Source organism: Lepus europaeus, chromosome 8 (genome assembly GCF_033115175.1).
Source record: "Lepus europaeus isolate LE1 chromosome 8, mLepTim1.pri, whole genome shotgun sequence".
In the NCBI taxonomy this organism is placed as follows: domain Eukaryota; kingdom Metazoa; phylum Chordata; class Mammalia; order Lagomorpha; family Leporidae; genus Lepus; species Lepus europaeus.
The window spans coordinates 109,214,552-109,319,202 of NC_084834.1; the positions used below are offsets into that span (position 1 = coordinate 109,214,552).

Genomic DNA, 104,651 nt, shown 5'->3' on the forward strand with positions numbered 1-104,651 from the left:
ATGAAAGTGAAATTTTGCCTCACTGCACCAAAACTAGGTTACAAGGGAGAAAAATTCATTTTAAAAGGTAGCAAGGTAAAATAATACACAGCCAAGAAAAAAAAAGGCATATTCAGAGTAAGATAAGTGTGTTGATTCTTAATGGCCATTGTAAAGAATTAAGACTAAACTGAAAAGAGTGGGAACATTTTAAAAATTGGCGAAACACGGAGCCTTGTTTGGAGAGTGGCTTGCGGGTAGAGTAAAAGAAGAAAAAACAACTTACTAGACATAAAACCCAGTTTTCTGCTAGATTCTCAGGATTCAAGAATGAACAGGACAGTATCTTCAGTTTTAAGAAATTTTTAAAATACTGTAGGGAAGAGAAGTTAGCAAGAAATTTCTGGGTAAGAGTGGTAACTAAAATATGTGTTTATTGATGGTGTTCTGAGCACTTTACCTATATAATCTTACTTCATCCTCCAAAAACCCTATTATATTACTAACTATTTTACATAAAGGGAAAGTCAGTTAATATGTAACTAAGGTCCTCAAGGTCATAGGCTAGTAGTAGGTAACACAGCATGATTCAAATCCAGACAACTTGGCTCCAGCTCCCACCCATTTGATAATGTTGCTTCCTGGGAAGTAAACTCAGGTTGTTGACGGAACCCAGGGAGGCATAGCCCTCAGACTGGTGAGGGAGAACCATGGAGTCAAGAAAGGATTTCTGGAGAAGGGGAACCAAAGCCCAGGTGTGAACTAAAAAACACACCCTAGGTAAAGGGGAGAAAGGTCCAGAGCAGTTGACGAAAGGGTGACTTTCAACAGAAGGGGTACAAGGGGGCAGAGCTGATCATGGTTCAGTTCAGGTTAAATTTCTACTTGGTCCCAAATATTACTGTAGATTCTGAAATTACAGATGTATGCAATTTATATAGTATATGGAAGTTTGAGTTAACATTCTAGTTAGGGAGAGAAGGTATAATAAATTAAAAATCATGATCAAGTCTATAAAAGAAACAAATAGAGACTAGTGAGAGGAAAGACTTTTCTATGTAGAAAAATAGTAAAGGTCATTATGAGGAGGTGCGGTTGAGACTGTTACCTTGTTGAAAGGACCTAGCTAGTAAAAAGTAAGAGTCTTTCAGAGAACAGGACATACAAAAGCTCTGAAGGAAAAAAGAATCTTTATGTAGTTAAGGAGCTAAGGAGTACACTAGAGAGCTGGAAACCACGTAGTGAGTGACATGGCTGTGATGTTTCAGGCAGAGCCGTATCTTAGGAGTAAGAACCAAGTCTGAGCCCACCCTTTAATAAAAGCCACACAAGATCTGCAAGGAGACAGAATTTAGAGATTGAGCCCACCTTGGGATTTCTGGAAATCCACACCAGTAAAAGGTAAAACAACGCCCACACAAATTCAACAACCTTAAGATGATCAGCACTCTTCTGGGATTCTTCACAATATTCATTATTAAATCACACAAGGACTAGGTCATATATCACAAGTCGCAAATTAGAGCCTGATAACCTGAGATTTTTCTTGGGCTAGCACAATGTTTGTGTGTTTCTCTTCAGATCTTTTAGAAATGTCTTTAACCAGGGCATGCACTTTCCAGTGAGACCTGACCTCCATTATCCTCTCTGAATTGCCTTATCTCTGGCCAGTGTTACTGATTAAAGTGTGTATCTTTGAAATGTGTGAATTCAGAGGAAAAAATGATAGTTCTATTCTATTGCTAAAGAATATTATGCAGAGTACAAAGTAAAGGAGATGAGTCCAGAGTCTCAGAGACTAAAAATATCTAAAGGAAAGATAGATAAACAGTATGGTCTCAGAACATCTTATACCAAAAAGCAAGTAATCAAATAATGAATTATTCTGCCAAAATTATGCAGGAGAGAAGCTACCTAGCTTGTCTCCCAATAGGCAGATATAAAATATCTCGACCATCAGTAAAGATAAAATTTCATGGAAATGAAATATAAGAAATATGTTCAAATCCATAAGTTCATTGTAGTTCAAATTAATGAATCAGTCTCCTTTTGAAGTATAGCAACTAAAAATTGTTTTGAAAACAGGTAAACAAAAGAAGTTATCATTTATCCTGTCTTTCCCATTAGAATTGCATTTCAAGGTTATCAAAGGTCGTTGATGGAAGAAACTTTCTCTTGATGGAAGCATTCCAGCTAATGCATGACCACAACAAAGCACTGACAAATGAGGATATCACCAGTTTGCAACCAGTAATGAAAAAAAAAAAAGATCAATGCAATGATTATCAATAGTTGCTAATTGATATAACAAAAGAAACAACAATCAAATGTTATCTGACTCCTAAGGGAAGTACATAACATTAAAATTAATCTTGCCAAAAATTAAATCTGTATCTTTTATGTCACTGGTTCTTGACCAAGGGCTGGAAAGGAGGAAGGGAGAGTATGATTCTGTCCCCATGGGACATTTCGCAATGTCTGAAAAAGTTTGTGGTTGCAACAACAGCGAAAGTGATACTGGAATATAGTAGTAGAGGCCAGGAACATTTCTCAACATCCTATAATACGGAGGAAGGCACCCCACCACAACCACCACCAAAGAAGAACAGAGAATGGAACTACCCAAATGCCAGTAATGCCCACGCTGAGAATCCCAGGGCATGGATGGACCAAAGGCAATATATAAAGCAATCCCACATAAATACTATTAGCAACATCCACACAATAAGAAAATCTACAGGACAAACAAACAGGTATCTTCCAAAAGATTGAAGAATCACTCATACATTAAAATAAACTTACTAGAAATATAAAATATTGGGGCCAGTGTTGTGGCATAACAGGTAAACCAACTGCCTACAATGCTAGCATCCCATGTAGGTGTGCATTCATGTCCCAGATGCTCCACTTCTGATCTAGCTCCCTGCTGGTGGCCTACGAAAGGCTGTGGAAGATGGTTGAAGTGTTTGGGCCCCTGCAGTCCAGTTGGGAGAACTGCAAGAAACTCCTGGCTCCAACCTGGCCCAGCACTGGCTACTGTAGCCATTTGGGGAGTGGGCCAGCAAATGAAAGATATCTCTTTCTCCTCTCTCTCTCTCTCTCTCTCTCTCTCTCTCTCTGTGTGTGTGTGAGTGTGTCAGTGTGTGTGTGTGTCTCCCTCTCTCTGTGTGACTCTGACTTCCAAATAAAAAATAAATCTTTAAAACAAAAAGACAATATAAGCTATATATTATGTGTTGAATTGTGTCCTTCAAAATAATATGTTGGGGCCAGAGCCGTGGCTCACTTGGTTAATCCTCTGCCTGCAGCGCTGGCATCCCATATGGATGCCGGGTTCTAGTCCTGGTTGCTCCTCTTCCAGTCCAGCTCTCTGCTGTGGCCTGGGAGGGCAGTGGAGGATGGACCAAGTGTTTGGGCTCTTGCACCCTCACTGGAGACCAGAAAGAAGCACCTGGCTCCTGGCTTCAGATCAGCGCAGCGTCGGCCATAGCGGCCATTTGGGGAGTGAACCAACAGAAGGAAGACCTTTCTCTCTCTCTCTCTTTCTCTCTCTCTCTCACTCACTGTCTATAACTCTACCTGTCAAATAAAAAAAAAAAACAAAAAGCAAAAACAATATGTTGAAGCATTAACCTGCGGTGCATTCATGCATTCAGATTTGGAAATAGGGTTGTTTCAAGTGTATATAAGATAAAGTCAGGCCAGAATAAAGTGGGCTCTTATTTCTATAAGACTAGTGTCCTTATAAGGCCAGGAGACACAGAGATAGAGGTACACAGGGAGAAAGCAGACTGTCCTGAAATGATAGAGGCAGAGAGTGGAGTAATTACAGCCAAGAAATAAGGAGGATCTTCTGATTCTCTCCTATGGGCTTCAGAGAGGGAATGGCCCTAGGCACACCTTGATTTCAGACTTCTCACTTCCATAACTGTGTGACAATAAATTTATTTTATTTTAAGTTGTTCAGTTTGTGATACTTTGTTGGAGTAGCCCTTGGAATACATGAAATTACAGACACACTTTCCACTCTGTCCCCATACGTACATCAGGGCACTTCAAAAAGTTCATGAAAAAGGCTTACTATGAAAAAATTATGCATGAATTTCCAAAATTTTTTGCACCAAAATAAATTTATGTTTTAATTCCATTTTATTTTATTTTATTTTATTTTATTTTATTTTATTTTATTTTATTTTTTAGAGGCAGAGTTACAGACAGAGAGAGGGAAAGACAGAGAGGTTTTCCATCTCCTGGTTCACTCCCCAAATAGCCACAATGGCCTAAGCTGGGCAGATCCGAAGCCAAGAGACAGGAACTTCATTTGGGTCTCCCATGTGGGTGCAAGGGCCCAAGCACTTTGGCCATCTTCCACTGCATCCCCAGGCCATAAGCAGAGAGCTGGATTGGAAGAGGAGGAGCCAGGAAACAAATTAGCATTGTATGAGATGCCAGCATCGCAGGCAGAGGCTTATCCTACTATGCCATAGTGCCAGCCCCCCCATTTCATTTTATTTTAAGATTTGTTTTATTACTTGAAAGCCAGGGTTACAAAGAGGGAGAGGGAAGACAGAGAAAGAGGTCTTCCATCCATTGGCTCATTCCCCAGATGGCTGTGACAGGCCAAAGCCAGGAGCTAGGAGCCTCTTTTGGGTCTCCCACATGAGTGCAGAGAGCCAGGCATTTGAGCCATCCTCTCTTGCTTTCCCAGGCACCCTAGCAGGGAGACAGATTGGAGGTGAAGCAGCCAGGACTCAAGCTGGTACCCTGCTACACGACAATGCTGGCTCCTAATTCCATTTTTTAACCAATTTTTGAAAGTATCCTTGCATTTAGAGTAAATACTGAATGCATGCCTGTTTGAGAAGTTGCTATTTGTTTATAGTTGTAAATATGTTTTTGAAAAGAGTTCGTGTATTTTGAAATATGCCCCTAAAATATTTTCAGATGCCATCTAGAACTTGTTTCAAAATAAACCAGTAAAGGGCAGAGAGATACGAGTGGCATCCTATATGGGTGAAGGTTTGAGTCCCAGCTGCTCCACTTCTGATCTAGTTCCCCTATGGGATGCCGACACTGCAGGAGGAAGCTTAACCTATGCCAGAGCACCAGCCCCCTATTGGTAGTTTGAAAGAAGTCATAGTCTACAGAAGTACTAGATAGTAGGGTGAAAGCATCTTCGGATAGGTACCCCAATGACCATGGTGAGGTGGTAAGTGTTTAATAACTAGCTGTCCAGAATGAGAAACCTTATTTGTAGTGTTTGCCAGTTTCTGTGGTGTAAATACTCCTACCAGAACCAATGTCAAACTATCAATGGGACATTATGTTACTAAACATAGCTGGGAAGAAGCATGCAATAACCAGTTTTACAGTATTTCCACCATACAGATGCCAGTGGCCTCTGTAATAAATGTCAGTGTAAATAACCTCACGAACAAATAATATTAAATATTAGTTGAAAGAATCAGAAATTGGTGATTTTTGAATATTTATTACTGTCTTTTTAATATAGTTACTCAACTATGACTTTATATAACTTAATTTTAATAATCTCTGTGATTAACAACCACTTTGCAAAATTTATAAAAATGTAACAAGCAGCTCTTTTAACTTATTATAGTTAGGTTCTACTACACCACCGATCATTAACTGCCCTTCAGGTACACAGTTTCCAGTAGCCATATTTGTACAATGTTTTACTAGATCCTGGCCACTGCTGATGGAAATAAATAGGGATAGGAAGAGGTCCAAAGTTATTTCCCACAGAACTTGGAAATGAATCAGACTGGGAATCATTCTCCCCATGTGGTGGAAACTATAACTCATGAACATTTGAAGCTGCAGGCAGTCACTTTTTGACTCTAATGTGGGCTGAGTAGTAGGTAAGATTGATCTCCTAGGGAGGAACAATGAAGAGATGAAAAGGAAAGCAAAAAGGGGAAACATGCATCTTGGGTGTCTGAAAACCTGGGTTTTTTGTTTGTTTGTTTTTCTGAGACTGGGCTGCATTCTACACTCAGGTTTGGGGAGACAGCCTTCCCTCCTTATAATAGTTTTTCCATTCTTTTAAAATAACTTTAGTTGTTTCATATGACTTGAAAACAACAGGGGAGGGGCCAGAGCTAAGCCTCCACCTGTGGCACCGGCATCCCATGTGGGCACCGGCTCGTGTCTCAGCTGCTCCTCTTCCCATCCAGCTCTCTGCTTATGGCCTGGGTAAGCAGTGGAGAATGCCCCAGGAACTTGGGTCCCTGTATGCATGAAGAGAGATAGGAGGAAGCTCCTGGCTCCTGACTTCGGATCAGTCCAGCTCTGGCCTTGTGGCCACTGACCTTTCTCTCTGCTTTACCTCTCTCTCTGTGACTCTGCCTCTCAAATAAATAAATAACATTTTATTTTATTTTATTTATTTTTTGACAGGCAGAGTGGACAGTGAGAGAAAGAGAGAGAAAGGTCTTCCTTTTTGCCGTTGGTTCACCCTCCAATGGCCACTGCGGCCGGCGCACCGCGCTGATCCAAAGGCAAGAGCCAGGTGCTTCTCCTGGTCTCCCATGCAGGTGCAGGGCCCAAGCACTTGGGCCATCCTCCACTGCACTCCCGGGCCATAGCAGAGAGCTGCCCTGGAAGAGGGGCAGCTGGGACAGAATCCGGCGCCCCGACCGGGACTAGAACCCAGTGTGCCAGCGCTGCAAGGTGGAGGATTAGCCTATTGAGCCGTGGCGCCGGTCCAATAAATAACATTTTAACAAAATAAAATGGGAAAACAATGGAAAGATTAAGTATCAAAATTGACACAATACAATACAAAGAGAGAAATGTTCAATTGCTTTACAGGCTGTAGATGAAAACAGGGAAATTTGCCCTAACAATGTTTATAGTTAACAAACAGTAGATTAAATATTTGAACTCTCCTCTCTGACAAATCACAAACTAAATAGACCTATTTTCTCCTTAGATTCCACTACAGTGTGTGTTTTGGTTAAGTGCTTTTCAGTGTTGTATAAAGCATTGTTTTAAGGCAGCTGAATGGTAAATAGCTCTGCGTTGGTGAGCTCAGCTACTCCCATGGTTTAATCGTCACAAACACCATCTATATTGCAATGATTACTTCAGCCAGGCTTCCACCTTGATGTCAGTTATCTCCTTGACATCTTTACCTGGATGTCTCATGGATAGCTCAATTTGTAAAAGAGCTACCGCGGCGGCCATTGGAGGGTGAACCAACGGCAAAGGGAAGACCTTTCTCTCTGTCTCTCTCTCTATCCACTCTGCCTGTCAAAAAAAAAAAAAAAAAGATCTACAGTGTCCATCCATTTACTTATTCTAGGCATTTGGAACTCATCCTTCTCCCTCACCTCACACCCCTAGCACTTAAGGTGCCATGGGGATGGGGGTGGAGCAAGGGGGATCTCAGAGTGAGGAGCTTATACACAGACAATGAATGTCTTATTTACATCTCTGTGTGGCAAGTGTTACAACAGGCATAATATAGCATAATATACAGTACTTTGGAGACATGGAATAGATGAAAAACCTCATGAAAAATTCATATACTCTTTTCTAGAATCTTCTCTCTTCTCCTGGTACTTACTGCCTGGAAAACACATTTTACCTTACAGATTTGAGCTCATTCTGCATCTTGCCCAGGACTTCTTTGATAACCTTTCTCTAACAGAATTAGGTGTCTCTTTTGTGCTCCCACTCCCTCTATTATAACAATTATAATCATAGAAAAGTTATAAGATACTATGGAAACTCAGCAGAGTACTGGGCACATAAAAGGTATCAAACAATTATTTACTGAAGAGAAGAAAGCAGGTCTGAACAAAGACTGATAAAACTTCTGATCAGACTATCAGAAAGTCTTATTGCTGGCCACCATTCAACGAACTCCATAAATTCTCCCTCTGTCTTCTTTTTCTCATTTGTTGAATAAGAAATTGGGTCCAAAGTTTCCCTGATCTTTAGTAAGATACATAGCTCCAATTTTTTCATGAATAAACTGGAGATATTATCAACTACATAGAATTACCATGAAGATCAAATGGGCTATGGGTGAAAGTGCATTTACAAGTGTAAGATGCTAATAAATGTAAATATGACTCAGTAATTTTAATTTCTTTCTAGCCCTAATTTTCTATTATTCTAATCAATGTTAAATTGTAAAATTATAAATCACTGTTTCTTACTTTTTGGTATACTTTTCTTATTTTTTGGTCACTGGTGGGCCTGAGGGGCAGGAAGCAGTTGAAAAAAATCAATAGACTTCTCACATGGTTAAGTTTTGGCATTAACTGTACCAAATTTTCTACAGCAACTTTCAGGACAAGTTTTCAGGAATGTTTTAAAAATGGTTTTGGCTAACCAGAACACAATGTGCAGCTGCTACTTTTGTGCATGTGTAACTATGCATGCATCTGGAAAGACATCAACAGAAGTGTGCTCCTGTAAATGAATGCTGTCTTCTAAACTGACTCACTGGACCAGCACAACCAGTTCACATGCCAGTGTAAGTGGAGAAAGGTGTAATAAAACAAGGCAAGGTTGAAAGGCATTTAAAAGCTGAGTAGTTAAATCTATACTAAGTTAATCATTGCATTTGTTTTTCTTCCTTTTGGAGAAAGAAAAACAAGTCAGAAAGTCAACCCAGGTTTGGAATTAATATGTACTGGCTTTCTGTGGAGAGAATCTATTTATACTCCTTCTCCATCTCCAGCCTTAATTTGATAAAAAATTAAATAGATTAACTGCTCATCCTTGCTTCCTCCCTCCCTGCCTCTTTGTTTTTTTTTTTTTTTTCCACCCAGGAGTATTTATTGATCATCTATTACATGCCAGGCATGGACCAAAGCATTGTTTTTTAATGCCAGAACATAGGACTTGAACTTGAGCTTCTTTATCAGAAGTTCTCAAACTGGTCTGTATGTAGAATTACAGGGAAATATTGAAAATGTAGACTCTTTGCCTTTATCAGGGAGATCACATGTGAAGTCTCCTGGTAGGCCTAAGAATCTGTCATTTTAACCGGTATCTCAAGGGAATAAAAAAAACTAGATTTGTATTTTTATTTATTTTATTTTTTAAAGATTTTTTAAAATTTATTTGTAAGACAGAGTTACAGAGAGAGGTAGAGACAGAGAGAGAGGTCTTCCATCCACTGGTTCACTCCCCAGATGGCCACAACTGCACTGATCTGAAGCCAGGGGCCAGGAGCTTCTTCCAGGTCTCCCACATGGGTGCAGGGGCCCAGGGTCTTGGGACACCTTCTATTGCTATCCCAGGCCATAGCAGAGAGCTGGATCAGAAGAGGAGCAGCCAGGACTAGAACCGGCGCTTCAGGCCAGGGCTTTAACCTTCTGCTCCACAACACGGGCTAGATTTTTATTTTTAACTGATAATTCTATCAACTTCTGTATTTAGAAATATTTATTGGAAAGGCAGAAAAACAGAGAGGAAGAGACAGAGACAGAAGGGAGATAGAGCAAGAGCGAGAGTGAGAGAAAGAAAGAATATCTATCTGATGGTTCACTCCCCCAAACGGCCACAACAGCCAGATTTGAGATAGGCTGAATCCAGGAGACTGGGACTCCACCTTGGTCTACCATATGGGTGGTAGGGACCCACATATTTGGGCTATCACCCACTGCTCTCCAGGCATATTAGCAAGGATCTGAATCAGAAGCAGAGTAGCTAGGACTTGTACCAGTATTGTGATGTGGGATGATGGTGTTGCAAGTAGAAGTTTAACCTGCTGTGCTGGAGTCTATCAGTTTCAATGAAATTAACAGAACACCTAGAGATTGGGTTTGTGGGCAGGCTAATACCCAAAAGTTTTATCTAGCTCTCTTTGAAAACTGGAATGGGTGTCAGCATTGTGGGTGTCAGCATTGTGGCATAGCAAGTTAAACCGCCCCAGTACCAGAATGCTATGAAGGCACCGGTTTGAGTCCCAGCTGCTCTACTCCCACTGCAGCTCCCTGCTAAAGTGTCTGGGAAAGCAGCAGAATATAACCCGATGCTGGGGGCCCTGCACCCACGTGGGAGCCCCAAATGAAGTTCCTGGCTTTGGCCAGGCTTAGCTTGGCCGTTGCTGCCATGTGGGGAGTGAACCAGCAGGTAGAAGATCTCTCTTTCTCTGTCTCTCCTTGTTGCTCTGTAACTCTGCGTTTCAAAGAAATAAATTAGTCTTTAGGAAAAGAAAAAAAAAAAACCACCCTGGAATGAAGTTCTCCAATCAAATCTGGACTCTGACACTGCCATGTAGGAGCTGTTTGGCTGGTTGTATAAGTCAAGTTAACCCTTAGTACTTGGCCGTCCTCTGTGAAGACATCACCGTATCTCTTAGAGCTACTCTGTAGATTTATCATGTAAAGCATGTGTGTTTCCTGTCACTTAGCAATAAATGCTCAGAAGATGGTGACTATAATAATGATTGTTACTGTTACATTGTCGGTAGCAGTTTCATCATGGCCCCGTTGTTTACAGGGAAGAGGTGCAGCACCCAAGTTTTGTGCACAATAAGTGGTTAGGCTCTTAGAACATGACTAGATGATTGTATTAAACAAGAGACATGTTCTGACTGCTTCTGTATTATTTTCATTACAACAGATCTGATTGTGCTAGTAGTAATCCTTTTGCTGTACACCTTCCCTGTATTTATTTATTAAACCCCTAAATAGTAGGAAACATTATTATTGTTCTTCTGAAGTTTTGTTTTCATTGCTTATTTTACAAGAGCAGAAATTTTATCCAGTCCAGGGAAGGAAATTACATCTGGCCCTAACCATCATATAAGACATGTCATTAACAGAGACAAGGAATGTGGAGAAGAATCAGGATTGTCAGTATTAGAAATTAGTTCTAATTGGGCCAGTTTCTTCAACACTTATACCTCATACTTTATACTCTAAAATGCTCAAATTTAAGTGCCTGCAGCATTATCTCACTGCATCTTCATAAGAACTCCAGTCAGGTAGGTACTAATATTATCGCCATTTTTAAAAGATGTTTCCTCTTTAAAAATGAAACTTAAGTTAGCCAAACAAAAGTATGCGGAAGACTCCAACATAAACCCAGAACTATTTGACCTTAATTCCCACCTTGGCCTACCATACTGAACTGCCTCCCAGAAATGTTCCATTTCAAGGGTCGAAAGTGATTGGAGCATCCTAAGAAGACTCAATAGGGAAAAAAGCGGAGTTACACAATTAGCTCTCAACTTTACTGAGTCCAAAGCCTACTTATTTCTAAAATTCTTCTCTAAAATCTTGAAGAAAAATATAAAAAGACATTTCCAGAAAATTGTCTTGTTGCCCTTCCTCTGAATGTCTGACCTTATCTATGATCCACACTCATATTCTTTATCACAGTGTATCCACAACATGAAGAAGACATTAGTGTGTTCTTAGGTTTATTAGGATTTTCATAATGAAATGTGATGACTCAGTAACCATGTGTAACGCAAGTTAAACAAAATCATTTAACATTAAAATGACTGTGCTGCTTCTACCTGCTAAGGGAGTAGTTTAATTCATTTCAGAGGGAGAAGAAATTTATGTATTGTTCCCTTTCCCCTTTAGTAAAGAATGAGAACAGCAAGCGTAAGAGCACTCAAAACATCTAAATCATTCTCACACCTTCTCTGTTCTAAGAACAGGTGGAGCAATTGATCAGGAGGAAAGTAAAACTTTTATTATTCATGTGAAAAGATTTAGGCCATAATTGCTTGAATTTCAAAGGACATGCTACTTTCTTTATAAAGGGGTAACATTTAAAGCCAAATGCTTTTGAAGACTATCTGGTAATACAACCTCAGAATCTTGGCGAAAGCTTGGCGGACATCTGCTTTTTAAAAAATTATTTTGGGGACCGGCACTGTTGTTCCACTCCAATCCAGCTCCCTGATAATGGGCCTGGGAAAGTAGAGGAAGATAGCCCAAGTGCTTGGGCCTCTGGCACTCCTTGGAGACCTGGATGAAACCCGTGGCTCCTGGCTTTGCGGCCATTTGGGGGAGTGAACCAATGTATGAACTATCTCTCTGTCTTTCTTTGTAACTGCATTCAAATAAATATTTTTAAAAAAATTTTTAAATCCCTCCTAGAATACTGAATCACTAACATGTGAGCAATTGTTTGCTCTCAAAGACAGATAATTCCTCTAAGAAAATATTTTTTTGGCACAAGTACCAAATAAGTGAAAAAGAAATTGAATCAGTAAAAATAGTGTTACAGAATTGACTTCTGTATTATCATATATGTCAATGTGATTTTTAAATTGATGTGCCATATCCTGCCTAATGGAGGTTTTCGGTTACCTTTCAGCTGCAAGATGTAATTTACAAGCTTTGGAATTGTAGGAGCAAGCACTAGGTGAACTCCTAAGAACAACCTCCACTCGCCATACTCACAAGAGCGTGCCAGCGATGTGTAGCAAGCCCTCTTTGCCTCCAGAACACCCCCTAATTCAAATGTTATGGCAGCAAAAAGCATTCTGGGCCTGGACACCTTGTACCAAACAGGGCCACAACTGTCCACCACCACGCATGGATCTCATGCATCTGATTGGCGGAACCCAAAGCATCTGCAATGCTTAGTACAAAGGCTTCTGGGATATGTAGTTTTTACTGTCCAACCAACACGGTGTACAAAGTGTGATTACATGCCCTCCAGAATAAAAACACAGCAATGTATTGTGGTTTTTTCCTTAACCATTCTTTGAATTTCATATTTTTATGAAATTATGTTACATGTTTTTCTGTAGGAAAAATTAACAAAACAAGTTCCTGAGTCAAATAGCATGAACACTTTTCAAGCTTTTTATAATGATTGAAAATAATCCTCTTGGAAACATCCATTTTATATTCTTTCCAGCCATTCTAGTTGCACACTATCTATCATGATGAACACATTTGTTAGTATTTTAAAAAGTGAAATAATACATGATGTAAAATCTTTGAATTTGTCTTGCTAATGAATTTGAACACTTTAATTCTTATCTAATTGTCTTTTTAAAAAACTTTTTTAAACAGAAGCCAGAGTGAGCTTCATTCTTTTTTTCTTAAGAAGTTTTAACCTCATTCTTTTTTGTTTGTTTGTTTGTTTTTTTGAGAGCCAGAGTAACAGACAGAGAGAGGGAGAGACAGAGAGAAAGATCTTCCATCCACTGGTTCACTCCCCAAATGGCTGCAATGGCCAGAGCTGGGCCAATTCGAAGCCAAGAGTCAGAAGCTTCTTCCAGGTCTCCCATGTGGGTGCATGGGCCCAAGCACTTAGGCAGTCTTTTGCTGCTTTCTCAGGCCATTAGCAGAGAGCTGGATCAGAAGAGGAGCAGCAAGGACACCTACCGGCACCCATATGGAATGTCGGCGCCACAGGAGGAGGCTTAGCCTACTGTGCCACAACACCAGTCCCTATATATATCATTGGCCTTTTCCCCTAGTATTTGTCAGCAATGCTTTTATAAATTATCTCATATTATGGGTAACTTATTAATAGAGAAATAAAGAACTTTGACATCTAGTGACCCTTTACTATAGCCCTGTGTTGGTAGATAACAATCCTTGTAAGATCTTTCAAGTTAATACCAAGGAAAGATTCTTCTTTTTTACTATCTCCAAAGCTAAACTGGGTTGAAGCCTGCAGTCCTTATCTTACAAAGCTTGATTGAGATGCAGCCAATTGAATTTAGCTGCAAATACTAGACTTCAAATGTGAGCCTCTGAACAGTGTAATTGTATGAGGTCTGGTGGCACAGGCACTGGTTCTGAATGTCTAACTACTTAAGGTAAGAGCCATGGAAGGAGGGGCGTTCTGTAAGGGAGAGTGACTCAGAGAAGGCTGCAAAGTATAAGCCTCCAGAGCTGCCACTCCACCTGCTGGAGTCTGCTGGTGGAGTAAGTATTTTCCCTTGAGTTAATGAGACCAGATGAATTCCCAGGGAACTCTCACGCAGTCAGGACAACAACTCCTTTGCTTCTAGCGGATAGTACGTACAGCATCCAGACTGAAATGGTGACAACTTTATTGTTATTCATTTCTAAACTATTCCTGGGGGTAAAGACCTTCTCTTTTGTTCTCATGTAACTATAGGGAAGTTTAGAGGAGGCACAAAGAGAGAAGTTGTTTTACTCAATTTAGTAATTTATAGAAAAAAGAGGTCATGGTAAATTCCCCTTTGAAACTAGAATATTAAAGTTTCATCAGGATAAGACCTGTATATGCGCATTATAATTAAACAACTACCATATCTTTACAGGCTATGTTGATCACACTGCAGACTGTCAACATTCTCCATCTAGTGGCAAGATTGGTTAATTGAAAGTAAGTCTTTGAAATGAAATATTATACTTCAGCTATGGACTTAAATATTTCAAAAGAGAACAGTAAAGATTATAGTAGCGGACATAGCTCATCACTGTTTTGTTAAATTTTAATGTAATAAATAAAGATAATCCATAATTGCAATTTTATATCTTGTCAAGTTATCTAATGTGGAAAAGAAAAAAAGCACCATTGGTGGGTTAATAACAAAGTATTTGTAGCTGTAGATTTTTTACAAAAGTGTTTTATCTTATCACCTTTAATATTTCTAGTTAAAAATACTATATTTGTTTAAGATTTATTTATTTATTTGAAAGTCGGAGTTACACAAAGAGAGAAGGAGAAGCAGAGAGAGAGAGAGAGAGAGAGAGAGAGAGAGAGAGGTCTTCCATCTGCTTTTTCACTTCCCAATTGGCTGCAATGGCCAGAGCTGCACCCATCTGAAGCCAAGAGCCAGGAGCTTCCTCCGGGTCTTCCCACAGGGATGCAGGCGCCCAAGAACTTGGGCTGTCTTCTACTTTCCCAGGCCTTAACAGAGAACTATATTGGACGTGGAGCAGCTGGGACTCAAGCTGGCACCCATATGGGATGCCGGCACTGCAGACCGGGGCTTTACCCGCTATGCCACAGTGCCAGCCCCAGGAGCTTTATTTTAACAACAATTTTTGTTTCTTTTATCTGGTTATTTCATGTGAATTCTTTACATATTGGGTTTCAAAATGAATTGCAGGTGCCAGATAGATTATTATGACATGCAAAGACAGTTGGATAAATCTAGCCATTTGAGATCTGATTGTGTCTGATTTAGAACGTGGTGCTGCTCCTCTTTCTTCACATTTGCCTGCCAGCTATTGATTATTGCTGCCTTTTCCTCATAATTTATTACCCAAAGTAGTATTTGTGAGACTTGGTTCTGCTTCTGATTTTCATCTATCCATCTGGGTCAGGCTAAGTTGCAAACTTCATAGGTCATTCCCACAATTATAAAAGTAAGACAAACTAAAAATAATCTAGCTTCCTCACTTTTAGGAGATAAGTCTTTTTTTGTTGTTGCTGTTCTTTGTTATTTTTTTTAACTTTCATTTAATGAATATAAATTTCCAAAGTACAGCTTATGGATTACAATGGCCCTTTCCCCCCCATAACTTCCCTCCCACCTGCAACCCTCCCCTCTCCCACTCCCTCTCCCCTTCCATTCACAGCAAGATTCATTTTCAATTCTCTTTATATACAGAAGATCAATTTAGCATATATTAAATAAAGCTTTCAACAGTTTTCACCCACACAGAAACACAAAGTGAAAAATACTGTTTGAGTACTAGTTATAGTGTTAATTCACATTGTACAACACATTAAGGACAGAGATCCTACATGAGGAGTAAGTGCACAGTGACTCCTGTTGTTGACTTAGCAAACTGACACTCTTGTTTATGGTGTCAGTAATCACCCTAGGCTCTTGTCATGAGTTGCCAAGGCTATGAAAGCCTTTTGAGTTCGCTGACTCTGATCATATTTAGACAAGGTCATGGTCAAAGTGGAAGTTCTCTCCTCCCTTCAGAGAAAGGTACCTCCTTCTTTGATGACCTGTTCTTTCCACTGGGATCTCACTTGCAGAGATCTTTCATTTAGGTTTTTGTTTTGTTTTGGTTTTTTGTTTTGTTTTGTTTTTGCCAGAGTGTCTTGGCTTTCCATGCCTGAAATACTCTCATGGGCTCTTCAGCCAGATCTGAACACCTTAAGGGCTGATTCTGAGGCCAGAGTGCTGTTTAGGACATCCGCCATTCTATGAGTCTGCTGTGTATCCCGCTTCCCATGTTGGATCGTTCTCTCCCTTTTTGGTTCTATCAGTTAGTATTAGCAGACACTAGTCTTGTTCATGTGATCCCTTTGACTCTTAGTCCTATCATTATGATCAATTGTGAACAGAAATTGATCACTTGGACTAGTAAGTTGGCATTGGTACATGCCACCTTGATAGGATTGAATTGAATCCCCTGGTATGTTTCTAACTCTACCATTTGGGGTATGTTCGATTGAACATGTCCCAAATTGTACAAGGAGATAAGTCTTTGAACCCAGTGAGTGTGATTACTAATTTGCAAGGGAAAGGAATATTTTTCCTATTATTCTGTATAATAACATTAAATATCTAGGCTCTTATGTTCCGAATACACTAAAGTAATGTTGAAATTATGTGGATAACTTGACCTAAATCTAATAAAAACACCTCAATAATCTATTCATACTGTCTTACTAATAGTAAAATTACTACAGTAACACAGCATTTTCACTTATGAGATCCTTCTAATTCATAAAATACTTTCCTATATAGCTTTTTAGGGGCACAAGCTTTTTCACTGACTTCTATCCTTTGAACTCCAAAATTGCCAGGCATAGTTGCCAGGCTAGTGTCTGGAGCAAACATTTGTCTTTTGTTTTTGTTGTTATCTAGAGTATAAATTTCCTTTCCGTATTTGGAGAATTCTCTACCATGTGCATTTGTGATAGGAGTGTCAGAGTTCACAAACTGTATGTTCCATCTTCCTTTTCAGCTGCGGCCCAGGAAGATGACCCACATTCAACTGATCAGCTTCCATTGGGAAGGTAGTCGGCCTTCCATTGGAAGGTAGTCATGCAAGGGAGCAGCATTGGTGGAGAATTGTCTCCAACAATCACACCAATGTGGAAAGGCAAGCTGTTTCAGAGTAGTAGTGGGAATAAAAGTAGTAGTGCAGATCCAAGTGGCGGCAGAGCTGGTGGTCATGTAAGTGGTGGCACCTAGTGGTCAGCAATGGCAGGGAGGTGCCTTCACTTCTCTGGATCTGTGGTTTCAGTTGTGGCCCTGGTTGCATGGTGTCACTTGCATCTTCATTTTTTTCAAAATTTGTTTCCCTAATTTTCTTGGCAATTCTTTAGTTATATTAAATCCTTTCAATAAATTTCTTTTCTGATTTAATTAGATTGGTTTCTGTTAGTTGCATTAATAACCCTGACTCCTAAAATGTGAGCATAGAATTGAATGACAAGATTGTATAATGCTGTAAAGACAGATTTTATGAATACTACTTATATACAAAGAAACAAAGACTAAGAGACATTAATTGACTTGGCAAAGATTAAACATTTAGAAAGAACAAAAAGGCAGGAATCAAAAATAACCACTCTCAATCTAAGCTAGGGTTCTTCCTCCCCTATCACAGTGTGGCAGAGCATACAATGTGCTGAAAAATTCTTGTCATGTTACCAGGCACACAGGAAACTGATCATTTCACAGTCTCTTTTGTAATTAGTTTGGGGCCATGTGACCCCAGTTACATTTCACAAAAAAAGTCTTCAGCTCAGCGTATTAAACTTAGAATGTTCAAAATAAAAAAAAATTCTAAAATAGCAAGGAAAAAGAAAAGCATCAAGTCACGTTGAGGGAATCCCATTAGACTAAGTAGATTCTTAGCAGAAACCTTATAGTCCAGGAAAGAATGAGATGATGTGTTTAAAGTCCTGAATGAAAACAAACAACTGTCAGCCAAGAACATTATTCCTAGAAAAAAAATTCTTTTAGAAATGAAGGAGAGAGGCTGACAGTGTAGCATAACAGGTAAAGCCGCTGCCTGCAGTGCTGACATCCCCTTTGGGCACCGGTTCAAGTCCTGGCTGCTCTACTTCCAATCCAGCTCTCTGCTATGGCCTGGGATAGCAGAAGATGGCCTAAGTCCTTGGGCCCCTGCACCCATCTGGGAGACCTGGAGGAAGCTCCTGGCTCCTGGCTTCAGATCGGTGCAGTCCGGCTGTTGTGGCCATCTGGGGAGTGAACCAGCGGGTGGTAGACCTCTCTCTCTCTCTCTCTCTTTCTCTCTCTGCTTCTGCTTCTCTGTAGCTCTGCCTTTCAAATAACTAAATAAATCTTTAAAAAAAAAGGAGAAATTAAATATTTCTAAGATAGGAAAAAACTGAGGTAATTCAGTTTTACCAGACCAGCCCTATAAGACTTCAGAGTTTTTTTAAATTTTTTAATTTTATTATCTTTATTAATATAAAGAGATACACACATTTAATGATGCACAATAAAATTATACTCCATCATTATGTCTATGTAATTATGGAGAAAGATTCTGTTTGCTTACCAGATGCTAGCACATACTTGTTGGCCACACACTGATCTTGAGGTTTCAAAGGGTGCTTCCTGGCATGTGTAGGAACTTTACTCCAGCCAGATCCTACACAGGCCCCACATGTGTTACCTTTGTTGTTACAAATGCTTACCAGGGTGCAACTCTGCCGCCAGCTTCTGGGAGGTGACATTGCTGTTGTCATAACATAGTTGAGGCCTGCTTAGGACTTTGGCCAGGCTTGAGGGTCATAGAGGTTGTAAATGTGAATGTCAACAGAGTTTTGGTGGCAAGGCAAATGTGTGAAGGCTGTATGGTTTAGCAAATGTGGCCCACATTATTTAGCTTTAATGTCAGGAAATAATATGAGAGAATTAACTAGCACACACCTCATTTAAAAAGAGAAGTGAGGCACAGTGTGTTAAGACAATGCTTAGTATGCTCATCTCCTAAATTGGAGTCTCTCGACTGTTCCACTTTTGATCCTGCTTCCTGCTAATTCACCTAAGAGAGAACAGATAATGGTCTAAATACTTAGGTTCCTGCTACCCAGGAAACCTAGATGGAGTCCCTAGCTTCAGCCAGGCCCAGCCCTGCCCATTGTAGGCATTTAGGGAGTGAACCCGCAGATAGGTTTTTTTTTTTGTTTGTTTGTTTTTTTTAGTGGGAGGTAAAATAGAAAGGTTTATTAGGGAAGGAACATCTGTAAGGATGGATGGGCACCTCTCCAGACAGAGCCTGAGAGGGTGCCCAGTCACTCAGACTGGGTGCGGGGGGAAGGGAGAAGGAGTAAGATAGGGTATTGATAGCTCTCTCTCTCTCTCTCTCTCACACACACACACACACACACGCACACATTTACACTCTATCTTTCAAATAAATGAATTTAAATTTTTTATTTAAAGAGAAGCTGTTGTTCAGAGCCAATTGGTAGTTGGTGTGTGGGAATAAGAGCTTAGCTTTTACGGATAAAAGTTCGAAAAAGAATTCTAAAATTTATATTTTTTTAAGTGAAGTCTACCCATTTCTCAATACCTGCAACAGATTCTATTTTTGAAGACACAACTATGGGGGCTGGCATTGTGGTACAGTGGATTAAGCTACTGTTTGTAACTCTGGCATCCCATTTGGAATGCTGGTTCAAGTCCCAGTGATTCTGCTTCTGATCCAGCTTCCTGGTTATGTGCCTGGGAAAGCAACAGCAGATGAGCCAAGTGCTTGACCCCTACACCCACATGGGAGACTCAAGATGAAGTTCCAGGCTCCTGGCTTTGGCCTGGCCCAGCCCCAGACATTACAGCCATTTGGGGAGTGATCCAAGGGAGGGAAGATCTCTTTCTCTCTTTGACTCTGCCTCTCTCTGTTACTCTGTTTTTCAAATAAATAAAATACTCCCCCTCTTTTTTTGTAAAAAGACACTATTGTGGCCAAATCAATTATTCCAGTGGGCCTTAATGGAACTGACACCAGGGCATCACCACTAACAATTGCTGCTAGAAGTAGTTCCTCACTAGTGCTAGAACCCACTGTCCAAATACACTTCAGAGTCCCTGCATGGAAACCAGCATTTCTCCACGTGGCATGTGCCAAAACATATGCACTTACTTGAAAAGCAGAGTCCACACATAGAATACATGAGTAAAATTTCCATTCATATCCTATAAGGAAAAACATATGTCCTCTTCACTATTGGAGTTTAACTCCACGAACTACGCAGAACAGTCACAGTGCTTGACTAATTTAGTCTCAAACAGTACTTTATGTGAACGAGAAGAGTTATATGATGGTTGCAATGTTACTGCATCAAATCCAGTAGAGTTTGCTTTCAATGTTACCTTCAGAATGAGGCAAAGAAAAGTTGCTAATGCCTGGATGGCAGGAACTCATTCCTCTCCTCCTGGAAGAAAATGCTAAACAGATATTATAAGCACAACCTCGAAAAACAAAATAGTAATCTTGTACTAAGTAGGTACAAGAGTAGGTACTAAGTAGGCTAAGTAATTTTGTACTAAGTAGGTACTAAGTCAGCTGAATCCAGATTTCAGAGAAACTGTCCTCACCATGGAGATTCAGTCTTGTTAATAAAACAAATTACATTAATGAACACTATATTAACCCCAATGTCAGGCCTCTGGTCAGGGGCTGCTCTGCAGTCAGGACTTCCTTCAAGAATAATGGAAAACTACTCATGGGCTCACTCACCCCAGAACACAGAAAACACATTAAGTCACCTTCTCTTTTTCCAAAATTAAAAGTTCCCTCTTCCCTAGGTAGTACGTTTCATTTCAGAGGAAAATAACCAAACTCTAAAAAGTCAAGCTGTGAAATAAGCCCATATCCAAAGCCATCTTAAAGGTAACTCTCAGGCCAGTAAGATGAGACAGTAACTGGGCTTGAGGGCAAGACAAACACCATGTTTAGGAAAGGGACAGAGGTCAGGTCACCTCTGATTTCTGGGTAAACTGGCTGGTAGATACTCATTGTGGAGGAAGTTGTTATCAGGTACCTTGGAATTACATAATTAATCTCTGGTGTCACTAAAGGACATGCTCATGAGTTGTTGTTCATAGTAGATTTGTCTACCAGATGAGAATGTGCTGGGTACCCTGAAAAGTATGCTCCACTTGACCAGGCTGACAATGTTTCTCCATGTAAATTAGCAAACATGTTTTCTGGCTATATACTTCAGGTACACACATATTTTGTATAACTACAGGGTATAAATTAATTGGGTTGGTGGGGCACTACATATTGTGTGCATTCAATAATATTTTCTAATTTGATTTAAATAGGCATTTTCTGATGGCAACATGAGCAAATAAAAATATAACCTTGTATAGCCCAATTCTAGCTTGTCTTTATTCATGGGCTGGAAACATGACTTTTAATCTTTATTTCTGAAATCATTTTTAAAGTTAAATGGATTCTTCTTTCCCCACCTGTAGAACATGTTTAACTATTAAGAAGGAAGAAGGGGAGAAAAGTCGAATATATTGATGACCTGTTACAGCCTAGTTCTTTGTTATGTCATCTGTTTTGATCAACCATCTCGGAGGGAAGAAAGATATTTTCTCTGTTTTATAAAGTAGGCTTAGGCATGCTTAATGAAACTTGCCCTGGGTCACACAGCTAGTAAATTTCAGAGACAAGATTTAAATCCAAGATCCAATGACTGATTCTTTATCGGTATGTTGTAGGCTAAAAACCTAAAACAACATATAATCTTGTGTGCTACTAAAAATATTAATTTGCCCTAACCAAGGTTTATGCTGCTTTGAATGAGCCAGGTTGAGAGAGGCTATGAGTCAAGCCTGAGAGACATGCATGACTGGGAGAAGGATGGGTTTTTGAGGTGACAATTGGACCAGAGAAGGAGTCTTCAAGTAAATCTAAAATCTAGATCATTCTTTGTAAGGTAAAGGAGAAGACAGGGAAATGGATAAGAAATAAGTGTTTTAGCCAAAAGGACAAAAAGATAATAGCCTGCAAAGAATCTTTTCAGGGCCGGCGCCGTGGCTTAACAGGCTAATCCTCCACCTTGCGGCGCCGGCACACCGGGTTCTAGTCCCGGTCGGGGCGCCGGATTCTATCCTGGTTGCCCCTCTTCCAAGCCAGCTCTCTGCTATGGCCCGGGAAGGCAGTGGAGGATGGCCCAAGTGCCTGGGCCCTGCACCGCATGGGAGACTAGGAGAAGCACCTGGCTCCTGGCTTCGGATCAGCACGATGAGCCGGCCGCAGCGGCCATTGGAGGGTGAACCAACGGCAAAGGAAGACCTTTCTCTCTGTCTCTCTCCTCTCTCTCACTATCCACTCTGCCTGTCAAAAAAAAAAAAAAAAAAAAAAAGAATCTTTTCAGTAGCAAATAAATAAAAGGATGTATTAATACATAGGAGGTCCAGGGATAGAATCAGGCATATAGTATATTCAAATTTGCCTTATGCATAATTAAAACATTTAATGTTTAAACTAGGACTCATACAAACTAGTAAAGAAGGCCACCAAATTCTCCATTATTATTTTCTCTGACAATGGGTCTGTGTACTTCATAATTTGACAAGATATAGAACTCCTGGTTCTGATATTTTTCTTTTATATAAAGATTTTTTTAATATTTGAAAGTAAGGAGAGGGAGATACACACACACACAGAGAGAGAGAGAGAGAGAGAGAGAGATATTCTAACTGCTGATTCACTTTCCAAATGATTGCAATGGTCAGGGCTGGGCCAGGTGGAAATCAGGAGCCAGAAGCTTCTTCCAGGTCTCCTACATGGGTGCAGAGGCCCAAGCATTTCGGCCATCCTCTGCTGCCTTCCCAGGCACATTAGCAGCAAACTGGATTGGAAGTGGAGCATCCAGGACATGAATTGGTGCCCATATGGGATGTCGGTGTTGTGGGTAGCAGCTTAACCCACTGTGCCACAACACTGGTCCCCTAAGATTTTTTTCACTCAATATTTTGCTCAGTTTGCCATCAGTTTGATGATGAAAAGTCTGCTATTGATCTTGTACTTATTTTCTTGCAACAAATCTCTTTTCTCTCTATTAGTGTCAAAACTTTTTCATTTTGACTCTATATTCTCAAGATTTTATGACCTTATACCTATATTTTTAATTTTGAGTTGCATTCACTGGTCCTTTCAACGGCCTCATGTCTTTTCACAGTTCTGAAAAATTCTAGGCTACACTATCATGAAATATTTCTTCTACTAAAACCTCTCTAAATCTGTTGAAGGAGGTTACGCCTGGTGGGTTAACTGGTCTGTATATTAGTGCTCCTTATTCCTCTTCCTGTCACCAGCTCTTTGGTTCACTGCACCTTGCCTCTACAATAAGTGCCATAGTCACTTTTTCCCGTGTGGAGATAGACACCATTGTTTGTCTTACAGGAGAAAGACACCCAAGGGTTGGCTTGCTTGGTTCCTTCCTTTGTGGGGCTCCAACTAATCATCCTTACAGTGGCTACTGGGTGCCTTCCTGCTCCTGGATTCCGTGCCCTCAGACACAGAGCACTTGGGTTACTGGTCTCACTGCCTGGGTTACAACTTTCCCAAGAGACTCATGGACTATGACCTCTTTCTTGTCTGCTCATACTGTTCAAAGACTAATTATTGCTTCTGAACTTATGTAAATTTTGTTTTCCTTTTTTTCTACTGTGGAAATTTTAAATCACTATTTAAAAAAAATTGGAGAGGCAGAGAGACAGAGAGATATAAGAAGCTCCCATCTGGGGTTTACTCCTCAGATGCATGTAATGGTTGGGCTTAGTCAGGCCCAAACCAGGAGCTGGGAACTCAATCTAGGTCTCACAGGTGGATCCTTGGAGCATCACCACTGCCACCCAGGGTCTACATTGGCAGAAAACTAGAGTCAGGAGCTGGAGATGGGCAGCTTCTCAGATATTCCAAAATGGAAAAAGTATCTTTACTGGCATCTTAGCTGGTAGGCTAAATGCCTGGCCCTTATAATTATTTAAAAAAAAACATTTTTTTGTAATTTTTATCAATTTGGTGTAGGAGGGATGGATTGCATCCAATGTTCTACATTTTGAAACTTAAATTCTACCATCCAACATTTTTTCACTATTGTATGAGTTTTATACGTGGTATACACGTGAAATTATCTGAAAAACAAAAGAAAAGATTAGAATTTCCCCTACTGTTCACAAACATTCATTACAAACTTAGCGAAGTCTTCCTGCTCTGTCCGTTTGTCTTGAAAATACACACATACAAATCACATACCGAGGATAAGCTAATACATATATTAGAAGTAGATTTACCTATACTTTGAGTATATAGCCCTTCATTAAATGATGATGGAGAAGGAATAATGACAAACTGGAAGGGTAGAGTTGAGAGATGGCATTAAAGTAACTCTGAGCCTATAGATCATGGATATGGAAGAGAGATGGATGGCACATTCATTTATACTATAGTAGCTTAAAAGCTATTTATTTATAGGTTGATAATGTTGTTTGTTTTATTTTTCCAATGTGTCTAAATATTGTTTAGTAGAAAGGACAATTTTTTCAACCAAAATAATGGTCCTTAAAGGCATTATCAAAAACATTATTTTTAAAGCTATTAATAGATTGAATCCATAACATTTCAGGTTCTTAATGTGGAGAGTCCAGCTGTGGTCAACTCTGTTGATTTATTCCTACATTTTACAGTCATATTTTTTAAGTTCTCTTCGGACTTTAAGTATTGGCAGCAAATTGAAAATGGACCATGTGTGCATGATTCTGAGTTTTTATTAACTGAGTTCATGTTTGATCAGAAAGAGGTTTTTTTTTTTTAGAAGAATTTGTTGTTGTTGTACCTAACCTTGAAATTATTGCTCTACATCTATGTAAGCACCTTTTTGTAGCTACTTTCCTTTCATCTTTCAAAATAATGAAGAGTGAAAATTTCTACAGTTTGATTAACTGTGTCCCTAAGTATATCATCCCTTGGATAAAACACTACTACTGATAAAGGCGAAAAGGTTTTATAAGTATTATATTAAAAATTGACAAACAGGGACCAGCATTGTGGTACTGTGGTTAAACTGCCACCTGTAACATAGGCATCTCATATTGGCATGGGTTGGTGTTCCAGCTGCTCCACTTCCAATGCATCTCCCTGATAATGTGTCTGGAAAAGCAACATAATATGGCTCAAGCACTTGGACCTCTGCCACTCATGTAGCAGACTTGGATGGAGTCTCAGGCTTTTGCTTTCAGCCTGGCCCAGCCTCAGCCCCAGCCCTAGCGTTTATGGCCATGTGGAGACTGATCCTGCAGGTGGAAGATCTCTCTCTTTTTCTCCATGTCTCCCTCCCTCTCTGTAACTTTGCCTTTCAAATAAATAAATAAATAAATCTTTGAAAAAATCCTGACAAACATTGTGAGATAACAGAGAACATAAAGAAGTTCTCTTTGTGGTGGAAAAAAGCATGGTGTGTACAAAGATGAGAACGCCAATTTAGGAGTGTGGAGGAAGCCATAAGTAAATATTTATACCTACAAGGAAAAATCTGGATTTGAAAAGCTTATACAGCTACCTTGGAAAATCTAATATTAGTTTTATGTGCAGCCCTGAAATTTTCAAGACAAGGGAAACCTTTCAGAAGCAGAACTGAAGGTGCAGATTGAATCTCATCAAAAGTATTTTCTCTACTTTTTTTCTTTACTTGACAGAGTTAGACAGTGAGAGAGAGAGACAGAGAGAAAGGTCTTTCTTTCGTTGGTTCACCCCCCAAATGGCCACTACGGCTGGAACTACGCCAATCGGAAGCCAGGAGCCAGGTGCTTCTTCGGGTCTCCCATGCGGGTGCAGGACCCAAGCACTTGGGCCATCCTCCGCTGCCTTCCTGGGCCACAGTAGAGATCTGGACTGGAAGAGGAGCAACCGGGACTAGAACCCAGCACCCAAATGGGATGCTGGTGCTGCAGGCAAAGGATTAACCAAGTGAGCTGCGCCTTCTCTACTTTCAAGAAAGCAAATTAACAACATTTTGTAGTGTCTGCTCCTAGAAGGCAGCATACATTTCCCATTCTTCTATCTAAATGAGATACTTTATTATAAATATTCTGCCATTGGTGTGACTTTATTTACTTGTGTGAATCCATTCTGTACTCTGTACCGTCTGCTATTCTGGACAGCATCAACAGGTTCTCATGTTTTCCAGCTTCCAGTTTGATTCAGTCAATGGAAGTCATAACAGTATATCAGAAGGAACCAAGAGGATAAGATCAGGGTATTTATTCAAGATTCTCTCTTTGTAAAGTGGCTTCCTGTGTCCCTCAACCAAAGGTCACAGCTCATCTCAGGCCAAATAATTTTATATGACTCTACTTCCTTTGATAATCCATGGCGCAGGGCAATAGCTCAGCTTCTATAAAAACCCAGATCCTTGAATTATATGTTTTGAATTCCCCTACATCCATATCTTAGTAAACATTAACTTTGGAAACAACCTGTTTCTCAAAAGTTGCGTATTTATTTGTGCCGTTTTTTTTCTTCCTGGGATGCTGATTGATACAGCAGCAGAACACATCATTTAATTCAAGACTGGGGTGGGTATTTTAGGACTTCACATTACAGTCTGACTCAACTGCACTAAAGGGGATTGCATATCTCACAGAAAGCTTGGACTTGAAGAGCACTAACTTCAGATATTGTCTGTGAAGCTGTGGCAGATAAGATTTTATGCATTTCCCACTGGGGAGATGAGGTCCTGGTGACACATGAATTATGCTTGGTGGGGGCATTTTGGGGCCATATTCAGCAGTGTTATGTCCTTATGACACAGAAGTATAATTATAATAAAACAGAAATTAGTGTGCCCATTCATAAAATCCAAAATAATGTTAATATTTTACTTTTTTGACAAAACAAACACCTTAAAAAAGCAAATACCCAGGGAAATTATGAAGATGCAATCAAATTTGGTGGAGTAATGATGCTTGTAATATTCATTGCACAACTATAACTTTTCCATCATGATAGGTTATTTCATATGGCTATTTACATATATAAAATATTAACCTTTACACATTTTCTCCACCTATATTGGGTATCTTAAACAATAGGAATGTCCTAGTTAAAAGAAATTATTGTCTATTCTTAGACAATGCTAATTCTAACCTGTTAATACAATATAATTTTTGATAAGGTTGCAGCCAATCAAAGGATACTTGGTTAAAATAACTTATCAATCTTAAATATCCCTAAATAAGTCTTTCTCAAAGCCTTCTTCTCCCTGCAATAATCAGTTTCTTTGTAGGTCATCACCTCGTGAGCTTTCTGAGTGATGTGTGAGTATACCACGAAAGCATTCATGAAAAATCTCATGCAACTCAGCCCTACCTTTGCCTGGAGCTATTGAGAAGGAACTTTGCATAGCATCTGCATGAGGTGGCAAAATTATAATGGTGTGGGTTATAGTAACCTTTTCCCTAATTAGGGGTGGAAAAGAAGACAATGACATGTACAACTTTCCATTGGTTCATAAGAAAGAAGGTCTCTCTTGGTGTCAGATCCCAAGCTTAGATAGTGATTTTGAGTATGTAGTTTCAATCTTGTTTGTAATGATCACGTAGTGAAGGGGCGGTTGTAACTTCAGAAAGTACACAGCCCTGTGTTGCATACCAACATTTTAGCCAGTGACAGATTGCATAAAGGCAGGTGGTCCCATAAGGTGGTAGTAGAGCTAAATTCTTAATGCCAAGTTACCTAACATTGCAGACATGGTAACAACATAGTATAAGGCATTGCTCATGTGTTTGTGGTGATGCTGGCATAAACAAACCTACTGTACTGCTAGTTTTATAAAAGTAAAACACATACAATTATGTATAGTGCCTCATACTGGATAATAATAATAAACAACTATGATACTGATTTATGTATTTACTACATAGTGTATTTTATTATTATTTTACAATATACTCATTCTAATCAATTTAGTGTAATTTATTGTAAATGTACAGCAAGATATTAGAGGTGGGCATTTGGCTTAGTGGTTAAGACACCTACATCCATTTTTGAAGTATTTGAGTTCGATATCAAGCTCCTGTTCCCTGTTTTATCTGCGCATCAATACATACCCCGAGAAGCAGCAGGTGATGGCTCTTGGGTCCCTGCCACACATGTAGGAAATCTGAACTGAGTTTCTAGCTCCTAGCAATTGCCCTTAGCCAGTCTCAACCATTGTGGGTATTTGGGGGAGTGAGTCAGCAGTTGGAAACTCTCTTTCTGTCTGTCATATGTCTCCTTCTCTTGTTTCTCTGCCTCTCAAAAAACAAAAGCAAGCATATCATGTCTGGGCGTGTCTCTTTTATCAAGAGGCCACATGAACCTGACCTATAGTATCTAGGTTTGTGTACTCCATAACATTCACACAATGACAGAATCATTTACTAATGCATCACTCATAATCCATCCCCATGATTATGCAACATGTGACCAAACCGATATCAAGATTGTGTCCTTATTAGACTCATCACACAAAAAACTCACCTATTTGGCAATAAAAAGAGATTACACAACAATGAATATTGACGCTCTTAGAAAGGTATAGTTCAGCAATGGAGTAGCACGTAATCATTTAAATGAGGACAAATAATTGAATTTGTTGACACAGGAATATGTGCATTAAATATCATTACATATTATGGTATCAGGTTAGATTGGTCAGCAAGCAAAAAAGCATCTGACTCAATGAATTAAAGAGATATTTATTTTTATATAATTATTAAATTTATTAATTGAATAATCTAGTGCTGAGGTAGAGCCTTGCTTGCCTTCTGAACTCAGGTAGTTTCATCTGTGCCTTGTAGAACTGGATTATTAAAGTTGCTATTATAATCTTTGGAGTAATCAGCACTCATCCATGGTATCTGGAGTGCTCTACCTGCATTGCTGTGCTGCAGGCAGGTGCTGAACACCATCCCTAACACCTGGCTCCCACTGCGGGGGATCTGGGTAATGACCCCACTGTCCCCTGCATCATGAATACTGTAATAATCTTGCTAAACCCAAGGGAATTTATCCCATGGGAACTAGGGAAGAACCTTCCTCCTGCATTCCACCTCACCAGACCCAACCCTGCCTGTGCATAATCTCCTAGACACATTGTAGTCACCCTATAGGAAAGGAGCAGTGTTCATGTCACATCCCTCAGTCCTGGGACTGGGGGTGTTGGTGTTATAAGTCCCAGAACCAGTTGTACTCTCCCAGCAGGACCTGAGGAAGGGGTCATCTATAGCACACAGTCCTAGGGCCACAGATACTGGTGCCACAGCACAGTATCTCTCAAGCTTTCTAAGACAAGGGAATAGCCCACTTTATGTCCCTCAGCATCAAGAATAGTGCCCTATCACAATTCTTAGTATAATTGACACCAAACTCTGTGGAAACTGAAGATACACACCATCGGATGCCCACTTTTAACCTCAATGTCACACTTCTACCTCTATGAACGGCTGCAGACAAGAGCACTGAGATCCTTAAAGACACAGGTGACACTGATTATACCAAAGTAAATCACTCAGAGGTTATGCTTCTGGGCCCACCAAGAACCAAAGCCAAAGGCAAAAAACAAACCAAATGATATCCTGTGTTCCATCTAAATCACCAACCTTTTTCAAATAAAACTTACTCCATAAATAAAAAGGATTTTTTCACCAGATAAGCAGACATTACATGTAGGGACACAGAAAATAAACATCAAGGTAGTATGACACCTCTGAAATAGCATGGTGATTCTCCTGATTAGATTCTAACCTGAGGGAAATTTATGAAATGCTAGAAATGAAATCAAGATAATAATTATAAGGAAACTCAGTGTAATGTAAGAGAATACAAATAGACAATTGAGGAAGTCAACAGGTGACATGAATGAAAAATACACCAAGGAGACAGGAATCATTAAGAAGAACCAAACAGAAATTTTGGAGATGAAAACTTCAATCAATGAAATAAAAATATGATTGAGAGCTTCAACAGCAGAATTAGGCCAAGTGAAGAAAGAAAGTGATCTGGAGGACAAGACTTTAGACACAAATAAAGAGAAAAAAGTAAAAAGAATGAAGAAAGTCTACATGAAATATGGGATACAATTAAAGGACCAAGTATTCATATTGTAAGGATTCCTGAAGAAGAAGAGAAGGAAAAAGATGTTGAGAAAATACTAAATGAAATAACAGTTGAAAATTTCCCAGGTTTTGAAAGAGACATGGACATTCAGACTTAGTAAGCTTAAGATACCCCCAAGAAGACTCTGACAAAAAAAGATCTTCAGAGCATATTGTAGTCAAATTGTCAAAAGCTAAGGACAAGGAGATAATCCTAAAGACAGTAAAAGAAAAGTATCAAGTTCTGTATAAAGAAAAACTAGTCGGACTAAGAGCAGATCTCTTAGTATAACCCTATAGACCAGGAATGAGTGGGATGATATATTCAAGATCCTAAAAGAAAAAACTTCCAACCAACGCTATTATATCCAGTGAAGCTATCCTTTAGAAGTGAAGAAAAAATAAGGTATTTCCCAGATAAGAAAACTGAGAGAATTCACCACCACCAGACTAACCTTACAAGAAATTCTGAAGGGTATCCTGCATTAGAAGAAAACTTCATAAAAACACATGACACCACCAAATTCACCAACAGAGCAGGTATAATCAGTAGCCAAAGAACAAAATGACAAGTGTTAGTCCTTATTTGGCAATATTAAGCTTGAATATAAGTGGATTAAATTCCCTAACTAAAAGATTTAGTTTAGCTGAATAGATAAAATAAAAAGACCCAAATATATGTTACCTTCACAAAACTCACTACACAAATAAAGATACTCATAGACTGAAATTGAATGGCTGGAAAAAGATATATCAGGCAAATGGAAACCAAAAAATGAGCAGAATAAAACAGACTTTAAGACAAAAACTGTACAAAGAGACAAATAAACATTACCTATGGATAAAAGGATTGATTCAGAAAGAAGATATAATAATCATGAATATATAAACACCCAACACAAGAGGTCCCAGATTTACACAGTAAATATAATTAGATACATAAGGAGATATAAGTTCCAATGCAATAATAGTGGGTGACTTCAAGACCTCATCCTCATCAATGGACAGATCATCCATACAGAAAATCAACCAAGATTCTTTGCAGTTGAGCATTCTATTGATCAAATGGAATTAACAGACATTTACAGGACTTGTCACCCGACAGATAAGAATGCAGTTTCTTCTCATTAGCACATGGAACATTCTCCAGTATAGACCATATATTAAGTTACAAATCAAGTTAGGAAATTTTAAAACATCGGAATACCACTTATCATCTCAGAATACAAAGGAATACAACTGGGAATAAAAAACTAGAACAATAGAACACTAAGAAATAAATGGAAATTAACCAACATGCTACTAAATGACCAATGAGTCATTGAGGAAATTAAAATGGAAATAAAAACTTTCTTAAATAAATGAAAATGATAACAGCATATTAAAATCTTTGGGATACAGCAAAAGCAGTATTAAACAGAAAGTTTATAGCCTTAAGTGTTTACATTAAAAAAAATGTCTGAAATAAATGATCTAATGATGTATCTTGAAGACTTAGGAAAACAAGAAAAAAATCCTAAAATTAGCAGGGGGTGAAAAATAATAAGGATCAGGGCAGAAGTAAATGGAATTGAAACTAAAAAAAGAAAAACCACAAAAAAATCAACGAAACAAAAAGCTGGGTTTTTGAGATGATAATCAAAATAGAAAAAACTTTTTTCAGACTAACCACAAAAAAGAAAAAACTCAAATGATTAAGACAATATATGAAAAGGAGACATTACAAATGACACTGCTGAAATGCAAAGGATCATAAGAAACTATTATGAAGGGCCAGCGCTGTGGTGTGCCTCAGCTAGCAGTGCTGGCAACCCATGTGGATGCCAGTTTGAGTCCCGGATGCTCCACTTCTGATCCAGCTCTGTGCTATGGCCCGGGAAAGCAGTAGAAGATGGCCCAAGTCCTTGGGCCCCTGCACCCATATGGGAGACTTGGAGGAAGCTCCTGGCTCCTGGCTTTGAATTGGCACAGCTCCAGCCATTGCAGCCATCTGGGGAGAGAACCAGCGGATGGAAGACTTCTCTTTCTCAATCTCAGCCTCTGCCTCTTGGTAACTCTGTCTTTCAAATAAAATGAATAAATATTTTTTTTAAGAAACGACTTTGGAAAACTATATGCTAACAAACTTGAAAACTTTGAAGGAATGGACACATTCCCGGAGACATATATATATATATATATAACCATGATTAAATCAATATAGACCCAGAGTAAGCAAAAAGATTGAAGTGGTAATTGAGTCTTCCATCAAGGATCTGATGAATTTACAAATGAATTCTTAAAGATTTGAAGAGGAGCTATCCCCAATACTTTTCAAGCTATTCTGAAAATTCCAATAGGATGGAACTCCACCAAACTCTTTTTATGAAGTCAGGATCACTTGATACCAAAATCAAGTAAAGACCCAACACAGAAAGAAAACTACAGACTTACATCACTGATAAATATAGATGCAAAAACTCTGAATACATTGCTAGCAAACTTAAATCCAAAACATATCAAAAAGATCATACATCATGATCAAATGAGATTTATCCCAGAGATGCAAGGGTGATTCAATATTCACAAATCTATAAATGTTATAAGTCACATCACCAAAATGAAGAACAAAAATCATGTGGTCATCTCAATAGGTATGGAGAAAGTATATGATAAGATTCAAAATTCCATCATGATAAAAATCTTCCTCAAATTAGTTATAGAAGGAGCATACCTAAAAATTACAAAGGCTAAATATGACAAACCAACAACCAATATCATACCAAATGGGGAAAACCTTAAAGCATTTCCTCTAAGATTTGGAATAAGACAAGAATGTCCATTTTCAGCATTCTTATTCAGTATAGTACTGGAAGCATTAGTAAGAGCAATTAGAGAGGAGAAAGAAATAAAGGAAATCAAAATTGAAAAGGAGAACATCAAAATACGTTTGCAAATGACCCAATGCTGTACATGAAAAAAACCTAAGCTCTATACAAAAATGCTGTTAGTACTGATAAATCAATCAGTAAAGTTACAGGTTGCAAAATAAACATGCAAAACCTAGTAGTTTTTGTATATGCTAACGATGAACTCACCTAAAGAGAAATCAGAAAATAAATTTCATTCACAATAGCCACAAAAATCAAATAGTTATAAATAAAATGACCAAAGAAGTTAAAGACATCTACAATGAAAATTATAAAACACTGATGACACAAATCATCAAGGATACCAAAAAATGGAGATATTCCTTGCTCATGGATTGGAAGAATCGATGTCATTAAAATGTCTATACTATGTAAGGTGATCTACAAATTCAATGCAGACCCTATCAAAATACCAATGACATTATTTATAGAATTAGAAAAACCACCCTAAAATTCATATGGAATCACAAAAGACCCAGAATAGTCAAAGTGATCCTCAGAAAAAAAAAGAAAAAATTATCACCCTGAAGTTGTTAGAATACCTGAATTTGAAGCATACAACAAAACTATAATAATTAAAACAGCACAATACTGGCATAAAAACTGTTGCATAAATCAGTGAAATAAAATAGAGAGCCCAGAAATTAAAATACACACACACAGCTAACTGAGTTTTGACAAAAGTGCCCAGACTTTCCACTGGAGAAACAATAATTTCCTCAATAAATGGTGCTGGCAAAACTGGATGTATATACGTAGAATGAAATTAGCACCCTACCTCTCACCATATACAAAAATCAACTCAAGATGGATCACAGATCTGAATGTAAGACCTGAGACTATGAAGTTGTTGGAAGAAAATGCAGGCAAAACACTTTAACACTTTGGCATAGTTGGTGACTTCTTGGATAAGACCTCCATGCACAGAGAACAAAAGCAAGACTAGAGAAATGGGATTATATAAAACTCAGAAGATTCTGCACAGCAAAGGAAACAAATCAAGAGTGAAGAGACAACCAATAGAATGGGAAAAAATATTTGCAAGCTACCTATCCAGCAAAGGATTAATATTTCCAATATATTAGCAATTCAAAACACTTAACAATAACAAAATGCACAAGCAACCCAGTTAAGACATGGTCAAAGGACTTCAATAGATAATTCCCAAAAGAATAAGTACAAATGCCCAACAAGTATACAAAAAAATGCTCAACATCACTTACCACCAGGGACATACAGAACAGTCAGAATGGCTATTATCCAAAGGACAGAAAGTCATAAATGCTGATGAGGATGTGGAACAATGAGAACTATTTACACTGCTGGTAGGAATGCAAATTAGTGCATCCACTGTGAAAAACAATATGGGGATTTCTTAAAAAACTAGAAATAGCCTGGCAATATGATATAGTATTCCTGCTACTGGCTATTTACCCAAAAGACATGAACACATTGAATCAATGTGTCCATCATTATATGAATGGATTAATATGAATATACACACACACACACATATATATATACACACACATTTTTAAAAATTTATTTGACAGGTAGAGTTACAGACAGTGAGAGAGAGAGAGAGACAGAGACAGAGACAGAGAGAGACAGAGACAGAGAGAAAGGTCTTTCTTTTGTTGGTTCACCCCCCAAATGGCTGCTATGGCCGGAACTACGCCTATCCAAAGCCAGGAGCCAGGGGCTTCTTCCTGGTCTCCCAAGCGGGTGCAGGGGCCTAAGCACTTGGGCCATCCTCCACTGCCCTCCTGGGCCACAGCAGAGAGCTGGACTGGAAGAGGAGTAACCGGGACTAAAACCTGGCGCCCATATGGGATGCTGGTGCCGCAGGCGGAGGATTAACCAAGTGAGCTGACCCATATATACATATATATAATAGAATATTATTGAGCTATAAAATAACAATGAAATTTTACTATTGGCATCAATAGGGATGCAGCTGGAGGACATCGTGTTGAGTGAAATAAGCCAAAGACAATTACCACGTATTTTCCCTTACATGTGGAAGCTAAAATTACAAAAGAAAATAAATAAAATACATGAAATGACTGTGTGTGTGTGTGTGTGTGAATATTGCTGTAAATATATTGTTGTCAAACTTTGTTTTACACTTTTGATCTTTGTTTTATAACTATGGTCTCCTTGCTTTTTACTTGTTGAGTTATTTATGTAGTAGAGCATTATGCCTTTGACTACAATGTAAATTAAAAATGTTATTTAAGGGGCTGGTGCTGTGGCTTAGCATGCCAGCATCCCATATTGGCGCTAGTTCAAGTCGGCTGCTCTTCTGCCGATGCAGCTCTGTGCTATGGTCTGGGAAAGCAGTAGAAGATAGCCCAAATCCTTGGGTCCCTGTAACCGCGTGGGAGATCTGGAAGAAGTTCTTGGCTACTGGCTTCAGATCGGCTCAGCTGCAGCCATTGCGGCCATTTGGGGAGTGAACCAGTGGATGGAAGACCTTTCTCTCAGACTCTCCCTTTCTCTGTAATTCTACCTCTCAAATAAATAAAATAAATAAATTTTTAAAGAAAGTCATATAAAAAACTGAGAAAGAAAAGAAGGAAAAGAGAAGTAGAAAAGAGAGAAACAAAAAAGAAATGAAAGAAAAAGAGGGAGAGAAGGAGGAAGAAAAGTATCATTATATTAGAACTGTATCTGTGAAGTACATTGAATTTGCTCTCTGTATATTAATATCACATTAATGTGAGAATTGATGTGAATTGTGTTGTAGCAATTATGTATTTGCTGGGATGCTGAGAATCTAATGTCTCAATTAATGACATAAAAAAGAAAAATTGTATCTATTATTCTTACTAGGAATAGTCTAGAAAATACATGTCACAGTATGGTGTTAATTAGACAGTGAAACACATTTCTTTTTAATTTTCTTTCTTTTGTTTATCTGTATGTAATATTCTGTACATAGCATGTATTTTTTTCCTGTTTGATCTTTTAGACTTGAAAATTTCAAATACAGCCAAAAATAAAGGGAATAATGCTATGGATACTTGAGTATCTGTTACCCAGCCTGAACAGCTTCTTGGAAAATCTTGATTTATGTCTTGTTTTGTAATACGAAGAAAACACATATATTTTTAGGTAACAAGAAGTGAAGACCTATACGCCTACTAACATTTTCTTCTATCCGTAGAATACCCCTTAAAGGAAATGAGCAAATTTAGCTAAATAGACTAAAATATTGTTTCTTTTATTTTCTCAGATCTTTCTCAAATGATACTCCATGCATTTCTTTGAAAGTTTGGTTTTATTCAGGTTGTTACTGTGCATATGCTTCTCAAAAAGTTGACCTGCTGTACTCCAATCAAGGGAAAAAGCACTTGACTTTACAAGCCCATGCACATGAAACGAAGTGACTCAATGAAAGTACAGAGGTATTTTGAAATCACGTTTTTATTTTAAAAATCTGTGAAAATTTTCATTTTACTCTACCTATATTTAATAAAAATAGAATGTGTTGTACTACTCACCGTTGAGTAACTGTGGCAGTGTGGGAAAACGCTCCATGTTGATCTTACAGCCTCCTGCCCTCTGAGGAACCCTGATAAATATCCCTGTGAACATAAGGTCCCTGGTTTAAGATCCACAATCTAGACTTTTCTCCCCATTTAAGACCCTCCTGGGCCGGCGCTGTAGCCTAATGGGTAAAGTTGCCGCCTGCAGTGCTGACATCCCATATGGGCACCAGTTTGAGTCAATTGCTGCTCCACTTCCAATCCGGCTGTCTGCTATGGCCTGGGAAAGCAGTAGAAGATGGCCCATGGGCCCCTGCACCTACATGGGAAGCCCAGAAGAAACTCTTGGCTCCAGCTTCAGATGAACCCAACTCTGGCTGTTGTGGCCATTTTGGGAGTGAACAAACAGATGGAAGACCTCTCTCTCTCTCTCTCTCTCTCTCTCTCTCTCTGCCTCATGGCCTCTGCCTGTCTATAACTCTGCCTTTCAAATAAATAAAAATTAAAAAAAAAAAGATCCTGCTGTGCCCTTTGACTTTGTTTCCTTGTCTTTGATAAATTTGGCTTGAGTTCTGTCATCCTGATTTTTCCACCCTATACCTCCTAAGGTAGTAGCATTGCTGTAGAATGAATGTTCACTTTCCAACACTATAGATTCTTGCCCTGGCCAGACCTTTCCCAATGCCCCTGCTAGAGGATCTTGGACCCATAAATTGCAAGTGTTAAGGAACTCATTCATTTAATACATCTTGAAGTGTCCACTGTATTTCTGGCACTTAGCTGGTGGGATATTGTGGTTTAAAAAGACATAATCCCTCTATTTCAGGAGGTTATATTGTCTTGAGGGATACAAATATAATACAGAGACACAAAATGGGCCAATAAGTGCTACTTTGGATGAAATACTGAACCCTAACAAGAAGTTAAGACCTATTCACCTGCTAACATTTTCTCTTATCCATAGAATACCCCTTAATGCAAATCAGCAAAAAGCAGGGTCCCCGAATTGGATCAGAGAAGTTTTCTATTAATAATGATGCAATATAAGGAAAGGTAAAATAGGAAATGGAATAATTTCCAATTTTTGTATAAAAAAGTATTTTGCTCAACCATGAAAAATGGTTTCTTAGAAGTAAAGGGATCCCCTCAAACAGCATTTGATATAAGAGCTTCTTACACTGATATACCCAGAAAGGACTAATATGAAGAGTTTGATTACTTGAGGGGAGCAGATTAGAAAATAACCATGTTCCTTTAGCAGCAAAATTGGGCTCCACCAGCCAGAATCAATGTTTCCACTCTCTCTTGCCTTAGCTTATTGTTTCCATGCCATAGGCAGAGCCTCCTTATCTGCCTCTCCTCCTATGCATTCATGCTAGAAGGAAGAAATTAATCATTCTAGCTTCTAACCTCAATACTGTGGATGGTATCAAAACATAATAGATATTTTTAAAGATATATGGCTTCACTTGATTTAATTTAGTTTTCAATTATTTCACTTAACTTCTCATTAAAAGATTATATCACTTCAGTAATAGAAAATTTATTTCCTCTTTCTTATCGTTCAATGAAAGAGTACAGTAGTAATGTGTTTGTGGCATTTGTTCTGAAAGGTGAAACTAGATGTGATACTTATTTCTCATTGAGTAATTGAGACAGACACACCCAACCACTGATGAATTCCCTCCTCTAAGATAGGGTTATAGGAAAAACATTTAATAAGGAATGAGTAATGGAAAGGAATGGGAAAATAGATGAAAAAATATCTAGTGCTGACTTCTACCATGCCTTCCTATGGTTGTGTAGTTTTGTATTTTGTTGTCTAAGTACAAGAACTGTTTTTTTTAAAATATGGATTTTTTTCTTTTCCAACTTTAACCCTTCCTTCTTCTCTCTTTCATATACACATATTTGTATAGGATATAAAGTACTAAGTTACTGTTGATATAGGGTATCTGAAGAAACAGAAAGCAGGATAAAGTGATAGAGAATTAAAGAGGACATGGGTACTTCTCAGTTGCAGTTGGTTTATATTCCAGTAAATCCACTGGAAGTTGATGATACTATAAGTGCAAAATCCATTCATTATACAAAACCAGCTAAACATCGTAGCTTAACAACACAGTATACTATAGAATAACACTTGTTTCCCCTAGTGATTCTGTGGCTGACTGGGAACGGAAATTCACTGCTACTGCCTAGTAACTGAACAACGAAACATGATACTATAATCCACATCATATTTTCTAAGAAGTCAAATGCATTAATCTAAAATCATAAATGCATGATATTTGACTTTATTTAAATGCAAAATTTATTCTAGCTCTTCAGTTTAAACAAAGTAAACTGAAATTCTCTCCATCAGCAATGTATACCAGGAAATCTCCATGCCCTTGTCTGTAATATGAACTGAGATGAACTCCTATTCTATTTCTATACAATTCTTCCAGGCGAATTAACATATAAGAAATTTCATCTAAGGAACATTGTACCTCCTAGACTAGGAACTTTTGAGTTCCTTTTTCATTAAAAAAAAAAGATTTATTAATAGGCCTGCCACCCATTGCTTCTGATGCCTAGCTTTCTTTTCCTCCTGGTTTGTGTTCAAGCAGACCAGGGGATGCAAGTCAAGGGAGTGCCTGTGTCCCATCTCTAATCTTCGGTGGCCAGAACTACAAGTCTATAGTCACAGGCATGTTCTGTAGTAGTTTTTCTAAGGTAGACAATGCCCATGAGGAAAATTATATTCTCACTTTAAAACTTTCTTTCCCTTTGGTTTGAAAGGGAGGTTTTTTCTACTTACTGTTTACTTCGCTGATGGCGAAATAAATCTAGCTATGAGATTATTATTTAAGCTCTTATTTTGGCTATGCTATTACATAAAAATGTTAGCCATCTCTTTTATAAGGTCTAAAGATTAAATTGTGCATCCTACAGATTCCTTTATAATAGAATTAGTTTCCTACCTTGAGGGGAATAGAGAAATGAAAGAACAAGTTGGGCTTAGAATAGAGAAATGAGGGAGCAAGTCCTAGATCGCTTGCTGACAATAGCAATATCACATGAATACTTAGCAAATAGTTTCAACCATTAGATAACAATTTAAGAAAACATTTACCAGAAGACCTATTAATAGCTGATCTGTAGAGTGATCTGCCCTCAAGGAGACCCAACAGGCCAGTCCACTGCAGTGGCTTTCAATGTGGTAAGCCTGGGCTTTAGCAGAAGTCAGCTTGTGAAGAGCCCTGGCAGCTCTGCCAAGAGTTGGATCACTAGAAATCGACCTGCCCTGGAATCAAAAGATGCCCAGGTCAGAGCCACAGAGCTTATTGGCTCTAAGCTGAAAAGCCCTTCACTCAGCCCAACTTCCAAAGTGACCACTGCAGCTGAGGGGATGGCCAAGTAGGGTCAGCAACATTACAGGCAGAACTGTAAATTTCTTGTTAGAGATGCCACCTGCCTTTACCTGGCCAACTTTCCTCCCAGGCCAGCCAAGTAATGAAAGTCAACAGAGTGCCTTCCCCTAGGAGGTTCACACCTCCCTTAGGATGTACCCCAAGTGAAGAGATAGATAGGTCTGGGCCTCTGAACTTACAAGGCCTAAAGCCCAACAGATTATTATCAAGGCCCTTCTGTCAGGTTCTATTTGCCTCTCAATCAGAAAACTTAATTGTAGCTTAGCACCTTTCTTAGCTCCTCTAATAATGACTCTGTCCTTTGTTCTAGACCCTGTCTAGCGCACTTGGGCCTCATTCCTTCGTAATCATAACCTCTACTCTACCTCCAATGGCTCTACTCCCAACCTGTGTGTACTGATGGTCCTCTTCCCCACTTAATGCTGTATAATTGTTCAGACCTGGTAAATGCCACTCTTAGGATCATTGGTTACTATCCTCACTCTGTCTTTTATGACCTTGTCTAAATATGATCAGAGTCGGCAAACTTGGAAGGCTTCCATAGCCTTGGCAACTCATGACGACAGCCTAGGGTGGTTACTGGCACCATAAGCTAGAGTGTCAATTTGTTGGGTCAACAACAGGAGTCACTGTGCACTTGCTCCTCATGTGGGATCTCTGTCCTTAATCTGCTGTACATTTTGATTTAATGCTATAACTAGTACTCAAACAGTATGTTTCACTTTGTGTTTCTATGTGGGTGCAAACTGTTGAAATCTTTACTTAATGTATACTAAATTGATCTTCTGTATATAAAGAGAATTGAAAATGAATCTTGATGGGAATGGAAGGGGAGAGGCAGCGGGAGAGGGGAGGGTTGTGGGTTGGAGGGAATTTATGGGAGGGGGAAGCCATTGTAATCCATAAACTGTACATTGGAAATTTATATTCATTAAATAAAAGTTTTAAAAAAAAGATTTATTTATTTGAAAGACAAAGTTATGTAGAGAGAAGGAGAGACACACAAATTTCCATCTGCTGTTTTGCTCACCAAATAGCAGCAACAGCAGGGGCTTGGTCAGGCCAAAGCCGGGAGTCAGGAGCTTTATCCAGTTCTCCCACATAGGTGCAGGGGCCCACATACTTGGGCCATCTTCCACCGCTTTCCTAGGCTATTAGCAAGGAGCTGTATTGGAAGTGGAGCTGCCGAGACTCTAACCAGTGACCATGTGGGATGCCGGTGCTGCAAACAGCTGTTTTACCTGCTATGCCATGCCAGCCCTAGAACTTTTAAGTTCCACCACTGGATCAAGCTAGACCAGTGAAAGTATTATATATATATATCCTATAAAATATCTCCTTTAGAAAATCACTGACTTCAACTTCAAAGTTACAGTCTCAGTCCTTTGGATTTATTATAAGAAATAGTTATGTAAAATTATCTTTTTGATAAAAATGTTGTTATGAACACCTAATGAAAAATTTCTTCTTCAACTTAGTGGCAGGATAAACTTTATGTTGATATTGTACAACTAGGCTTCCTTTGTTATTACTGCTCCCAGGAATTCCAAAGTCAAATTTTCAGCTCTGTTAGATTAAATGTCTTAAACAAGATGTGAAACTTACTTGCATTTCTACTTCTTCCAGAATTTGATTTCTATTTAATCAATTTATTGTATATTTAGGGAGTATCCACTTGTAAAGAGATAGAATATAAATAAATAAATTTAGTTCAAGTCCTATGAAGAGTTTGTTCAGAAGACTGAAAGTTGACCCCCAACAAGAAATTGATTAATCTTAAAAATTAATTTTAAAAATTAAAAGTTAAGTAAGTGTTATCTTCATGTATTTTCTAGCTTAATAACATTAACCAGAGGCTGGTACTATGACAACGCAGGTTAAGCCACCATCTGCAGTGCATCCCATATGGCTTCGAATCCTGGGTGCTCCACTTCTGATCCAGCTCCTTGTTAATATACCTGGGGAAGCAGCGGAGGATGGCCCAAGTACTTAGGCCCCTGCACTTATGTGGAAGGCCCGGATGAAGCTCCTGGCTCCTGGTTTCAGCCTGGCTCAGCCCTGGCTTCTGCGGTCATTTGGGGAGTGAACTAGCAGATAGAAGATTCTCTCTCTCTCTCTCTCTCTGTCTCTCTCTCTCTGTCTCTCTCTATAACTCTGCCTTTCCAATATATGAATAAATCTTTTAAAAAATAACATTAACCTGTCAGCATTGTATATCTCAATACATGGAATAATGAAAAGATTGTTTTAGTTTTACTAGTGTTGGTTAATTCTGAAAACCTTATTTCTGGTTTTTCACTGTATTTGTATATGTCCTTATGTCTTTGTAAAGTTCAGCAATTATTTATATCAATGCCCAGAAAAATTATCCCCTGTCATGAAGACAGTTATAGCAGCGGCAGAACACCTTCTGGAGGAACAGAGAAAACAAAGCACATTTTAGTGAAGATTACAAGACAAAGGAAAGTCAGCGACAGAGTAGTGTCAGCTTCATGTCTGGCAGCACTTTTATATGATATGTTCTGCTAGGACCGGAACAAGGATGAATTAATTATTAATGCTTTTGCTTTCTGAGCTTTAACAGATGAAGGCGTGTGGGTACTTGCAAAGCAAAACGTGGTAGGAGGGAATAGATATACAAAAGACAGTAGCTGTTTTTACCCAGACAACTAGCTCATTCACTACCTCAACAAAACTGGCCAGTCTATCGCATACATTTCCAAAAATTGACCAGTAAAAGGATTGATTTAACATTATAAAAACATAATCTAGGTGTAACTTTAAATCTAGGTGTAACTTTTAAGACTTCCATAAATTAATCACATTATTATAGGTATCCAGGTATTATCAAGCACAAAATAACTTGGTACGAGCTAGGGGATATTCAAACTACGATAAAAATCATCCATGACTAGCCACACTGGCACTGTACTTTTATAGCTTACAGCCATTAGATGCTTCCTTGCTATAAAATTGCCAAGTGTGGGAAGGACTATGTAATAATTTGTTGGCTGATAAAAATGCCTGTGGTCAAGTTGCTATTTTACTTGTTACGCAACATGGCATATCTACTGTGGGATTCCAAGAGACTCAAGTTCACAAGCATGTTGCTCTTGACTCTGCTTCCACCAGAGCACAGAACGGCACAGAGGAGACAGACCAATTGATTCATGCACAGAGAATGGTAACTCTGTAAATTTTTTATTCATACCACAATTTAGGAGAAAAGCTTTGCAGAATAAAATTTATGATTTCAGCAATAAAGCAAAGCAGAAAATAAATATTTGAAGGGAAAACTTTTGCTCTCAGATCCTTTTTTTACTCTTAAAGATCAATTAATTTTGAAATTATTTACTTTGCTGTTGGACACTACAAGGAAAACTATCAATTTAACAACCTTGTTAACTTCTCCACTCAATGAAGAATTTAGAGTCTAATGTTCATTGCTACTTATTCCCAGGTCACTCTTCAAATTTCTATTAAAATGCGAGCAATATCTGGAAAGTAGGTGACATACACTGTAATGCTCTTTGAGTGACCTAATCAAAGGCCATCAGTACGGGAAAGAAAGACATACTTATGATTATCTTTTAATGTCTTTGGACTGGTGTCCTCTTATCCTGTATAAACATATCCTTAATCTCTGGTTTTCTGGTTTTCTATTAATTTTACTTTACTAATAAGATTTGTAAAAAATTCATGAAAGCCCTCTCATTTTTAAAAATCATTTTGTCTTTTTTAAATAATAGAGAAAAATACAAAGATGGTTCAATGAGCACCCAGAGATTTAACAAGTTTTAAAATTAGCTCTCTCTGAGGCCAGAGTCCTTAATGTGTTGTCTAATGTGAAGTGATGCTATAACTAGTACTAAAATAGCATTTTTACACTTTGTGTTTCTGTGTGGGTGCAAACTGATGAAATCTTTACTTAGTATATACTGAATCGATCTTCTGTATATAAAGATAATTGAAAATGAAAAAAAAAAACCGGGTGTTAAATTGGAAATTGCATAGAAAATTAATTAATTTTTTAAAAATATCATGTAGGATCTCTGTCTTTAATGTGCTGTACACTGTTATTTAATGCTATAACTAGTAGTCCAACAGTATTTTTTCACTTTGTGTTGCTATGTGGGGGCAAACTGTTGAAATCTTTACTAACATATACTAAACTGATCTTCTGTATATAAAGAGAATTGAAAATGAATCTTGATGTGAATGGAAGGGGAGAGGGAGCGGGAAAGGGGAGGGTTGCGGGTGGGAGGGAAGTTATAGGGGTGGGGAATCCATTGTAATCCATAAGCTGTACTTTGGAAATTTATATTCATTAAATAAAAGTTAAAAAAAATTAACTAACTGCTAAAAAAAAATTAGCTCTCTTATTTTCCTCATCTATATTTCTAAGTATGCATAAGTGTTGGTGTTTGGGACTCTAGGTCTATACAAAGAATTTATTTGAATTTGGAATATCAATTTTGTGAGAAAAAAAAGTAATGCTATTTTATTAAAGTGAATTTAGCAAACCTTGGTTTAAACTGACACTGAAGAGGAATTTGTTTTTCTTTAAAAGTAAGTTCAATAAATATTTTCATAAAGTATGAGTGTAAAGTAGAATATACTATTATTAAGCCATATTAACATTCTTTTTTGCAGATCTCGTGGCTTACGGGCTATATACAAAGAACAGAAGTTCATAACCCAGAAGCGTTTACTGCATTATTATTGCCTTTTACTTTTTGTCTAAATAGTGCTATTCAACTAGGTAGACAGAAACCTAACACCATATAACACATAAGTTTAAATAGCATGATATACATATTACTGTTCAGTGTTAAGTAATCTCCTGAATAAAACGGGTATGTATCTCTATCCCCAAGTATGTTCCAACAAAGAGTTTTCTTGTGTTACTGCTACAGAGTGATTCCAATCCTTGGCAGCCTAATTCCACACTTCATCAGGAATCCCAGCTTCTTTATCTGTTTTGGCAAGCCATTGGCTAAATGAATGTGTAGTGGTGTTAAACAATATTTGCTTAGTTTCCTTATGGTGATGTCTAAGGCTGATCACACACACACTCTTTCTTCCCCGATCCGTCCCTCCTTCTTATATATATATTTGGGAGTTTGTATATGCTGGGAATATGGTTCTTAACTGTTAAGAATGCATAGCTCAGTGGAGTTGTGATACAAAATCACATTTTGTAGTGTATGAGGTAAGTGTTATTAAAACATGAGAACACAAAGGAAAAACTCCTTATCTGGTTTAAGCAGATTAGGCAAGACAATTTAAGGATTTTACTTGACACAAATGCACAGATGTTTGCATATGGTGTGTAAAGACACATTTTAAAAAAATATATTATTTACTTTCCAGAAATGAAATAGTAGTAACTCTGTCATTTAGTTGCCTGTTTCCAGTAAAATTGGAGATTAATATTTGTAAACTTCTTGAGAAGTTGTTTTCTAAGAACAAAGATCCACATAAGCTTAACATATTAATGCTTTTTAAATCTCTAATGTATTTTCAACAGTTGACTTAGCTAATACCAAACAAAAACTTTCATTATATGGATGACAGAGTGGAAAATGTGTCTGATTAGTTTTTGAAATAGAAGTGTTAGTTTTGCTTTGGTGGTTCATTAACTATGTGATTTTTGACCAAGCCATTTCATATAATTGTATCTCAGTTTCTTCATCAAAACATGGGAAGGGTGAGCAAGATGGTTCTAAAATTTCCTTGTAGATTTATGTGCCTGACTTTTCTAAAAATTCTGGTTTATGCTAATACCTTTTTATTATCTTAAGACAACAGCCTTTAAGTTTCCACTCCTAGAAAGTGCTTATAAATTATTTTTGTCTGGCTCTCTATAAAATTTGTCTTTGTCTCACTAGTCACACAACCAGTCGCTACCTCACTAGCCAGGACCCGTCAGACTGGTTCTACTTAGATGATCGGTGACTTCTTTCTTCACCCCAATCCAGCCCACAAGAAGCTGGATGCACTGACAGAGCTGCAGGCGCACACTTGACTGCCAACCTCTGTGTCCACAGGACTCCTCCTTGCTGGTCAGCGATGTATCGGTGAGTTCCCTTTTCCTTTGTGTCTCTGGGTAACTTGTTTAAAATGACATACAGCATGTCAAGGGACATGTGGACCTCCAGTTCAGTATTATCAATATAGAACATACTTTTGAGATTTTACCTGAATTTTGTCAAGAAACAAATTTCTGTTCTTGCTATGTTAGTGGCCTCCATCCTCTCTTGTGCTATAACATAGTGTTTTCCTATGTTCTTGAAGGAGCCCACAGGATGTAAAGGTACGTAGCGTTTGACAACTGTCTTTTGGTTTTCTTATTTGTCTCAAGTAGAATATAATGTGTTTCCAGCTTAGATTTTATTTTCCTTAATGAAAATAAAATAATTCTATAAGGCACTCATGACAGAAAAATTAATCTAAAATCATTTCTGTAAGCAAATAGTCTGAAATTTAAAAATTATGGATGTCTTGAAAGAATAGAAACAGTTTAATACAATAATAGAGGTAAATTTTAATAGTCAGGTTTTAAAAATAACTGCATTTAGGCACCTGATCATGATAAACTTCTATAATAGATAAATCATAATTATTTTGAAGTTGTTTTGTTTCAAAACGTTCAAAGTTAACCAGTTATAAGATTTTTAGTGTATCAGTTGAGACACTGAAAATAATTTTATTTTCAAAATTTATTGTCTCTGATTCACATATTGGCATATTGTTTTTATTTTATTATTGAGGAAAAAGTTTGAAAAACGTTAAACTTTCAAAAGAATCTCTGACTTTTGTTTAATATGGAAAAGCAGCCTTGATAGAAAGTTCTACATTGTGTCAGAAGTTTAATACTCTTTTAAACATGGTAATGAAGTAATTATAAGCCACAAACATTACAAATTTTTTAGACTTCTGGAGGCTCCTTGTCTTTTAATGAATATTGCCCTATAACCTATAAGAGTTTTGTATCCTAACTTTTCTCTCATTACATCTGAGAATATTACTATAGAAAATAGCACTTGAAGAAACCTTCTCCCAAACTTATCATAATAAAAAGATTCCAGGCCTTGTCTGTGCTAGATCGAGTAAGAAATTTAATAGCAAATGTATAGAGACAATATAATATAGGGATATTGGAGTGAATTTTTTTCTGAGAGTAATCCCTAGTTTGAAGGCAATGTGCTGATTTTTAAAATTCCTAATTCAGAATACATGGACGTTCTCTCTCAAGGAAGAAACCATGAACCAAAGCCAAACCAAGCAACCAATGAAAACATCTTCCTGACTTGCAGGTTGTAGGGAAGATGGAGCATGTCTGTGTCCAAAGTGGGCTTCTGTGTGATGAGTTGCTGAAAGACAGGCTAGAGCGGGAAGGGGCCACGTTTACTGTGCGTCTTTGCTGGAGTAAGTGTGCCCACAGGGAAACTGAAGAGAGGTATAACTGACATTCTGGAATGTAAGTTACAAAATTTAGTTGTTTTTTTTTTAATTTTTTGACAGGCAGAGTGGACAGTGAGAGAGAGAGATAGAGAGAAAGGTCTTCCTTTTTGCCGTTGGTTCACTCTCCAATGGCCGCCACGGCCAGTGCGTTGCAGCCGGCGCACCGCGCTGATCTGATGGCAGGAGCCAGGTGCTTCTCCTGGTCTCCCATGGGGTGCAGGGCTCAAACACTTGGGCCATCCTCCACTGCACTCCCTGGCCACAGCAGAGAGCTGGCCTGGAAGAGGGGCAACCGGGACAGGATCGGTGCCCCGACCGGGACTAGAACCCGGTGTGCCGGCGCCGCAGGCGGAGGATTAGCCTAGTGAGCCACGGCGCCGGCCACAAAATTTAGTTTTAAAGACGTTGGCTTGCAACTGAGAAATCATTTAAGAAACAGATGGGAACTTTTATTCAGCAGCACAGTTCTTTCTCTTCAGCCAAATTTCTGATAGCTCCTCCTTTATTCCACCTGACTGTAAATCATATTTGTAAGAGTTTAAGGATAGAAAAACAAAATCTGGACCGGGTGAACATTATTCCTCGTATGTTGCTGTTTTCCAGAAACACCTGTTCTATGCTATTTTTTTTGAGCATAAAGAAATCAAAACATGAATTTTGTTAACACACACATATATACATACACAGAGCAGAAGGTTAAATAAAACTTTATCAGGAATAAGTTAATAGGGAAACAAAAAATATATTTGTTAAATATATTCACTGGCAGTGGGAATATATAGTCATAATTAACAAAAACCCCTGAGAAGAATTAAAGCTAAAAATACTAGATTTATAGGAACTAATATCTACGTAGAAAAGGGTTTTTGGTGCAACAGTCAAGATCCCATATTGGCATGCCTGGCTCAATTACGCTGTTCCATGTCTGATCCAGCTTCCCTGGGAGGCAGCAGATGATGGTTCAAGTACTTAGGCCCTGCCACCTATGTGGGGCGCTGGATTGAGCACCAGTCTCCTGGGCTAGCCCTGGCTGTTGCTGGCATTAAAGGAATGGGCCAGAGGATTAGAGATCCCCTTCTGTCTCTCTGACTGCCTACCTTTCAAATAAAGTGAACATGAATTTGGAAAATTATTAAATCTTTAAAAATATTTATATATACTTAAATAGATGAAGGTTAAAATGAATAATATTCAAATGAAACAAAATGCATAACCTTAATTTTCACTAAATTAAGAACTGTCTCTCACAGTGTAGTCCATGGACCCCTTGTATTATAATTAATGAGTGCTTACTAAAAATATAGAAGTCCAACTCCCATCCCAGGAATTCTAATAGATCTCTGTTTGAAACATGGGAATCATATTTTTTAAAGTTTACATGAGATCATCGTTTTTCACTCTAGCATTTGAGAAGAATCAACACAGTGTAAAGATACAAAAAAACTGGGGTCAGCATTTGGTGCAGTGGTTAAGACACTGCTTGGGATTGCTGCATCCCAAACCACAGTGCTTGACTCAAGCCTCGCCTCCTTCGCTTCTGATCCTTCCTGCTATATGCACCCTAGAAAGCAGCAGGTGTTGGCTCAAGTCACTTGGGTCTCTACCACTCGTGTGGGAGATCTGGACTGGGTTCTGTGCTCTTGGCTTTGGCCTGGCTTCTGGGGGATTTTGGGGAAGTAAACCAACAGAGAGATTTCTTTCCGTTCTCTCTCTCTGTCTTGCAAATAAAATGAAAATAAATAAATAAAACTAAAAAAGAGAGGAAGTTCTAAGACTAAAACAATCTAAACACTAATGTCATGTATTCAGAGAAGTAGCCCTGTTTTATTTAAATTGCTGTAATTATATCTTATTGGGAGGTGCTCTCTCCCTAGTAACCTTTCCCTCCTTAGTCTTTTCCCTCCAAGGGAGGAGGCTTCTCATTTATGCAATGTAGTGATGATTAAGAGGAGAGAATAATCTCAGAGTGTTTGGGCAACTAAAGGAAAGACAGACATTAGTGGGTAGCTCATGTCAAATGGGAGGGATGATTTGAACTTTAAAATTCTGGTTCATAGGAAAAGCCTTGTGACAAACTAACCTGAACTTAGTCAATAGTTAGCTGAGGGATACTTCTTCAAGGCAGAGGCCCAGAGCTGCTTCCTGTTCATGCTCCAATGCTTACTTCTCTGCCATGTAAGAGCAAACATTTTAGTGAGTTCTCATTGCCCACCAAGTTCTTTGGGAGGAAATTGAGTACCTACTATAGGGTGTGTGTTTAAATCTTGCTGTTACTTTGAGAAATGGTTATTATTATTACTGCTTTTAAAAGATGAAGAAACTGTGGACTAGAATGTCCAGGAATGGCAAATGTTGAACCTCAAATCTGACCTTGGTTTCTCTGGCTCTAAAATATACATTGTTTTCCTGGAAAACACTGTCTACCATGTGTGGAAAGTAAAAAGTAAAGTTTATGTACTACCAGAGAAGTGGAAAACATAAATACACACATATACTACAAAGAGAAAATGTGAGTGTATAAACAGAGAAAAAGCTAGTATAAAGTTAAGCTTGAACTCATGCACATGTATGGTGAGGAAGAAGGGTAGATATATAATTTTTCTTTCATCCACAGATTTTATTTATTTATTTATTTTTGACAGGCAGAGTGGACAGTGAGAGAGAGAGAGACAGAGAGAAAGGTCTTCCTTTTTCATTGGTTCACCCCTCAATGGCCGCTGTGGCCGGCGCACCGCGCTGATCCAAAGGCAGGAGCCAGGTGCTTCTCCTGGTCTCCTATGCAGGTGCAGGGCCCAAGCACTTGGGCCACCCTCCACTGCACTCCCGGGCCACAGCACAGAGCTGGACTGGAAGAGGAGCAACCGGGACAGAATCCGGCACCCCAACCAGGACTAGAACCCGGTGTGCTGGCGCCGCAGGCAGAGGATTAGCCAAGTGAGCAGCGGCTCCAGCCCATCCATAGATTATTAAGATATTTTAAACATTGTACTGTCTTCCCTTGTCTAGTTTTCTTAAAAATTTTTATTTAAGCAAGATAACATGATCTAATTTTTTCACACCATCTCAAAGCTGATCAGTAACTGAACTATAGCACCATCACTTTCTATAAAGGATTGCATTTGCTGTATGATGAAAATTAAGTTCTTCATAGTGTAGACTTTTTTGGAACTAATTCATTCATCTGTAATGACTGTCATTGTCTAATGGACTTTTGTATTCTGGGATTGTTGTTTGTTTTCTTCTAAAAGTGTGCCATTTCTTCAACATAAAGAATAAATAGAAATATTCAGGAGAAAATAGCATGACCATTTCCCTCAATATCAGCACTGAGATTTGGAAGCACGGCTATGGCTTTACGCACTTAGGAAAGGGTAGGTTGAGCATTTGTGGACCAGTTCTTATGAGCTGAGATATGAGCATATGGGTTTTCTGGCCTGTGTCATGGCTCTGTCAGGATTAGGGTTGAGAGAAACTGCACTACAAAGTACTTCAAACCCACTTCCTTGGACTTACTCTTATAGAGGACAGTGGATGAGAATTGTAAAGAATACTCTTTCAGGCTGGCGCCGCGGCTCAATAGGCTAATCCTCCGCCTGCGGCGCCGGCACACGGGGTTCTAGTCCCGGTCGGGGCGCCAGATTCTGTCCTGGTTGCCCCTCTTCCAGGCCAGCTCTCTGCTATGGCCCAGAAGTGCAGTGAAGGATGGCCCAGGTGCTTGGGCCCTGCACCCCATGGGAGACCAGGATAAACACCTGGCTCCTGCTTTCGGATCAGCGCGGTGCGCCGGCTGCAGCGCACTGGCCGTGGCGGCCATTGGAGGGTGAACCAACGGCGAAGGAAAACCTTTCTCTCTGTCTCTCTCTCTCATTGTCCACTCTGCCTGTAAAAAAAAAAAAAAAAAAAAAAAAGAATACTCTTTCAGATTCATGCATAATTTAATAGGTTTTGAAATGAGTGGATTAAAATATTAAAAGGTTGAGAAACAAAAAATGTGCTTTAACGTCATGTGAGAAATTGCAAACCCAATCATCTCCCAGGTACATATGTGGCTTATGTGGGTAAGCAATTTGTGAGATTTTTAGAATAGTAATTATTTTTTTTAAATTTATTTGACAGATAGAGTTAGACAGTGAGAGAGAGAAACAAAGAAAAATGTCTTCTTTCCATTGGTTCACCCCCCAAATGGCCACTACAGCCGGAGCTACACTGATCTGAAGTCAGGAGCCAGGTGCTTCTTCCTGGACTCCCATGTGGGTGCAGGAGCCCAAGCACTTGGGCCATCCTCCACTACCTTCCCAGGCCGCAGCAGAGAGTTGGACGGGAAGAGGAGCAACCAGGACTAGAACCTGGCGCCTACATGGGCTGCTGGTGCTGCAGGCAGAGGATAAACCAAGTGAGCCATAGCACCGGCCCCTAGAATAGTAATTCTAAGGTGACAGAACTAGTCTTCGGAAAATCTAAAGTACCATACAGGTATCATTAAATTCTAGCTTACAAACTTTCGTCTAAAGACGTAAGATGATATCTGTTTTTTGAAGTTGCAGAAACAGTGAAGAATTTAGCACTTAAGTTGAACTGTGAGTTAATACAGAATAAAACAATAATTTATATCATTTGCTTCAAATGTACTATGTGCCAACCACCAACCAAAAATATAATATGCATTTAATTTTCATATCATCCCATATGTTTTACAGATGAGGAAACTGAGACTCAGAAAAGTAACATTTGCGTAGGGTTGTAATAAATGAAAGAACAAAGAATTAGCCCAGGTCTATACTCTCCGTACAATGTCTAGGTGGTTCTTCCACTACTCTGATTAACCCTTTTATTGCATTAAAAGAGATGAAATTTATATTTTCACTGAAAATGCTATTATTCAATAGATAATCTTTGGAATATACCTTGAGGCTGGAGACAAACAGTGTTGCTATTTGCAATATACAAAATAAGGGAAGAAAATAAAGATAGATAATTTGCATTTAGTCACAGAAATAGGTGAATCACTCAGTACTAGAGATAGAATCTTTCTTGTTAGTTCACATATATAATGAGTCCAACATAGTGAAGTAGAGTTAAATTATAGGTGGCCACACCACCCAACAAATATTGCTATCATTATGTGAACTTATGTATGTGTCCCCTTCTTAATTAATAAAGATTTTATGTATACTTATTTTGTATAATTTTTTGAATATATGTATATTGTGAAATTGCTAAATTGAGATAATTGGTATATTAATTACCTCAAATATCATTCTTTCTTGATGAGAGCACTTAAAATTTACTCTCAGCATTTTTCAAGAATATAATACTTTGTTATCAGATATAGTTTTTATGTTGTATAATCTCTTTGATTTATTTACCCTATTTAACTGAAATTATATTTTGAAATCAATTGTTGATTGTTATTGTCAGGTCACAGTGAGTAAAATTAAGAACAAGTATATACAACAGGAATAATAATATCTCAATTATATATATATATGTATATTTCTTACTTGGTGTTTAGCATCAATCCTGTGAGACAGATAATTTTAATATTACCTTGACTTTGCAGAAAGGAATACCAAAGATTAGAAAGACAGAGACTTCACATTTCTGAGTAAGTGATTGGTGGAGTTGGAGCTTCAGTACATGTATTCTGACAACAGCCCTGTGCTTGTTCATCTTCCCTGCTGCTTCTATCTATCATGTCGTGATCCCTCAAAACACAGAAACTGTCTTGGTTTGGCAGAGCTAATTTTCCTTGACTTTCAAGCTATTAGCTTACTTTTGGTGTCTCAATTTTCCTAATCCAGAAAATACCAAAAATAATAAATGAATTCATCGAAAATATTTCAAATGCAAGCCAGTATGAAGCACCTGGGCACCTATTAATAGATTCAACAACAATGCTAGATTGAATTATTCATATGGTGATTCCTACAGATATTTTTTTTCAAGTAGCGATGCGTTTAAACAAATATCAAGAATTCTGTTGTTAAGGAAAAAAAAAAAAACCCAAATGGTTGCTAAGGGCTCCTAGGAGTCTTTTCCATAGACATGCGGGGTTAGAGGATGAGAGATACATCTGATTGTGATGAACAGTAGGCAGATGCTATGTGAGTATGAAGTAGATGCAAGTGAGCAGAGCTGTAGTTACAGGTCTTATAGCTGTCAACAAATTGATATGGCTTAAAGCCATTGGTACACTAAAATATTTAGATGCTTTGGATCAAATAATACTTGTCTTATCATTTTTCTGGTATTTGCACAGAATATCCTACCTGATTCTAATAGGAGCCTGAGCATTCTTTGTTACATGTTATTAAAATGCCAAAGTATAATTAAGTTAAGCTGAATATATAATGATCGCCTTCACAGATCTTGTGTTCCTTCCAGAAAATGAGACTCACTACTCACAGATACTAGAGGTCAATATTTGGGGCAAGAAATTAATTAATCAAGAAAATTCATTTTTTTGACCCAATTAAATAAACATTGAGAGGAACCACATATTTTTCCATTGGCCTCCACTGCTAAATTAATTCAGATATAATTTCATTATTTACAGGAATTTGTAGATTATTTTTAGGATTTTCAGTGTATGGCTTGCAGCACTTGCCAGACTGTGACCTGGGGGATACCACAGAGTCTTAGCATATTTTCCTACTGGCACAATCCAATTTTGCAGGCCATCAAGCTCTGGAGATTTTAAAACTAGTTTAGGATTCTTGGCAAAAAAGTATGACTTCCTTATAAGTAGAATACTTGCATTATCTCAAATGATTTGTGGTACCCTAATTTCACTACAAATTATCCCAAATTATCTGACATTGTTGTCTACAGAAAGATAATACGTTTGAAAAATTATGAGAGAGTTGCTTATTTATAAATGCTGAACTTCAATTCTAATAATATTAAGCATTTCTGCATTATTTGAGGCTTGAAACATTAGTTTTGGTGGAAATTAAAAAGCATTATCCATAATATCCATTATTTTTAACAAATGAAGAAAATGAGAACACACAACATCATACAAGTCGGGGGGTATGCTAGAACTTGTACACCTTTTAATATGTTCTTAGGTTTCTCATCTGCTTGATCTAAGAAGCATGTCACTAATCTTCCATTTCAGAGCTACTTCCACTCTGCCAACTCACATAGGAACCATCTAAACAGTCACAAGAAAGATTTGGTAGGATGACAGATAATATTAAAAAAAAGTTTCCGAGAGTTTGAAGCTCTACATTAATAGTCCCCAGAGTGTCTCTAGCTCAGGTTTCACAATTAATTTTCTTCTTATACATAGCAGAACACTACCTGCTCATTCTCATTTTCCTTCCATATTTTAGGCATGTACAATTCCCTTCACTGGATGCCATGACTTACCTGGTTTAGTTAGCTCTGGGAAACTGCTTGTCAGGATCATTTATTATCTTGAATTGAAAAGCATTTGAGGAAAAAAGTTACTATATTACTGGAGCTAACACTTAACAATAACTCAGTTTATAAGTCTATAAACCCATATCTAATTGCTTAATAATATCTTTAAATGTTCTGTGCCCCACCTATCTGTAATTATAAATTTCTGGAGGTCAGGTAAAGTGTCAACCTAAATATTAATTTGTAAGTTTGTAGTAACCTTTGCTATACTATATCTGATTGGGAACTTAATAAAGACTTTAAAGATAACACAATGGAGATAGGAGACATTCTTTACTGTTGAGTTGCTACCCATGTTTATATAATGCACCTATCTAACAAGATATGATGTTAAAGCAGGTGGGAGGAGACATACTATCACATGAATTTTAGGGGTGGTTAAATATAGGAATGGTTTAAACTATGGGTGTCTCCTAAAGTTAACAATTAATAGATGGTAGGATTTCCTGTCACTCTTGATATTTATTAAGAGCTTACTGTTATACCAAGTAATGTGATATTTTTAAAGTCCAGTTTTATGCCCACTTTTCCTATAATCTTTAGATTTTTACAATGGGTAATTGTCTTCTACAGGAATTTTGAAAGTAATTAAGGAAGTGTCACAGGAGTGTGTTGTCTGAATGATTTCGCACAGCCACACCACTCCAAATCATTTTTACTCAGTACTTACTGATGCTGTTAGCCAATACTGAGGGATATACTAAGAGTCTAAAAACTAATTTCTGTTTCTGTGCTAAGAATATTGCAGAGAATAGAATCCATTACACTGCAAAGTACTATTTTTATGAGGACCTAAAATAATTGTGTTGTTGTTGAACCATTACACTGCTTTTACCTTGTGAATACCATAAAGAAGGTGTTCATTTACTTTTTGTTTTTGTGTAGGGCTTTTTTTTCCCCACAGTTTTGTTTGTTTTGCAGTTGGCTGCTGGAGAGCTACCAATTTTGTGGCCTGACTTAAGGAAATTATGACTTATAGGACTATTCTAATCTTATGTTTTAACATATTTTGCTTTGCTTTTGCATTCCTAAATTTAACACTATACACACATGCACACTCATATGCAATACAAGTGTATGAATGTGTGTGTGTGTGTGTATGCATAAAAGCTTCCCTAACTCAGTCTGGTATAATGTGTGATATAAATAAAAACATTTGTAATAATAACAATGACTTTCCCATCATTTGTCTTAGTAAGATAACATGGAAATTGTTGTCTGGTAATTATACTACTACCGTGTTATAATTGTAACTTCTCTGTGATAACTGTCTATAATTACCATAGCAGGGAATGTAGACATTCTAATTCAGTTCTAGAGCCTGGCTGATGCTGTTAGATATTTTGTAGATGTGCTTTTTTTTTTAATCGATGAAAAGAATAGAAATATGTTATTTGCAATTGTTCAAGAATTTTTACTTCTTTGAAACAGCAATAAAAATATGACTATATACACATATACAATATTTTTTTCTAAGCTGCATATTTTTATAACCTGATTTAAAAAGTATGAGAAAGATTGACTGTCTCACCAATGCCTGCTGCTATAAGCTGTCCTCAAAGTAAAATGCTTTTGAAATATTTGTGTGGTTAGGACCAGTGGGCACAGTCCTATGAGTTAAATTTCTGTTCAATAAAACAAATACTGAATGTTCACTAATTGACCTTTTGAATCTTAACCACTGGCAAGATATTTTCAATATCATAAGCTACTATACTATTACTTCATTCTGGTATCTTTCTTCATGCTTTTGTTTTGGTATTGTAATATGTAGATACCTCAAATAATATGAAAGTTCTCAAAATTCATGAAGAATGCATAGAATGAAAAAAAACTGTGAGAGAATTTTAAACTTTTTCTCATCAAAACATCTTTTTAAAACTTTTTTATTTTCATTTATTTATTTTTTAAGATTTATTTTTTTAACTTTTATTTAATGAATATAAATTTCCAAAGTACAGTTTACGGATTACAATGGCTTCCCCCCCATAACTTCCCTCCCACCCGCAACCCTCCCCTTGCCCGCTCCCTCTCCCTTTCCATTCACATCAAGATTCATTTTCAACTCTCTTTATATACAGAAGGTCAGTTTAGTATATATTAAGTAAAGATTTCAACGGTTTGCCCCCACATAGCAACACAAAGTGAAAAAATACTGTTGGAGTACTAGTTATAGCATTAAATAACAGTTAAGATTTATTTATTTATTTGAAAGGCAGCATTATAGAGAGAGAAAAAGAGAGACAGAAAGAGAGAGAGATCTTCCATCTACTTATTCACTCCCAAATTACCACACATCCAGGGCTGGACTGGGCTAAAGCCAGGAGCCCCTATTTTCACTTATTTCAAAGGCAGAGAAAAAGAGAGGGGGAGAGAGAGAGATCATTAATCTGCTGGTTCAGTCACCAAATGCCCACAACAGCAGAGGCTGGGCAAGGGAGAAACCAGTAGCCTGGAACTCAATCCAGATCTCCCACATGGGTGTCAGGGACCAGAGTACTAGAGCCATCATTTGCAGCTTTACAGGGTGTGCATTAGCAGGAAGCTGGATGGGAAGGGGAGCAAGAGTTTGAGCCTTGGACTTCAGTATGAGATACAGGTATCCCAAGTGGTATCTTAACCGCTGTGCCAAATGCTTGCCCTACTTTACCTTTTAATTTCATTTTCCTGCAACATTTTGCACTATGTTGATATGTGTTTCCTGAAATTAATGTGTCCTTATTTGGATTTGTCACATCTTTTACCAAAACACTTTTATAATAGAGACACAGAACACAGAGTTAGAAAACAATGTGCTTTTTTTTTTTTTTTTTTTTTTTTTTTTTTTAGTTTTTGACAGGCAGAGTGGACACAGAGAGAGAGAAAGGTCTTCCTTTTCCATTGGTTCACCACCCCCCCAATGGCCACTGTGGCTGGCGCACCGTGCTGATCCAAAGGCAGGGGCCAGGTGTTTCTCCTGGTCTCCCATGCGGGTGCAGGGCCCAAGCACTTGGGCCATCCTCCACTGCCCTCCTGGGCCACAGCACAGAGCTGACAGGAAGAGGAGCAGAGTCCGACGCCCTAACCGGGACTAGGACCTGGGGTGCCAGCGCCGCAGGCAGAGGATTAGCCTAGTGGGCCGCGGCGCCGGCCACCATGTGCTTTAAATACAGGTTAAATAGGAATAGTAACCTGATATCTTATTACATGAAAAGCTTTATTAAATCATGCTTTACTTAACCAGCAATTATTTTTCACTGTGTCTGATTTGTTATTCCTTGTTTCCTAGGACTAAGGTGGATTCTGGAACACAAATTGTGCTACTGATGAATGACTGGTCCAATTTGGTTTTGTCAATTTCATTTTAATTCCTTCTGAAAACATTTCCTGAGCATATGGTCAGAGAATATAAAGTTGTAAGGCCCAGGTCCTAACTCGAAGGAGCTCAAATTTATACCTAAGGAGGAGATTCAGGGGTGAATACACCAGACTTAAGTAGGGAAGTTTTTGAACTGGATTTTAAATAGACACAGGCTTCCATGATGCAGGTGGAAAGTAGACTTTAAGTTATTCTAGATAGGAGGAAACATGAGCAAAAGCAAAGAGCTCTTGGAGAAGAAGAGAAATGCTAGGCTAATACAAATAGCCATGGGGCTTAGTAGTTCAAGCCATTGTCTATTTCACTTCTTGAGAGACAGCTAATGGGAGTAGAGCATGATTCAGACTGGGGAGCCAGACGAGAAACCTGTCATCGAGTTATAGGATAGGTTTTAGTGAGAATTGCCGGAACAAGTTCGGGGCCATGGGATTGGAGACACACTCCATTAGATTTGCCATGAGGCTGAGACTGGAAAATAAAGAGATCATTATAGTTTCACAACATAATCAATGTTGCCTTGTAAGCTATTGCTTAAGTCAGCCATCAGTGAACTACAGCCCAGTGACTGAATCTGGCCTGCCACCTGGTTTAGTGTGGTGCTTATGCTAAAACTGGCCATATCTTTTAAAATGGGTAAAAGCAAATGAAAAGAAAAAAACTTTCATGGCAGCTAAGAATTAAAAAGAAATTTAAATTTCAGCATACAGAAATAAGGTTTTATTGGAACACAGCCATAATCTTTAGATCATGTGTTGCCGCAGTCGCTTTTGTGCATCAGTAGCAGAGTTAAGTAGCTGCAACAATGACACTGTAGCTCAGAAAGCCTGTAAGTGTTATCTAGATCTTTTTATAAAAGCTTGTTAAACCCTGGCTTAAAGAGCTGACGATAATGATTCAGAACTGAAAACATTATAGATGTCATAAACATGTTCCTTCACAACAGCTTTTCTGGACTGCACTGGGGAAGCATGTTACTGGGAGTACCCGTATTGTGTGTGGCCAGGAGAAGGAGTCAAGAGTTTTAGACTCACTATTCCTCACTTCATCGTGGGGGTGCTGTCCTGGGGCTTGTTCTGCCAAACTTTCCTTTATAGCACTGTGGGCCTTGCCTTATCATTTCCCCATGCGTGCGATGAGACTCATCTGCCCTTTTCCTATTATTGTTGATCTTTTTAAGCACTATTCCAAAAATAGCTCATTAGAAAGTGATAGGCCGGCGCCGCAGCTCACTAGGCTAATCCTCTGCCTGCGGCTCCAGCACACTGGGTTCTAGTCCCGGTCGGGGCACCGATCCTGTCCCGGTTGCCCCTCTTCCAGGCCAGCTCTCTGCTGTGGCCAGGGAGTGCAGTGGAGGATGGCCCAAGTGCTTGGGCCCTGCACCCCATGGGAGACCAGGAGAAGCACCTGGCTCCTGCCATCTGATCAGCGCGGTGCACCGGCCGCAGCGCGCCTACCGCGGTGGCCATTGGAGGGTGAACCAACGGCAAAAGGAAGACCTTTCTCTCTGTCTCTCTCTCACTGTCCACTCTGCCTGTCAAAAACTAAAAAAAAAAAAAAAAAAAAAAGAAAGTGATAATAAGGGGTGGGTGTTATGGCACAGCAGAAGCCCATTTCCCATTCTGTAGTGCTTGGAATAAAATCCTTCCCCTGATTCTGATCCTGCTTCATATTTTTTTCCCACCATGTGAAGCAGCAAGCAATGGCTCCAGTACTTGAGTCCCTGCCACCCATGGGGGAGACCTGAATGGAGTTCCCACTCCTGGCTTCAGCTATGGAAGGCATCTGGGTAGTGAACCCATGGATTGAAGATCTATCACTGTCTCTGTCACTCTGCATTCCAAATAAATAAAAATAAATAATAAATTTTGAAAAGGTGATAATAATGCAACTCTGGACATATTACTTTTTTTCTGGAAATTTGAAGCTAAACAAATACATCCATACACTAACTGTCATATTTACCTGACTTGTCACTAAATGCACATGTCCTTAAGCTAAGAAAAAAAATTATAACAAGAAAGCAGCTTGATACCACTGAGGCTACTGGAATCCACCCAGTCTGTGCTAAGGCGAATATGCATGAGGTGGTTCAGATAAGTTCCAGCAGGTAGAGAGAATGATTGGGCAACTGTTTATGTGTAGGAGCAGGTTAGTTATACAAGTGTCTGTTGACAGGTAAAATGGATTTATCCCTCCATTTCACTAATTTTTTGAGCACACTTCCTAACCACATGCAATTTGAAGCAATTTAGTACTGAATCACATGCTGAGAAAAAAAACAATTAAGAAACAGAGTAAATTATACTTCAACAAACCTAGAAAATAAAAGAAACTGAATCCGTTTGAAAAGCAAAGCCATCCAGACCAGGAAAGGAAGAGATAATGTTTTAAACGACAACCGTCTCAGCAATGTGGTCATTACCATTATTACTAATAATTAAAATAATGATGATAATAATAAACATCTTTGCTTTTTTACAATGATTTTATACTTGGAAGCTCAAAGTACTAACGTATCTTACCATTTTTATCTTCACATTGCTCATCAGCTTAGGAGGGTTTTTTGCAATTATTACCTGTTTTTCATATGGAGAAGAGAGCGAATTGAATCTCCCAGTATAAAACTTTATAATTAATAGGATGGTAGCAGAGTCCAGAAATACACTCTTATTTCTTTTCTATTTCTTATTCCACCTCGTATTGTTAATGATTTGGCATGCCTGCTGCATATTTTGCTATGCAAATACATATGGTGCTCTATTAGTTATATGAAAAAGTGCCACTGATCAACCTGTAGCTCTCCCTCATCAATTTCATGACTGCATTACTTACATTTCTGTCTTGATTAAAAGTTACTGTAAAACTAATAGAACTTGTCATGTTTTACAACTCTACATAGCAATAAAATGCTTTTGATAATTGTGTCATGTTTTCTACCAGTGCAAATTCATATTCTCCAACTGGCATGCTTTGATATTGGCTGAAAAATCCCTCCCTCCCTGTATCCCCACACCGTTTTGCTTACGTCTGCTATATGCATCTCCTTTCTCCTGCAACAGATGAACAGCAAGCATTCAGAGGTGAACTGGAGTCAGTTTGGGGGGTTTCTTAGGCACAGTTGCATATAAAAATATACTTCTTGTGGAAAGGTCTTTTTAGATTGCAGTAATTACCATTCTAGGAACAGGTGTTTGGAATCCCACTCAAGGGAGAACTGGAGTTGGAGGAAGGGAGGGAGGAATATGAAGTTTCCCTAGCAACAGCCCCCACGGGAAAACCATGACACAAGGGAGGAGACCTGGTAGACTCCTTGGAGCCCTGTGCTGCATCCCAGAGCCTTCAGCAGGGGCAGAGACCTGTGGAGATGATGACACCTATGACTTTTACATAACAATGTTCCCCACACCGTGGATGGGAGAGCCAGGATGCAAGGAGAGTCTGACACCAACCAATATGATAACAACATCATTTCCTGGTGTTATATCACTAGGAAATGGAGTCCTCTTGATTTCTGTAGCAAAAAATTATTCACTGTGAAATGCTTTGCAGTTTGCAACAACTTTACCAATTATGACTTCATTCTACAGTGCTTTAGACAGAGTCAGGATCCTACTCATTACTGAAAAGCTAGAAATTGTACTAGAAAAATTACTAGAAAATCAGCTCAGAGTTTAAATGATTTAAGTTACAGAACTAATAAAGAAAGGCTGATAAGGTAAACTGAGAATACTTTATCTCAAAAATTAAAAAGAAAGGAGAGCAAGAGAAATAAGAAAGGAAGAAAGGTAGGAAGGAAGGAAGGGGAGAGAAAAGGAAAGGGAAGGGAAGGGAAGGGAAGGGAAGGGAAGGAAAGGAAAGGAAAGAAGGGAGTGAGAAGGAAGGGGAAAGGAGGGAGGAGAAGGGAGGGTGGTAGGAAGGGGAAATCATTATACTCTTAGAATTGTACCTATGAGCTGTATTTAATCTGTTAAAAGCTATAAAACCAAAAACAAATAAAATATTAGTCACAAACAAAAATGAATCTAAATTTTCTTTCAAAGAATCAAAGTAAGTAAGTGCTGGATGTAAAGTCCTCTTATTATGATTCAATATCTAGTGCTCCTCCAGGAAAATACCACATTTCACCCCAGTCTCAATGAACCACACAGGTAGTGCCCAAAGAAAGAGAAGTACAGGACACAGATAAATAATCTGCATGATAAATAACTCAAGAAATGTATAACAGCAATGTCTTATTCAAACTCCTTAGCCACTCTGATATTTCATTTTCTCTGGCTTACGAGTTTGCTTACCAAGTATTTTAAATCCAGTGAACAGCACACAATATCAATCAAACTAAAGCCAGGTTGATTAACTTTTTTCCATAATCATGTTTTAGGAGTAGAACAAATGAGAGAGGTTGAGAGAATCTCATGCAGACAGGAGTTCCTGTAGCATCCCTGAAGCATAAATGTAAAGATTAGCTTAGAAACTCAGGTTCTCCAGAACGAGACCTCTAGTGAACTCTTACACAAAGTTTGGTTTGGAAATCGTAAGGTAAAGGGGGCAAAATTGGTGTTTCCCCATGCAGGGCACCAAATGTAAGGAAAAGGGGAGCGATGTTTCTATGCCCTTTTTCCTTACAGAAATAAGTCAGAAAATTAGAAGTCCAGAATTAGAAGCTGTGTCTGGAAACTGGTATAGCTGAAGATGCAATACACTTCAGAGGCTGTTAGAGTGCTAGGGGTTAGTGTTGGTGTGCCAGTTAAAATGCCAGCTAAGACACCAATGTCCTGTATTGGAGTGCCTACCTCCCCTCCTGACTCCAGCTTCCTCAGAGTCTATAGGGTAGCAAGTGATAACTCAATTAGTTGGGCTTCTGCCACCCATGTGGGATACCTGGACTAAGTTCCTGGCTCCCAGTTTCAGCCTGGTCCATTCCCATTTGGAGATGGGCCAGTGAATGGATTTTTTTGTCTCTCTCTCTCTCTCATACACACACACACACACACTTTCTGATAAGTAAGTAAATAAATAAATATTTTTTAAAGATTGCAGAGTACTAGAAACAGTCTTCAAGCATTGTTGTAGCTCGTAGGTATAGTGCTCGATTCTGTATCTTGTACACAGCCAGGTCATCAAATACTGGCTTACACTTAAGTGGCACTTCCTAACATGCCAGCCACCATTACAGGCATTTTACAGATAGTACTTGTTTTAATCCTCACAAAAATACCATGAGATAGGTACTGTTATTATCATCTTCATTTGATGGATGAGGACATTGTGGCACAAAGAAGTCATGTCAAATTACTTGCCACAGGTCAAACAGCTAGAGCCAGGATTAGTCTCAGTAGAGAGAGACTAGGATGTGAAGACAGAATACTATGAATCATGTCCTTTATCCCCCAGAAATATCTGTTCTGCCTAAGGAGAGGGTGCAGTGTGCCCTGTGATATAATCCATTTCTTTCGTTTTCAGGTCAGCTGTGGTGAAAGACAGGAAAAGCGCCTGTTTGGAGCCCTGGGTTATTGGCCTCATCACCTTCCTATCTCTGATTGTCCTGGCAGTGTGTATTGGAGTCACTGTTCATTATGTGAGACACAGTAAGTATAAGCAGCCCCAGCATCATATGATTTACCCAAATATTTCCTCACATCTCTTCCTGTTTTGATTTGCCTCAGGTTTGTTGATTGATACTAATGACTCATTTGCCTACCTGGTGCAAAGAACTCTTCACCTGCCTTGTTTCTCATTGAATCCTCACAATTCTGGACTCCTAGCTTGGAAAAATGCTGTAGTGGGAAACTGTTGAATAAGTACCTATTTCTATTGTTGAGATGTTCATGTTGCAATGTCCTTGGACTGTGGTGATTAAAGAGGATAGGATATGCTGAGAAGGTTAATTATAAAGGGATCACTCTACAGTTATCAGATTTCTCACTGCCAGATGAATGGCTGGTTGCTATTTCATTAGAAAACTCTCAAGGGCACTTCAAAAGTGCTCATCCAGAGAATAACCACCCGTCTGAAGTGGCCTTCTATTCTGCCTTGGGTTTGTAATTAGTTTACCCCACTATGACCTGTGAGTTTAATTTCTCCCCCTGTGCCTAGATGATGCTTTGAGGCTCTAGGTCTGGTAACCATAGAAGTTAATCACTTGATTCTAATTTAATTGGGGATTTGTCAAAGTTGGTTTCATCTGGGAAGAATGATCTATAAACTGGCCATCTTCTTTTACTATCACACAAATCTAATCTCAATTTCTACAGCTAAGTGGATTGTTCCTGAGTAGTTTTAAGAAATTTTTTTTTAAGTTTTTTTTCAATAGAATGTACCCACGTACAGGTCCTTAAATTGTGGGTATTTGCATTTGCTATCAGAGATTTCTCTGAGACTGGTTTTATTTACAAAGAACTGCTAGAATTTACTTTTACAGTTTTCTCAGGAGTATACTGAACCCAAACGTAACAGTGGGACTCAAATGCTGCTGTTAGTATCACTCCTTAGTATGGGTGCCTAGAATCATGTTTCATTCACTTTGTATTTCCAAAAATTAGCAGAATCCAGGCCCATATTAGGTGCTTTACAAACATTTACAAGGGTGACCATTTGGCACAGCAGCAGAGACACGCACGTCCCAGGCAGAGTTCCTGCGTTTGAACACTGTCCCTCCTCATTCCAGCTTCCAGCCTGGAAGGCACTAGGTGATGCTCAAGTGGGTTGCCCTTACCATTCACATAGGGACCTTGAATGAGTCCCAGTTTCCCATTTTCAGCTTAGTCCAGCTTTGGCCATTGTATGCATTTGAAAAATGAACCAATGCTTAGGAAGTCTCTCTGTCACTCCCTGTCTCTCTCACCTTGACTCTCTGCCTCCTAAGTAAAGTTTAAAAATATATATATATTTCCAAATATTTAGTTAACATTGAGTGATACAAATGATTTAATCATACCAACAGTATCTTCTTTGAGCCTACTTTAGCTTGTTTGACTTCACAAGGAATTTGTGTCTGATCACCTTGGTGAGAAAAAAATGTGGTCCTTACTACTTCTTTGCCTCTTCCCAAGCCAAGTTTTATAAGGCTTATAAATCTTTTGCATATACATATCATGAAAACCTGACAAGGTTCTCCCAGTAACCTTTCCTAAACCTATTGTTTGGATGATTAGTTGAGAAAGATGAAACACCGACTCCTGCTACCCACAGAGCACACCTGGATACACAGTGATTGCTGTGATGTGTGCTGTCATCAGCTTCCAGACCTGCGTCTGTTTGGGAACATAGACTCACAACAGAGTGGATATAGCACATGAGCCTTTAGGAACTGGCATGCCAAAATAATCAAAGCAAACCAATCTGTTACAGAAATCACCAGACATGGATGAAGGTAATTGTATTTGAGAAAACAGCATTTTGACTCTCATTTCATAAAGCCCAGGACAGAATAAAATTCTATGTGTAGTTTGTGTCCATGTCCTTCAATGCTGCATTTCTGCCCCTTTGTCATTTAGTTGTAATCTGGCTAATTTGTTATAAGCAACATCACTGCAAGTTAGATAATCAAAAACCAGTTATAAAATTATCCACAAGCTCAAGTCCATCCTTCTTTTTCTTACTTTTCTGTTAATATTCCAAACAGTATTTTTCAATAGCCCCACATGCCACATAATTCTTGTAACTGGGAATATGTTTTGACACTTAGTGCCTGGTTAAGCTTAAAGCGAAGTAAAATATTGTATCTAAATAAATTGGTCATTTGATTGAATCATATGAAATTGTCCATATTTGACTTTTTTGACCTATGCAAATAGCAATTTCAAATGAGTCAACCTAATAATTAAAAAAACAAACATGACTGAGAGTACTCTGTTCTTCTTTAGAACCTGGCTGTTTCCTCTGTGCTTAGGTCCCAGCAGCATGCATCACCTGGGAGCATGTTAGAAACACAGAATCTTGGGGCAGGAGATTGGCGCACTCATCCCATATCAGAGTGCCTTGTTTGACTGCTGACTCCACTTCCCACTTTAGCTTCCTGCTAATGTGCACCCTGGGAGGCAGCAAATGATGGCTCAATTTCTTTGGATGCCTACCTCTCACGTGGAAGACCCTGATGGAATTCTGGGCTACTCACTTCAGCCTGGCCCAGAATAGGCTGTTGTGTACATTTGGGGAGTGTATCAACAGATGCGATCTCTCCTGTGCCCTCCACTCCCACTTTTCAAATAATAATAATAATAAAAAAAAGAAATACATGGCTGGTGTTGTGATACAATGGGTTAAGTCATCAGTTGCATCCCATATCTGAGCACTGGCTGTTCCATTTCAGATCCAGCTCTCTGCAAACGTACCCAAGAGGGCAGTAGATTATAGCCCAAGTACTTGGGTCCCTGCCAACCACATGGGAGAGCCAGATGGACTTCCTGCTGCTGGCTTCCTCCTGGCCCAGTCCTGGCTGTTGTCTGGGGACTGAACCAGTAGATGGAAGCGCTCTCTCTCTCTCTCTCTCTCTCTCTCTCTCTTTCTGTAACTCTACCTCTCAAATAAACAAATAAAATCTTTTTTTTTTTAAATACAAATGCAGAATCTCAGGTACAACTTGAGACCTTATATACTAGAATCTGCATTTTAACGGGATACATGTTCTGTTGCACTTGGACAAGTCATGTACAGTTCTGAGATTGCCACCTGAGATTGTGGGTAATGCTGCAGTTATTCTAAATTAAATGGGCTATGTGAATATTTCTGAGACATGGTGCTCAAAGTTAGTTAGTTAGTTGGTTAGTTATTTTCCCCTGGACTTTAAATGAAGAGGAAATGAATGGAAAGGAAGAGAGAAGGGGAAAGAAGTTTAGGTTGGATGAGGCATACTCCATTTTCCATAAACAGCCATTTTTGCCACTATTATATTAATAAGGCTTGGCAGAGTATCTTTCACCCAAAAACAAAACAAAACAAAACAAAAAAAACAGTGTTAATATTCCTTGAATGAGTAAATGAATCATCAGAGGGTTGCGTGCTTGCATCATGTATAGGAGGCTAGAAGAAAAGCTACATCGTTTTAACTGTCCAGCAGGCAAAACATGTTGGCTATTTAGGCACAGAGAGGGCAGACTGGCTAAGAGCAGACAAGCCATCCACGTGGGTATGGAAGAAGCTAACTGGAGTGACAAGGGATGTCAGGTGGCTGCTCTATCTGCCTAAACATCTATTTGCTGAATCCCTAGCATTTTTAAATAAGATTTATTTATTTATTTATTTATTTGAGAGGCAGAGTCACAGACAGACAGAGGGAGAGACAGAGAGAAATATCTTCTGTCTACTGGTTCACTCCCCAGATAGCCTCAATGGCTGGAGCCAGGCCAATCCGAAGCCAGGAGCCAGAGCTTCTTCCGGGTCTCCTACGCAAGTGCAGGGGCACAAGCACTTGGGATATCTTTGCTTTTCCAGGCCAGAAGCAGAGAGCTGGATAGGAAGAGGAGCAGCTGGGACTCATAAGGGATACTGGTGCCACAGGCAGTAGCTTAGCCTACCACACCACAGTGCTGGCCCCAATCCCTAGGATTTTAATTCCTACCTTTGTCTCCTTTATAGCCAAAATTAATTTTCTTGTACCAGAGTGTTTGTGACCAGAATTGATGTATAGTTTGCTAAATTGAGAATAACCTAATTTTTGAATATGAAAATACGTTCACCCTTGGGAAGCTTCAGAATCTATCACCACAGGTGTGTGCAGATGACATGACTTGCAATCTCTTGTGGCTTATTCAGGCATGAATGGATAATACATGAGTAACCAGCCCGCAGCTGCAGGGTAGTTGTACATTACTCCAGGAACACCAAGCGTTTATTAGAGCATTAGCACTCATATGATGATGAATGCTACTGTCTTTCATTCTGAGACAGCATCAGAGCCTGAGAAAACGTGATGAAGATGATGACCTGGGATGGGCCTTGCCTCCATGTCTTTCTAGGAGTCCCCCAGATGGAGAAATAACTATGCTTTACACACACTGGGCAAAAATCATGATTTTTTTTGTCTCTTTCTTTATAGATCACAGAGAGACCCACCATTACTATAGCACATTGTTATTCACAAGTGACAAAGTATATGGTGACTTTGGAAAGGAGGCTTCTAAAAATTTCACAGAAATGAGCCAGAGAATTGAATCAATGGTAAGCAATTTCTTTTCTTCACTTCTGGGGCATTTGCTGTCACTGTAGATTATGTATAAGATGGATATGGACTATCTTAGTATAAAAACTTCTAAAATATCCATTCAACTGATCCTAGTCTATCTTTGCAAGATGGGAAATGACTTTACCTAAGGGATCTGAAAAAAACTGATAATACTGCCCAGGCTGAACCAAATGACCTTGATCATTTTTGTGTCCCTCTTACTCAGCCTTCCTAGCTAGCACTATGTTCTTGATCGGCAGAGCCCAGAAACTGAGAATGTGAGTGTGGTCCTTGGTATGATTGCTGCATCCTATGCTTCCTAAGAAAGAGACCCTCAGGAAAAAAAAGATTGTCAGTACTGAAACTATTCGACATGAACCTGAACAGTTATTTAGTTTTAAAAATCCCCCACTTTGGGTCAGCTTTTGCTACACAAATCTATAGGAAGTTCCTGGATACTGGTCACTACCCTTAAGACATCATTAAGTCCACTATCCTTAAGACACGATCCATTGGGGCCGGTGCTGTGGCATAGTAGGTAAAGCCATCACCTCCAGTACCGGGATCCCATGTAGGTGCCAGTTTGAGTTCCAGCTGCTCCACTTCCCATCCAGCTCTCTGCTATGGTCTGGGAAAGCAGTGGAAGATGGCCCAAGTCCTTGGGCCCCTGCACCCACGTGGGAGACCTGGAGGAGGCTCCTGGTTCCTGGCTTCGGATCAGCACAGCTCTGGTCATTGTGGCCAATTGGAGAGTGAACCAGCGGATGGAGGACCTCTCTCTCACTCTGCCTCTCCTCTCTCTCTGTAACTATTTCAAATACATAAATAAATCTTTTTTTAAAAAGACACTATCCATAATACATTTTATTTTATTTTTATTTATTTTTTAACTTTTATTTAGTAAATATAAATTTCCAAAGTACAGTTTATGGATTACAATGGCTTCCCCCCCCCCATAACTTCCCTCCCATTTGCACCCTTCCCATCTCCCGCTCCCTCTCATTCTTATTTTATTTTATTTTAAATTTTTTTTTTTAAATTTTTTTTTGTGGACAGGCAGAGTGGAGAGTGAGAGAGAGAGACAGAGAGAAAGGTCTTCCTTTTCCGTTGGTTCACCCCCCAGTGGCCGCTGCGGCCGCCATACTGCAGCCGGCGCACCACGCGGATCTGAAGCCAGGAGCCAGGTGCTTCTGGTCTCCCATGCGGGTGCAGGGCCCAAGGACTTGGGCCGTCCTCCAGTGCACCCCCGGGCCACAGCAGAGAGCTGGACTGGAAGAGGAGAAACCGGGACAGAATCCGGTGCCCCAAATAGGACTAGAACCTGGGGTGCCGGTGCTGCAGGCGGAGGATTAGTCATAATACATTTTAACATGATCCCCAGGTGGTTCATTTGCACATTGAAGTTGCACATTCACAATGAGGGGTGAATCATATATTTAAGAAATTGGAAAAATTAATAGTATGGACCAGAATGATGAGTTCCCATCACTATCAGATTATGTAAAGAATAATTTGGGCTTTTGCTGATAGCTCGTGAGGTAATGAGTGGAATGATGTGGTGGAAAGAACACTGGACTAGGGGCAGGGACTCCTAGCTGTAGTACCATCTCCAGTCTGATGATCTGTCATTAGGCATGTTGCTCTATCATTCTGGAAAAAATTCCCTTATTTGAAAAGTAAGGTAATTTTGATTAGATAAAGTCAATTAATTTCCAAATTTGTCTTCCAGTTCTAATATCCTGAGTAAGAACTGGATGGAAGTGGCTCCCTGCTCTCCAGAAACTGCCTAGTAGCCCAGAAACCTGAGGATTCGGCCACTTAACTGGGGAGGAGGTCAAATCCTGGTTATGTTTGTATTTGTAAACAGCAAGACAGGGAAGTGTATAAAGAATTTCTTCTCTAAGACCAAATACATTCATAAAATAAAGGAAAGCAAATGGAACCAGAAAAGTTAAAAAAAAATACAACTATTTCTGATGTTCTTTTTGTCATTCCCCTATATAAGTTATGTAAGATCCAGTCTGACAACATCTTCAACACCTTTGGAATTAATAATTATTTTAAAATTACTTAGCAGAAACAAACTCTTAGATAAAATTCTCCAAGTGAATAACTCTTCAGAGAATTTCTCTGTACTCTACTGATTTGCCTCATCATTATAGGAACTGGCCCTGGGTTCAAAGACTCGGGAGTCAATGAAATGTAAAAAAGAATATAAAGGCTCAATGCTTCTGCCCATCAGTCAGCAGACTGCAGTGACTGTGTTTGATAAAGAGCCACACCCTGAAACCAGGAAACATCTCAAGTGTTTCCCTACCTAAACTCCCAATTAAAAAAAAAGAAATAAGTTGGCTGGAATTCTTATTTTTAGCTGTAAGAAATATCTCCACAAAATACTTAGTTCTATCTTATTAGAGAAAATCTCACAGGTGAGTTAAGCTAGGTATCTCGGTTTACATGGGCATAGCCAAGAGCCTTTCATGTGCTAGCAGGGTACTTGTTATGCCAGGATACCTGGCAACCTTTTCACTGGATTTAGGAAACATGTGACACTGCCATACACTCATGTTCATGATCTATCACTTGGCAGGCTACTTCACTGCTTTTATCTACCTGCACTACAAGTTCTTATCTCAGGGCACAAGCACTCTCACTTTTCAAGAAAGAGCCCATTCATTCTCCCTGGTCTCTTTTGAAGTATAACACAGCAGATGGTATCTCTTGCCTTGCCATGATTTCTCAGCTGCTAGTTCCTGAGGTGTTTAGTTGAAGTCACTGAGTAGAATACCAAAAGAAAAAAATCCTCAAAATTCCTCAAGTTCCACACTTTGTGAAATACCTTTGATGGTTTAAACATGTTTTTAAATTTTCCTAAAGTTTTGAATTAACTCACAGAATTTCAGAAAATGTTCTTGCTGATATATTTAAATATTTTTCAAACAGGTGAAAAATGCATTCCATAAATCTCCATTAAGGGGAGAATTTGTCAAGTCTCACATTATCAAGTACAGGTATGTATATCTAAAATGCTGACTTGTGAATTTAATTTAAAGCTGATGTTATTAACATGGTCAGCAATAAATAGGTTTTCAAGTGTCAATAATATGATGTAATTCAATGCAAGCAACATTTATTTGGCACTTGTTATATGTAAGTCATGATTTACAATGTCCCTTACTCATTCTCTAAATCCAAAGGTAAGCATTCACAAGATGATTATTAGGGACAAAGGTGTAACTCGTGCCTGTGCTACAAAATTGTTTTTTTGGAAACTCTAAGTAGCACAAACAGGTACTCCTACACATCTCTTGGCTTAGTAGCAAGTATTATCCTGTGTAAAATAGTATTATAGATAAGGCATATCTTCAGCTCTTGGTTCTCCTCCTTATCAATCTTTCTTCTTTTTTACTTTGTTCTATCCTACCCCTTTATACTCAACCATTTAGTTAAGAAGACTTCAGATCTGTTCACCAGCTATAACATTTTTAGCAAAATTCTATGAGTATTTTAAATAGCCTGTAGTCTTAATACAATTAATCATAGCTTTCAAAAATAGTGTAAGAACCAATTTCAGTATTATTCCATTGAAAAAACTCTAAGAGTTTCCTTCCAGTCTGTTCCTTCACTGACAACTCTAAGGCATAACTTTTGACAATGTTCTCCTAAAAATTCTGTTCTATCCAGTTGTTTAAGAAAACTTCCTTGCTTGGATTTCCATCTGCTTCTCTGTTCCTTGAAGGGGACTTAAGATCTTAAGGGGACCTCCAGCCACATGGCTTCATACACTGTTGAAATCCATGTTTCTATCTCCATTTTGAGCTATTTTTCTGATTTTGGTAGTTATATGCTTGCCTGTGCTCATATGAATCTGGAAGTTCCATAGACAAGTCTCTAACTCAAGGAGAATCCAATCACACTACTGAAACGTCTAGAAATCATCACACTCTCCTCCCCTTCCTGTGCACCCCATATTTATGAATAACACAATTTCATTGATTCTGTTTTCCAAATGACTTTCCTCTTTGTTCACCTCCTCATCCCAGTAATCTTGCTCCTATTATTCATTACTCCATCACCTGTTACTGCAATAATAAGAAGATACAGTCAGTTTTGGAGCAGTTGAGGCAAGATACTGAGAAATCACATGGATCTGAAAAATGAGTCTGTCTTGGTTGAAGTAAAGGAAACTGAGCTACAGATATAAATTTGCTCCTTGTAAGCTCAAAATTTTAGAAAGCCTGGGTGTAAATTTCTCAGAAAAATGGTAATGCACAAAGAAAAAAGATGATGAAGAAAGCTTGAAGAACAACTTAAATAAATTAATATTAAATAATAGCATTAAAGTTAATTTAAGTTATTTAAGGGAACAGGAGAAAAATAGGAATCTGGAAAATAGAGAAGGAATAGGAAAAAAAAAAGTCATGAGAGAGGCACCACAGATATGAAGACCGGAACTTTCAAGGAGAAAGAGGATGACATGGACAGACCCGAGAGGCCACTGAAAAGAACATACTGGATCTGTCAAGTAGGAAGCCTTCAGTGTTCAAGTAGAAAGACAGCTCCATGGGAAAGCAGGGAGAAGTGGGCTGCAGTGAAGTAAATACAAGGTGAAGTGTAATCTATCCTTTGCAGAAGGTTTGCTGTCATAAGAAGGTGATAGATAAGTTGCCAAGTACAGAGAGGGTTTTGTTTGTTTTGGTTTTTGTCAGCCAGCCAGTATAGAACTAGCTTATGAGAATGAAGAAGAAATAAGTAATTGCCAGTGAAGGGTTGCTGAGACAGTGAGAGTGTGAGCTACATAACAACACTCTCTTTAAATCCAATTTTTTTTTCAGATTACAAAAACATTATAAACTTTTATTTTTTAAAATTTTTTATTTTTTAAAAATTTTTATTTAATAAATATAAATTTTGAAGGTACAACTTTTGGGTTATAGCGGTTTTTCCCCCTATAGCCACCCTCCCACCCACAACCATCCCACCTCCCACTCCCTCTCCCTTCCCATTCTTCATTAAGATTCATTTTTAATTATCTTTATGTGCAGAAGTTCAACTTAGTATATACTAAGTAAAGATTTCAACAGACTGCACCCACACAGACACATAAAGTACTGTATATAGAAAGTGAAAGCCTTCTGTCCAGCAATTCAATTTCAAGAAACAATGCATTTTCTTAACAATTATTATGAATGTCTTTCCAATGACTGTATTAGATCTACTTTATTTTTTAGCTGGTTCTATAGTATTTCATTAGAGGTGTGTGTCAGTGTTGATGTAGCCAATGTCCTATTGATGAACACTTGCATTGTTAGTTATCCTTCTGTTTTAAAAGCATGTCATGTTTGAAGATTTAATTTTGGAAAGTGGTAAATGCTGTGTCAGAGAGGATAGATATTCAAAATTGCTCTCTAATAATAAGAGTCTAATTTGTATCCCATTTATAATTTATGAGAGTAGGGGTAGATGTGATATACAGTAAAGAGTAGGATTCTTTGGGAGTTGACTGTGAATTCATACAAATAGCATTAAAGTTAATTAATGCTATATCCTGAAAATGCAGTTACATGAACTCATTCAATCCGGTCAAGTTTTCTAATATATTTAGGATCTGGAATGGTTTAGAAGAGTCTGAAAGTAACTTAGGAGACATTGGCAGATTTAAATTATAGGAATTAAATTTGAGAGCCAGAACCACAATTGTTTTCATATTTCCCACATATTTTGTTTGGTAACTTTGAACGATAGACAAGGTGAGTGCCTTTTTACATTAATAGGCATGTGCTTAACTAGATCCTTCGTGGTGAGACCATGAACTACTCACCTTATTATCAGGAACACTGAATTGGGGGTTCCATACATGGTAAATGAGAATATAGGAGGAAACATTTATAGGCTTATTTGTATTCACTTTTGTGCATCTGTATGTGTTTCAGTGAATGATATAGAATAACATGGATTGTGAAATTACCATCGGTCTTCATTCCTTTTATTTTCTTCTGGTCCGCAGTCAGGAGGAAGATGGAGTGTTGGCCCATATGCTGTTGATTTTTCGATTCCGCTCTACTGAAGATACTGAAAACATCAATAAAATTATTCAGCGTATTCTAAATGAAAAGCTACAAGATGCTACAGGACCTCCTAAGCTAGATCCTGAATCAGTTGAAATTAAAAGTAGGTTTCTTTTATTTAGCTGACTTCTCTCACATAGAACAGATTCATGTGAAGACTGAGCTTGGGTACACATTTACAGTTTTTCTTTTGAATCTTCTTTAATTTTGGGGTATTGCCACCAACAGGGCATTTTTTTTGCAACTAAGTTGGTGCTGATGGTGCATTTTAATTTTTAAAACTATCTCCATTATTATGTTTCCTATACAGACTTATAATTAACTCCTGAGCAGGTTCTTCTAAACTGTGCCTTGTGCATTGGCTACAGCATCCAGTTATAATAGGAAAAGCAGCTTTGTGTATTCCTCTTCTTTTCCTCTTTGCCTCCCTCTAATATTATTTCTTTTTGTAACATATGCATGCTTTATTGTTTTTTAAATTAGTAGTATTATTTTTATTTAAGGGATTTATTAGTACATTGGATTTTCAGGGTCACAATAAATGCATGATAATTACTTCAACACAATTCTCATCACTTCTTATGCTAATGTGATATTAATACAAAGAGAACAGATTCAGTGTTCACAGATACAATTCTAAGAATACAATGATACTTCCAACCACCCCCTCTCCGTCCCTCCCTCTTCCTCCCTTCCTCTCTCCCTTCCGTCCTTCATTTTTCTCTCTCTCTCTCTCTCTTTCTTTCTCTTAACAGCTTTACTTGCTGTATCACAATGCCTTCTCAAATAGTAATGACAGTTCCAATTTACACTAACCACTTTTCTATTTATCTATTTTTACTTTATAACAGATTCAATATAATTCATTTTATTTATTTATCTATTTGAAAGAGTTACAGAGAGAGAAGGAGAGACAGAGAGAAGGACAGAGATCATCCACCTGCTGGTTCAATCCCCAAAGGGCCACAACTGCCAGGATTGGGCCAGGCTGAGACCAGGAGTCCCAGGCTTCATCCTTGTCTTCCACATGGGAGCAGGGGCTCAAGCACCTGGGCCATCTTCCGCTGCCTTCCGAAAATCATTAGCATGGAATTGGATCAGAAGTGGAGCAGCTGGGACTCAAACTGGTGTCCATATAGGATGCTGGTGTCAAAGGCACAACACCAGCCTCTTTTTTTTTTTTTTAATTTATTTGACAGAGTTATAGACAATGAGACAGAGAGGAGGTCTTCCTTCCATTGGTTCACTCCCCAAATGGCTGCTATGGCTGGCACTGCGCCGATCCAAAGCCAGGAGCCAGGTGCTTCTTCCTGGTCTCCCATGTGGGTGCAGGGGCCCAAGCACTTGGGCCATCCTTCACTGCCCTCCCAGGCCACAGCAGAGAGCTGGACTGGAAGAGGAGCAACCGGGACTAGAGCCGGTACCCATATTGGATGCCGGCACTGAAGGCAGAGGATTAACCAAGTGAACCACGTTGCCAGCCCCCAACCAGCCTCTTTTTAAAAGTTTTTAAGATAATATATTTTAACTTACCTTACAGTCGTGTGCTTAATTCTCTAGCAGATAAAGAGTTCAACTGGTAAAAATAAAAAGGATCCTAGTTTACTGGAGTTATAGGCAAGAATTATGAAAAATAGGCCGGCGTCATGGCTCACTAGGCTAATCCTCTACCTGCGGCACCAGCACACCGGGTTCTAGTGGGCCCCTGCCACTCACATGGGACATCCAGATGGGGTTTCAGGCTCCTGGCTTTGGCCTGGCCCAGACTTAACTGTTGCAGCCATTTGGAGAGTAAACCAATGGGTGGACAATTTCTCTCTCTCTTTTTCCCTCTCTGACACTCTGCATTTCAAATAAATAAATGAATCTTTAAAAAAATAAAATAAAACCTCAGCAGAGGTTCCATGCACATGTGAATGTAAGTTAATCCATGGAGATGCCATTTGAACATGCTATACAAACATGACTCTACTTATAGCTTAGTAAAGTGATCTCAAATTCTGGTCAGTAAAAATGTAATCACACTGGGGCTGTCAATACTATGATTTAGGTTAGCATTTCCCAAAGATGGGCAATGGACAACCTGCATCTTATTTTCTGGGGTAAAATTTAGACTTTTATGCTTCAACACAAAACTGCTGAATCATAAATACTGGGAAAGGGGGCAGGAGTTTACATTATAAATATGCTTCCCATGTAACTCTTTATTTTTTAAAGATTTTTTTAAATTTATTTTAAAGAGTTACAGAGGGAGGTAGAGTCATAGAGAGAAGTCTTCCAACTGCTTGTTCACTCCCCAAATGACTGCAATGGCCAGAGCTGAGCTGATCCGAAGCCAGGAGTGAAGAGCTCCTTCTGGGTCTCCTACACGAGTTCAGGAGTCCTAGGACTTGGGCCATCTACTACTGCTTTCCCAGGCCATAGCAGAGAGCTGGATTGGAAGTAGAGCATCCGGGTCTTGAACTGGCACCCATATGGGATGCCGGCACTTTAGGCCAGAGTGTTAACCCACTGCACAACATTGCCAGCCCCTGTAACTCTTTTTTTTTTTTTTTTAAGATTGATTTATTTGTTTAAAAGGCAGAGTTACAGAGAGAAGAAGAGACAGAGATCTTCCATCTGCTGGTTCACTCTCTAGATGGCCACAATGGCCAGGACTGGGCCAGATCGAAGTCAGGAACCAGGAGCTTCTTCCAGGTGCAGAGACCCAAGCATGCGGGCCTTCTTCCACTGCTTTTTCTGGGCCATTAGCAGGGAACTGGATTGGAAGTGGAGCAGCTGAAACTTCAATCAGCATCCATAGGGGATGCCAGGGTTGCAGGTGATGCCTTTGTCCACCATTCCACAACACTGGCACCTCCCATGTAACTCTTATCCCTGTTACAATTTCAAATACTCTGTTCTTGTCTCCTCTCCTCAAGGCAATGAAAATTCTGTTTATGACAAATTAACAGTGTTACTTTCTGTATAAGCTAGAATGCTCTCTTATATGAAATTTAACAGTCTTTTAGTAGGTGAAATACTTAGTTGCTTAGTGCAATACTGATGTGCTGATCTTGTTCTAGTCACCATTTCTCTGTGTTTCAGAAATCAACAAGACAGAAACAGACAAATTTCTGAACAACTGTAAGTCTAATATACTTATTGAAATTCCATTATGTATATGTAAATTGTTAACACTTTACATCATTTAGGCTTTCTTTGTGCTGATTTTACAGGGACAAGATACAATTTTGTTAGTTTCTCCAGAGCTCAAGGTGCTTTTTCTCATGTCTGAGACCTGGCATGAGAAAAAGGGGGAACTTTGGAGTGGATGTATGTGTGCATATGGCAAATGTGTAGTGGAAGTGAACGTTAAGTGTTAAAGAAGGGACAACAAATGTTCACTTATCAATGTTATGTTTGCCAATATTCATGATATATTTTCATAAAGTCTCCTATAGATTTTCTAAAAGCAATCTGAATGTTGGAATTTTTCAGCTAGAAGAAAAAACTTGCTGTTACTCTATCCTAACCAAAATCTTCTTGATGTAATTAGCCCCATGCTATGAAAGTTCCAGGCAATTGTTGGATTGGAGTATCTTTTCATAAAATTTCTGAAGGCCCAACTAATATGTCTATACATATCTTAAAAGCAATAACCCTAGATCTGAAACCTTTCTTTCTTCAAAGTTTAGAGAGTACATTTAATAACTATGAAATTAGTGCAAATTATACTTATCTTAAAAGATGGATGCAAATGTGGTACTCATCAGTTCAGATATTGGTTAATGTATAAATTTAACAGAATCCCAAATCCTATTACTTGACTGGCATATGCTCATTGCATCAATATTTATCAGGAATCTACTATGTGCTAGGTCTTTATTAGGCAATAGGGATTCATCATAGATTAGATATAACCTCTGCCTAGAACAGCTCATACTCTAATGGGACTAGATGGATGACACTCACATGAATGCAGAGTCATGCGTTGCTTAGCAGAGGGATGTGTTTTGAGAAATGCAGGTGATTTCATAGTTGTGTGAATATTGTAATGTGTATTTACACAGGCCTATATGGCAGAGGTCAATTACTCAACATGGCCTGTTGATGCAATCAAGCAATGTGGTAAACATATTTATAAGGCTGCTATGAGGGTAAGATGGCATGCTGTTCTACAGTTAACTTTTTTGTAACTAAGATACACTCTATGATAAAGAAAAGACTGTATAGCAGATATTTGTCAATAGCCTAGTGATTTAATGCCATTATCAACTATTATGTAGTATCCATAATTGTGTTGCTACACCACAATACACTTTTTTTTTTGCAACTGCATCACCACAAATGCATGAGTAATACATTACACTATAATGTTACAATGCATATGACATATCTAGCTCCATTATTTTCTTCTGGGAAAACCATTGTACATGTAATCTGTCATCTACTGAAACACCACTGTGTGGCACATGATTGAAAATCTTAAACAACAGTTTTCAGTCAAGGACAACTTTGATACATAAGGTGGCATCTCCTGCTGTGGCATTTTTTTCATGATTGTAGAGGTGATTTTACCAGCATGTGTAAGCCAGGATCCTGCTAAACATCCCATGATGCACTGGCCAGCTTCAAAATGAAGAATTCTATTTGCCAAAACATGAATAGTGCCAAGTTTAAGTAACTGCAATAAGCAATGTTGAACAATGTGTGTGTGTGTGAGTTTGTGTGTGTGTGTATTTAATTTAGTTAACTCCCTTTCATCTTATAAGATTTAAGCCTGTCATTAGTACTTTTAGGATGCCTTCTCTAACAATTTCCATGTCTTCAAAGTAGATTAGTTGTGACTTTCTTGATGCTTCAATAATAATAACACTTTATAAATACATATTAAGATACTTTAAATAATTCATGGACTAATGTAATTAAAAGATAAGCTTATTTTGGGTAAAACATACATATATGTACATATATTTGTATATGAGGAATCTTGAAAAAGTTCATGAAAATGTGTATTTTGAAATAACTGTATTGATTTGAAAAACCTTTTTCTATATGGTGGGCATTTGGTGCAGTGGATAAGATGCCATTTGTGAAACCCACAACCCATAGCGGAGCACCTGTGTTCAAGTCCAGCTGTGCTCCTGATTCCTTCTTTCGGCTAATACCCACTTAGGAAGCATCAGGGGATCCCTTGAGTAGCTGGGTCCCTGCCACCGAATGACCTAGGTTGAGTTCCTAGCTCCTGTCTTCAGCTTAACCTTGCACCAGCTATTGTGAGTATTTGGGGAATGAACTTGCAAATTAAAGATCTTTCTCTTTTTCTCTGTCCCCCTCCATCTCTCTTTCAAATAAAATACAATAAAATAAATAAAATAAAATAAATACAAATTTTTGCATGAAAATACTTTTTCATTTCATTTTTCTGTGAATTCTTTAAAGTATCCTCATATGTAGAGTATTATTATTATTATTATTATTATTACTACTACTACTAAAGCATCAAGAAAGTCAGAACTAATCCAGTTTGGAAGCAAGGGAATTGTCAGAGAAAGCATTCCAGAAGAAGTTAGGACAGATTTAAGTCTGAAAAGCTGAAGAAGAGTTAGAGTTAGCTAAATGAAATAAATACTACTGTGTAAGGAACAACTTGAAAAAATGCTTCATACTAATGGAGCTAAAAGTACAAGAAATTTGGGATGTAGTAGCACAACTGAATACATAAAACAATTGCTAATTACTGCATCCTATCTCTTTGACAGGTTGTGGGACACGAAGGAGTAAATCCGCAGGTCAGAGCATCAGGATAGTTGGTGGTACAGAGGTCGAAGAAGGAGAATGGCCATGGCAAGCCAGCCTGCAATGGGATGGGTTCCATCGCTGTGGAGCCACTCTAATTAACAGCACATGGCTTCTGAGTGCTGCTCACTGCTTTATCTTGTAAGTCCGGATCCTTCCTAATGATTGAGGGTGAGAAAAATGCACTGGAAATACCAAAAGGAAATTCGTAGATCTATCCCCAGCATGAAAAGTTAAATATCAAAATGATCACAATTAACTAAAGCTACAAGAAGTAGCTTAAAATAGTATATTATGACTGTTATATAAGTCTCATGGTAAGCACAGAACCAATTGCTTTAGCATATATGCAAATGATAAAGAGAAAGGAATCAAAGTTTAGCACTGTAGAGAATTATCAAATCACAACAGATGAAGAAAGGACCTTCAAAAACAAAGAAAGTGAACAAATAACCAAATGGTAAGACTTAAGACTTTTGGCAGTGCTCAGGACCAGGGTCTGGTGCTAAGAACCCTTAGTGCTTCGAAGGAGGGCGCAGCCGAAAAGGAGGCCGCCCTCTTGTCCTTCATGCAAAGCACGTTCTTGGGGAACCTGGCACTAAACCATTCCTAGACCACCTGCTTGTGGGTCAGGGTTCCATACCTAGCAAAGCAGCTCCCTCATTGTGATCTATTGCAAGCCCTGGAGGGTAGGGAGAAAAAAAAATAGAGTAAGTCCTTAACTCAATAATAACCTTGAATGTAAATTAATTAAATTCTCTAAAGAAAAGACAGGGTGTAGGTGATTGGATTAAAAAAATAAGATCCGCTGAGAGCGGCAAGATGGTGGAATAGGAGGGGAGTACACTGATAGTCCGGGGAAAGACAGTTTAATAAAAGTGAAGATACTGCAGGTTTAAGGAAGCATAGAGGAAGAAACAGCAAAGGAAACTCTTCTGGAACTAGTGATTCACAGTGGACCTGCGTGGAGAGCGTGGGAGCCCAAGTTCGGGACACCAGCAGCAGAATCAACACACCAGCACTGGAACGTGAGGTGAGCTGAACCTCAATAGCCCGAGACACCAGCGGGAAAGCGGAAGGAGGAGACTAGAGGGAACGAGGCTTGAAACCCCGTGGGGAAAAGTTCACCAGGCTAACTAGAAGAGAGAGAGAGAAAAAAAAAGTGACCGATATGGACACGAGTTTCTCTCTCTCCACTCACCTCTCAAAGGCGAGCAAGACAAAGAGCAGGCGCCATTTTGGACATACGTCATAAGCAGGGCGACCTCAGGTCTGCACTGGCCCTGAGCCTAGCAAAAACACCTGACTCTGGGGGGAGGGGTGAAACAACAGGAGATTAGGATTTAATGAATGTGTGGTGCTAATGAACTGAGACTGTGAAAAAAGAGACAGTGGGGGAGAGAACTCACGAAATTCATGTGAGTACTCTCCAGAGATGCTACAATTCGGTAACCTTGGCAACCCAGTGGGAATCTGTAGGAGAATTAGAGCCCACACTGAGGGCAGCACAGATTCCCTGTGTGGTCCTTGGGAAAGAGCTTCTGATCTCTGGCTCCTGTGGGTATATCATTCATCTGCTAACTACCTCCAATTCTGTTCAGCTGTGTGGAATTAATTCCCTTTTGAATCAAAAAAAAAAAAAAGAGAAAGAGAGAGATTTACCACGCCTAACCTGGGAGTGTCACCTTTGACACACCCTCAACCCTGAGGAACCAAACAGAACTCTCAGGCCACACCCATCTCAAGTCACTAAGTCTCCATCGAAAGTAGACAGTTCACTTAATACAGCCATAGTATAACAAGAAAAAACACCACAGAGAGTGCAAAAAAATCCAAAGATATCTCCACAATGCCAAGCAACAAATGCAAAAATCGAGGAAATAAGAACAAGGAAGACACTATGAAGCCCCCAAATGAAAAAGACACCCCAATTCAAAATTATGAAGATGATGAGATCGAAGAAATGCAAGAAGCGGATCTCAAAAAATTGATAAGAACATTAAGAAGTTCTCAAAAACAAATTCTTGAACTACAGAAATCCTTAATGGACAAGATAGAAAATCTCTCACACAAAAATGAAATATTAAGAAAGAATCAAAATGAAATGAAACAACTAGTAGAACAAGAAACTGTGATAGTGATGAGAAATCATAATGAAATGAAAAATTCAATAGATCAAATGACAAACACATTAGAGAGCCTTAAAAACAGAATGGGTGAAGCAGAAGAGAGAATATCGGACTTAGAAGACAGAGAACAGGAAAGTATAAAGTCAAACCAAAGAAAAGGAGAGGAAATTAGAAATCTAAAAAATATTGTTGGGAATCTACATGATACTATTAAAAAACCCAACGTTCGGGTTCTAGGAGTTCCTGAAGGCATGGAGAGGGAGAAAGGATTAGAAGGCCTTTTTAGTGAGATACTTGCAGAGAACTTTCTGGATCTGGAGAAGGACAGAGACATCCTAGTACAGGAAGCTCATAGAACCCCTAGTAAACATGACCAAAAGAGATCCTCACCACGACATGTTGTAATCAAACTCACCACAGTGAAACATAAAGAAAAGATTCTAAAATGAGCAAGAGAGAAATGTCAGATTACTCTCAGAGGATCTCCAATTAGACTCACAGCAGACTTCTCATCAGAAACCCTACAAGCTAGAAGGGAATGGCGAGACATAGCCCAGGTACTAAAAGACAAAAACTGCCAGCCCAGAATATTATATCCTGCAAAGCTCTCATTTGTGAATGAAGGTGAAATTAAGACTTTTCATAGCAAACAGAAACTGAAAGAATTTATTGCCACTCATCCTGCCCTGCAAAAGATGCTTAAAGATGTGTTATACACAGAAACACAGAAACATGGTCATCAATATGAAAGAAGGTAAAGGAAGGAAACCTCACAGCAAAACATCACAGGAAGCTCAATTTCTCTTTGACATAGAATTAAAATCTGATTCTCTGTTAAAGCAATGTGTTAAAGCAATCTATTATGTTCTCTTGATGTCTGTTAAATTCTAATTGTTCAAAAACAGCTGAATTTTTATTAAGAGCTACAGGTTATTTATATATGTGCTTATTTTCAAAGATTTGAATAATCACCTTGTAACAACAATCAAATTTGGTCTACGTTATGTCATGATTTTAAGGAATCTTATTTCAACCGGATATTTTGGATTTTGAGCCTTCTTGGCATTCTTGACAGGCATTCAAAAAATCAAAGTTTAGTACAATCTGGACTCTAAAATGTCCAATAAATCTTGGACTTTGGGTTTTCCAGTTTGGGCCCAACTGAAAAAAAAATTGAAGGACCTATGTCTCTCATCTTATAGAGACACCAACTAATCAGGCTATTTGGATTATATTAGAAGGACTGTCAAGATGCGACGTGGTACTCAATTTTAAGTTTCTATAATGGAAAATGCTATTAATACAAATGTTTGAGAATTAAAAAGTCTAATGATATTGTGTTACTAGACATGATAGTTATCTTAATGAGAAGGCCCCAGAGGCCTAAAGGGTTAAATACTTGTAAAATCCTACAGGTGCTTTCAAAAATACTGTGAAGTAAGCAAGTGCCTCTTGTTGGTTGATGAGTTTATAATTTTAAACACGGCAACTTTTTTTTTTTTTAGGAATTTTGAGATTTTTCATTTGAAGGTTATCTTAAAGCTATTAAATTCACAAATATGCTAATTTAAATACCCAATCCTATTTATCTAAAACACACATTGCAAACATACAAATATCTATTCTCTCCAAATAAACATGGCAACTTAAAGTCTTTTGACATCCAAAGTTATATATGATTTGCTGCTCATAAAACTAAAGCATTGTTGGTTCTGTGTTTAGCTGTCCTCCTATAGGTTCCTATGGACTTTTTCCAGCCACCTCTATTGTATTCATTACTTTGGGATGGCTCTGTAAACAGATGAAGCCAATAATGTATTAACAGTACCAACTGAGAGAAAGTATGGTTAACTGAGGTTACTAAAAACAAAAAGCAATTCAAATCAATTGGCAATCTACAAAAAGTGTTAAAGATTTTAAAAGCTAGTATTAAAATTGCTATATTGGTCTATTATGTTATGTTATATGTGTGTACATATTGTATGTCCACATGGGAATAATTTTATTAAGAATTTTGTTTTAATTGGCTCATAGATAAGATTGTGCATAAATTTAAGCTGCTAAAATTAATCAAAGATACATTTTAATTCATGTGACCTGAATCTCTGCATCATATGTTTTAAACTTGTTGGTAGAAAGAAACTAAAAACATTTTAGATGGTTGTGCTTAAGTTTACTGGTTAAACAAACTACACCATGTTAGATATTTAAGAGATGTTTCCAAATACATGATTCTTAAAATTTATAGAAGGCATTGGACCTTATGGTAAATGTTTTCTTAAGTTGTTATCTAATGGTTGAAACTGTTTGCTAAGTATTCATGTGATATTGCTATTGTCAGCAAGCGATCTAGGACTTGCTCCCTCATTTCTCTATTCTAAGCCCAACTTGTTCTTTCATTTCTCTATTCTCTTCAAGGTAGGTAACTAATTCTATTATGAAGGAATCTGTAGGACGCACAATTTAATCTTTAGACCTTATAAAAGAGATGGCTAACATTTTTATGTAATAGCATAGCCAAAATAAGAGCTTAAATAATAATCTCATAGCTAGATTCACTTCGCCATCAGCAAAGTATACAGTAAGTAGAAAAAGCCTCCCTTTCAGACCAAAGGGAAAGAAAGTTTTAAAGTGAGAATATAATTTTCCTCATGGGCATTGTCTACCTTAGAAAAACTACTACAGAACATGCCTGTGACTATAGACTTGTAGTTCAGGCCACCGAAGATTAGAGATGGGACTTGGGCACTCCCTTGACTTGCATCCTCTGGTCTGCTTTAACACAAACCAGGAGGAAAAGAAAGCTAGGCATCAGAAGCAATGGGTGGCAGGCTTATTAATGGCTGATCTGTACAGTGATCTGCCCTCAAGGAGACCCAACAGGCCAGTTCACTGCAGTGGCTTTCAATGTGGTAAGCCTGGGCTTCAGCAGAAGTCAGCTTGTGAAGAGCCCTGGCAGCTCTGCCAAGAGTTGCATCACTGGAAATGGACCTGCCCTGGAGTCGACGGATGCCCAGGTCAGAGCCACAGAGCTTATTGGCTCCAAGCTGAAAAGCCCTTCACTCAGCCCAACTTCCAAAGTGACCACTGCAGCTGAGGGGATGGCCAAGTAGGGTCAGCAACATTGCAGGCAGAACTGTAAATTTCTTGTTAGAGATGCCACCTGCCTTTACCTGGCCAGCTCTCCTCCCAGGCCAGCTAAGTAATGAAAGTCAACAGAGTGCCTTCCCCTAGGAGGTTCACACCTCCCTTAGGATGTATCCCATGTGAAGAGATAGATAGGTCTGGGCCTCTTAACTTACAAGGCCTAAAGCCCAACAGATTATTACCAGGCCCCTTCTATCAGGTTCTATTTGCCTCTCAATCAGAAAACTTAATTGTAGCTTAGACAGCACCTTTCTTAGCTCCTCTAATAATGACTCTGTCCTTTGTTCTAGACCCTGTCTAGCGCACTTGGGCCTCATTCCTTCGTCATCATAACCTCTACTCTACCTCCAATGGCTCTACTCCCAACCTGTGTGTACTGATGGTCCTCTTCCCCACTTAATGCTGTATAATTGTTCAGACCTCGTTAACGCCACTCTTAGGATCATTGGTTACTATCCTCACCCTGTCTTTTATGACCTTGTCTAAATATGATCAGAGTTGGTGAACTTGGAAGGCTTCCATAGCCTTGGCAACTCATGACGAGAGTGTAGGGTGGTTACTGGCGCCATAAACTAGAGTGTCAATTTGTTGGGTCAACAACAGGAGTCACTGTGCACTTGCTCCTCATGTGGGATCTCTTAATGTACTGTACATTGTGATTTAATGCTATAACTAGTACTCCAACAGTATGTTTCTCTTTGTGTTTTTATGTTGGTGCAAACTGTTGAAATCTTTACTTAATATATACTAAATTGATCTTCTGTATATAAAGAGAATTGAAAATGAATCTTGATGTGAGTAGAAGGCGAGAGGGAGTAGGAGAGGTGAGGGTTGCAGGTGGGATGTAAGTTATGGGAGGGGGAAGCCATTGTAATCCATAAGCTGTACATTGGAAATTTATATTCATTAAATAAAAGTTTAAACACACACACACACACACACAAATAAGATCCAATGGTAACTACCCATAAGAGACCACTTAAAGTTTAAAGACACAAATAGGATGACAGTGGAAAAATGGAAGAATGGAAGATGTCTCATGAAAATAACTGAAAATAGATTAGGAATGGTTATACGAATGTTTGATTAAATATACTTTAGGTCAAAACCTATCACAACCCACAACTAGGGGCCAGCGTTGTGGCCTACTGGGTTAAGCTGCTGCCTGTGGTGACAGTATCCCATATGGGTACCACTTTGAGTCTCGGCTGTTCCATTTCTAGTCCTGCTCCTGCCAATGCACCTGGGAAACTACCGGAAGTGCTTGGGCCTCTGCACCCCTGTGGGAGACCCAGAGGAGGATCCTAGCTCCTGGCTTCTGCCTGTCCCAGGCCTGGCTGTTGTGGCCATTTGGGTAGTAAACCAGTGGATGGAAGATCTTGTTCTCTCTCTGGGTCTCTCTCTCTCTCTGTGTAACTCTGCCTTTCAAATAAATAAATAAATATCTCTTTTTTATTTTAAAGATTTTTACTTGTTTATTTAAGAGGCAGAATTACATACAGAGAGAAAGGTCTTCCATTTGCTGATTGACTCTCCAAATGGCTGCAATGGCCAGAGCCAAGCTGATCTGAAACCAGGAGCCAGGAACTTCTTCTGGGTCTCCTACATGGGTTCAGGGGCCAAGCACTTGGATCATCTTCCACTGCTTTGCCAAGCCATAAGCAGAGAGCTGGATCAGAAGAGCAACTGGAACATGAACCAGTGCTCATATAGGATGCTGGTGCTGCAGGTGGAGGCTTAGCCACAGCGCTGGCCCCCTAAATAAATCTTTTTTTTTAAATACAACTAAGACACAACTTGATTTATTAATTAGTGATGTGAGTCAATTCATCAGAAAAACATATCATTACAATTATACTTGCTGTCAATATTGGAGTACCTAATACACAAGGCAAATAAAATACTGATGTACATGAAGGGAGAGAGAGAGCAATACAAAAATAGTAGAGGATCTCAATACCCACATCAAACAATATAAGTCAACAAAAAAGAAAATAAGGAAATACAGGATTTAAATTGAACTTTTGACTAAATGGACCCAACAGTTAGATTATACACACACATGATTATATTATATACGCATATGAATATATACATAATTGTATATTCTATAATATTAAAATGAAAAAATGTATATAAGTATATGTATGTGTGTGATATGTATAGAGTTTGATGTCAGCAAGTAGAACCATATCTTTGCACTAGTATCTTTAACAGGAATGAAGCCTAGTTGGATTATAGGTGTAATTCCAAAGATAAATTTTGGATAGCAAAAAAGATATTTACAAGAGTCAGCACTGTGGCTCAGTAGAGTAAGCCACCACTACAACACCAGCATCCCATACAGGTGCCAATTCAAGTCCTGGCTGTCCACTTCCTGTTATCTCTCTGATGCTGTGCCTGGGTAAGTAGAGGAAGATGGTCCAAGTCCTTGTGACCTTGCACCCACATAAGAGACCTGGATGGAGTCCCTGGCTCCTGGCTTTCGTCTGGACCAGCCTTGAACATTACAACCTTTTGGGGAGTGAACCAGCTGTTGGCAGATCTCTTTTGTCTCTGTCTGTCTTTCTGTATCCCTCTCTCTGTAACTGCCATTCAAATAAATAAAATGTTTGAAAAAAGGATAATTATGTATAAATAAATATGAAAATGGTAAATCATAAAAATGAATGTGCTAATTAATTATATTCCAAGGAATAGAAGCCATTTTAATCTTCTGTCAAACACATCTATAGTATATAGAATAGTGGTGCTTTGTTAAATCATTGGGTAGCCTTTTTGACTCTCAAGGAAAACTCTCTGTTTATGGGTAGAACCTACACGGCACTCAGAATACATTGACTTCTCTCATTTGTATAGGATATTGTCTCCTCCTGTCCCTGGAGTCACTATGATCTGGAGGGAGAAACTTGCTTGGCAGGAGGACTACATCTATTTGTGTATCCCAGGAAAAATCCTATGGTGACTTTTCTACCCAGTCTGCCCCCATCACTGATTCTCAGATTGAAAAGAGTTTGTATCTACACATAGAAGCTATACTTTAAGAAGACAAATATATACAATACTTGCAAGCTAAATTATGTAATATACATTATTAGATCAGTAGCACAGTAAGCTGGAATTCGTCCTTCATTTTTTTCTTTCCAGGTATAAGGACCCAACCAGATGGACGGCATCATTTGGAGTAACTCTAAATCCTCTGAAGATGAAACAAGGCCTCCGGAGGATAATTGTCCATGAGAAATACAATCACTCAACACATGACTATGATATTTCACTGGCAGAGCTTTCTAGCCCTGTTCCCTACACAAATGTGGTACATAGAATCTGTCTCCCTGAGGCAAGTCATGAGTTCCACCCAGGTGAGGAGATGTTTGTGACAGGATTTGGAGCACGACAGAATGATGGTGAGCATCCACAGAAAAATTCAAATTTAGGTAACCTAATTCAGGAGTCTAAGTCATTGAAAGAATAGAATGTCATAAATGCCAAAATATGTTGAGTGTTTGGTCATATGCAGCTGGGTCAAGTCAAGCCCAATGCATGAAGTAAGTCACTTAGAAGACAGAAAAATTCTTCCTTACTTTAGGTCACTATTAATTGTATCACTACCAGTACAATAGTGGTGTGGACAAGGTGTCTAAAACAGAAAGTATGTCCCCTAGCCACTGAACCTTTTACTAGGCAATTATCCACTGAGGAGATCATCAATACACACAATTGTGAAGATCAGAGAATCATAAAGCCACCATTCTCCCCAAATGAAATTTCTTCTGATCTTAATGGAGTGGAAATAATTTAAACAACTGAGATTTATTCCTAGGCATCTAACTTTTTATTTAAAGCAGTTAGTTAGGAAACAATTCTGTTTGTAAATATTATTGCATCTAAAAAGTACATATATTAAGAGTATATATTGTCATCATATTCAATAATTATGGAGGATTTTCTTCAGATTTATAAAATACCTGTACCTATATAGCTGCAAAGCCTTTTCCTCCTTTAGGTTTCAGTCAAAATCACCTTCGAGAAGTACAGGTGGATCTTATAAACACTGATACCTGCAATGACCCACAAGTTTATAATGGTGCCATAACTCCTAGAATGTTATGTGCTGGCTCCTTACAAGGCAAAAGAGATGCATGTCAGGTAAGTGGTTTTGCCTACTAGTATGCTGCATAATTTTTTGTTCACTATCTTTAAGGTAATTAAAGATTTATAGGAAGTTGCAAACATACTGCAGAGACATCATATATACATGTCAACCAGGTTATCCTAATAGTTCCATCTCACATAACTATAATTTAACAGTATAAAACCTAGGAAACTCAGAGTAGTACAAAGCGTGTATCTAGTTCTATGGCATTTTTTTCATATGTTGATTTGTTAACCACCACTGCAGTTAATGTGGAGAACTATTCCATCACCACAAATATCCCTACGTGTAAGGCTCTCCACTTCCCTCCCTACCCTCCAAACATCTGGTACTCACTAATTTGCTCTTCATTTCCATACTTTTGTAATTTCTGCAATCTTACATAAATGAAATCATACAGTAATATATTTTAGAATTCTAATTTGATTTTTTAATATATTTGTGGTTTTGACTATCTCTTTAGAAAAGTTTTAGTGGTTTCTCTATGTTATGTGACTATATACAAGGAATCTTAAAATGTTCCTAGAAAATGTGTATTATAAAAAACTATGCATGGACTTCAAATATTTTTGTAGAAAAACAAATTTGTCTTTTAATTCTATTTTTTTCATGGATTTTTTGAAATACACTCATACATATGTGAACATATATGTGTGTGTATAAGTTTATCAAAGTCCACTGGCGTTTATTTATTTTTTGTACAGATTTATTTATTTATTTGAGAGGAGGAGTTACAGACAGAGGTAGGGAGAGACAGAGAGAAAGGTCTTCCATCTGCTGGTTCACTTCCCAAATGGCTAATCGGCTGGAGCTGGGCCATTCCGAAGCCATGAGCCAGGAGCTTCTTCTGGGTCTCCCACACAGGTGCAGGGGCCCAAGGACTTGGGCCATCTTCTACTGCTATTCCAGACCATATTCTGGGTCTCCCACATGGATACAGGGGACTATCTTCTACTGCTTTCCCTGGGCCATAGCAGAGAGCTGGATTGGAAGAGGAGCAGCTGGAACACAATTGGCATTCATATGGGATGCCAGCACTGCAGGTGGTGGCTATATCCACTGCGCCACAATGCCAATCCCTGGCATTTATATTTTACTAGCTTGAGTGGAGTGTGAGAGAGAAAACTTAGCTCCTTTGAAGTCCTTTTCTGTATATAATATTGAATATTAATAAATACTTGTATGAATATTAAATATATTCCATATATTTTGCTTCTGTTGTCAAACATAACTCTTTTTTTTTAGATTTTTTTTTATTTGAAAGACAGAGTTACAGAGAGAGGTAGAGACAGAGAGAAAGGTCTTCCATCCACTGGTTCACTCCCCAGATGGCTGCAACGGCCAGAGCTATGCCGATCCAAAGCCAGGAGCCAGGAGCTTCTTCCGGGTCTCCCACACAGGTGCAGGGGCCCAAGGACTTGGGCCATCTTCTACTGCTATCCCAGGCCATGGCAGAGAGCTGGATCGGAAGAGGAGCAGCCCGGACTAGAACCAGCACCCACATGGGATGCCAGCACTACAGGCCAGGGCTTTAACTGACTGCGCCACAGCACTGGGCCCCAAACATAACTTTGAAAATTCAAGAGGAAAATGAAAGTCTGTTTACTCGTAGTTTTGTTATTTCCCATTTCCTGATTTTATAAGATTCCTTTTTTTGATCATGTTCTTTGTGTTTCAGAAACTTTCTTTACCCATTCTTTTAGTGTAGGTCTGCTACTGACACCTCTTAGATTTCTTTTGTCTGCAAAAGTATTTCCCTTTCAGTTAAGAAACATAGTTTTACCAGATATAGGATTTGGGGTCAATGCTTCTTCTATCACTTAAATCTTTGTGATTTCTGAGAGGAATCTGCTGTTATTCGAATTGTTTTCTTTCTATGGGTGGAGTTATTTCTCTCGCTATGTTCAAAGGGTTTTTGTTGTTGTTGTTACTTTCATTAAGCCTGGTTATTTGTCTTGCCCTGGGTTTCTTTGGATTTATCCTGCTTGAGATTTTCTCAGCCTTTTTTAATCTTTTGGTTTATGTCCTTTTCCAAAACTGGTGAAATTTGGGGCCATTATTTCTTGGAGTCATTTTTCAGCCACATTTTCTTTTCCCTCTCTTTCAGGGACTTCAGTGCCAGGAATGTTAACTCTTTTCTTTATTCCCAGATGTTCTTGAAGTTCCGCTGATTTTTTTTCCATTCATTTTCTCAAATCGTGTAATTTCTGTCATTCGTCTTTAAGTTCACTAATTCTTTCCTACATCATTTTCATTCTTGTTTTGTATTCACTTAGTTTTTTGTTTTGTTTTGTTTTGTTTTGTTTTTTAATTTTGACAGGCAGAGTGGACAGTGAGAGAGACAGAGAGAAAGGTTTTCCTTTTCCGTTGGTTCACCCTCCAATGGCCACTACGGCCGGCGCGCTGCGGCCAGCGCACCGCACTGATCCGAAGGCAGGAGCCAGGTGCTTTTCCTGGTCTCCCATGCGAGTGCAGGGCCCAAGGACTTGGGTCATCCTCCACTGCACTCCTTGGCGACAGGAAGAGGAGCGACTGGGACAGAATCCGGTGCCCCGACTGGGACTAGAACCCGGTGTGCCCGCCCCACAGGCGGAGGATTAGCCTATTGAGCCACGGCGCCGGCCAGTTTTTAATACTGATTATTATGTTTTTCAGTTCTAATATTCCCAATTCATTCTTCTTTTATATCTACTTTGTTTTTTCTGAGAGTTCTTAACTTTTACCATTTGTTTCAGCATGGTTGTAATTGCTTATGGAACATTATTGGGATGGATGCTTTAAATTTTTTTCAAATAATTCTTATATTTGTGTCATATTTGTGTTGGTATTTGTTGATGATCTTTTCTCATTTGATTTGACATTTTCTTGGTTGTTTGTATAGTGAGTGATTTTCAAATATATCCCTGGAAATTTGAGTTTTATGCTAGAGCACTGTAAGTCTTTTTAAAATCTTCCCTTTTGCCAGGCCTCTGCTGTGTTGTGTTGTTTGGGTGAGGGGAGATATAGGAAGGTGCCAGCTCATCCCCAATCATCTTCCTTTGACACTTAGGTCGGGGGCTAGCTCCTCAATACTGCTGCATGAAGTCAGAATTTCAGGTTCCCCACCACCTGTCTTCTGATACCACTCTGGCTACAGAACACCTTGTGCATTGACATCAGGGAGTTGTAGTTTTACTACTCCTTGCAATGGTGAAAGTCCTCACTCCCCACTACATCTCCTCTGACATCACCATAGTGGGAAGGAGGGTTATGCCTCATTATCAGTGAGTGTAGGTAGTCCATGCTCCCTACTTCACCACCACATAGGAGATAAGAGAGGTCTTTATTATTACCTGACAGGCAAGAAAGTCTGGCTCCCCATTCAGCCTATATGGCCTCCAGTCTGGTGCAGGATTGACCTTGTTACAGCCTGGTATGCAAGGGAGTTGCCCCACTAAGATTTTGCTGTCTTCCTAGGGTTTTTTGCTCTTCTCTAACTTCCCAATGTCTGGCTTTTTAACTAGAGAGGTGTTTTGTTTCATTTTGTTTGCTTGTATTTAATTTTCTATGTGTTAGCAGGTTACCAGGTTGCTAGCTTCTATAGCTCCAAATTCAGAATCTATGACATAAAAATAAAACCCAGTATGGTCACTGCTACATCATTTCTTGACTCATGAGGTTCTTAGCCCATCTTCTACTTCCTTCTAGCTCCAGAATCTTTTGATATTTGTTTTATTTCTAACGTCCAGGGTTCTTGTTTGTTTTAACTGTGTTTAGCTTTGGAGGAACGAAATTAGTAAATCTATTCCATCTGGGACTGGAGTATAGACAACTTTGTGAACTCAAAATTTGCTTCCCAGTAGGAAGGCGCATGCTGTCAACCTTTTGTCTCTGGCAGATATTAACTTTGACTTCTATGTCTTCATTCGTTTGCTGACAAACACTTAGAGGGAGCCAATAACTGATTCCTTGGGTGTGTCACTAAATACGCCTATAGTTATTGTTTTGTGATTTGACAGGTACTATCTTTGGTGTGCTTTCTAACTCACATGTTGCTCCTTGAAATTCCATACTGCTCTGTATGCTCTCCAGTCCAAATCCACAAAATTGTATATTCTTAATTTCTAAAAATGACCTGAAAGTTCTTCATATTTTCCCTGTTATTTCTCCTGTTAAGCTTTTCCCTTTCCTTGGCTCTACTTTACTGGATTCATTGCCAGCTTCACCACAGTCCTTTCCTAGCTTTTATTTCTGGGTCAGTGCTAACAAAACCTAACTATGTTTTGTTGCTAGAATCACATGAATTGATGAGATAATATGTGATTTAATTAGATACTTCACAGGGTGCTGAACACATAATGGGCAGTCAACAAGCAGAGACCCAGGATCCTGAGGAATAATCAGCTGGTACTTTGTTCTTACGACCATATAAAGAAACAGACCTCTGGAGTTTCTAAGATATAAACAGTTTGAATTTGTGATTTTATCTGTGTATTTCCTATGTTCTGCTTTGTGCTAGGATAAGCACTTTACATTTACTGTCTTGTGTAATTTTATAAATAATCATCAGAGGTAGGTATTATTAGGAGTATTTACAAATAAGTAAATTGAAGGTCTTAGCTTGGAAGGCCCAGAGTGTCTACCTTAATGTCTATGATCCTTATGAGCAATAGTCTTCATTATAGATTGGAGGCAGTTTTGTAACACTGATAAGGAGGCACCCTGCACAAAAAAGTTTATTTTGTCTGATTAGAGTACTTTTCCCCCAAGAAGATGGGGCCTTCAATTTCCATGCACTGAACCCTGAGACTAAGACAATATCCCACATGTGGGTGCTCCTCCTCTGTGTGGATAATTGACATAGATGGAAGGAATCACTTCTCAGTTCAAATGCCTGATGACTTATTTATTTGAAGGTTAGAGTTACACAGAGAGAGAAGGTAAGGTAGAGAGACAGAGAGGGAGAGAGAGAGGTCTTCCATCCACTGATTCACTCCCCAATTGGCCGCAATGGCTGGAGCTATGGTGATCCAAAGCCAGGATCCAGGGGCTTCCTCTGGGTCTCCCACATGGGTGCAAGGGCCCACAGACTTGGGCTATTTTCTACTGCTTTCCCAGGTCGGAGCAGAGAGCTGGATCAGAAGTTGAGCAGCCGGGACTCAAACCGGTGCCCACATGGGATGCCAGCACTGAAGGTGGCGGCTTTACCCACTGTGCCACAGCGTGGGCCCCAAAATGCCTGATGACTTTTATGAAAACTATCGTTTTCATTACAATCTCTGCTTGCAAAAATACAAAATTCCTCATTAATTAGCAGAATATGAATTACTAATCTCTCCTGTCTCTCACAGGGTGACTCTGGTGGACCGCTGGTTACTTCAGATCCTAGGAACATCTGGTACATTGCTGGAATTGTGAGCTGGGGAGATGAATGCGGGCAACCCAATAAGCCTGGTGTCTATACTAGAGTGACTGCCCTCCGCGACTGGATCACTTCCAAAACTGGCCTTTAAGAGAGAAAAACCTAGTGAAATGGAATATGCCTTTGTGTGTGGAGGCCGTTTTTAGACGTAGAGAATTGAAGAGGAACCTAGTGATTCACCGGAATCTGATCCATCTCTCCAAAGTGTGTGCTTGATGCATACATATCTCTTCTAGCTCTGCTCCATGCCAGAGCTTCCTGCTTCTGCCAGATGGACTCTGTCCCAACCTGCATTTATTTGTTTTCTACAAGTTTTCATTCTTCAAACTTTTGTCTTTTTGGCATACATTTTTCATGCATATATTCATCTCCTTAGCTTCTCTCCTTTCAGTAAATTTCTACTTTCCAGATGTGGCATAAAGAATTAAAGAAAATATATAAAGGAAAAAAGTACATTTTTATGTACAGAAAAGTATTATGTGTTTTCTTTTTCTCCCTGTGGAATGTGGAAGATGTTTATAGTCATTATGAAAAGTCAAGCAGAGACATCAGAATACCAAATACTTCATGATGGAGAATGGGGACTAAAGTAAGGAAATACAGAGAGACGATCTAGCTTTTCCTTCATTTCCAGCCAAACAGTGCTGAGACAAAAGTGAGAAAGACTCTGTTTCCTTGTGACCTACTGCAATCACACATACACTTTGTAATACACTTGGCCTGGACAAGTTAAAGCAAACAATATTTATTTAACATTGCACTTATGAGGCTGTCCATATTTAATCACAATAAAATAAATAAATCATCTATTTGCTTGACATAATTATATGATAACTCATGAAGAAGAAGAATTTGGGGAAAGGGTTACTAGTGAACTTATTGAAATTCATTTAAGAATCATTGGCATACCTTACGTGGAACAATATCAACAATAATAATTGTGTGAATGGGTGGGAGGGAATGAGAAGAGAATCAGTTCAAAGTATTGAATGAAATGGGATTATTACCAAGTGCTTGTGCATCTAAAGCTTTCCCAAATCATGTGTTTATGTTTGGCTATAGTCATGCAGCTGTAGCTGGGACTCAGCCCATATGCTGAAATGATTGCAGATTCTCTGCTTCTCTTGCCACTGTACACACATGGTATTGGTTATATAAGAGGACTCTGGGCTGAGATGGGAAGATAGGACAGGTAAACAACCTGGTTGCTGCCTCCTTGCCACGTCCACTTGGACACTGAATTGTTAACTTTCTGCACTGGCCACCTTTATGCTATTAGTTTTGGTAAATTATTAGCGAAATATTAGAGATACAATGTTCAAGTGATTTAAGACCGTAGTAAGTCAGGACATGTTAATGGTATGACTTCATTGAATCTTTGGGTTGTTCTCCTAATTGTGTACAGCTAATCAGGTGAGATATGTTTTGTACAATAACCACTTTGAAATCTGTATTAGCAGAAAAGAATGAACTTTTATTGATGTGAATAACATTGGAATATGAACTGATGAAATGCAGACCCTTGACTAAAAAAGATATTAGGGGGCTGGTCTTGTGGTGCAGATGGTTAAGCTACAACTTGATTGCAATGTGTAGAGCCACATTGGAGTGTCAATGAGTCCTGGCTGCTCTGCTCTGCTTCCAATCAAACTTCCTGCTCATGTGCTTTGGAGGGCAGCCAATGATGGCCAAGTATTTGCTCCCTTGCCACCCACATGGGAGACTCAGATGGAGTTCCTGGCTCCTGGCTCCTGGCCCAATCATGGCTGCTGTGAACATTTGGAGGGTGAACCAGTGAATGGAAGACCTCTTTTTCTCTCTGTCTCTCCCACTATCTTTATTGCTCTGCCTTTCAAATAAATAAATAAATAAATAAATGTTAAGGAAAAAAAAAGATATTAAAGCTGACATGAATTGACCATAATACATACAAGAGTATTTGTTTCACTTAATTAAATATTTTGTAGAAAAAAAGAATTTTAAACAAAGATCTAAGTACATCTCAATCTAAATTATACTCAGCATTCCATTAATGATCACTTCCCTTCCTTTCAGCATATGCTTGCTTGCACTGAGCCTTGAGGTAGTAATTTCAAACTGCAGGAAGATACAAGAGGACTTCAAAAAGTTCATGGAAAATGGAATTAGACATTTACCTTGGTGGGAAACAACTTTGAAATTCATGCATAGATTTGTCATAAATGCATTTTCCATAAATTTTGTGAAAATTCTTAGTATGTGAAAGAAAACATTTCTGGATTTGAGAAGTTTGTTGGGGTCTTCAGGAACTAATGAAAACTGTAGTCAAAATTCTGTACTAGGGACTTGCAAAACTAAAAGAATATAATTCATGCTTGCAAATGGATTTTAAGCTGAATTCACATTAACTGGAATCATAATTAGTATTTTGCAGATTTCTGGAGATTAGAGTCCAAACTAAAAATTTATGGTTCATGATGGGAGAAATTCTCTCTTCAAATAAGTTTGAGAGGATTTAAATTAATGAAAAATTTTATAAGTTCAATTTTTGTTTCATTTCATATTTTGCAAAGAAATATTTTTGGTATTTCCTTCTATAAAATATTTTAGAAGTAGAGATTTAGTTCACTGGAAATATGAGCAATAGTTCAAACTTTGTATGCATAGAGGAATAGATAACAGCATTTTTTAAAAGTTACTTCTTTTGAAAACAATGTATAATAGGGACCAGCACTGTGAAGTAGTAGGCTAAGCCTCTGTCCACAGTACTGGCATCCCACATGGTCCCCAGTTCATGCCCTGGCTACTCCTCTTCCTATATGGCTCTCTGATTGTGGGCTGGGAAGGTTGCTTATTGGCTGAGAAGGCAATGGCGGATGGCCCAAGTGCTTGGGACCTTGCACCCCTGTGAAAGACCTGGCTCCTGGCTTCAGATCAACTCAGCTCAGATGGTTGCGTCCACTTGGGAGTGAACCAGTGCATGGAAGACCTTTCTTTCTGTTCTTCATTCTCTCTAGCTGTAACTCTACCTCTCAAATAAATAAATAATATCTTTAATTAAAGGAAAATAACGTATAATGAGTTTAAGCACTCTTCAGCTTGTCAGTGTTGACTATTTCATTGGAGAAGGGTAAGAAATCCTGGTCATAATCTTGACTAATTGTACAAGAGGGCAGGCAGTTTCCACTTTTCTTGCATCTAGTAAATATTTCTATGTGCATTATTCTTTCAAAAGTGTTGTTAAATGACTTTTATTTTGTATTATAAAGAAAATGTAGCTTTAATATTATAATCATGTATCACACAAAGACTTTATTTTTTTAAATTCATTTTTTAAAGCATACAAATTTCATAAGTACAACTTTAGGAATATAGTTACTTTTCCCACTATACCAGCCCTCCTGGGCCACATTCCTGACCCTCCTCTTCCTCCTCCCTCTCCCCTTGCCAGTCCCATTCTCCATTAAGATTCCTTTTCAATTAACTTTGTACACAGAAGACCAACTCTATACTAAATAGACCAACTCTATACTAAGTAAAGATTTCAACAATTTGTGCACACACACACACACACATACACAAAACTGTTTGAGAGCTAGTTTTACAGTTAACTCTCAATACAATTCATTGAGGACAGAGGCCCTGCATGGGGAGATAGTACACAGTGACTCCTGTTGTTAATTTAACAATTAACACTCTTAGGTATGATGTCAGTGTCCAACCTAGGCTTTGGACATGAGCTGCCTAGGCTATGGAAGCCTTTTGCGTACACAAGGCCATAAGGCTTATGGACAAGACCATAAGCAAAGTGGAAGTTCTCTCTTCCCTTCAGAGAAAAGGGAAACATCCTTCTTTCTTCTTTCCACTGGATTCTCACTCACAGAGATCCTTCACGTAGAACATTTCTTGCCACAGTGACAAAGACATTTTTGGTTAGGAAGAACTGAATTTGTAACAGTGGTCCCATAAGATTATAATGAAACTGAAAAATTCCTGTGGCTTAGTGATGTCCTAGCTGTCATAAGGTTGTAGCACAACACATTACTCATATGTTTGTGGTGATACTGAAGCAAACAAGCCTACTACACAACCAGTGTATAAGATGTATAGCACATCCAATTAGGTGCAGTTCATAATGCCAGCAGGAGCTTCTTACATCTTATGTTTAACATATCTTCTGATTGCATCAAGAGGCCACATTGACCTATACCATCCAAGTTTGTGTAATACACAGTAGGATGTCAGGTGTTCAAACAGTGATAAAATTGACCATTTATGCATTTCCCAGAACATTACCCCCCCCTTAGTAAGCAAAGCATAGTTATAAGTACATTTTATTTTTAGAAATATGTCCAGATTTTACACTATATGATTTTTTTATTTGACAGGTAGACATATAGATAGTGAGAGAGAGAGACAGAGAAAGGTCTTCCTTCCATTGGTTCACTCCCTAAATGGCTGCTACGACCAGCGCTACGCCGATTCGAAGCCAGGAGCCAGGTGCTTCCTCCTGGTCTCCCATGCGGGTGCAGTGTCCCAAGCCGCTGGGCCATCCTCCACTGCCCTCCCAGGCCACAGCAGAGAGCTGGACTGGAAGAGGAGCAGCCAGGACTAAAACCCAGCGCCCATATGGGATGTCGGCGTCGCAGGTGGAGGATTAACCAAGTGAGCCACAGCGCCAGCCCCTACTATATGATTTAAACCACTTGTTTAAATCTTCCAAGTCTTAAACACACACTGGTAAGACATACAATGTTTTATCCAAATGATCATTTTAAGAATCAAACTAAGGTAATATTTGAAAATTACTGAGTACAGTTCTAGAAACAAACAGTTCTTAGACTGTCCAGCCCTCAGGCTATACAAGGTTCTAAAAATCCTTTGGCCTTGCCAAAGGAAAACCAGGTAGGATTCAAAATTCAATAAATCTACAGCAGGTTAATTTTTAAGTTGATAATTGTGTATGGCCCTTGAATGATGATATAAATATGAGGCCTTTGCCAGATAAAAAGGTTCCCCACTCTACATAGATGGTTAAGAAACAGTAGCTATTATAACTATTGCTGTAATGAAGATACAGTTTTGCCTTAAATAATATACTGCTTGAGTATAATGAGTAAATATTTTTGAGTAGAAAAATGTGCTGGTTTACAGTAAAAAAAAACTTGTAAAAAGTTTTCATGAGGCCGGCGCCGCGGCTCACTAGGCTAATCCTCCGCCTTGCGGCGCCGGCACACCGGGTTCTAGTCCCGGTCGGGGCACCAGTCCTGTCCCGGTTGCCCCTCTTCCAGGCCAGCTCTCTGCTGTGGCCAGGGAGTGCAGTGGAGGATGACCCAAGTACTTGGGCCCTGCACCCCATGGGAGACCAGGAGAAGCACCTGGCTCCTGCCATCGGATCAGCGCGGTGCGCCGGCCGCATCACGCCAACCGCAGCGGCCATTGGAGAGTGAACCAACGGCAAAAGGAAGACCTTTCTGTCTGTCTCTCTCTATGACTGTCCACTCTGCCTGTCAAAAAAAAAAAAAGTTTTCATGTAGTTAAATATTAGATTCACATAGAAATGTAAAATCCAAAAACTAGAATTCCAGAAAAAATAATTTTAAAAATTCTTTAAGAAACATTGAATTATATTTTAAAAGGGGATTTATTTGGGAACCATATAAAGCCAAGACAGAACACTTCATTAACTACTTTATTCAACAAAAAGCAATAACATACTTATTTTTGCAAGTATAAACTCTGAGGTGTACTAACAATGTAATATTGTATGGATATACCATTTATGAACAGATAAACTAATATTCAGAAAGAAGTAAATCCAAAAGTGAAATGTATAAATACATATGAATACAATTGGTAACTGGCTGCACCTAGCATTATAACTTACGTCCTCCAAAATACCATGATGGACAACCTGTCTTTTGGCAAGATTGCTGAAAAACCATGGCTGTTTACCACTGATTACACAGTCACACAAGGAGCTGAGATCCCAAGAGATTTTATATTTACCAAGTGCAGATGTACAAAAAGATGAGACTTCTTCATTATTGAGGAAGTTTCAACATTTCTACATATACACATAAAGTCAAGATTGGAATAACACTTTTGTGGAGTAAAATTTGAAAAAAGATTCATAAAAATTATGTCTGTAAAGTTCTTCACACAGTCTATACTTCTAGTATTGGAAATGATGTGAGGGTGAAATACATAGCAAGTGAACTGAAAAAATGCTATCAATTTAAAATAGTGAGGGAACATAAAACAAAATAACTGATAGAAAATTACAAAACTAAAAATTCAATTTGACATGAAAAAGTGTATTTCAGAGATTGATTATAGGAAATTGCACTATTACTCTGTAAGAGCTCGGCAACTTTCACCTTCATTAAATATATTTTGAAGTCATGCATCACCTTAAATAACTACTTCTTTTTCCCCTTTTAACACATGGTTCTCCTTTGGAGAATATTTTCACACCTTTTCTATGTAGCAGATCTTCCCCACTTCTCCATCCATACTTATGCACTAAATATTCAAACATCTCACAGACACACCAAGAATAATATTTTACTGGGTTTCCAGGTATTCATTCCATCTAGTATGCTGTAATCATCCTGTAAATAACCAAAAACATACTAATACTCCCCCCAAGAATTTGGCTTACTATCTGTATCAATGAACTTTTTGTTACCATAATGTAATACCAGAGGAAGTTTAACTTTCTAAAGAAGTCTACCTGGGCTCATGGTTCTGGTGGTTCATAGCTCAAGATCAGGCAGGCCCTATTGGCTTGGCCACTGGTGATGGTATTTTTGTTTGCAGAGTCCCAAGGTGACACAGAACATCACATGACAAGAGACAAGGAACATACATCTGTCTACATCTTTGTGATCCCTTACAAAGCTATCAGGACTCAATCATGGGGGCTCTATCCTAATGGCCTACTCTAACCTAACCACTATCCAAAGTTCCCATTTGTGAACATCACAATTCAATTGTTTCCTTCCTCTTCATACCATTAACATAAGACTTTGTGCACTAAACTCTTATGAGGATTTCAGTACATGGCACTACACTACAACTCTTTTTTTTTTTCCTTCAAATGGAAATTTTAGCTTTGGGGATCTGAACATTTGAGACTTGAATTAGGATTGTGTGTTTTGGATTTTGGATTTTAGGGACCATGACTGGATCGTAATCCACACTCAGGGTTACAGGGTTTAGAGTTGTGCCTTTGAGGATGATGACTCTCTGTCGCGGTGTTGCTGGAATCTGCAGCTATCGCATTTTTTCTTCTCTGCTGTGTTCCTGTCTATGAAGAATGAAAGCAGAGAAGTTAAAGAAAAACAAGGGAGAACGTTCCTGGCAATACCAGGACGGTCCCCTGAAGGAGAGGGCCATTGGCAGGCTGAGTGTCTCGGGATTTTATAAGCTGTAAAGGAGGAAGTTCTCACGGTTGGTTGGGTAAGAGGGATGGTTTTGATTGGTTCATTGGATAGTTCCAGTCAAGACTCAACAGAAAACACATGACAATTTAGAAACCTCATACCTAGATCGGTTACAGTGGCACAGAACAGCGTTGATTAGGAACACAATCACATGACATCACCATCATTCACAGAAGCTGGGTGCTTGTCTTTTTTCAGGGCTTCTGAAACTCATCTCCATGTGGTGGGAAATAGGCCCACTGGTACCTGACTCCATAATGGGGGGGGGGGGTGTCTGTCTCTCTTAGCACCTGCCTGGAATTTCTGTCTGCCTTACTTAGCAGGAAGGGCAAGAAAGCAATCGTGGTGTGGAAACCACAGACTGTCACTGTCTTCATCAAGACTCAGAATTTCCTGAATAAATTCTTTTTCTTTTACTTTCTTCTCTATCTGTCCTTAGAACAATTCCCCTGGACTTTAAATTTTTAGAAAAGGATTTTCTACAGTTATCCTTTTTTCATGTAGGAGCAGGTACATGGAACTTTTCATGTAGACATTTGGAAAATTGTTTAAATTTTCCTTGTATCGTTTCTCTTCACAGCTTGCATATGTTAAAGAAAAGAACAATGAGGGAGTTAAAAGTATATTGTAACATATAAGAGAACAGCAATTTAAGGATAAATAGGACAAACAAGCATGGGGCATGAGGGGAAAATTTGTTTTTGTTGCATGATTAATATAGATAGTCAAATCAGAGGTTCCATAAGGAAGTGTCCAAGCAGTCCTTGTGCAAAACGTGGGAGACTGGACCATCACATGATTACTGTGCAGAGCTCCTTGCCACAGCAAAGGCTGACAAAAATGGGCTGAAAAGTTGTGAGACGAAGTATAACAGGGGGTGCAGTACATACAAATTCTGCCTTTTTATTGCTTCATTTTCACAGTACGTCATTTTTGATATGGATTAACTATTTTTCACTTTTTCTGATGTTACTAATTAGGCCAACCTTTGCATCTTTTAGGAATTCTCTTGCTTACTGGCACCACCTATTTATTCAGTTTCAAATGTGTGTGTGTATGTGTGTGTGTGCATTTATTTCTCTTGGCCTTACTCTGTCACTTTGTTAGCCTCCCCCCAAAATGTTTCCTGATCTTTGATTGTCTGTTTGCATTTAAAACGAGGACATAGAATGACTCCCCAGATTGCTTTGTATATATGAAATTCTTTTTAACTTCGTGGCTTTCATTTGTGTGCTGAGCATATATTACTACACTTTCATTATAGGGTCACATAAATATCAGAATGAATATTTTACTTTGATCTGTCATGTTGATTCCAGATACACTATTTTACCCTGGACAATTTTTTTCAATTTCTTTATAGAAAAACTCTCTGACTTTGGAGAGGGGTGATACAGAATGTGTTGCAGAGTGTAGGGACTGCAATAAGGGTCCAGCTTTAAGCTTTTTTATTCTGTCTGATTAGTTGCTTTTTGTTTTACTTTCTTTATGTTTTCTCTGGCATAAAATTCCAATTCAATATCTTAAATGGTCTTCAGTTTTCATTTTTTCTTAGTCTCTTTTACTCTGAGATCATTTCTTAGTGCTGTGTGTGTTCATAGTTTTTGTTAATTTTAAACTTTGGGACCTTTTTAAAAAAAGATTTAATTGTTTGAAAAGCAGAGTTACAGAGAGGCAGAGGTGGAGAGTGGGTAAAGAGGTCTTCCATCCACTGGCTCACTTCCCAAATGGCCACAACATCCAAAGCTCGGCCAGGCCAAAGCCAGGAGCCAGAGACCCTGGAGTTCATCCAGGTAGCCCATATGGCTACTGGAGCCCAAGCACTTAGGCCATCTTCTGCCACCTTTGCAGGGATCTGGATCAGAAGTGGAGCAGCCAGGACATGAACTAGCATCCATATAGGATGCCAGCCTTCAGTCAGTGGCTTAAACTGCTGAACCACAATGCTGGCCCCCAATATATCGTTTTCAAGAGGCTGATGATGTTGATGTATCTCAGTAATGGTGAAAATAACTTTTATCACTTGTTTAAGATTATGCCTGAAGGTTCTTCTCTGTTAAGTTATGATTTTCCCTTTTGGAACTAATAAATATGATGTGATGAAAAGCTTTGACACTGTAACTTTATCCTGTTTTCAAGATAATCTTGTCCTTTCATTTTAGCATCCAGTTGTAGGTAATTCTGGACTGTAACAAAACTCCTACAGAGTTTGTCCAATGGTGATATTTTGCATCCTTGATTTCCGACTAAAGAAGGATCAGTAGAAAAATACTGTACTAACTGATAGAA

The 104,651-nt window shown here is 38.7% G+C and overlaps 1 protein-coding gene across 2 annotated transcripts; it reads left to right on the forward strand.

Annotated features, from left to right (window-relative positions):
* Positions 1-42,951: 42,951 nt before the first annotated feature.
* LOC133765709 (transmembrane protease serine 11E-like) lies at positions 42,952-95,563 on the forward strand. 2 transcript variants are annotated; one of them, XM_062199250.1, is made up of 11 exons: positions 42,952-43,025; positions 45,823-45,921; positions 63,555-63,679; positions 68,128-68,249; positions 71,197-71,264; positions 74,261-74,424; positions 77,409-77,447; positions 80,066-80,243; positions 88,526-88,785; positions 89,385-89,527; positions 94,865-95,563. In XM_062199250.1, exons 1-11 carry the CDS (start codon positions 43,012-43,014, stop codon positions 95,024-95,026), a joined length of 1,374 nt encoding a protein of 457 aa, XP_062055234.1. In that variant the 5' UTR covers positions 42,952-43,011; the 3' UTR covers positions 95,027-95,563. The 2 variants fall into 2 exon arrangements, with proteins under 2 accessions (XP_062055234.1, XP_062055235.1); XM_062199251.1 differs by having other exon boundaries at positions 42,954-43,025; positions 45,733-45,921.
* Positions 95,564-104,651: the final 9,088 nt, after the last annotated feature.

What these genes read in the sequence shown, in the direction of transcription:
- LOC133765709 (XM_062199250.1), top strand. An exon ending in TCTCACATTATCAAGTACAG is followed by an intron (nt 71,265 to 74,260) that starts GTATGTATATCT and finishes TCTGGTCCGCAG; the next exon opens with TCAGGAGGAAGATGGAGTGT. An exon ending in TGAATCAGTTGAAATTAAAA is followed by an intron (nt 74,425 to 77,408) that starts GTAGGTTTCTTT and finishes TCTGTGTTTCAG; the next exon opens with AAATCAACAAGACAGAAACA.